We start from the raw sequence: 109,459 nt of genomic DNA, 5'->3' as shown, positions 1-109,459 counted from the left end.
ACTTAAAAAATCACTGCATTCAAATTGTACCCACTTTGGTTTAATATAGCACCAGTATAACTGGGTTAACTTCACCCAGTGTTACACACAACAAGCTTTAGCTAAAAACTGTTACAAATACTGTATCTTGTACAAAAGTTATCGACAATAAAAAATGACATGTAAGTCTAAAAAGATTATAGTAGATTATAAGAAGCTTTAGTTTGGGTTAAAAACCCAACAGTAAAATAAAAAATAACATTAAAATTGGGTCAAAACAACCCCTTGTCTTGAGTGGCTTTCTGGGTAATACTATGTTGGTGCTATATTGACCCAAATTGTGAAAAAATGTAACCCAGTGATTTTTTTAGCAGTAACATCAGCAACCAGATAAACTGATGGACCATCAGAATTTCTGATATTTTACATTAAATACATTTGCATTTACTGTTTTTTTTTAGAATGAAAATTTATGAGACTTTTGTATTCAATGACATGACTAACAAACTGGCAACTCTGTATATTTTTTTATTGAAATGAACACAGTTATATAAAATTGTTTCTCAAAGGTTTAAATCAGGAAGCAAATATGTATTTTTTAATGTTTCAAGTATGCTGAAGCAGGAAAAAGTGGACAAAATGAGTTACAGATTTAAAAAACCTGATCCAGCTTTTTCAGCAATGTGTATTTGCAAGCTGGATGATATCAGGTGTTAATACAAATCTTAAAAAATACAGTATCTATAATGAAGTAAAACTTATAGGCTCTGTGTATTGTTATGCATATAAATACTGAAGGAGAGTTGCAGTAAGATTTGAGAAAGTGTTGATTGTAGCTTCCAGCCCACCTGACTCTGAGAAATGGTACATTCATATTGACAGATTTCTACTTTGCAGACTGAGTAGTACACTCACTTTAGAGTGTAAAACTGCTACACAGACAATTTCCTCCAAAAAGAAATGTGTTCAGTATTTCCCTATTGAATTCTAGTCTCAACAGGATGAAATTGAATTTAGGCCACCGTGAGACATTGAAACTGTCAACTGAAATGCAGAATAGCATGATATATATATATATATATATATATATATATATTTTAGACATAGCAGCTCATTAAGGTCAAGTGACCTTCCTCATCTTTTGAACAGCATATTTTAATAAAAACCTTCAGTGAATAATAAAAAGTAAAAACTTTAATTGGAGATTCTACATGTAGAAATGTTCGGTATATCAGTGTCTTGTTTAGCAGCCCTTGCAGAGGAGAAACGGCTCACTGCAGGTTCTGCAGCCTGTCAAACAATCACTGGTGATACATCCCAAGAGAACAGAGAGGATCTGTGTTCCTCGTGTATTTTTGTGTGTACCTGCACGATGACCAAAGTGCACAGAGAAAGTGTGTATAAAGAATGGATGAGTCAGTTGGTGTCCATCTAAAAAGAAGAAGTTCCATAAAGAGCAAATCACAGCGCTGAGATGCAATTTGAGTCGAAAAATTATATGTCAGGCCTTTTTTTTTTTTTCTTTTAAATGTCTTTTCAGTCTATCTAAATTCTATCTAAATTCTATCTAAATTGAGCGAGTGTGAGAGGGATGGGGAAAGAGAGGGAGACTCATCAGCTAAAATGTTGAATTGCAACAAATTGGTGTGATCACACACAGTAACACGAAGAACATCTGGCTAATCCTTGTTGTACCCATGAACTCTTGTCTTTTGAGATTACTGAACATCATGTTCTAATTATTTTAATTCTCATTTTCACTCCAGGAGAAGATCATACATGATAAACTTTCTCTTCTCTTTCTCTCTTCTATGATATTTTCTAAAAAAGGAATCCAACTTCATACAGTAAGAAAAAGTCAAACAGCTTCCACTGCCTTCTGTCGAGGTATCTTTAAATGTTTCCCTAAGCTGGAATGTTTGTTGGGTACAAGCTCATAAAAGTTTAATCTATTTAAGACACTCTCTGTGTTCATCGCCTCAGGGTTAAAACAGAAGCACGACAGGATAAATAGATTCAAGATGAAGCCAAATTTTTAGTCATTATTCTTTACAGTAAAAAAAGAAAAAACATAATGCAAAACAATGCTTATTTGTTCAAGATGAGTGATCAAAGCCTTTGGAAGCAGTGCTGTGACTGCAAACTGAGTCTCCTTAACTAGTTTTACAGGCTTGACAGAAAAAATAACACCTGTGCTGTGACAAAATGTACTGAACATACTTACATAAATAATGTCAACCGACTTGGCACATACACACTGTACATAGTGTCAAAACAAATAAGAAATAATCTAAAGATATGCAAGCATTACTGCTACTATTAACACTCTCTCTGTCTCACTAATCACGTATGACCCACTGGGGTTCGACATAATTGATACATGTAGCAAGGTATTTATCATCTCTAGCTAATTGACGCTAATATAATTAGCATGAGGTGTCACACACACATAAACATGTGCACTCATATGATGCTAATAACTCTGCAAACCCGAACAGTGACACAGACACACACACACACACAGGTATAAACACTGAATGAGCACACCGGCAGCCATAATTGAGATTGATTTTGCGACTCAGACGTGCTCACATGTTGAGTAACACAGATCCAGGTGGAGGCATAATAGTAACTGCCCTGACGGCATCCATTAACACGCCTTGTATGTCTCATTTACTGTCTGCTTGGGCGCCGTCTTCATCTACGCTCTTCTATCGTCTCTCTGATGTTTAATCTTTTTGGTAATTTATAATAAATGATGAGTGGTGACTTATATGGGTTTCTTGCAGCAGAAAAAACAAAAGAAAATACCACAAAGGAAAATTAAATATCCAGTTTGTTAGTTTGCTAATGTGTGTTGTTGATGAAATTATTTTTGCTTTTAAGCATTTGCTCTCCAAGCCAGTAGGGGGCAATAACACAGTTCTGGTGGTGACTCTCACAATTATATAATACAATGCACTTGTGAACTTAGTTTCAGGTGTGTTTGGATGTGGGGAGGAACAACAGTTCATACAAACTCACCCATGATTGCAAGATAGTGTAACTGCAGTAAATCCAAGATCATGCCATATTTAAAGGGGACATATCATGCTTTCTGTGATTTTCTGTTATTTTTATACTGTTGACGCTGGATGTCGATGTTAAATATGGTCACAAGTTCCAAAACTTCAGGTGAAAGTACAGTATGTAAAAACGCTCCCTGCAAGTCAAGAGCCAGGGCTTCAGCCTGCTCTGAACGCTTCCTTTGCAAAGTTATCTCTACTTCCACCTCGTGATGATGTCAAATTGTTTGTGCATGTCCACAAATGGCCGTCCGTTGGTAGCCTTTGTCACTAAGGTTGTCAGGCTCGAACATTTTCAGATGTATTTGAGAAGTTTATATATTGAGTGACGAGCGAGCAAAAATGTCCTATTACTATTACTATTGTTTGGTTACGTAGCCTCCCAAGCTGCTGGAAGTCTGTCATGGGGCAGCCTTCAGGAGCGGGCCAATCAAAACAGAGTGAGCTCATCGGGAGGGGGGTCTTAAAGAGACAGGACCTAAAACGGCCTGTTTCAGACAGAAGCTGAACTGAGGGGCTGCACAAAGGGCCAGAAAAGGATAAATAAGAAGTTTTTTGAACTGTAAATCATGCAAAGATATTACAGTTAAGCCCTAGAATATAAATATAGACCTGGAAATGTGCATGATACGACCCCTTTAAACTCCGAAAACTTCATCACGTCTTGCAGCGAGAAATCATCTGCCACAGGTTGGTGTTTGTCACCAACCTAAAACCTGCTGTGCAAGCTGTCTAGCATAACCTTTGGATAGTTTGTAGCCCTGATCCAGGACTGTATACTACACATTACGATCCTGCATGACAATTCCAAAAATATGAACGCATCGAAGGGTATCAAATGGTAGAAGTTTTCAATGGAGGTCACCTTGCTCCGTTGGAATAAATCATGTTTTATCACTGTTATCTCTAATATAAAGTCCAGGATCCGAGCTAGACTGTTTTCCACCCAGTGGGCACCACACAATCAATAACTGCTGACAAAAGGTACAATATGGAAAGAGAATATAAATACTGTACACCTTTATGTATTAAAGCATGTGAACACAACATTTGGGGAAAATATATTAAATGTAAAAATGAATATTGTGTATTTAGACGGTGAAGGGACCATTATAAATCACTCAAATACATTTAGAGAACTCAAATCCTCTGCAACAAATACACAGAAGAAGAGCTGGATGGTTATGGTGACTCAGAGAAGAGCTCCACCTGCAGAAACCGACTAGAAACATGATGTAACAAGCACCGCCCACCGTTTGATTGACATGTGATGTCTGCGAAATGCAATGCAGAAAAATCACAGCGAGGTAGTTTGGCACCAGTGACAAATAATAGAAACATGACTGTGGATTTCTACAAATCAGACTACTAATACAGTATGAATGATAAACATCTTTTCATATTTTCTTTCCTCCTCCTCTTCAGTTCTTCTTTGACTTCCTGTCTGCCTCCTCCCAGGCCTCCAATCTTCTTATCTCCCTCTCTATACCTCACCCTTCCTCCTCCTCCTCCTCCTCCTGTCTCCATCTATAATCCTCGGTAGATGAGTGCGGTAAATGGGGGATAAAACAGGTTTCAATTAAATACATCAGAATTCAAGTCACATTTTCCCTGAGCAGCTACCGAATGAGATAGAGGATCACACATTGAGGCAGAGAGAGAGAGAGACACACACACACACACAGATCTTGAGGCCATTTGCCGTAAGCACTGCATTGTGTTCAGCCAGATTTCTATTAGAATGTGTGTCATGTCTGTGGATGATTACAATCTGTGTCACTATGTAAGAAAATTGACTGTCCTGTGAAACGTGTGTGTGTGAGAGAGAGAGAGAGAGAGAGAGAGAGAGAGAGAAAGAGAGTTCACGTTAGGGAAAAATAGACTCACACACTCGGCATGGCTCGCTTATCTATTTGGACTCTGTAAATGTGTGTGTGTGTTGGTGAAGGAGAAGCGAGTGTTCATTTACCGGGGAAAACGCAGCAGCAGCTCTTGGAGGGTTCTGCAGCATGGAGGCATCTGCTGCGTTTGTTGTGTGAAGCCTCTCTTGTGTACTTCAGGTGTGTGGGTGCGTGAAGTGCATTATCGTTTATCTTGTTTCTGCCTTTTTAATTTTCAGGAGAGTGCAATAAATTAAGGGTTCAACCATAACAATAAGGTGATGTTATAGTTGGTGTCAGTCTAATCACTTAGCGTCAGAAAACAATGAATCACAATTTTTCCAGAGACCAAGGTGATGTATTCAAGCAGTTTGTTTTGTCTAGCCAACAGTCCAAAACCCAGATATATATGAGTTTAAATGATTAAATTAATAAAGAAAAGTAGTAAATCCTCCCTTTTTGAGAAGCTGTAGCCAGTGAATGTCTGGCATTAACATTGATAGGATTTCATATAACTTGATCTTTTACTTACTTTGGAAAGTTCTGGTTATGACCGAGTCTTTGCCTCAGGTTTCATTAAGTGATTGAGGGTCGTCTCTAAAACAAGGGGATTAAATTGAAATCTGTGATCGTTCATTCTGAACCATTACTAATATACACTTTAATAGACAACCCAACTGATTAGGTTGCTTCCAAACTGTATACCTAATTGAACTGAAGTTTGCCAAAGTTAAAGGGATTGAATGCTTTTGCAAACAGTTTATTCTATTTTTCATTTTCTTAAAAGATATTTTATTATGTTACTTACTAGTAATTCAGTAAAAGTATTGTTGTAAATTAAAATATCATATATAGAAGAAAAGAATGTATTAATAGTTATCCAGTGAAATTACGGAGTTGAACACTTTGCAAGGCGTTGTATGCATGTCACATTCTCATTAGAGGCTGAGCCCCCCTAAAGGTCTGATCCTAGAATCGACCCTGATTAACACAGTTTGTGATTACAGTTTTGCTGAATTTTTCAGGTTTTCACTTGAGAGCCAAATGCTTCAAAGGCTCAAAAATTATAATTAGAAAATTATACAACCACTTCAATTGATTAAACATATTGAAACCAGTGAATTAACTAAAATGTCATCAAGCTAAAATAATACTATTATTCTTATTTGCTAGATTCTCACTTCACACCAGCAATATAATACAATTATAAGGTCTGGTCACACCAGGAAATGGCACAGCAAAGTTTATTAGTGTAGTTTAGTGTAGTCAGTCACAATAGCTCTACAAGCTAGCAGGCTTGCTAAGTAACATGATTGCTAACAATAAGTTCACACAATTCATTCAATAAGTGTAATTGTACCATTGACTCTTGTTTCGTAACAAGAGTCCCAACCATGCGGAGCAGTTTATACTCCAACAGAGCTGGGTTTTGTAAAAGTGGATGGTGCGACACAGCTAATATGTTAGCTTCCTTTATTTTGGACTTTCCAGCTCTCTATTCCCTCAAAGGTCAACACTGTCAAGACTATGTTACTGGTCAATGACATGAATTCGAGTCGAGTGACACAACGGCTTGAGGCTGAAGCCAGTATGGATGTAACTTGAAGTGCAACGCCACCAACGGCCACTAGATGCTAGCTCCAACTGATTCCCATTCAAAACTTCTCTCTTGAAATACTAAGTCGATAATTTTTCTCAAGAAGACGTATAGTAGTTTTGATATCTGCAGTGTGCATGTTGATTGACAGCTGTGATTTCGGTAAGTTTAATGTTATATACCTGCCCTGTTAGCACAATTTAGCTAAAGTAGCTAACGTTAACCCAAGTGTGCACCCAGTAAGCTAGCGTTAGCTTCAGTCTGAGGTAGCGGGGTGTGTTTCCAGAACATGAAAGGCAACATCCTGTATTGTTGTACATTGTTGTGTGTAGTTTGCCTGTAATTATCTAGTTTGTCCTGTCCTCTCTTGACCTGATCTTGTTTGCCTGAAATTCACCTGTGTTAAAAAAAATGCAAATGATTCTAGCTTCATAAGCAGAGTAACTTTGTAGCTGAAGGTGACTCGTATAATAGGGTTCCCCAGTGTGCTTTACTTTGATGACAGAAATCACTGAGGTGTAAAAGTGTCATCAATTTCAAATATTGGACACCTCATTTTGAAGTGAAACTCTTTACACGCAAGTTGTGTGGCTAAAAATAAAACACCCTTTCTCGTGGACGAGCTTCACAGAAGAGCGGAGAGGGAGGTGGGAGAAAGGAGACTTAGGGGACTAACTGAGACACATGAGGAGTTAAAGAAGACAGCAGGGCTATTAATGCTGCATCTTTAAAGCAAGTGAGTCATCCCTGCTTCATTCCCCAAAAGAAAATGGTAAAGAACAGTGCTGAAGAGATATCTGGAGTTAAGAAAGTTTGGGAAAGACTACAAGGACTTCATCCAAATGGGAGTTAAAAGAGACACATCACCTTTTAGACAAATAGAATATGTTAAAAGCACATAAGTAAAGTTCATACATAACATATTTGCACAATTTTTTTTTTGAGCCCTTGCTTTCCTTTATGTAGTCCATCCACATGCACCTCTAACTTTGCTGCCAAAGTCATTTTAGCCAGTAAAGCCAGACGGATTCTCAGTTTTTGCCATAAAATATTTGTATGAGAAACACTGACTGAAAATTGATTGAGTCTCAACTGAACCAATTTGCCAGTTGTGTCGTTTATATGGAGGAATTTTCCACATAACCAGCTTTCTGTCCTTCTCTGGGTCAGGCTGATTTCTCTGTCTGGTCGTTCTCACGGGAACCTGCACTAAAGTAGATTATGTTATGACTCGGGCCAAGGCTGTCTGATACACAAAGCCCCATCTACATAATAGCATTCAAGGTGTCAGGACGAGACTTTGACTGTACCCCAAATGTATCAATAAATTCTTTTGCTTTAAGACATCCAAGGTTCCTGGTCTTTCTGAATTAAAAAACTCAAGATTTCCATGACAAATTGGCCAAATTGGTCGGCAGCATCCCAACAGAAACAAGACTGGTAAGTGCAAATTTATTTCTTTTGCCTTGCCATGTCTGCATTTGATGAGAATTTGGCTGTGAAGATCTGATATCTGAATAAGATCAGATTTCAGTGTCTGGGGAGTGCCGACTGGGCTTTACATATGCGCACGGATGTCAAAACTAATTAAGTTGTAAGTGCAGGAAAGAGAGAAATCAAGTGAGCGGGGGAAAAAAATGGTTTAACTCAATGTGTTGTCTGAAGGTTAAATTAAAAGTTGATGTCAGTGGATACTTGGTAAATTTAAGGGGGGTTGGGGTCTTTCTTGGCCAATTTCAGGTTTTAGCCCAGCGCAGATAAATCTCAGTGAGGTTAGACCCTCAGGAAGACGTTGGAGTAACAAGTAAGATGAAAAAGGCTTATTTCTGTGTAAATTAAGATCTGGGGGCATCTGTGTCCATTGGGAAAGGAGGTTCTGTAATGCTTTAAAGCTTCAGAATCTAGGCACCGATTAATAGTGTATGTACACGGGTTCATTTATTATTGAATAAGTAAATGTATGGTCTCAAATTACCGCCAGTGACATAAAAAATAAAGCAGACCAGAGATTTGGATGCTGCAACTGGATTTATTGATACTGTCTGCATGTGCGTAACCCTGAATCAGTGAATAATTCAACAAAAGACAAAGAGAATAAAAATCAGAGAGTAAAAGTTACAGTACAGTGAGTGTCTGAGAGTTCAGCAGTAATCTGGGAAAAAGAAGTTTCTCCTTAATCGATTAAGTATCAATAAATTATTTTGCTTAAGACATCCAAGGTTCCTGGTATTTCTGAATTAACAAGATTTCAATAACAGTTTAAAAGCTTAAACATTTTAAACTCAAAGTCAAGGCCTTTGTTGGTTTTACATTGTAGTAAATAGAATATTTTGGGATTTTGGATAGTTTATTAGACAAAACAACACTTTTTGCTGCAGGATATTGTTTACTGATGCTTTATAGACCAAACAATTAATTGAAAATTAATCGATAATGAAAAGTACTATTGTCTTTTTTGATAGGACCACTGGGTGGCACTAAAGCTAAACATTTTCAAATGCTATCTGTAGTGTCTTTACTCACTTCAGATGAGTTCCAAAACCAAACTCGGTGGATTAATTTGCTTAATTCTTAAATTTTATTACCAATAGAGAAAGCACCTGTCAATCATTTGTCGGCTCATGATTAAAGAAATTTTGGTTGACACCTCTTAATACCCAATAATCCCAAGAACTTTATACCAAACAAATACTTCCTATAAAAACAGTTTCCTTGAGTAAACAGGAAACAGTTTATGGGAAGACACTGAGCTCTGGGTTATTTTAAAGCATAAAGATGGCAATTTTCTATATTTTTCTTATTGTCAACAAATCTCATGTGCAGAACCAAACCAATAATGAACTACTTACAAGTATTGTGTGTGTATCCAAAGCCTGATATCTCTTATTCCTTCATAGAAATGTCTAATAATGTTCAATAGACACCTTTCTCCAGTCTTCAGTGTGAACAGTTTTCATTGAAACTACTTTCTACCAAACAAATATTCTCTATGAAAACAGTTTCCTTCAGTAAACAGTATTTTTCTTCTGGGAGGACATATTACTTTTGAGGGTTTTTTTATGTAATTTTGTAGTATTTTCTGCTGCACAAATTAAATTTCACTCTCCTCCACTGTATCAGGGTGGCAGCCAATGTTTCAGGAGTGGGTATCTCAAAACTTTGGCAAATATATCAAACTGTTTGCTTGGCCAAGCACACAAAATTGATAACTAATTTGAGTTAACTTGCCCTTTAAGTAGCAAACATACTGGTCTTGGTTTATTAATCTAACATCTGAAGCATGCAGGCTCTGTATACAACGGATGGTAAATGGGTGTATTTGCTTTTATAATGTTCTATTTGGAGGCATGTTTGCACCACAACTTGACATAACCTCTTAGTGGATAACATTAACAACTCTGCACTCTATAGGTCAAATCATTGGGTGACAAAATGATACACAATTTGCCATTACAATAAAAATCTTAATGAGTTTGTAGCTGACTCTGTGCCAGACCCAGGCATGGCTGCTGTTTTGTAGGTGACCGTATTGTTCTCTTATTAGAAATCCTCCCCAACATAAGCCTCAGATTACTTCCCTCATTATGTCAGATGTGAAGCTGGTCGTGACTCTTTCTTCCTCGCCTGGTTGAATGACCTTCCATCCACAGTCAAAACAGCAGAGCCTCTCTCTCACAGTTTCCACTGCAGGCTGAAAACTCATCTATTTGAGAAAAACCTCACGTTATCCTCTCTCCCCGGTGAGTCATCTCCCCTATTTCTTCTCCTGGTACTGGTCTTTGACATGTTCCCTCGCAATCCTCGTGAGCAATATTGTCAGGTCAGTGCAGCTCTCTTGACTGTTCATTTACTTGCTATTGGTTGCTTGTAATAGTGAAAGAATTTAATTTAATTTACTGTTGGGTAATCACTGCTAAATGTTTAAGATGCTCGACTATCAGAGCTCCAACAAATTGCTGCAGTCCTTACATATTTTAGAGAAGAGAAAAAATCCTTGGTTCATAAAGAAGACAGCAGAGGCACTGGGTATGTAGGGGAAAGTTTAATCACTTATGTTTTCTTACAAACACCTTAACAATCAATTATTTCCATCATATGTAAAACATCATCCCTACACTCACCAGAATCCCCTTAAAACTTACTGTTCATTCTCTGAGCTCATCTTAACATACACGACTGGTTGTCGAGGCGACAAAAAGGTTAACAATCCAACAAATAAGTATTTTGGGTGAGCAAACGTTTAACAATGCTTGTCTGATGGGTGTTCCTCCAGGAGTACATTTTAATGAGTGTTTTATGTTTCCTCAATTTTACTGCTGAGGTAGATTAAAAGGAAGATGATCCGTTCATTATTGTCATTGTGGCTTTCTGGCAAAGAAAGTCATGACGAAAATACAGTCTCAGCTGAAGGTCTTTTACTCGTGTAAGTGATGACACACAACAAAGTGTTCTGATACATAACAATAACAGATGAGACAGAGGTGAAGATGCTTCTGCACCTTGTTATTCTAATATAGTAAATCCATTTTCATGTTTATACTGTGTACCAAAAAACGAGGGGACAGAGAGATGGGGGTGAAATGCAACAAAAGTCGTAGTTAGTGTCTTAGGGAATTTTCAAACCTGCTTTGTTTAGGCCGGTTGAATGGGACTCGTTCACTTTCCCCCCTGATTTGTTTGGGCAGATCTGAATGCAGCAATCAAACTCAGGTGTGGACCAAAACAACTGTACTAAGACCCTTTGAGGAAGTGGTCTCGTCCATTCCCAGACGAATTCTGGAGCCTTTTCTTTGCAGCAGGAACATGAACTGACCTCAATCCGACCCAACTATTAGGTGTACTCTGTAAGCTTAAGCTAAACGGCTCCCATAGCCAGGTGCGCTTTGCATACTGGGATGCAGATGAGCGAAATCCAACAGTTGCTAGCAGCTAGCCAGATGATGACTCAAGATCCGACATGTTCTAGCGAACTAGTGAACTTGGGTTCGGTTGAATTTTTTCTGTGTGAAAAGAAACCGAACCAACGGGAGAACAAACCAAGTTTACCAACTCAACCACTGATGGAGGCCAGAGGAGACAAACTACAGGTTTTAAAACGCCCCCCTTGGCTAACAAGACACCCCTTAAAGTTGTGGTTATGGCTTCACCTATGAAAGTAAACAGCTTTATCATAAAGTACTCTGCACATTAAGTTAGAAGATGTTGTGTTAGACGGCAATGGTGGTATAAGATTTGCTGCCTGGTGTCTTGCTGCTAAATGTAGATGCAGTAATACCCTGTGGATGTGTAACAATATCTGGATCCAATAAATTTCGATCAATTCCAAGCGACAAATGTATTTTCTAAGATGAGCTGTTTTAATTCAAAGTGAAAACTAAATGACTTTTTCTATTTCTGTAGAATATTTTCCTGGATCACATCAACTTCTCTGTGCTCGCGGGGACAAGAGCTTTGTGTGTATGATTACAGTTAAATGGGCATTTGAACACACACACACACACACACACACAAGCAAAAATCTTCCTCTGTCTATGGGCCATCATTTTGTATGAGGAAACAACAGATGGTAATGGGCATTTGCTTCCATGTAGAAACACACTCGCACACAATCTGGTCTTCTGTGTATATGGTGATAGATGCAAATAGGTTTGCACACGCAGACACACGCGCATCACACGTGACAAATGTATCAATTACCATCTTTATAATCAGAGCAGAGCTGTTGTCTGACATATGACTATCTTACCAACTCTTAACTTTTAAACAGAGAAAGTCTCACTTTCCAAAAATGTTTTTTTGGGGGTTTTTTTTGGAAAGTCTTAAAACTAAAAGTGGGCAGACATACTCTCCATGTGTCTTAGCGAAACATTAGGAACTGCTGCTGTGTGTCTGAGGGCTGGGGGAAGAATATTAACAACGGACCCGAGTCTCTGCATGGAGCAAACAGCAAAACATGACTCATCCAAATGGAGCCCAAAGAGGCGAGTGGGCCGCAAACCATTTGAAGCAAAACACCCCCCAACATCTCAACTTCTTTGGGGTTAACATACACATGCATACGTCTCCCAACACCGTTCTTGTTCCCTTCGTTATTACTCCATGTCTCTTGGCAGGCCGAGGCGTTTCCAAAGTCGCCACGTCCCAAGTCCATGATCCTCTTTGATTGTTGCCAATCCAGAGTCTTAACCTGAAAACCGATCCATTTCATTCCTATTCCCGGCCTGTCACCTCCGCTCCGCTCTTCTCTAATTTACCATTCCAGTCCAGGTTTCATCAGACTAATCAGGTCAGCGGTTCTGATCCCTCACTTCCTTGTCGCCTGTCCCCGAGGCTGTCCCGTTTGGTCAAACGTAGCGGAAATGGCAGGCAGGCTGAGTCAAGGGGAAGGTTGAGGACAATTTATTCATCGGGAAATGAAATGCAACAGAGTAACGGCAGCAGGGGATGCAAACACGGCTCGTACACAAAACAAAAAAACATATTTAGCTTGCTTGCACATGCACACACTTGCAGACACACAAGTGTAACGGAGGTCACTTACGCTGTGGTTTCCAAATCGCCCGGGCCATGACAAAGCTTTTTCAAGGTGATGCATTTGCTTAAATTATTTTTTATCTCATCAGGGAAGTGATTTGTTGTTCTCTTCCTTGACTTTTACAGACAGAGAGAGAAAATGTCCTTGCACAGCCTCAGTGTGAACCATAAACCAATTAGTGCTGCAAGAATATGATTGTCTGTCTACGCCACAGTTGAAGAATGAAGCATTCAATCAGGCTATAATTTGTCATTGGCACTAAATGTCATCATTGGCGGTTTTGTGAGAAAGATGCCAGCATGAATAGACACAAAAGAAAACACACAGAAATACGTATTTACACTGTGGAAGTGTATTGGTAATTTTTGTGCAGTGTTGTGAAGAACATCACAGTAGAAAAGCCATGATTCTGTCTCCAAAACAATGATATTATATTTACTTATATTTTAACTTTTATATGCAGTATATTTATACTTATATCCCACTCCTATTTAAAAAAGAAAATCCTGGAATTACTCTGCATTTGATCCTTTTTTTAGATTAGTTTTGAGATGATTCTGAGAAATACTTCAGAAGTTACATTTCTGCTTTAATTTGGATATCTTTGGTAGTACCTTCTGTATTTGCCTTTTATGGTAAATGGTAAATGGACTGTGCTTGTATAGCACCTTTCTAGTCTTCCGACCACTCAAAGCGCTTTTACACTACAAATCACATTCACCCATTCACACACATTCATACACTGATGGCACAGCCATCAGGAGCAATTTGGGGTTAAGTATCTTACCCGAGGACACATCGGCGTGTGGACTGGAGGAGCCAGGAATCGAACCACCGATCTTCCGATTAGTGGATGACCCGCTCTACCTCCTGACCCACAGCTGAATTGTAATATGAAAAATGTTAATTATTTAATGTAGATATACATGCAGTTGTTCTTCCACTTAATTAAAGTGTTATTTTTTATTATAATAACATCAACATTTGCTTTTCGTTTGTCCATGTAGTGCTCTTTAAATGGTTTTCACACTAATTGAGTACCAGAAAGATAAAGTGGTTAGGCTTTAAGATAAAAAAACTGCATACATTTAATGAAAACGTTACATTTTCTTTATATTGTAATTGTGATTACATGAATGACAAGAAAGCCCTTTGACTTTTTGTTTATTTTGTCGAAGACACATTTACAACTTCTCTGGAGTCAGCTGGCAGCGTCTCACTTCATGTCCGTCTTTCCTCTTCCCGAAACTGAGAGAGGTCGCGGGGAACCAATCCCCTGATGGAGAGCTGATGAGAAGTAGAAAGCTGGTGTTTAAGGTGAAAGTAAAATCTCAGCTGTCTGAACTACAGTAGGTACCATCAGTCCCACCAGAACTTTGGTTCCCATTGAACATTATACATAGCAAGTAATTTAAATAAAAATACTATTACACATTTACGTATCCCTGATAAAAAAAAAGGAATAAAAGTGAATTAAATATGAAACAGAACAAACTAAAAAGCATCAGAGCGAAGATGTGTTTTTGAATTACATAATGCTGAGCTGTAAAGGGCCTTTAAAGGCCATATGATACGTTTCCCCGTCTCATGAAGTACTTACAGTATCTCTTTTCTCTGACTAGCAGGATAGACATCTTCTCATATGCAGCCAATCTAGTGATCAAATTTAGCTAATCTGTGGGTGAAAATAAGATAAGATGTAAACTATGGTTGTACAAGCAATCTCCTGTCTATCATGGCGGCCAGTTTCATCTGTTCACAGAACATCAAAGGAGTCTTTAACAGTAGAAGGATCTCTTTCTTTTTGTTATTTTTTGTTCAGTGGTTTCTGCAGCACATCACACATTTCCAGGATGCTGCAGTGCACGGCAGACCGCATGCTCCTTGTGGGATTCCCTTGATTTTCCAATATTCTGATAAGCCTTATCAACCACAGAGTTTGTCCACACTCTTAACACAGACCAAGGAGAGACTCAGTCATGTGTGTATCCCGTTACTCCTGAAGGAGAAGGATATCGACTGAATCAGTACAGCAAAAGCTGCAGGGCTCTGTTCTCAATGAAACATTAAATTTCTTATGGATCTGAGATGTATGATGTGTTCAGGGACACTCCTGGGCCGTGGAGAGCTAGCTGTTCACTCTGAAGTAGGGAACACAAACAGCATCCCCAAAAGATATCTGTTACAACTTTCAGTGTTGTCAGAAAACAGCTTGTACTGTCATAATTAGCCAGAGCAAGACAGGAGGGACTGCAGAACATCTTTTACATCATCTAATTTTAGTGTATTTGCTGAACTGCCCTTGGGCTCTGGAGGAACATGACAGCTCAAAATCAATATTTATGTGAACACAAATCAGCAATCTGGAGACATGACATTAATAGAAACAGGACTCAGTGACACACCAACACTGATTTCACAGGAACATTAACAAGCTACTGCTGAAATACAACTGTTTCTGCATTTACTCATTATATACAGCGTTTCTTGGTGATAATCACCGCTTTAACACATAACTTAAAGACTCTACACACCCATGGTCCATCTACATGGGTGTTTTCACTTATTTGCTTGATTAGATCTCATCTAATGGACAGTGTGGGTGTACAGACTGACATCTATCTCATCCTCTGATAGGCTCAATTGCGCCTGTTGGGGTCTAATTTGCTAAAATAAGTGAAAATACATGTCTGGATGTGAAAAAACTAAACTTGCTAAATGTTTTATGGCCACTTGGGGGCAGCAGAAACAAGCTGTAAACACAACACTGACAAAGTATCACCTTTTAAAAGATTAGTGTGTAAGATTTAGGGGGACCTATTGGCAGAAATGGAATATAATATTCATAAGTATGTTTATATTAGTGTATAATCACCTGAAACTAACACTTGTTGTGTTTTTGTTACCTTAGATTGAGCCCTTTATATCTACACAGAGAGCAGGTCCTCTTCCACGGAGCCCACCATGTTGCACCGCCATGTTCCTACAGTAGCTCTAAGCTAGATGCCGCTAAATCCTACACACTGGTCCTTTAAAGTCAGGCTACTGCTGTTACACCGCAGGGAACAAGGACAAAAGTAAACAAACTGCTGTAGCATCATGGTCGGACAGTGTGTCATTAACAGGGACTATGAAGAGCAATGACCAACGAGCACCTAACCACACCAGGGTAACATTTTCAGGTATGTTTACATGCTGTTTGATGTGCTGCAGTGGAGCAGCTAATTAGCTATCTAGCCTGTTAACTGACGTTAGCGCCGCGGTGCACTTTTCCTTAGTGAATGTTTGTTTGGTGGGTCGTTCAACAAGCTAAGCAGGACAAGACGTGTGTTCATGTTTGTAAGTTAGGTAAGAAAGAGACTTTAGCAAGAAAGCTAATGTGGGTTGTTGTGCAGAGTCTGTGGTTCTTGCGTTTTGTAGCAGGATGCTATCAGGCTAAGTGTGGTTTCTGATTTTTCTCTCAAAGGAGTACATACGTACAGAGCGTCTTATTCATTGGTCGACACACTTGCTTGGTGGTTTTGATAGCATGAAACCAATTTTTTGTATTACAGGATGTTTTATATATATATATATATATTGTTTTGTTTCTCATCTTTATGTTCTTTCACGTTGCATGTATAAAGCCAGGATCAGACTTAATTATATTTTTGTCTTTCCAGCTGTACACTGTGTCAGATTAAACTATCATAAATCATAGTCATATATAGTCACAAAGTCATCTAAAAATTAGTAGCCTGCTACCTATATATTTTCCATTGCTCCTTGCTTAAAAAAAGAGTAAAGAGAGATAAAAGGTTTGATAAAAGATTTGTTAGCATCAGAGCTAAACAAATCCAGGTTTGGATGCTGTCTCAGTACTTTGGGCACCACATCACGTCACGTCGTAGCAGACAGTGACAGTATTGTACAACAAAAATATTGTCATTGACATATGAAAAGCTTGCAACTGGAATTTGGGGGATTTTCTTGAATGTTAAGAGACGACATGTGTCTACAGCAACTTGGCAGCTGAAACTCTTTAAAAGTTGAAAAGTTTTTTTCTTCTAAATTCCCGAAAAGCTGACATTTTGGAGATTATTATCACTGAAACAAGTATGTGTATCTCTACTGGGTTCCCCTCCCAGAAACCAGTTAATGAAGACTATTATGTGCTGCAGAAAAAAAATTTCAGTTAACTGAACTAATTTGATGAGTGTTTACTCATTACTGCGTCAGATTCCCCACTGAGGTTATTTAGAGGCAGACAAACAAATACGCACACAAAAGTGCAGAGAAGTATTTACGTAAAAACACATTCACATGCTTTCCCAATGCTCATGCCACTCATTTCACCCACCTGGTATGGCTGTGTAACAGATGGGTGACCTCTATGAATGCCAGATCAAAATATGACAGCCAATATCCCGCTATGTGCACACGCTAACAAATCCATTCACTTTGCTCTGCACTCCTTTCACTGTGACATCAACTCACTCGCCATGTGTGTGATTTGCCAGCTGTCAATTTACTATTTGATGCTTTTTCACTTTGGTGTGGATTCTGCTTTCGGATGTGTGTATCCAAAAAAAAGATGAAATAAAACAGCCATGCATTTATATACACACAGGAACATTTGCAAAAAGATTTAATTGTGTTTTCAGGAGGAACAAGTCATTAAAAGTAAACACACATGCTGATACAAAGTGCAGAAATTGAAAATATCTACTGTTGCAATGATTACACACAAACCTCAGCCTAAAAAAAAAAAAAGTTACTAATCCTGAAGGAGAAACAGTGATTGTCTTTTTTTTCTTTGTTTTTTGTGTTTTGCTTTTTTAATTTACTTTTTGAGTATTTCTTTTCCAGTCGTAGCCACTTCAGTGAATCTTTCATTTTAGGGTGAATCAGCATGAATGAGAAAATAGCAAAAAAAATCAAGTTTTTCACACTGTGCACAGAGATTTAACATGTGCGCCATTTCTCCTTACAAGGGAAGAGCACAGCTGATGCATAAGCATGAGATACCGCTGGCATTCAGAAGTCCAAATCCATCTCAAACAACAAACAACAAAAGTCTGAAATTTTACTGTTATAAATGTCGGTGTTTACCTCCAACAAAACGGCTCCTCTGTTCTCTGCATCTCAACCCTATTTAAGCTTCCTAATGCAGTTTTTTTACCCCCAAAACACATGATGGTCATTTTTTTCGTCATTGTAGTGAATGAAGTGCACTATACAGTAAAAATGAATGATTTCAGACACAGCCTAGTTTTCTATCACTCTCACTTTTACCATTTCTAATAGCACATGGACCTTTGGTGACATAATTCCCAGTGTAGCTCAGCCCAATTTCAACCTGAGCAGATGTAGAACAAGTCAGTATAAGTGAAAACATCTGTGTGTGGGTGTGCAGGACCATTAACTTCTCTTTAAAAGCTTTTGTGTTTATTGTTTCCAAATGTTCTCTGATTGAACAACCGAGCAACCATTTAAAAAAAAAGTATCTACAGATGAATTAATAATGAAGTTTTAGCCTTTAACGTAACTGAAACATTTCATAGTTCAAAATAAAAATGTTGTGAACACATCTTGAAGGGAAACTTTGGTATTTTTCAACCTGGACCCTACTCACTCTTACTAACCTCTGCAATATGATAATGACATGCAAGCTATTTCATATATTAATAAGACTTATTACTAAGAATACATGTCATACATTGGAAAAACTGTTGGCCCATATGAATCAAAAGAGAAAGAAATAGTTTCCAGCTTTATTACCTCTGACATACATTAACAAGGAAACCTTGAAATTTCTATTGTAATTGTCATCATGAAGGAGAGTAGAATATAAATCAGTTGCAAATCTGTCCAAATAGATTTAGCTGTATATAACAGGTGTATTCACTCACTATGCTTCAAGAACAACAAGGGAAATGTTCTGTTGATTCACACGGTTTGTCTTTTTCGACAATAATAACAACGCAACCTTGACCATATGATTCATTATTGCTGTAAGAAAAAAGAAGAAAACAACCAATAATTCTGAGTATTGTAAGCGTAATTTGTTTTCTGGCAGTGTGACATCTGCTAACACAATTAAGTTCCAGAAATGCAGAACTGCACAGCTATAATTCCTCCACAACAGTGTGTTTGCAGCCGTCAGATGTAATTAGAATTCTTTCATTGTTTTCCTGCAGACGCACTGCTCAGTCTCGCTCTCCCTGCCTGCTTTCGCTATTGATTTCACTCAAACTTTTTTTTGATAAAACTTTGTTCTTGATTGCTTTGATGAATAAGAGCCTCGATATCAGCCAAGCCTTTAATCACACAATCATTTCAAACAACACTCTCTTCTTAATTCACATTTTCTTTGCTTTGTTTCATCAGTGAAAACAAAAGATGGTGGCTATTTCATACTCGTACTTTACTTTATTGTCTAGTCGATAGATTTCATTCCTTTCTTTCTTCATTTGAAATTGCCTTTGACGTTTGGGTGTTTGATACATTTTTTTGATTGCAACCAGATGAATACCCCTCCCCTCACCCTCTCCTTTCCTTTCAAGCGTTGTAGGAGAACCTACGGTGGCCATGAAACTCGCAAAAAATGTAAAAGGCCCTCTCTAGAGACAGTGTTTGGTGTGCGTTCTGGGCTACCATAGAAAAATGGCGGGCTCCGTGGAATAGGTAATGAAAACACAACGATTCTTATTTTCATGGGATTATACACTAATTAAAACTTTTTTCTTCCAAGTCCGTTCTGCTAGATGCCACTAAATGCTACACACTGGTCCTTTAAGTTGAACTGGGGGGGTTACATTCACACAAAAACATGAAACAAAAGCTTGATACAGCTGAACAAGGACAGATAAGGACAAAGATGCTTACCCAGAGAAAGATACACCAATGTTCAGTCTGCAACTAACAATTTATCTACAATTAATCTACAAAATATCAGAGAATAGAGGAAAATTCCCCTTACAAGTTTCCAGAGACTGAGGTGACATTTTCAGATTGCTTGTTTTGTCCAACAAACAGTCCAAAATCTTGTGTAATTTACAGTATAAAACAAAGAAAAGTCCTAAGTCCTTACATTTTTCTTCTCAATGGATGAAAACTGTTGATGATTACAATACAGTAATTTTGTGTAATGTTACATTTTTGAATGTACATTTAACAGTTTTAATAGTTTGTAAGCACTTGCAATTGTGGAGTGTAAATACACAGTTTTTGTGGTGGTTGAGTTTGAGTGAGAAAACAGTTCATTAATTTTGAAAAATGTGGTCACTGAATGCATTTTGAGTCCACTTTGGTCGTTGAATCGATTAATCAGCTGATTGTTTCAGGAGTAATTATATTTATTTGTTATACCACACATAGCTGCTCAGTTAGGGATCGTCGTTCAGCTAATGTGTAATCAATATTGGCTCTTTCATCTTTATGCAAGTCAAGTCTGAGTGTCTCAGCATTAATGAGAATAACTAAAGATAAAGTTGTAAATTGTCTCATCCTTACAGGTGAAACAAGACAAGAGAGTGAGGAAACGTCGAAAAACACAATCCTGAGAAAAGGTCTAATCAGGCAAAGTAATTGAAAACATCCGTATGGGTTTAAAATACTGAAGAGTCAACAGTTTATCAGGTTTATCGATCGACTAAGGGCTCAGTTATCCAATCAGACTGATTAACCAGTTGTAGTGTTGTTATATCTATGAGTCTTTCCTTCTTTGTGGGATTAGAAACGGGCCACCGGTGAAACCACAAAGACACACACGGGGAGAGATCTCTCACACAAGCACAAGAAACTGACCAATAAACTCCTAAAAGTGCGTGCAAACCTCCTAAAAGTTTGTTTCTGAACTGCTGCTACATTATGAACCATCCAGACATCTCAGATGATCCCCCGAGTCAAAACTAAACATGCAGAAGCAGCTTTGACTTTTTATGCACCACTTATTTGGAACAAACTCCCAGAAAACTTGAAGTCTGCTGCAACTCTCAGTTAATTTGTGCATCGTGCAACACTTTTTTTTTTGCCGCTGCCTTTTATGAATTCAACTTCGGGGCTTTTTATATCATTTCTCGCCCTGTACTGTAGCAGCATTGTCATTTTTATTCTCCTGTTTTATCCGTCTTTAGGGCTGCTACTAATGATTATTTTCATTATCAATTAATCTGATTATTTTCTCAATTAACCACCAGAAAATTGTTAAAGAGTTAAAGGTGACGTCTTTATATAACTTTTTTTGTATGACCGACCGTCCAAAACCTAAACACATTCAGTTTAATATCATGTATAAGAAAGAAAAGTATAAAATCATCACGTTTCAGAAGCTGGAATCAGCAAATATTTGCGATTTTTGATTAAAAAATTACTAAAGCGATACATTTTTATTTTCTATTTAACTCTTTAAATGTCTTTTATTTTGTAATGTCTTGTTTCTTTTGCATTAATGCCTTTTATGTTTTATGTAAAGCACTTTGAGTTACCTTGTTGTCTATACGAATAAACTTGCCTCGCCTTACATACAGTCACACACACACACGCGCGTGCACACACTCGTGAGCGCACACTGTGGCTTATAACAGCTGTGTGTTATTAAGAGATAAGCAGATCAGGGGTCAAAAACCACCGCTGGCTTCGACACAGCTGTAACATACACACTCACAGCTGGAATAAAGTGGTGTGCTCTCGGGAGGTCAGGCGAGCCGCCCGCCTGGCAGAGACGGTGTGTGTGTGTGTGTCTCTGACATAGCCTACTTTCGGGGACTAAGGACCAGTTAATAGAGGACGACTTGTCCGTTGGGGACAAAAGCCGTGTCATCAACTGAGGAAAAGATTATTAGGGTGAGTCTCAAGGAAATGAATGTAAGTCTATGTAATGTCCCCAAAGTGACCTAAGTAAAAGTGTGTGTGTGTTTGAATAAGTTTTGCATAATGTCAAAATCTTCTCTACATTTTTTTGTGATGCATCTGTGGTGTGTGTTCCTCTGTGATTTGATCTAAGACACAACGGGTTTCTCAATGTTTCAGTCCTCTGTGTATGTGTGTGTGTGTGTGTGTGTTCCTGTGTGTGTGCTTTGTTTGCATAATGTTGCATAATGAGGGACAAATAGTGTGTGAGTACGTCTCTCTCTCTGTGTGTTTTGTGTATTTTTCTGACATGTAGGTTGTGTGTGTGTGTGTGTGTGTGTGTGTATGTGTGTTATTTAAAGAAGGGATTAGGACCACCAGAGACTAAACACCTGATTAATGCAGAGAAATGGATTGGAAAGTGGATTTGAGCCAATAGGTTTTCAACACACACACACACACACACACACACACACGCTGACAGCAATAAGTCAGACAGTCGGTGAACATCAGTGACAGAGTTACAAGGAGAAGTTAACATTTATTTATTATTTCAGAAGTTCAGAAAGACTATTTAACGTCATCCGGTTTGCTCAAAATCCTCAGACTCCTCCCCACGGAGCAACGCGTGTATTGTCAACTCTCGTCAAATCAAAAAAAAAAATGTCACAGACTCAAATAAACAAGGCCGCACGTCAACCCAAACAGACGACAGTGATGGGAATTATAAAGGAACGACTGCGCTGTTGAAAGGTCAAAACTGCCACTGCCAGACAACAGCTGGAGCAGAGGAGGATGCTAAACTTAGCAACTGTAGAAGTCAGGTAGCAAAGTGTCGACTTATCTTTATATTATCATGTTATTTTATTATTGTGCTCCTCTGCAGCTTGTGCTGTCTGAAGCCCTGACTGTCTTACTGTGCATGGGACACAATTGTTTGTTTGTTTTGCTCAAAGCATCCTGTGGTAAAGCTTTATATTATATTTCTGAATCAGTACATCAAATCCATACAAGTAGTACTCAGTGACTTTAGCTATGCAAGGGAGGGGCTAAAGTGATATATAATCATTAGTTTTATATGTAGATTAAAAAAAAAAAAAAGTTCCTCCTGACCAAGTGGGAACTACAATGGCTTGATGCTGAAGCCACTGCTGAAGTACGTTAAGGTGCAACGCCAGGGACGGCCACTAGATGCTGGCTCCGGTTGACTCTCATTCAAAAAGTGTCAACTTCTCTCTAGAAATACTAAGTCGATAATTTGTTTCAACAGGTTATTATGGTCTCAATCACTAAGTTTGGGCCCTCTAATAAGTCTGCTGATGGTCATTTTGGGAAATATTGCTTCATCAATAAGATTTGAAGACTCACTGGCTCAGGGACACGCACTGAGTCAGAATATTGTCGCAAAATTTCAGTAAGTTTAATGTTACTTGATTATGATACCTGCTACCTGTTGCACCCCAGCGACACCCTGCACTCCTTATTTGGAAGGTCTTGGCTCCAAATGGAAAAGATGGCGCCGACCATGAGCTGGCTCCAATGCAAATCAATGGGTGACATCACAGCTCGCTATCTTTATATACAGTCTAAGCTTTTGACACTGGGTGTTCCAGCTGTTTTTCCTAACTTGCTAAAGCACAGATGTCACTAAACCATGTGTTTTTTTTTTTTATAATTGTTGCTTTGTACACCCAAAGCCCTTCGGATTAGATATGATCCATTATACAGCTATCTTACAAGGGTGCTTATCTAAATCCTAAATTACTCACTTCCTGTAGGCTCCAGAGGTACAGTATCTCACAGAGAACATCAGTTGTTGTCTTCCTTGATTTAAGTAAGACTTCCACTGATCTGGTTTCATACCACCCCTGCAGCATAATCTACGTCTCCTCTGCTCATTTGCATACTCCATATGATCCAAACGGTCATGTTTTTGCAAAGAAATATGGCTAAAGACACAACGTCTGCTGCTAGCACAGTTAGCTGTTTAGGTCTGTCATTTGTAACTATTGAAACTGAACTTTATTTTAGTCCATAAATTATAACACAAACCATCAGAGACAATTAGTTCCCATAAAACAGCACAGTCAAAACCAGTCCAGCACAGCATGTTCAACATGTTCTTATGAAGTGAAAAGATGTAGGCTTGAAATACAGATTATCACGCCTACTTTTCACACATTACATAACTTTATTTGGCTTCAAAAGTAATAAAACTTATCATATCGTCACCATACTAATGCCAAATTGCTGTTTTGATCACACAATCACAGAAGAGCAAGCTAAAAACTTTTTCTAGTTTTTATTCCCATGAGTGTAAATCTGAAAGTGGTCATAAATTGTCAACGTGGGAACAGTGCGTTCACACTTCAGGGGCGTAAAGAGACAGCGAGAGAGAGAGAGAAGCATAACCTCACAATCATGTATCAGTGACTCCTGTCTGGGTAATTTGTTTCAGTTTTCTTTGCACCAACAAACAGGCGGAACGGTCTTAAAATAGATTATATTGAACATTATTAATTAGCCGTCGAAGGACTAGAATGTCAGTGCGTGTTCGGTTGGTATGCTGCCATCCAGATGCTTCCCTGCTGCTAAATCCAAAATGTAAGCACACTGACATTCACCGGGAGAGAGAGGAAGAAAGGAAGGAGGGAGTCATAATTGGTAGTGATTGCACCAGCTTCTCCTATCACATCATGGTTTGCTCACAGGAGTGAAATTATGCTTGCCTGTGTGTGTGTGTGTGTGTGCTGCAGAGAGTTCAAGACACACACAGAGAGAGAGAGAGAAATCTGTCCAAAGACGTCAAACCAATATTTCAATTTAACCTTTCGCGTGCTCTGAAAGTTTAAACTGAACACTTAAGCTCACTTGAAACAGGGCATCAAGTGACGTAAGTGCACACACACACACACACACACACTTACTTGTCCAGGTCTCTGAGGCATTTTGTGTGCCTACGTGAGTCATCCCTGCTTGACAACACTGAGAAACAGTTAAACAAGATAAACATGGAAAGTAGCTGCGCAACCTTCTGGTCACACACACACACACATATCGTCTCTTTGTCACATTCACATCCTTTCTCTCACACGCACATTTCATCAACTGCAAATTTACTCACTTCCAGTACGTTGCACAGAGACGCCCTCATTATCTCACACCTCCAAACAAATCACCACCATTTCCTCCACACACACACACACACACGTCGATTATTTCACTGTTTATGTAAACGTCTTCCTCAGAAGGCCGAGCCCGTACAGCCGGCATGAAGGCAAAGGTTTCCCGTTTGTACTTCTAATCAGCATGAAATAGCTTGTTAGCCGCTAATCTGATTGAATTTCCTCCATAAAAAGGCCCGAAACAAATCGATCCAGAAATATCTTGCGCCGGCTTTTTTCGGCTTTGTTTGTTTGTTTTCTATTCTTGGCGTTTCAAATACCTGAAGCTTTTGTGAGCAAACATAAAGAAGCAGCTCTGGAGATGGGGGGTGGGGGGGGGGGGGTGGGGGGGGGCATATTAGCTGCAACATACCTCTTGCACGTGTTCTGCAGCAGCGACACACACGCTAACAGACACACACTGCATTGATTCATTTTACACGTGCTTACTACTCAAGAACAGAACGTCACTTGAACGGACATTGATTTCACATTTTCCCATCATTCACTCATTTTAATTATGATTGTTATTGACAAAGCAGAGGGTGCGATTTGTGTGCTTCTCACTCCACCTCCACATTTTATTTTTCTGAATAAAATCAGTGTCTTAGTGAGGTGTCGTTGGCTCCAGAACATCCTTGATGCTCCTCGTCATAGATTCACCAAGTCTCTGGGCTGTTTTTGCAAAGATATTCCCTCATTGTGTTTTGATGATGGTGGTGGAGAGTGCAGTCTAAGGGGGTTTTCAAACTAAAATGCATCACTACAAACTACGTGGCAACTTTAACTCCAGTTATTGGTTAGATGTATTTGGGGTAAGAACTTAAACACAGGAAAAAGGTCCTGAAGAGGGTCATCTGGCCAAATGCAACGTTCTTCATTGCACTAGCTCAGGTCAGACCTCAGTTCACTCTCCGGTTAGCTGCTAGCAACTATTGATTTCATCCATCTGCATCCCAGTATGTAAAGCGCACCTTGCAGACCTTGCAACTTGCAGAGTATGTCTAGGAGTTGGTTCCCACCACAAACAAACTGCTCCAGGGTTCATTTGGGACCAGATCAAGACCACTTCAGTACGGTTGGAAGGTGGAAAGGTGGAAAACAAACCAGAGTCTGATTCAACCAAACTAAAAAAAGCGCAGCTCTGAAAATGCCCTAACAAAGTCCTTCAAAATCCCCTGTGGGTTTTTAAAATGCCACTGTGTCTAGGAAGTACATTTATATACAACTAATTTGCAACAGCACATACGAAGGAGGGAAATATAAGGCAGCGCTTGGTTAAGGTTGAGGAAAGATCAGTCTCGGTTTGATACAGAAACAACTCTGGAGTTAGGCTACTTGAAGCACTAGGCATGACATTGCAGTCTTTCACTAACCTTAACCATCACCACCATGACTTCTAGGATGTCCAGCGAAATTCAACTGTTTACATCAACCTGCTGCTATCTTCACTCCACCATCACCACCAGCATCAAGACTCTGGTCGATTCTGTTATATCTCCTATCTTCATACGGGCCTAAACTTATGAAGATGTTTTACATTGACAGAGTCTAATTACTAAAGACTGTTGCTCAAAAAATATTGTTTTACACTCCCAATTGAGCTCTATTAATTGAGCTGTAGCCAGTGCATTTGCTACTCAACAGGCTGCTTTGCAGGTGAAGATCTTCTGATATACTAAAAATTGTATTTGAAATTAAATGACAAAACAAAGTAAACTGCTGTCTCCTGTATCAAAGTCACACACTTTGGTTTTGAGTCACTATAACAAAGTCAAGCTTCCTCCGTTATTTGGAGATGCAACTGTCGTATCATGTTATTCAAACAACCACACAAGAGATCCTGGTGCAGTGAATATAAAACACAGGCATTTGAGCATATGATCAATGCTGTGTCTTAACTTACAGGCCTCTGTAGCCTATAGATAGTGTTTCCTTCCCTGGATGCAAAACACAGCACAGCATATTTATTTGTGGTGTATGCTTTCTATGTGCAGCCTGCATCAAAATGGATAAATCATCAAGGTCTCTCTAGCTCTCTCTTTCTCACACACACACATACACACACAAAGCAGATTCATACTGTCAGATCTTGATGCATAATTTCCTATTTCTGCTCAAAAAAAAAAGCAATCATATGCAAAGTGATGAAACACAAAAACACACACCCTCCCTCTCTCTCTCTCTCTCTCATTCACTCATTCTCACACTAACACAAACTCAAGAGTCAAAACTGCACTCTTCATAGTAGCTTTAGCTTAGGGATTATCACTACAGTAAAGGGCTTATTAATATATTGACCAGACAAATGTACAAGCTGAGATCAATGAACCAACAACTGCAGCAGTGCATCCTCCATTACAATGACTAGAGCAGCAACAGCGCTGATAAGGCACAGGAGGAGGTGATTTAAAAAATAAATTTCAAGGTAGGAGGAACTGCAGTGTTGCATAATTCAGGTTCTTGTTTAAGAAGACGTACCATCAAGTCACTGTCTTTTGTGATATTGTTTAAAAAAAAAGTAGCCCAGAGAATATTCAAGGTCTGGGTTACTGTGAGCTCTCTTCAAGAGGAGACAAGAGTGACCAGCGTTCATTCATTTCATGTAAGTGCTGGGAGACCGAGAGCATCAAAGAGCTGAGCACTGGCAACTTGACTACGGGGAGAAAATTGAACAGAGGTCTGTCCATCAGGCTGTCGAGAACGCCTGGGGAACAACAAGAAAACCTTGTGTATTTACACGGGAAAACCTCATTGCCCAGCAAAGGCGCTCTCCTGACAAAGTGTCTTTCAGCACAGAGACTACTACTACTCACAAAGCCTGTAGCACTCTTGGCCCACTGGTTTATCAGATGGCTGTCTCGCTTCGAAAACCAGCATAGACTATTCTTGTATTGACGTCGCTTTCTCCCTACGCTTCTATTAGGTGGCTTTTGTCTGAATCGCCCCCTCGCTTCGCTCTCATCGGCTGGTTATCTTCCGTGTCTGGAGTGGAAGATAACTCGCCACGCCATTGGCCCGTCACCGCCTCCAGTCTGGCGGAGACCGGCAGAAGGAAAAAACAAACAAAATACATGCATGACACAATTCAAGAACATATGGAAAGAAAATTCTACACACCAAGTAAACACAAATCAAATATAACATAATATAACAAAGTATAAATTATGACGAGCACTAAACACGCCAATAACAATCCAATAATCAGTATCTGCAGTGTGTCACCTTTGTAGAGACCTTTAAGTGAAAAGAAAAACGCGTGACAGATTTCAGAGATTGTAGGTTCCAACACGTCTGAGGCTCCTGATGAAAATGTTGATTGCTTTGTGTGTTTCTATGGAAACAAAAGGTCTGTGATTTGACTATACCTTTAAAAGGTATGTCGGGAATGATAACTTGTCTTGTATATGAATGTGTGTGTCTGTGGATTTAAAGTAAACACTAGTTTACTGTACCCGGTGGATTTTCAAAAAACAACACTAATATCTCAAAAGTTTCTACATCGGTGGCATATTTGACATTTATGGAGGCATGATGGTTATCAAGTGTATGTATAAAGTCTTTAAAGGCCTTTATATCATATGACAATACTGCAATGATATCCTCTATGAAGAGTCCAAGTTTGCACATGGAAACCTCTTGTTCCCACTCAGTCATATAAAGGTTTGTATAGGACGCACGTTTCCTATCAATCAGATTTGTAGTTATAATTGCCTGGTATCTTCAGGATCAGGATCTCTACTAAATATGGTTTTGATTACTTTTAGTCCCATATACATGATTTTGGTGTATAAGATGTCAATGTCAATTATGAACAGGTATACAGAGGCGCCAAGAAACAAAAAATCATACCAGTTCTTTAAATAGCTGGGACGCCTGGTGGTAAGAGTCCCAAAAAGTGGTCAACATACCGTGATATGTGATAAGCAGGCCGACACGGAATCTGCGCCCGCGGAATTCCGACGACACCGCCACAGATTTCCCGCAGATGTTAAACAAAAAGAGATGCTGCTTGTAAGTTTTATGTTTGAGTGTCATGTTTTTCACCTTTTGTAGAGGTTCTCAAAAGATATTTGGTGAAGTTGAGGGCCTTACTAGTTATTTACTTATGTATTTATTTGTTTATGTGTTGTAGTGTTAATTGTTGGGAGATGATTAATCCACATTGAACGTTGCATTTTAGTGGCCATGTTATGCTGGTCAAGTTTTCCAACAAACGTTCACACTTTGTTTTGAACTGTTTGTGATGAAATAAAATCTCAAATTCAATGGTTCTACTAAAACCTACTAAATATTTCTTTCAGCCTGCTTGAGGTAAAGTCAAGTTGTTTTAATGTATTGTATGTGTGCTTATTTTTGCTCAAAAACAATCTTTGTTATCGTAAATGAATATTGTCTATCACATTACAAGCCGTGTGGGTCTGGTGATAAGTCACTTTGCTAACATCTGATCTAATGGGTCTGCCAGGAGGAACTTTGGAGTGAATTGTCCACATTTCAGGCTCCTTTTGGATTTCTGGAGTAAATAAAATTGACATGTCTTAGTGTCATCTGGGCCTTTCAGGTATCATCTCTGCTTTGCAGTGATGTACTTTTCTGTGTATAACTTTGTTATATCGGTTCAATGGTGGACAGTATTGGTTTATAGTATTTTGTGTTGGCAAGTTGACTATTTCCATCATATGTGATTTGTTGTTTAACCATGATGACATTTTATTTTACCTTTGTCTGTCAGTTTTATGATTTTATTTGGGTTATCTTCTGATAATTTACCTGTTTGTATCTGGTCAGTAGACTGACAGGAAGACATGAGTTTTCTGCCCCGCCAGATCAGTTTCTGTATCGCTTGGCTGAACATGGATCACTCAATTTCCCCATTAGATTGGGTAAGTAAACTGGCTATGTTCAAGGTCATCTGACTGACCCTCCGGATTTCATCTCTATTGAAATTGCAGAGTCTCGGAATGAAGCTCCAGACACACATACAACAGTCTCCCAAGCCAGACGAACAGAGGATAGGGGAAGGTGGCTTATGTTAAATTTGGTTGTAATGTTTTACACAATATACTCACTATGTACAGTGCTGTTGCAGGTGTCCAGTGTATGTTCTTGTTGGCAAAACTGTCCCAGTGAAGAATTAGTCATTTGTAGCAGTTAGTAGCAAGGTTTCCTTTCTGTGCCTGTAAAAAGCGGCAAGGAGTGATTAATTTTGGGAAAGTAGATGTTAGCTTTGTGGAAGTCAGATTCAACTCTCCAATACAAGCCACTCAGTTGTTTTATTGAGGTTTTCTCTGGATTCTGATCTATTATTTAGTCCCACTGAGAGTTTTTTTTTTTCCCAAATATTTGTCAAAAATGATTTTTATCACACCTGGGTAGCTGTCACCTTGCATGACAGTATGGTTTGTTACCTGTTCAGTATTGTATCTGTGATGGCCACATCCACTAAAGATTCACTAAAGTTTCACAATATATAGCTCAAATCGAGTTGTCACTGTGGAACTCATTTATAATTTCATTTCATTTACACAACAGCACAGACGGCATTTGCATTTGAAACATTAGCCAGGATGATGCTGTTCTGAGTGAATGAAGAGGGAGAGAAATATGGAAATTGGCAGTGGATGTGATTCATCAGCACCGGAGACTGATGTCTGCCGAAGGTACAGAGTATTCAAGAACGAGGAAATATATGTGTTTAAAAACTTGGCTGTGATGACGGTAGGATGGTGAATCATTTGCCAAAAGGTTTTACGGAATTGTGGAACACAAAAGGAGCTACAGTAGAAAATTAAGACGCTCGACTTTGTTGCTGTAACATTCATTTGTAATCCCTCAATGGAAAAAAAAGAGCCACATACTCACTTTTTGTTTTAAATTACAGGTGACACCAGTTTCTGTTGTGCTTTTGTCCTCAGTGTAATTTAAGCTTTTGGTAGGATTAGTTATGAAAACTTGTCTGTAATGCACCTGCGTAACCTGATGATCATCGAAAATTATTCTCATACTGACAGTAGAGTGTTTAAGTCCCGCCTACGCACAAAAGTTATTTAAAGAAAATGTTTTTAATGTGCAAAATACATCATTTGGATAATTAAGAAGATAACATTTTATTGGTTTATTGGCTGAAATCTCTGGAACCCAATGGTTACCTCAAAAACAGGAAATACACAGTATCTAAAAATGTATGCTGAGCTTTGTAAAAAAAGGTGTGGCATTCTTGGATTAAGGAGCGCTTTCATGAGAAAGCAAAACACTGAAAGCTTTTGTAACTAAAGGTTGCAAACAAGATTTAAAGAAAAAAAGTCCACCAGCTGATTTTTTAAAAACTTTGGCAGGTGTGTCACCAGATTAACTAGTTTGTCAGACCACTCTTCCACTGTGAACATTCATTTGCAAACCCGCTTTTCCACATCAGTGTGGGAACATAATCATAAACAGCATGACAGCTTGGCGATCAGGATTCTTTAGTCAAATCTGGCTACAAAACTGTGATGACTCGTCCCATTTCATCAAGGGAAAATACATGCGTCACCAATCAACATCCAGCTACGTTTATTATGACACTCCAAGTCTGTGAGTGGATGTAAGTGATTTTTTTTTTACTGGCTTTTACAGAAACGACATGACAGAAATAACACGACGCTAAGAAGAAAGAAGGACATATACAGAGGAGACCTGCCCTACTCAATACTCACCTCCAATCAATATTCTCCCTCTGTTCCCGTCCATCTGATTGAAAGGGATGAAGCGGTTTCATGTGATTGCATCAGTTAATCAGTATAACCACCATCAACCTCTCATCTCCCATCGTAGCGTCCACCTGTCAATCCATTCTTAAATTTACATCTCCTTAACTTCACCTCTTTGCTTTGTCTTTACCATACCTGTCTTTGTCTATCTACTTGTCAGTCAGTCTTCCTTGGTTCCCTACAACCATTTTTTATCCTCTTTTCTCCTTCCTTTTTGCATTGACACTGACTTTACACTCCACAATATAGGAAACAAGCCATACAAAGACACTCATTTGATGGACGGGCTTGTCAGACTTGTCAAAATTAAATCTTTTCAACGTCAACTTGAGTCTTAAATCTTGGCTTGAGAAAGGTGTGCGATGACATAAAGTATGTTTCAACCTTCACCTTTCACTACACTTGAGCTGTGCTTCAATAGTGGTTTATGATGGTTGACTTCCTCTCTGCACTTTCCCTCAGGGGGGAATCCCCGCCGCCATTATAGGTGTTGTTCAATTTGTTTGAAAAACTAGAGTGAACTTGGTGAGATCGACTCTCGACGGGCTGGAGTGAGTCAACAACAACGGTCACACCAGAGGTTTATGTCACCCATAATGCACTGCAGTTATGCATTTAGTGCAAGAAAATACATCCATGGATAGGTCATGGTTACATACGTAAAACTCTGGTTGCTTACAGCCAAAGAAAGAGAAGGTTAATAAATTTAGCAAGGTAAGTTTTTTAATTAAAACTTAAAACCGCAACATGTCATTGGAGGAAAAACTATACAAGTGTAAGTACACAGACATATTTTCATATATTCAACCCAACTTTTATAGCTCTATGTGGCCTATTTATCTGACATTATCCACAAACTTTACATTTGCATCGACTCATTTGCTATGCCTGTGTTGATGTCGTGTAGCTTGATGAAACATTTAAATAGCTATGATTGTTTTCATTTTGTTTTAGGGTCTGAAGAGGAGACAGAACTCCTTATAAGGGTGAGAAGTAGCACTGAGGCTTTTTTTTTTTACAGGGAAGCGCAATGTTTCCAAACTGGCCTTGGAGTGAGTTTTCACTTATATCACTGTATTGCATTTTATCTTACATGTCTGGATTATTCTGCTGCTAATTTCATTTGTAATATACAATATTCATAATGTGCAGTTGGCAGGCATAACATGACGTGAATTGTCTTTCTGTGCAAACAGGGAAATTGTCCAGATGATGTGACTGCAGGGGAGGCTGACAGGAGCACACGCAGCCAAGAAATGGGAGAAATACAAGGTCATTGGCTTAAATTAGTCCAAAAGCCTTTTGTTTTGGCAAAAGTAAGCAAAATATTGACAAAACAAATGTAGTCATATTTTAAAAAGGAAAATAAAACCTGAGCTGCTACTCCTACAAGAGCAGAGACCGATCACGGAGAGATAACAGCAGCCTGATGGCAGTGGTTTTCCCTGATGCATGAGGCAATTGGGTCACAGCCATCGATTAGTCCTCCAGTCCTGATTGCCTCATGCACAGGAGGGTATCGGCCATCATCCAGCACAGCCGCTAGTTGGAAAGAAACCCCATCTCCTCCACCACAAGACGCCTTTAGTGGAGGTAAAATTACAAGGAGGAGAGAGAGATGTGGCCAGATTCGGGTGCCTGGAGGCACAAACTGAATTTTCGAGAGAATGGTTGAAAAGATGTAAATGTTAAATGTGTAAATGTTTTTGTTATAGCTACTGGTTTTTTTTAATAAGATTGTCTCAGGTAGAGATGTATTTTTGTTACTTATTGTTTATCATATTTATTCCTGGTGAGTTTCAGTGAATTTAAATAGAATCATAAAGAGTGTTTTCATTTTTTTTCCTCTTTAATTTAAACATTTAAACATAAATTTCATGTAAGCCATCTTCAGAAACGAATGTGTGAACTACATATTTGTGTGGTATTTACATTTTTGTGCACTATTATTTTTAATGTGACTTATAAATAGTCGTAGTCCAGCAGCTGATGGATAGGTGCAGAGATGCAGCCTGAAAGCTTATTTCTCATTGCTGCACCACTGACCTCAACAGCAAGTGGGGCTTGGGTATTGTCCCTCCATGCTTCCTGCACAGGCTCTTCAATGTCTCCAATTCCTGAGTAGATGTTGCGGAGTGCAGCCCAGCGGGTAATAATGGCAGGGACAAATGTAGGGTTGACCTCCAGGGCCTTGAAGACGATGCTAAGCCTCCTTGCTTTCATCCTTCCAAAGGCCATCTCGATGATGGAGCAGGCTTTGGCATGATGGACACTGTAGTGCTTCTGGACCATTATAGTGGCTCCCTGTTGGGTGTCAAGATGGAGATAGGTTGCTCTATGCGGGGATATCCACCATCCCCTACAAGGAAACAACCCGCAGGAGGATACAAGTGATTTGTGAATAGAGGACTGTTTTTGAGCACTCTAGTGTCATGCACTGATCCTCGGTAGCCAGTAAAAGTGTCCAAAAACTGGCTTACACTGTCAAAAACAGCTTTGAGCCAGATGTAATGAAACAGCTTTTTGTTTACGTATTCACTAGAGGCAGGACCTGCAGGTGCCTTTATTCTGATGTGGCACCCATCAGTAGCAACCACACATTTTCTGAATGACTCATTCTGAGCCAGTGCAGCAAAGCTCCAGTTCTCCAATTGTATCCAGCTCACTTGGGAAATGTGTCCTTTTTTCTCAGCGACCAATAGCATTGAAGATGATTGTTTTTGGGACAGCAAACGCACAGGACACCACACTATAGGACGCCCCATGTGCTGCGCACTGTTGGTGGACATTGTAGCCACCCGGTGGTGGTTTTGTGTATTGCTATTTGGGTTTAAGTTTAGTCCTTTGAGCTCGCCACAATTTTTTTAGTTTGTTCAGTATTTGCTAGACAGCAGATGAGAGAGCATGGACATGGACATTCCTTTTTTTTTCTTGTAATTTTGTGTTATTTAGGTAGTTTGTGTAAATGGTTGCCTTATAATTAAAATTAGCCAATTGTTAAAATGCTGAAGCTAAGTAGCACTAAGCTAATCAACCACATACTGGTTTTTCTAGCTACATGGGATTTGTGCAGACAATATTTTGTTGATAGCAGTTTGCTTTATGTTTTTTTTTTATTTCTGTTGTATTATGTTGTAATTATATTTAACAATATGATTGTAACATCCACATTTTCTGTATGTTCAGTTTTACAGCTTTACTCTTGGGTCAGTAAACTGTCTCAACTTTATATCAGCTTGTCTTCACAAGGAAGACTGTTCTCTTTCAGCCAAACTAGCCAGTCAGTTACACCTCGGGAGGGCAGAATATCCTGTGAGGCAGCCAAAGACACAAAGACCAGAATCTCCAGTTGAGGCTCCCAGCTGTGGGTCTTTTCTTTGCCAAGTAATGCCATCAAATTGTTGATGGCATCACGAGACAGCCTGAAATCTGTCTTCATATCTTCCTCGTTGCCAAGATAAATTTTCAGTAATGGAACTGAAGTGTTCACCACAGCATAACGAACAGATGGTGTCTGGACGAACAAATCAAAATTATGAGAAATACATACAAAACTCTAACAAACACAGACCTGCTTTCCTCTCATTTGAAACTGAAGCAACCATCATATAGACTTCAATTACTCCAGTTCAAAAAACTTTACACTATCCGTAATGTTTTCCAGTTTCAGTTTATCGCTCTGTATAAGTAGGCTTACATGTGTATAGGTTCACTCTCCTAGTTAGCAGATAGTTTCTTAAGAAAATCTCACTGATAGCTTGATATTTTACTGAAAAATATCATGTAACTAATTGCAGTTAATAATTACTTAGATTGTTGTACTGTTCAGCTCGTGTGAATTCTTCCCAATAGTGTCTGTAAATGTTTGGGAAAAACTGCTGCAAGATATCATAAACCTGCAGCAATGATAGTTATGATAATCATGATACACAAACAGAAATTTCTAAATGAGAAACTGATGCGGCTAATTACCATATGCTGACATATTGCAATTATTCGCCTCATTGAAATGAGTCTTCAGGTATTTCTGATGATTTGCAAAAAGCAGTATAGTGCTGAGCCTACAACTGGCAGTTGATTTATGATCATTTGGGCTGAAAGTGTACAAGTCTTCATCTCCTCCGCTCCTCTCCCGGCCACCTTCCCCTCTGCTCTCCAAGTGGCCCCCATGTGACGTACAGTATGTTGTTTTACCAAGTTCTGAGGGGAAGTTAACGAGGAGAAATGAGACAACTAATGAAACGCAGCTCTGGATTAAACTTGACAAGCCTTTTTCACAGCAGGCGTTTTGACTCGTCACTGTAGGAAAAGCACAGGTGTAACTAACGACCTTAATGGCTTCGTCCCAATAAGCCATGATAGTGGAAGCATGGCTTGTTCATTTTAACTGTGTTTTTGTGATGACTGCACAGTGAGAGAACAAACAGACACACACAGAATGGGCGGAGAGCTTTGTGAATGTGTCTGAATGAATCAAACAGTCAAATGTCCAGTGGTGGAAACTCACTTATTTCTACAGGCGACTTCTTGTGAATTTGAGTTTAATTTGCACTTTATTTTAAATACAGGATCTCTCCTTTAATCCAAGCACTTTACTGTGACTTTCCCTGACTTAAGTTTTTTGTCGTGCACATTTGAACTTGTAAAAAGCAGATTAGAAACCTTGTTTGCCTGAATACATTGCCAGGAAATCAAGAGTAAAGTAGCTGGGGAGACAAGGTCTTCCTCATCCTCTACCCTCATTACAGAAAGTGCATGTAAACACAGTGTGACAGCGAGCCACCATGCACAATACCAGAACCCTGAAACCAGCTAAATGGAATTCAGTCATCATTAATCTTATTTACATTATGCACACCTTTATTTTTTCCTACATGCACTTCACAGTGGTATAAACCATTTTTATGGCTACTGTAATGAAAAAAGTGGTGCCCCTGGTGCTACAAAAGAAAGCAGATTTATGCAGTAACCTGCTGAAGCCGAGAGAACAGCCGTGCTTGCAATTATTTTTTTTTATCTTAAAATCACAACTTAATTATTTTGTTATCTCTGAGAAAACGAGCTTTGTTGTCTCGAGATAACCAGATAATAAACCTGTTATCACATAGTTAAATTACGAAACTATATAGAGCAATAAATCACAGCTAACCAGTTTGATGTGCACAAGAGTGCAAAACACCCTGACACTTATGTAGGATTTAATAAGTGGATCCAGCTTGCAGACCCACATTTTTGACAACCTGTTTCAGTTTAATAAGAGTGTAGATGAAACATGTACCTGCTGCCTTCAGATATCTTTACAGGGAATTCATATTTTGGAAGACAAATTCTGGGAAGAATCAGACACTAATCTTCACTCTGCCTTGCGGGTATTATTGCCATAATAAGAAAACAAATGTCCATTTGCTGCATTTAGATGTCTTCTTGTTAGTGAGCGTATAATAACGTGAAACTGACAAGCAAACTTACATAAAACGGGGAGCTCTATGTGCATGCAAAAGCCTGTGTCTCAGAACAAAGGGTGTGTCATGCATTAATGCACAATTGACCTTAACATCTAAACAAAAATCAAGCTCTAAATGTTACGTCATGTGAAAGTTGCTCCATCTACATTCCTTAACAAATTCCTGTGGGGTTTCATTCCTCATTCATATATGCATGCGTGTTTCACAACAGCCCTCATCCTCCCATTGCTGGCTGTCATTTTCCAGTAGTACTTTAAACGTTCACATGAAATTTGAGTTGGTCGGGCGTTGTTATCTCGCTCAAGGGCAACTGTCTGCTAACAGAGCCTGTCAGCTCACTACACCTGCTGCCAAATTTTGTGTGAGTCATAATGGTAAACAGTATAGCACTGAAAATAGCAGGGGTGGGTGTATCAGCACATTAGCACTGTTGGGAAACTTCAAACTAGTTTAGTAAAAACTACTTTTATTATTTGCCCTTTGTAACAAATAGTTAACATACCTATGTATTTAGCTGTTATCAAAAAAAAAAAAAACATGTACATAAGCTGCCAAAACAGCTGTTTACTACTGTTAATGTCTCAAGATTGAATCCAAGTGATTGTAAGTTGAATGTCATACACAATTTTGCCCAGAAAAATAATTACCCCACATGCTAACGGCTAACGAAAGCTCAAAAAGGTGTGAAATTACATCATCTTCTGCATATTTATGGTTGTAATAATTGTTTGCATGTCGGCCAGTCTAGTACTGTGGTCCATACTGGAATATCTCTACTACTGAATGGATTGCCATGAAATTTCAGGTCAAAATTTGAATTAGTCCAATACTTTGGTTTATGAACTGCATTAGCTTAGCTGCAAAACTAATAACATCCCTATCAGGATTAGGTGTACATTGTGTTTAATTAGCGAATATCACCATGCTAATATACTAAATTATTTATGTTGTGAACATGGTCATCATTAAAGCTGCTAAACATCAGCATGTTAGCACTGTCATCAGCATGCTGACGTTATAATTTAGCTCAAAGCAGCGCTGTGCCTTACAAAGCTGCTAGCTTGGCTTTTTCTTCTTAAAAAGGGTTGATGTTTTACCTTATTTTCATACAAGATTTGATCATTTTCCTCTTGCTACAACTGAGTTCAGATGCCATAAACTCATAAACTTTCAAAACTTCAGTGAAAGAGAAGGTACAAATGTTAAGAGAGGACGTGTGAAAGAAAGTTTTTTAAATGCTGTTTTCTTGATCTCAACATAAGGTGCTTGTATTTGAGATAGCAATTTATTTTATATTCATGTAAACAACATTGATTTTTGTGATGTTCACATGACAAGCTGTCAAAACTATTAAATAACAAGTTTATGATCACAGGAAAACAAGACAAGAATATGTCCGTTTGGGCTTCCATACAATGTATCAGACACTGAACTTGATGCACAGACACAAGTGTGAAGACCATTCAGAGTAAATTATGAAGAGTAGAAACTGTAAACATTAGTTTTCCTGCTGAAAACTCCTGTCAGCTTGTTCTTCAGAGCAGTCACGACATTTGAAATGCACTACCTGCTACTGCTGCTTTTCACACAAAATAAATTTAGATTGTATTGATTTTACTGTGCACCATGCACATTGCATGATTGAGTGCCTGGCACAGCCTAAGCTTGTAATTGGTGTATAAGAAATATGTTTAGAAGATATGTGGGTGTGTTTACCTCTCTATATATCTCTCTCTGTTGTACAAATACAAAGGCAGAGAGATCAGAAGCTTGGCAGTCACATACAGTACAGGTGACATCATCCACCTGTTTAAATGGCTGAGATCCCTCAGGGAATTAGGTGCCTTGATAATGAGTAACCTGACATTTATGTTGCTGGTGAACTGCCTTTTCTTTCTCTAGCACCTTATTTCCGCTTTCCATGGAAAGTACAGTCTGTACACTAATAAAAATGATAAAAGCAGAAGATCCACCCAAACAGGTGCATCTAAATTAAGAGGTGAGTGAAAATGTGTAAGCATAAAGTAGCGTGGCCATATACACATCTTTTTTCGTTGCATTTTGGCAATTTCAGGGCACCGTACAGAACATGAATTTCAAATAGCAGTAAATATAGTGAACTATATAGGAGTGATTTCAACCAACAACAGACCTGGGAAGAGCTCGAATCAGTCTTAAATAAGTGAAAACACCTGCGGATGATCATCTGGAAGAGCTTACATGAGCTTAAAGAGACATAAAAAAAGTAAAATCACATTTTAATAGAAAAGACAAAAAGAAACTTATATTGAAGAAGTAATAATCATTATACCCAGACAGTCAGATTTGAAAGACATAAATATTCAGTTCACAATCATCTAAAACAAGCAAAGCAAATGTTTGTTTGAACTATATAACTTTGAGACCATAGTTCTCATGTTCAGAAAATAAATGTAAAATGTTTTTTTAAATAGTTTTCATTTTCCTTTGCTTGCAATTTTTCCCAATTACTGCAATTTTTGAGAAAAGCTGCTGAGGAATCAAGCATTTCAAAAACTGCAAAAACCCTGGAGGGACTGATTAACATATTGTTATAAGTTCCTTTTTATACCAAAAAGGAAACAAAATATATATTTTAAAAACTGTTTAAATGACAGTAATGTCATCTGTGCCTTCTAGCCGACAGAGAGAGTCACAATGAGGATGAGGATACCTCCAAGAAGAAGAAGAGGAAGGGCGAGTCAGATGAAGCAACGATCCTATACATCTCTCTCTCTCACACACACACACACACAAACCTGCCACACCTAGCATACCTGACACTCTCTTCTGCCCCAACTGCCTCTTTTGACTCGTACACTACAATCAAACACACACACACTCAGATAAACAATGTGTGTGTATATAGACGTAGAAGCCCCTTATTTTTGTGTTGGTCAGTGAAGTGTCATGTTGAAATGGTAAGAAAGTACCAGCAAGGCAGTCAGACGCAGACTCCATTAGGTTATTTCCTCTTTTGTTTCCACCTCCCATCTCCATCCATCCATCAGGGTTTCATATCTCTGTGTGTGCTTGTGTGTGTGTGTGTGTGTGTGTGTGTGTGTGTGATTAAATAGGTTTTTATTGCAAGCACTGTTTATTTTCTCAACTAATAGGCCTAGATAATAAAATTCTTGACATATATTCTGCCAAGTGTTTCATATAAAACCCTCTCCACCTACTCGTCTACTATTCACTTCATTCATGTTTTCTTCAGAGTTTGTTAAATTGTGCTTTTTTTTTTTTTTTAAATCCAGTATGTCCACTCATTACTCACTAATAAATAGTGTCTCAGAGGTTATAAGACTAGTTATCTGTCATATATGCATCCAAAAAAAGGTTTGGCAGAAGGTTTGTATTATATTGATAGCACTATTTCATATTACACGATGACTGAATTGATTTTATTACAGCTTCATAATTAATCGGTATTATTAAGGCATTAATCTTTGACACACAAAAACCTACCTAAAAGCTGTGAACTTACCACTCACTCATGCTTTTACTGGAGAGAGCGCACAGCCAGGTTTGACCTTCTGACACCAAAGATCTTACCAAATAAAAGTTGCTTTTAAGTGACTCGACCTTTATGAACCCCTGAAGCTGCATGTGCCTTGCAACGAAAACCTGTTCCGCTCTGCAAGATCATGTCATGTCACTCAGCGCAACAAAAGAAGCAGAGAAAGAAAGAACCAGCATTTAGAACCAGAAACTTGTCTGGTGAGAAGGTTTCACTCACTTACGCAAAAATACCTTTTATGAGAGAGGTACTGCACACTTAGACATGTGTTCTGGGCTGTACACTGTGACTGTACTGTGATGAAACACATCAATGCTGGTCTTAATATTGACGTTGACACCAAATTTACAAAAATCGGCATTTCATGAGTTGTTTTAACTCAGCCCTGAACCTTCCAAGGCCAATGCTGACATAGAGTTGACCGGTTACTCTTATCTACATCATGAAATTTATATAAAAAAAGATTGTTAACATCCCTCCATACACACTCACAGACACCGGAGAGCTTCTCGCAGCAGAGCCGCTAGCTCAGCTGCAACACAGGTACCACACAGAAACTTTTACAAATGACCATGAGTGTGTTTCTAATGACGGTCAAAGCTGTGATCGACTCTCCAGTGTTTCCAGCGTGAACAGTCTGACAATGACTGCTCATTGCTTGTTAGCTTTGACTACCAGCTCTACATCGCTATTCATGCTACGCCGAGCAGTGGTCAGTCAGTAACCCCTCACCTCTCATGTCACACACTACATAGCCACGAGGCCATGCCCCTACAGTCGCTGCCCTTGCAGTCCTCAGCTGCATTTCTGAAACATGCTGGGAGGGTGGGAGCGAGCAGAATTTGGGTGTGTAGTTGCTGTTTAAATTGCATCTTGTCTCCTAACAATACAGTCTAGTCACTGCAGCGTCTGTCTGCAACCAGGTGTAGAGGGAAAAAAAAAAACCCAAAGCAGCAGCTACAAGTAAGTGAAAACCATTATTTATAATCTAAATGTAATACTGTTTCTTTTTTTTTCTGTCCACTCTCATCTCACTCACATGAATCCATTGATGCATGTCAAGAGACTTTATTTTAAAACTTCAATTTCATTTTAAGGCTACACACTTTTTAGTTTTTCTGTATCTAAATTGAGGGTATGAGATTTTTTGCATAATAGACAATAAGAACTTTTCAGCTATATACACAAACCTGATGTGACATGACTGGTCTATGAGACCTAGTGCAGTGGTGGAAGATTAAAATAAAGTATTAAGATCCCTTATCAAGGTAAAAATAGCACTACATAATGTAAACATACTTCATTACAAGTAAAAGGTCTGCTTTCAAATAGTTGCTTAAGTAAAGTTACTTAAGTTTTATCTACAAAATGTGCTTTAAATGTATCATAAAGTAAAAGATAATGCAGTTTTTTTTTCTCCATGGCCCCAGTGAGTGTTGTGTTAAATTATTATATATCATAGTATTGTACACTACTGATGCATTAATGTGTAAGAGGCATTTTAATGTCATAGCAGGTTGAAGGTTTCACAAATTTGAACTACTTCATATACTGTTCAGTAGTTTTAATCTATAGCCATGTGTCATATTTTGTCGTGCTTTCTGTCAAATAAATGTACAGGAATGAAATGTGCAATATTTCCATCTGAAATATAGTGAAGTAGAAATGCAAAGTTGTAGTAGTGTAGAATAAGACTCTAAAGTATCTAAAAATTGTGTTTAAGTACAGTACCTTAATAAATTGGACTTCACATTACACAACTTTACTAGTAAAGGCTGCTGGTAGTTTTTTTTACACAAATTTTTATGTGTGTTGCAGGAAAGCAGACGGGTGTAAAGAAAGCAGCTCAGACATGAAATGGAGATTGTCTGTCCTCGTGCTCCTCAGTGGTAAATATAACTTCTGTCTTTCAGAAGACTCACAACACTGTCAAATCCTGAATTTATTCATATTTAATACAGAATGCACCTGACAAAGAGCCAGTGTGGGCTTAAAGTGTTGAATTTATTTCATGTGGGCTAATGTGATAAATTAAACAATAACAGGCACTTTTGACAATGGGTTTACAATTTTTTGGACATTGCAACTATTTGTGTAAATATTACATATGCAAAAATATAGTATCATCTGCTGGATAACTTGTAAACACACTAAATTTGTGTTTTTTTTGCACTGAGTCTTTAAGACAAAACAATTTCTACTTGTAATTGTCAAGAGTTATAGCCTTAGTATGGACATAGGTTTTGAGCATTTTAACAACACACTGATTGTTTCATTCAAATAATTTCATAAGCCCAAATAAGTATCCAATACTTAAGAAAAAAAAAGCTAGAATTAGGGAAAAGTCAGAAAGAAATTTCTGATTATGCACTTGATTTGACTCAAACAGGCTGTGACTAAGGAAATGGTACAATAAAGCAGATATCTGAAAGTACAAACAGAAGCACAGGAGAGAAACTAAAATTCAAACGACAGCAATTCAGTTAGAAGCTACAAAACTACTGAGAGCTTAACACACAGAGACTTTTAAAAACAGTTTTTTCTCTAGTCTCCAGCACAGATGTGACTTTAGTTTCGCAACACACACACACTTGTTTGATGGGGAGAAGCAGGGAGAAGGGGGGGTTGTCATGGGTTGGTCGCAGTTGGCGAGACGTCATTGCAACGCGCTCTTTGGTCCAGCTCTAGAGATGGTCCATCTAGGCCATGGAAAAATGGTGCCAATGGAAAAACCCTATTAGTCATCTTGTTAAAAGCTGAAATTTGGCATAATGAGTGACTTCCTATTGATAAATAGTGGTATCTTCCATCCACAGGCCTGTGTTCTCAGACCTACTGCCTTCGCCAGTACCACTTCATTGGTACAACCGTGCCCTGGTCAGAGGCCCAGACATACTGCAGAGAGCAGTATACTGATCTGGCCACAGTGATCGACATAGAGGAAATGAACCGACTGGTGAACACAGCTCAGAGCTCCACTGGAGGCTACACTCAGAAGGCCTGGATTGGGCTGCATAATGACCCCGCCAGCAGCAGGTGGTCATTTTCTGACAGCAGCTAATACAGAGATGACAAGTAGAGAATCAGTGTCTTTTTGGATGTGAGAGTAAACAAATCTGAGTTTCTACAGACTACAGTCTTTTGCAGAGAAGACGGATAGAAATAAATACTTACATTATTCAAATCATCATCCACACAACTCTTAAGAAAAGAACTATGACCAAAAAATCTTGAATATTTGTTTTTCTAAGGTTTGTGAAACCGATAGGGATAGCCTTCTAGCACCTAATTCTCATCCTCTTAAACAACAGTCACTAGTCTTATCTATGACCTACTCACCTATTTCTCAGTCAGTCAAAAATATTGTCAGAAAACATTGGCATATACTGTCTAGTGACCCCACTGTGGGCCGAGAGTTTGTCAACCCTCCCATATTTGCTACCAAGCCATTAAATAATTTGAGGGACAAACTCGTTAAGACAGATCTTTATGTTAGGTCAACACATTTTTTAAGTTCTCTTCCCCCAGGAAATTTTCCTTGTTCCAACTGTGTGAATTGTAATGCTATGATCAAAGGGGACTCTTTTCTACATCCCCACACAGGTAGTAAAATGAAAGTCAGGGGCAGAATCACATGTAAACCCACACAGGTAGTCTACCTATTGAAATACCCTTATGGGTTTTGCTATGTGGGCAAGACAAAAAGAGAATTGAGAATTAGGATTTCCAAACATAAGAGTAATATCAGAAATAGGGATGAGACGTCTCCTGTAACCAGACACTTTAATTCTCCCCAGCATCTCTCCCAATGTCTTTTCAGTGGCACTTAAAGTAAGGCCATACCCATACCCCCCAGAAATATTCAAGGTTAAAAGATTCATCTTAACTTAATAACCTCAGGCCTCTGTTTGTCTGTGCAGGAAGTGGGAATGGTCGGACCAGAGTGGCTCCAGTTACCGCTACTGGAAGCAAGGACAGCCTGATAATGTTGGAGGGGAGCAGAACTGTGTTGCAACTCATCTGGGCAATGCAGGCCTGTGGTCAGATGAACAGTGCAGCATGCAACTCGCTTTTATCTGCTATGGAGATAAGAAAACCACAACCACCACCACCACCACCACAGCGACCACTACCACCAGTAAAGTGACCACAAACAAAATAACCACCACTGAGGGAGCCTCAACCATTACAGAGATTACCTCTGGTGTGTTGTTGGAAGCCATAAAAGAAATCAATTCAGAGGAAATAATCTTACATTAAATTTTGGATAACTATATTTTCACTACCACTGTCTTTGTTTTATAGAAGGAACTTCAAAGGACTCACTCTTGTCCACCACCACAGAGACCACAAGTAAAATACCCACCACTGGGAAAGAATCAACCACTGGACATCTTAGTACAGATATTACCTCCCCAGAGGTAGACCAGACAAGACCCATTACAGGTGGGTGAAATTATATTTATTTTCAAGGGTGGTAATTTTGCATCAGTTTAATGCCATGTCTCTATTGTTTGGGAATTAAACTCCAAACCAATCATTTTTGTCCACCACCACCAACACCACAGTGACCCAAAACAAAATAACCACTACTGAGGGTCCCTCAACCAGTATAGAGATCACGTCATCTGCGCAGCATTCAGCAACAACGCTGGATCAAACAACATCTGGTGAGAAACATTTAATTTAAATGGGATGTATCCTGGAAAAAATACTATCTATTGTTATGTTTTAATATTACAACATCCATTTCTGGTGAGATATATTGATTTAAATGAGATGCTTTAGAGAAAAACATCCATTATTATGTCTTCATATTTGCTAAAGGTCACAGTCAGTATGGACAAAAGGTTTGAGTATTTCAATAATACACTGATTGTTTCATTCAAATGATTTCGTAAGCCCAAGTAACTAACTTTGTGTTTAGCGCTAATTAGCAAATCTTTGCGTGCTGGTATGCTTAACTATGGAGAACATTACACCTGTTAAACATCAGCATGTTAATACTGTCATTGTGAGCATGTTAGCATATCGATGATAGCATAAAGTTGAAAGCACCGCTGTGTCTAAGTACAACCTCACAGAGCTGCTGTAGCAACTCTTAGTCTTGTTTCTTTCCTCTCCTTGTAGCCATCTTGTGACAAGCTGAAATTTGGCATAGACAATGCTTGATTTCCTTCTGATAAATAGCAGTGTCCTCCTTCCACAGACACTCAGACCTACTGCGCCAGTACCCCTCACCAGTACCACTTCATTGGTACAACCCTGCCTTGGTCGGAGGCCCAGACATACTGCAGAGAGCAGTATACTGACCTGGCCACAGTGATCGACATAGAGGAAATGAACCGACTGGTGAACACAGCTCAGAGCTCCACTGGAGGCTACACTCAGAAGGCCTGGATCGGGCTGCATAATGACCCCGCCAGCAGCAGGTGGTCATTCTCAGACAGCAGCTACTACAGTGATGACAAGTAGAGAACCAGTGTCTTTTTGGATGTGAGAGTAAACAACTCTGAGTTTCTACAGAATACAGTCTTTCGCATAAAGACAGATAGAAATAACTACTTATAATACTCGAGTTGTCATCCACACAGCCTGAAAAGGAGCTTGCCCACATGTAGGACCACACATGTTGTCTATCTATTGAAATGTCCTTGTGGGTTTTGCTATGTGGGCAAGACAAAGAGTATTGAGAATTAGGATTTCCGAACATAAGAGTAGTATCAGAAATAGGGATGAGAGGTCTCCTGTAGCCAGACACTTTAATTCTGCAGGCCATGGTGTTTGTAGCCTACGCTTCATGGGTATTGAGATTGTTAGGCCACTGTTGAAAGGAGGTGATAGACAGGAAACTTCCCCAGAGAGAGGCATATTGGATACACTACTTACACTATGGAAGCAATGGCGGAATCCAGTGTGATGTGTCAGCTGTAGAGTCACTTCTGTTCCTCTCACACATTATCACAAGTTGAGTTCTTATATCCAAGTTGTTTTATCTATATGTTTTAATGAGGCAAGGGTTTTTAGCTTTTGGGAACCAGGATTTTAAGCCATTTTAAATTAAGTGTCTCCCTGTCAGATCAGCCTGTCAAGCCTTGCACAACCCAGCTTGTTTTTAGCATGGGAGCCAACTAACATCAGCCAACAGGGACTGAGCATCAAGAGGCCACAACAACTAACTGAAGCTGAATTTCCACAGCAAGTCCACTTGTTTTACCCATGTCAGTACGTTCTGATGCTTGATGCCTTTTCTTTGGGTCACCTGTGCTAATACTAGATCAAGGCTTTGGGCTCCAGATCGGAGCTCTTGCGTCTACACATCCATGACCAATGGATCCACTCACCTGTCCGCCAGACTGTGTCAGCTGTGCCCCTCACATTTAGAAGATTGTGGAATTGGAAGGACAAATCTCCACACTGTACAAAATCCAAGAGGCTGAGCAGTATATGGACACCATCATTCAACTGACAAAATTCTGAAGATAAGGCAAACAGTCTGTAATTCTGTCCTGGGCAAGATGTTACCTGTGCCTCAACATAAAACCATTGCAGTAAATTTAGCACATTTTCACCTACCAGATTGTGCAACGTTGACAAGAATTGTCCAACACCTTAAACCCACTACCTGCTATCTTGACACCCTGCCTACAAGCTTTTTTAAAAGTGTTTTAACTACATAGCATCAGATGTATTACAAATAGTAAACAGTGCCGTTCAGTCAGGCGTGTTTCCCTGAAGGCTGCAGTTATTAAACTGCTTTTTAAAAAGCCTAATTTGGATGCCCCATTGATAAATAACTACAGGCCCATATCAAACCTACCCCTCCTAGGAAAGATCATTGAGAAAGTTGCTTTTCAACAACTCAGCACTTTCTTAGTACAAAACAACCTCTTCAGTACATTCCAGTGTGGACTTCGACCTCATCATAGCACTGAGACTGCATCAAAGATTTCTGTCTTAGTCTTACTTGACCTCAGTGTGGTCAAATGGGTAGGACTTTCTGGCTCTTTGCTAAATTGGTTTGAATCATATTTACAGGATAGGGACTACTTTATATCAATTGGCAATTATAAATCTGAACGAACAAGAATCATCTGCGGAGTTCCTCAAGGGTCCATTCTCGGCCTCATTTTGTTCAATACCTACATGCTCCCTCTTACCCAGATTATGGAACATTACAACATCTCCTACCATACTTATGCTGATGACACACAACTTTACATAACTGTGTCACCACATGACTATAGTCCCATACAACAGCTAATAATGTGGTACGTCTCCTCTGGTGGCTTTAATTGTTTTGGATTCTCTTGTTATTTTTCTTGTTGTTTTTCTTGTTGGTACTACTTTTCTGATGATGTCTGTTAGATGATTTGTATCAGCTGGTTTTAATCACCAACAGGTTCCTGGCTGTTGTTTAATAGGGTTCAACCCACCATTGTTTCAGTAACACTGAGGAAAGTGTAGGGCTGAAACGTGTCCATTTTTTTGCATCATTAAAGTAGCGATATACACTTATCTGTGAGTGCTGACAACACCGTTTGTTATTTTTGAAAGTTTTAAATTTGTCCAATGCTAACATCAACTAAGGTTGCAAACATGGTAAACACTGTACCTGCATAACATCAGCATAGCATTGTCATTAACAGCATGTTAGCATTCAGCTCAAAGCAAAGGGCTCTGTGCATCATGGCTGTAGACTCCTCTTGTTCCACATTTCTTTTTCAGTAGATGTAGTTTTAATAAGAATATCTTGCACTCCAAAATAATTGAAAGTCAATTCACATCATCCCCAGCTTCTCTCCCAATTCCTTTTCAATGGCACTTAAATAAGGCCATACCCGTACCCGCTAAAAATGTTCAAGGTTAAAAGATTAAACTTAACTTAATAACCTCAGGCCTCTGTTTGTCTGTGCAGGAGGTGGGAATGGTCGGACCAGTGTGACTTCAAGTACCGATACTGGAAGCAAGGACAGCCTGATAATGTTGGAGGGGAGCAGAACTGCGTTGCAACTCATCTGGGCAATGCAGGCCTGTGGTCAGATGAACAGTGCAGCATGGAACTCGCTTTTATCTGCTATGGAGATAAAAAAAATGGTGAGTGGGTCCATCTCAGTTTTGGTGAAAACCTTTTTGGTGGATATCACTGCTCATGCAAAGTAGTTCTTTTTATTCCAAACAAATCACCATAAATATCACTAAAGTGTTTAACTTGACCAAAATCAGTAAATAGATTTAGGACAATAGGAGACAATTTCTTCTTTAGGAAGTAGTTCTAATGAAAACTCTTTAGAGCAAGGTTTGTTTGTCTTTTTTCTGATTTTATATTTTGTGTCAATTTTGACGATTAAACTCTGGACAATCCAGTTTTGTCCTCAACCACCGCCGCCACTACCATCACCAAAGTGACCCCAAACAAAATACCAACCACTGGGAAAGAATCAACCACTGGACATCTCAGCACAGAGATTACCTCCCAAGGGGTAGACCGGACAAGACCCATTACAGGTGGGTGAAATCATATTTATTTTTAAGGGAGGTAATGTTGCACTAGGTTAATGCCATGTCTCTATTGTTGTGCAGATGAAACTCCAAACCAATCAGTTTTGTCCACCACCACCAATAACAATATCACAGTAACACAAAACAAAATAACCACCACTGAGGGACACTCAACCAGTATAGAGATCACCTCATCTGCGCAGCATTCAGCAACAACGCTGGATCAAACAACATCTGGTGAGAAACATTTAATTTAAATGGGATGTATCCTGGAAAAAATACTATCTGTTGTTATGTATTAATATTACAACATCCATTTCTGGTGAGATATATTAATTTAAATGAGATGCTTTAGAGAAAAACATCCATTATTATGTCTCCATATTTACCCTAATACCCTAATGGTACCTTAACTGCAGATGGTAACTAAAGGTCACAGTCAGTATGGACAAAAGGTTTGAGTATTTCAACAATACACTGATTGTTTCATTCAAATGATTCTGTAAGCCCAAGTAACTAACTTTGTGTTTAGCGCTAATTAGCAAATCTTTGTGTGCTGGTATGCTAAACTATGGAGAGCGTGGTAAACATTACACCTGTTAAACGTCACCATGTGAGCATGTTAGCATACTGATGATAGCATAAAGTTGAAAGCACCGCTGTGTCTAAGTACAACCTCACAGAGCTGCTGTAGCAACTCTTAGTCTTGTTTCTTTCCTCTCCTTGTAGCCATCTTGTGACAAGCTGAAATTTGGCATAGACAATGCTTGATTTCTTTCTGATAAATAGCAGTGTCCTCCTTCCACAGACACTCAGACCTACTGCGCCAGTACCCCTCACCAGTACCACTTCATTGGTACAACCATGCCCTGGTCGGAAGCCCAGACATACTGCAGAGAGCAGTATACTGACCTGGCCACAGTGATCGACATAGAGGAAATGAACCGACTGGTGAACACAGCTCAGAGCTCCACTGGAGGCTACACTCAGAAGGCCTGGATCGGGCTGCATAATGACCCCGCCAGCAGCAGGTGTTCACTCTCAGACAGCAGCTACTACAGTGATGACAAGTAGAGAACCAGTGTCTTTTTGGATGTGAGAGTAAACAACTCTGAGTTTCTACAGAATACAGTCTTTTGCATAAAGACAGATAGAAATAACTACTTATAATACTCGAGTTGTCATCCACACAGCCTGAAAAGGAGCTTGCCATATAGTCAACTGTTAAGAATAAGAATTTGTAGCTCTAGGGAAGAGTTTGAGAGACAGGCCGGTGAACTGTGTGCTCAGTTCAGAGAAAAGAACTATGACCAAAAGATCTTGAATATTTGTTTGTCTCAGGTTTGTGAAAACAATAGGGATAGCCTTTTAGCCCCTGATCCTCCTCTTAAACATCTCTTGTCTTATCTACAACCTTCTAACCTACTTCTCAGTTAGTCAAAAATATTGTCAGAAAACATTGGCATATACTGTCCAGTGATCCCATTATGGGCCGAGAGTTTGTCATCCCTCCCATATTTGCTACCAAGCGATCGAATAATTTGAGGGACAAACTCATTAAGACAGATCTTTATGTTAGGTCTACACATTTTTTAAGTTCTCTTCCCCTCGGAAATTTTCCTTGTTCCAACTGTGTGAATTGTAATGCTATGATCAAAGGGGACTCTTTTCTACATCCCCACACATGTAGGACCACACATGTAGTCTACCTATTGAAATGTCCTTGTGGGTTTTGCTATGTGGGCAAGACAAAGAGTATTGAGAATTAGGATTTCCGAACATAAGAGTAGTATCAGAAATAGGGATGAGAGGTCTCCTGTAGCCAGACACTTTAATTCTGCAGGCCATGGTGTTTGTAGCCTACACTTCATGGGTATCGAGATTGTTAGGCCACTGTTGAAAGGAGGTGATAGACAGGAAACTTCCCCAAAGAGAGGCATATTGGATACATTACTTACACTATTGAAGCAATGGCGGGATCCAGAGCGATGTGTCAGCTATAGAGTCACTTCTGTTCCTCTCACACATTATCACAAATTGAGTTCTTAGATCCAAGTTACCCATACCCCCCAAAAAATGTTCAAGGTTAAAAGATTAAACTTAACTTAATAACCTCAGGCCTCTGTTTGTCTGTGCAGGAGGTGGGAATGGTCGGACCAGTGTGACTTCAAGTACCGATACTGGAAGCAAGGACAGCCTGATAATGTTGGAGGGGAGCAGAACTGCGTTGCAACTCATCTGGGCAATGCAGGCCTGTGGTCAGATGAACAGTGCAGCTTGGAACTCGCTTTTATCTGCTATGGAGATAAAAAAAATGGTGAGTGGGTCCATCTCAGTTTTGGTGAAAACCTTTTTGGTGGATATCACTGCTCATGTGAAGTAGTTCTTTTTATTCCAAACAAATCGCTGTAAATATCACTAAAGTGTTTAACTTGACCAAAATCAGTAAATAGATTTAAGATGATAGGAGAAGATTTCTTCTTTAGGAAGTAGTTCTGATGAAAACTCTTTAGAGCAAAGTTTGTTTGTCTTTTTTCTGATTTTGTATTTTGTGTCAATTTTGACGATGAAACTCTGGACAATCCAGTTTTGTCCTCAACCACCGCCGCTACTACCATCACCAAAATGACCACAAACAAAATACCAACCACTGGGAAAGAATCAACAACTGGACATCTCACCACAGAGATTACCTCCCAAGGGGTAGACCAGACAAGACCCATTACAGGTGAGTGAAATTATATTTATTTTCAAGGGTGGTAATGTTGCATCAGTTTAATGCCATGTCTCTATTGTTTGGGAATTAAACTCCAAACCAATCATTTTTGTCCACCACCACCAACACCACAGTGACCCAAAACAAAATAACCACCACTGAGGGACACTCAACCAGTTCAGAGATCACCTCCTCTGAGCAGCCTTCAGCAACGATGCTGGATCAAACAAAATCCAGTGAGAAACATTTAATTTAAATGGGATGTATCCTGGAAAAATACTATCTATTGTTTTTGGTGTATTTAATATTACACCATCCATTTCTGGTAAGAGATATTAGTTTAAATGAGATGCTTTAGAGAAAAACCTCCATTATTATGTTTCCATATTTACACTTATTTCCTAATGGTACATCAACTGCACATTGTAACTAAAGGTCACAGTAAGTATATTTAAATATTCCTGATTCACAAACATAACTCATGAGGCCTTCACTTCCAAACTTTAAAAAAACAAGGTTTTTGATAAAAGACCAAGAGGGACAAAATAAGACCCATTGTCCGTAGGTGAAGTTACTTTATTTTTATTATGAAAACATTGCACCCTGTTAATACAGTGCCTCCATTTGCAGGTGAAGCAAGTGCAAGCCAGCCACCTTTGTCCACTACCACCACAATGACCCAAAACAAAATAACCACCACCGAAAGAGACTCATCCAGTACAGAGATTTCCACATCTGCGCAGCTTTCAACCACAGAACTGGATCAAACAACATGCACTTCTGGTAATCAACATGAAACAACTTTTCATTCTTCACTATGCTTTGCCAGTATCTGAAAAGGAGCTAAAATGTAATTTGTGTTGCTGGGTTTTAGAAGAATATTATGCTGGGAATCATTCAAATAGCGTCATAAGTGGAAGTTATAGCAAAATATTACATTATGTATCCCAAAAGAAGCATGTCAGTTCAAAATGGAATGGGCTCGAGTAGGGGAGGAATGCTACAAGTACACGGTACAATTAACAAGACTGAAGCAGACTTAATCTTTAGCTCTGTTGTCACGCCATCCAGGATCATGATCTTTTGAACATAATTATTGTGCAGCTTTGTATATGTGCAAGTTGCGAGCAAACACAAGCATCAAGACAATCAGGTTTTACCTGATGCCTTTTGCTGTGGTCACATGCAGAACATTTTGATTTATCATGAATTGCGTGACATGCAGAGGTCAGTGAAGGTAAGGAACTATTGATGAGTATCTATTGGAAGATATGACACTGTGGGTGGAGCTGAACATGAGGAATGAAGTAATAAAAGTTGACAGCAAAGTGAAGGAGGCATCGTTAAAATGGCTTACTACCAGTTTCTGTGTGGTGTAACTGTGATGATCATTCTTTCATCCAAAGGTAAGAAAGAAAGATTTTTTTTCTTTCAATTTTACTTGGGTGTGTGGAAGGAGTTCAACAGTTTGTTTGAACACTGCTCTATATAACATATTTCCATCTAGTTACTGTGAAAGGCATCCTGACAGCAACCATTTCAATAAGAATAAACTCCTCTAACCACTCACTGCTGCTCAGTGATGTTCTTCAAAGTGATGAACACCTTTTTGTTATCAGAAAGCTTTCTCACAGTCGCTCACAGCTATATTGAGGGGGAAATGGGTTCAAAGCAAATGAAAATGGAAAATCCTCCTGACTAGGTCCACAGAGTGGAATTAAATTTTGTCTCTTTGAATTTAAGGAGTAAACTATTCCATCAAATGTGTACTAGGCGAAAGTAGAATTCCTTATTTTATAATGTAATCAAAAAACCTCAAGTACATGTAAAAGCTAATCAATTAATGTTTGTGCTTGTAATCAGTGGCTTTCAACACTGCTTCATTTGGAATACAATACATACTATATTATACTTATGATTTGGATAACTGTCTCCTTTATGTCTTAATTATTTATAAGCTTCTACTGATTGAAAATAGTCAAATACTTGTAATTCAGGTAGACCAACCTCAAAACAGAAGAGGGTGTTAAAAGGTTTAACCAGATCAACTTGTGAGAGAAAAATGAGCAGATGACTCACTGCTCTAAGAACAATGAGCAGTGAGTCATGCATAGGGATTTAGAGTACAAGTCTGGTGATATATTTTTCTTATTGTGAAAAGAAGTATGAACATCAAAGAGCCTTCCTTCTTTTGTTACCGTGAAAACTTTGACTAACTTCACAGTAAGAAAGACATCATTAGAATAAAGGGGACTGGCACCTAAACTTAACTCTTCTGTATTAAATAAAGGGTAATTAAAATATTCTATGTATTACTCTTTTTTGATAAAAAAAAAAATCACAATTTCTAAAATCTAGATCCTCAGGTTTTTACAAAACATAACGTTTGTCTACTATAGTGAAAGGGGACATTTCTGCCTACAATAAAGTTTGTGAAGGAGAAACTTTCACTCATTCCGTCTCTCCTGTTAAATTTGCTCATAAATGCACAGATGTCGTCTGCTTCACCCTGAACAACATATTTCTCTTTGTGTTCTAAATTTCAGGTTGTCATTCACAGGAGTTTGGTAAGCATCCAAGAGCAACTTTGCAAGTTCTTCAAGTTTAAATTCCTTGTTCCATTGTGATGGATTAGACTACAAACAGTATACTTTGTTAAAATTTGCTCTACCATGACCACATTAGAAATTAAACACTAACAAATAAGATAAAATAAGATAATAAATAAGATTAAAATAAGATTAAAGTTAGCCAAGTGTGCCCATAACAAAGCATTTTATACCATTCTGCATTTATTCACTTTAACTGTCCAGAATGCAGAAGTGCCTAAACACCAAATACATGTAAGGGTTATGATTTAAACCAAATTTAATTGATTTATTTTCAATGCATAATATTTTACCCCTCACATAACTAACTCCACCATCATACAACCATTCCTACCTTCCATCCTATATGATGTGAATGCAACATTATAACATTTCCTGCCAACATCGGTTTCTTTTAACCATGATGAGGAAACAAACCTAAACTTAAGAAAGACCCTGTTCTTTCCAGAATCTTGACTAAGTAGATATTTTGTCATTTAGGCACAAGGGCTCGTTGCATACTGTATATGTTTAACTGTCATCTCTTCTCTCCTGTCAGTATGTGGCGTGGCGCCACGCCAAAGCAGAATTATCGGAGGTCAAAATGCGTCTCCAGGAAGTTGGCCCTGGCAGGCCAGCATTAACGTGGCAGAGAGACCCATCTGTGGAGGGTCCCTTATTAACAACCAATGGGTGCTAACAGCTGCTCACTGCATGAGGTGAGGAATCACTCATTCACTTAAACTTTATATTTTTGGTTTGTTGTCTTACATGATACCATTATAGAGACTGGCAACACACAACATGAACACTTTCAGATATTACCTCACATAATTCATTTAGAGACAGCACACATTTATTAACATCTAGGGAATGTTAAGAGCCAAGCGCTATATGCAAAATGCACAGAAAGGTTAAACACCTAAAATAATATTAGAGTTGATTGATTAGTATGAACTAACAATCAGCTGGGTTTTATAGTTACACACAAACAATAATCATACAAACCACTTTTGCTACTTTTACTTCTGCTCTAAAGGAAGTGAAAGCCTGTTTTAAGTTTTGTTTTTCATATCCATCCCACACATTGCCTCTTATCACCTGTCAGCAATGGTTCAATTGGTAAGAATAATGGGCCCTGTGCATAGCAGGTGACTCCACCCATCCACATTTGTCCATATGTGTTTATTACTACCTGTATGTCTACATATCTGTATATCTACATACCCACATCTCAAAATGAAGTCTTAACATGACTTAGATAAGAAGAGCTAGAATTATCAAATCATCATTGACTATTTTTCCCCCTGAGAGCTAAAATAGTTTCATAGCTGTCTTAACCACACAACTTCTACTGATTTGCACAATTTGGACTTATTTTAAAAAGAAAGGGATGATCTAACTAGAAATTTACTTTTGTAATTTTAAACTCAGCATCCATGAGCACAAAATTGCTCAGGTGAAAGTGTAATAATACTAAGTGTGTAGGTAACACTACATACCAAGATCCCACTTATACCTGGCATTAACACACAATCTGTATCTGGATATACTGTCTGGAAAAGTAACACTATACTGTATGTAAATGCACACAGAATGCATTGCCAGTATGCAGTTGGATTGTGATCGGATTGATGGTAAGATTGGATCAATTGTAATCTGATCTCAGGCAGGTATAAACACAATGAATACATTCTCAAGAAAAAAAATCAGAAAATTGAAATGACGGTACCTTACTCCTCTTCCTGTTAGGTTGAAGGGGACATAACATGCTTTTTGTGATTTTCTGTCATTTATATACTGTTATGTTGTTGGATGTGTATGTTAAACATGGTCAAAGTTCCAAAACTTGAGGTGAAAGTATATAAAAATGCTCCCTGAAAGTCAAAAGCCAGAGCTTCAGCCTGCTTGGAACGCTTCGTTTGTTAAGCACTGTACTACCCACAAACCGCCATCCATTCCGTATCCTTGTTGCTAAGTTTGTTGCTAGGGTTGTTCCATAGGTTGTTCACATCGAAGTGAAATCCTACTACAACTGTTTCTAATGCTACTGCATTTCTTTCCTTGATCTGAGGCAACATGTTTGTTGACAAGTCCACCAGCCCCGCCTCAATAATATGTTTATTGAGATCCGATCACAATGCAGACAGAAAAATGCTTATCAATATCAGGTATAAATACATATCCCTGTGGATCAGCTGTCATTATTTAGCTATTGTTTCCAGATAAAGATCATAAGTTAATACAAGGTGTAAATGGGGGCCAAAGTGTTAACACTGACCTATTTGAAATAGTCAACTGATACTCAGTTGATACTAAGCTCACTGTTGACAGCTGACCGTTAAAATTTAACTTTTTTTTTTTTTGTCTTCAAGCAATTTCAGCTTCATGGAAGTCCGTCTTGGTCTCCACTCCCAGTCAGGTGAAAACCTCAATGGAACGTCACGGGAAATTGAAGTGGGCATAATCCATCCGGAATATAATGAATTTACCTTAGAGAATGACATAGGTCTGCTGAAGCTGTCGACCCCTGTGAATTTTACTGACTACATACAGCCGATCTGCTTGGCCTCAGCAAACAGCACTTTCCACACTGGGATAAACAGCTGGGTCACTGGCTGGGGGAACACTGTGCCTTATGGTAAGTTCACAGACGGTATAGTCAAAAAGGAGCATTGCACTCTGTTTATATCACATCATTCCTAAATAATTCCTTATTTGACGAGGTTGAATCTCACCTTTTGAAATCTCTCCAATTAGATCCCTATTCCCAATCAGACATCTTACAGGAGGTGACTGTACAAATATTGGGAAACAATGAGTGCCAATGTAACTATCGGGTCGACATCACAGAGAACATGATCTGTGCTGGCGACAGAGCTGGAGGGAAAGACTCATGTCAGGTGACCACCTCTTTTTGTGTATTTGTTATGTAATGCCCTGTTGACTTGACATGGAGGTGGGAGAGAGCAGAGTAATACCATTCAAGGAATATATCCTGTATCCTGGGTCTCCCCAGTTACAGTTTAGATTTTATAATCAGTGGACTGGTTTTTACCAGTCCACCAGAATAAATTTCTGATATCTGATTTTGAATTAGTCTGTCATTAGTTTTAGTCAAGTTTCAGTCATTTGATTATCGTTAATTCTAGTTTCATCCTTAGATAATATTGGTTAACATTAGCCTACCTCAGTGAATATCGGCATGCTGGTCTGCCAGTTCTCGTGCTTTGTCCCAGTTGTTTTGAAAATTCTTTTTTGATTTTCAGTGGGATTTTGTGGATGCATTTAGTCCATATTTCTGAGTAATGGAGGATACTATTTTACTCATCAGGAACACGCAATGTGTGATTGAGCAGATGCATGTAGATCATTGAATACTGCATTTAAAGAAAGTAATTGGTTAATTTGTCCATTCATTTGTCTCCCATTTGATAGGAGAGTAGTAGTTTTTATACATCAGCAAAAATTGTTCTATAACAGATTACTTTTAATTTAGTTTCCATTTTCTTTTTGTTGTGGGAAAAAGGTTGTCAACCAATATACTGTATTTTGTCAGTTTTCTGATCACATATGACCTAATAGCTAAGATGGAGGCTAATCGTTTCCAGTGGCTTTCAGTTTTTATGCTAAGCTAGGCTAACACATCACAGAGCTGTGCATGTGCTGAATGCGCAGAGATGATATGACAGAAAATAAAGCTTTACAAAGTGAAATTTTCCAACGACAGACATTTATGAGAGTTTAAAAACAAACAGCTGTATGGGATTCATGCTTCAGCAGGGTGGATGTTTCTGAGACAGGTCTTCCTCCAAAAGAGAAAATCTGTTTGAACAACTATCATCATTCTCTTTCCACAGGGGGACTCAGGGGGACCGCTGGTGACCAAAAATGATACTGTCTGGGTCCAGAGTGGAATTGTAAGTTTTGGTTACAGCTGCGGCAAAGCTAAATTTCCTGGAGTCTACACCCGTGTGTCCCAGTACCAGGAATGGATCAGCAACATCACTGGCACAAACACACCAGGTTTTGTTACTTTCGACTCTCCTGGAGTTGACAGCGACTTAAACTTCACCTGTCCAACCACCGCCGTTCCCACCTACGATCCCAACACCATGTATACTACCGTCGATTACACCACTACTTCTGATGATAAGGATGGCGATGGCGATGGCGATGTATTTGGCGGTGGTGAAAGCGTGATCCACTTCTCCCACTTCAATCACTTCTTCTCACTCTGTGTTCTTGTTCTGTCACTCTACGTACTGGTTGGTGACGCATAACATGAAAATGTGGAAGTATGTGCATTTTAAAGTGCCTGAGCCCATGATAAATGAGCCCTGTTCTTAAGGTAGCACTGAAAATCATCTTTAATGCAGAAAATATTCATGTAAAAATGAAAAACTGATTTTTAGTTTATTAAGCTCAACAAACTTTTTTAAAGAATTACATGGGATATATTTGGTATTATAATCACAAATGGATTTCTTGACTTATTTGTCTTTGATTCTTTTTCGATTCTTCAATTTGTCTTTGATTATTTGTCTTTGATTCATGTTCAAATTTGAGATCTTTATTCTAATAAAAAGCTAATCATACAATGAACTTGCAGATGGTTGGGTTGATGTAAAGTTTTAGACACAACAGTAAATCTGAAACAAACTATGATTCCAATTTTGTATTGTCTTGTGAAGGAATTTGGGCTTTCCAGCCAGGTTTTGAAATAAAAACGTACAATAAACGTATCATTTAAAGCAGCACTTTACTTTTTTGGACACTTTGGGGCAGCAGAACAAGCTGTAAATACAGTTGCATATTTACACATCCTGCAGAAATTGAACAAAATTAGCATTTAGAGTAATTTGTCCTACTACTTGACAAATATGAATCAAATATTCCAACTTTTTTAAATATGGTTTGGTCTTCATCATTTCCTCAGGGGAAACATCTGTCTCTTTAGCTGCTAAATACTCCACTAGCTTCACCAGCTAGTTGCTAACTTTTGCTGTTTGGTGCCGGGCAGGTAACGTATAGTGGGTTTATCCAAACTTTTTAGCCAAAACACCTGCTGCTGCTGATAGATACTGGTTTCATGAGGGTGACTGAACAAGAACAGTAAAGTTGCAGACCATAAAAACAAAACAAGCAGAAAGTTGCTAGAACAATCTGTAGAGCTGAGGGAACAACGGTTTCACTATGAGAAAATCCTTAAATGTTGTCATTTGATGAATTTCTAATATAAAAAAAATACAGATTATAGCAGCTTTAAACTGAAATAAAGAAAATGAACACAGTTGAACACTTCTTAACTAACATTTTGCCAATATGTGTGCAGAACTACAGAGAAAATAAGAAGGTTATAAGGTAAAAATTCCCTTGTAAACTGGCTTGACATGGTAAGATTAAACATGGGTTCACACACACACACACACACACATTTTCCTGTTAACCTGGCAGAGAAGTACAACTCATCTCCCCTGGCCTGCAGGATCAATCTGGTGAAATAATGACATGCATTGATTCTACGTGTGTTTGATCATTCATTAAGTGCGTGTACGTGTGTATGCATGTGGCTTTTTGTATTTGTTCACCATATTGCCTTTAAATACCCTTCAGTGTTCACAAACTTCCTCTGAAATGAAACCCAATTGGGCCAAATGTATTTTTCATTCCTTTCACTTTCTTAATTTTAATTTTCAAATATTCAATCATGATCTATGTCCCCAACAGGCCACTGTAGATAATTCATGACAAACCACACACTCCAAGATGTTCTGGGTGGCTGATCGGAAAACGGACTAGCAGGTGGCCTGAAGCTACAGTCTCGTTGTTATTCTGTTGCTGTAGTAGTGTATTATTATTTTATTCTCACCGATGTAATTGTGTTTATGGACTTTTCTCATACTGTAGCTCAGACGACAAAAACATCCTTGCACTGCAAACGTGACTCAGAGCTGACAAACACCTTGAAAATAAGGTGGATTTATTTTCCCTTTTGCCTCTTTCTTAGTGAGCAACATTATTAGGTTTTTTCTTCATCTTTTACAAACAGTCTAGAAGCTTAAAAGAGAAATATGATTATTGGAAAAGTGTCCCTGTTATTGTTTATGTCCATCTCTAAGTGCCCTTTTTAACACCCCCTTGCTTAATATGTCTCATTTATGTCTCTTGTGTACTTTATGCACATTTGACATAAAGAGAGGGATGGAGCCCAAAGAAGAGAAAATAGGACAAAGATATATATATATATATAAAAGGACAGAACTCCCCGTGCACAGCCAGTATTTTCAGTCAGGTGCTGGTCGGGCGCAGGAACATATAAGGTGAAAATCATAATTAACCACCGCACACTGGAATGACTTTACTATGACTTTATAAAGAGTGAACAACATGTTTCGCCTGTAGCTTCTTCAGGTTCGCTCAGTACAACTCATGGGGAGTTCTGTCCTTTGATATATATATATATATATATATATATATATATATATATATATATATATATATATATATATATCTTTCACCATGATAAATAAATCTTGTGGAAGGTTATGTTTTCATTACATTAATATAAAGAGAAGGAGAAGCAGGGAAAAAGTGGTGACCCTTTAAGAAGCTTGTGATAAGTAAAGCCAATTATGGCTCTTAAGTGGCATTTAATAAAAACACACTGATTTGTTACTATTATTATTGAGCAACTGACATTATGTTTCTTACATAAACAGCAGATTTAACAAGAGAAAGATGGATAATAGAGACAGTCAGACACGAGTTTTATTAACTAAAATAGAGGAAGATATGTCTGTAGACAAGTCTTTTTTCTTAAGTTCACTGTGCATCTCATTTTTATGAAAAGTCAAAGCATCAGAATAAATATCTGCGCATAAAAATGTCCATCCCACATTCACTACATAGAAAATACCCACACAGTTAACCTGTGAAGCATATAAATTGCTCTGTTTGTATCAAACAGGCAGAATGTCTGGAACAATGGCAGAGTGAGACTGAAAAATTGACCTTTAATGTAAGAAGTTCATAATAGACAATAGATCTTGTCTGGAGGCCTGAGTTCTGGTTTGTCAGACAAAAATATGTGGTGTGGCAGAAAATCACTGTGGCAGTGAAGACCATCAGTTCAAAGACATATTACATATAAAAAAAAGTTTTCACACAAGAAAAAGGAGGCAGATCATTGCTCACAGATGTTAAAACTCCAGCAAATAATTGAAAAGCAGGCTAAAAAGTCATTATTGTGCCAAGCCAGTACAAAAACACCACTTAATATTGGACCAAACCAGCGCTGAAAAACACTTAATATTGGACCAAAAACCATCTAAAACACCATCACATATTGCATTAAAACAAGACTAAAACACCAGTTGATATTTGACTAAACAAGGACTAAAACAATATTACATATCACACTAAAACTGGGCTAAAACATCAGTAAATTTTGTACCAAACTAGGACTAAAATCCAAATGAATATTACACCAAATCATGGTTAAAACACTTGTGGAAACTGAGCTAAAACAGGGCTAAAACACTGATGAATAATGTACCAAACTGGGGCAAAAACACTAGATAATTTTAACTAACACAGGGCTAAAACACCAGTGAATATTGGGCCAAACCAGGGCTAAAACACCAGTGTATACCGGGCCAAAACAGGACCAAAACATTAGTAAATATTGAGCCAAACTAAGACTAAAACACCAGTGAATATGGGACCAAAACAGGACAAAAATACCAGTGAATACTAATTCCCTACTGGGCGGGAAAGAACATCTTAGAGCAGTATCTGACTAAGCACTGAGTCACTGTTACAGCCTGCTGTGTGCGTGCGTGTGTTGTGGTGTATGTGTGTGTTTATGTGTGCTTTATGTGTAAGATTTGGCTGGGTGTCTTTGTTCTTTTCTCCCTCCGAACCAAACTTTCTTTTAGCTCCATATTTGTTGCCCGGGTCCTCCGTTCCGTCTCCTCGGTAGAGCCTCCCAACAAAACAAAAAGTCCCTGAAGTCAGCATCTGTTGAATTCTAAGTGCGAGTGTGTTCATGTGTGTGAGAGAGAAAGGGATCAAGTGTGTTCGAGAGACACAAGAGTAAATTGCTTTAATCTTTTTCTTTGCAGCCTCAGCTACAGTCCTTAACTGGCTATTGTTTGCTTCAGCAGCCATAAGTGTCTCTCTCGCATTGCTCAAACACAGCTGAACACATTTTACTCGCTCTGACTGCTTTGTTGATGGTTATAAATCATTTTGATGTATATAGTCTTCACAGTGCAGTCAGCAAGGTAAACGGCTTCAGGTATACGGGACAACTCAAAACCTGTAAGCAAATAACACTCATATGTATTCAGTATGTGACTCTTTCTGTCTCCTACAAACACACACACACACACGAACACACACATACAGTCTCTTCGTTCTTTTACTCTTGTACTTTCCCTCCCTTCACTGAACTCTTTATCTACAGGAAAGCCTCTGCAGTGTAGTGAAGGGATGACAGTGCAGCAGATATTCCACTCACACTTTCCCACCGTCTCACAAACTTGACACAATTTGTCTGTCTGAACTTTTCAGCAGATACAAGCTGTGAACATAAAATTGATATATCATCACTTTTTAAGCTGTTATGGCGTGATATGGAGTCATTTTTGTGTCCACCTGGTCAAAGTAAGTTCAATATTCACTCTCTTTTAGCTCTGTTTTTGTTCTCCACCAACTCTTGAGGGCAATATCTGTCTCTTCTCTATGTCTAGTCTACGGCTAATTATGTCTGTTTACTGTTTGGTGCTGAGCGGATAGTGTACAGTGGATTTTTAGCCTGATGGCGGTGTGCATGTAATATGTTTGGCTTTTCCTGGTGGCCTCTTATTGGTTGACACTGCACGCTAAAAATAACTGGATCTGGGGCGGAGAATTTTACACCTGAGAAATGTTGCTAGATTGGGCAGTTTTCTGGCCAATTGCTGCTTCCTTATTGGATAACATTTATCTCCTGAAGGCAGGCAAAACATACATAGATAGTTGTGGTACTGTGGTCACCATAGCAACAGTCACTGAGGATCATGGGTAGGCTAATGTAGTCGCTTCTGCTATTTTACAAAACTGACAAAAATACTTGATTTCTGAACCACGGTCTTTTGAAATTGGTTTTCTGGATTTTCGTTTGGAAACAAAAAAGAAATAGATCACGTGATTTCGTTTTTTGTTTTTGGTTTAAAATAAAAAAAGGAAAAACCCCTGTGACTTCCGTTTTTGGTTTCAAATGCAAAAATGAATTGGCTGAATGTCCGCAGACCTGCTCGATATTCAATCCAAAAAGGAATAATGATAAAATGAATCGGCAAAAATCAAAAACGGGCTGGGTTTGATGGTTGGTTTTTCATTATTTGATTCTGACACCAAAAACGTTTTTTTGTTGTTTGTTTTGAAATAACAGATTTGCTGTTTTTTGGGTTTTGAATTACAAATGAATTAGGAATTATCCGATGATACCTGGACCCACAACTGTAATTTCTCTGGTAAATGAACAGAACTGGTTCATCCTCACAGTTCAGACGAATTCCACTGATTGAAGTTTTATTCATAAATCACAGACAGAAACTGTGGAACATATGAGAAACAGATTTATGTTTACAGGGAGACAAATTACCAGGTTTCTCATGTTCCACCAGGATACTAATGTGCATGTAAACATACTCAATGAGCATCTGACCTTGCGAATAGAGGTTTGTGATTTCAACAAAGTTAAGAAACGATTGTTTTCTTACTATTCAATCACATAAAGTGTGCATGCTTATGTCATTGTAACCCTCAGTCTCTTCTAATGTTGTCTTTAAAACCTTTTAGCTGTAATCCCTGCTGTCTAAAAACAAATTCTTTTTTTAATTCACTACCCTCGCTGCTTTTTTAAATTAACTTCTTGAGCCGCTCGAGAGTCGACTCTCTAAACTGCTCTTTCCTTGAGCGTTTCCTTTGATTTGTGATTGATAGGTTCATTAATCAGCTTTGGGTATTGGTATGCATCGGTGCATTTCAGGCAGTGGAAGTGTTACCCTTCCATCTTGTCTGGCCATAGCTTCCATCTGAATAGACTGTGCTGATTACCGTCTGCTTTGATGTCTTTGTGATTGATTGATTGATTGATTAAAGGAAGCTGTAGCATAGCCACCTGGTTTTCTAAAAAGCTTTCTCTAGAAGACTATAAAATAACTAATTCATCTTTTTGTACCTTCCTGGAACAACTAGACACACTGACAGAAACTGACACTGGTGTTTGTCATGTTATTGATCTCCAGATATGGCCGCTAGGAGGATCCAAAATTCCTAAACAGAGTCTGTATTGTATTCTAGTCTTGTCAAGTTTTGCTTTATATACTCAGGTCTAGTATGCTCTTTCCTTTTATCTCTATTCTAGCTTAGTGTAGCAAAATCTCAATTTCGGTCAGAGATACTTGTGTCAAAATATTGACCATTTATAGCAAATGATTATACAGTTCGATTTGCCTGAACCAACACTATGCTTCATTTATGGGCTGCACTTATATAGCGCTTCTTTACCTTAACGGATGAAGCGCTTTACAGTTTTTGCCTTTCATTCACAAACACACACCGATGGCGACTGAGCCACCATGCAAGGTGCTGACCTGACCATCGGGAGCAGCTTGGGGGGGGGTTCTCGGGGTGTCTTGCTCAAGGACACTTCAACACATGATCAGGAAAAGTCGCAGGATCAAACCGCCAACCCTACGGTTTGTGGACAACCTGCTCTGCCTCCTGAGCCACAGTCGCAAACCATTTATGGAGTCATGTTGGACCAAAAAGAACATGGCTTAGCTCTGATGAAAGAATGAATGATGCGTGTTTGTCATTGTGAACATGTTTGCATGCTGACATTAGCATTTAGCCACAGTGAAGCTTCACAGAACTTTAGGCCACAAACATCACCTGCAGGAAGACAACAAAAGACATGGCAAAGTGTCAAATTAACAGAATAAAACCAAGTAAGAATCTACATTGGAAGAATAAAGTGTATGATTCAGATAAAGGAGATATTGAGCTTTCCCCTTTGCTGAGTGAGATATTGATAAGGGATTTGAAAGTATAACAAGAATAAACCCTCTGATGGTTTCCTCCTCTACCTCCAATCTGGTCATCTCTATGTACAGGTACATTTCTTTTAGCATTGCTCCTCTTTTCCCGTCTCTCTCTCCCACTCAGTCCACCTTTCCCCCCCAAGAAAATCCATCTGCAGTCTTCAAGACCACTACAAGTCAAGCCCACTTCTTATATGTGTATGATTAAATCTATTTTAATTAGCTACTACTATGAAGAAAAAATAACTTTAAAGGAAAAAATGAACTTTGAAGAATAAAATATTATATTCAATGAGCATTAAAAATGAAGAAGAGTATAATTACAGACAGATTAAAACAACCTGTAACTTTAAAAAAATAAATTAATAAAAGATTTTTGCTGATGATAGTTTATAACATTAAATTGATACATTTCATAATAGTTTTTTACTCTATTTATGTGCAGTGGTGGTAATTATTCATCAAATCATTAAACAAAGGGTTCAGCAGCTGCTTAAAAGAGATGTGATGAGTGCATGATTGATAAATGTAAATCTACCTTTTTTTTTCTAATCAAATTGTTGCTGTATGTCATTTCACCACATAGACTACTGGAGAGTTGAGGTGTCAGCAGGTGCAAAAGGAGAAAACTGTGCAGAGCAGTGTGCATTGAGTTCCTCCACTGCAGAGTTGGCTACTAAATAACTAAAAGTGTTATTTGGCTTTAATGTCTAACTGTCATGTATATCTGGATGAATATGCCCCCTGTGGACAACAGGGTACTTTTCTCATCTATAAAGAAGATAAATCTCCATTACAAGCACAAACACACATTGAAGTTGCTTGCTTTTGCAGTGTAGACTTACCTGTGGGCTGAAATAAATTTACTGTACATAAGGAATGAGTGTACAATTTGTCAATGTCAATATTGGCAATATTTAAAATTTATTTTATTTATTTCTGCTTTGTTGTCAGACAAGCTCAGAAGGGTAATTAGCCAAAGTATATGTAAATGACTGTCAATGAGGCAAATGTAACCAACTATCTTCAGAGAACAGTTTGGACACATTTTAATGATTAACTTGCTTGACAATGCAACACCAACAGTATCTGCTTTATTCTCTTGGAAAGAGCCCTTTAACTCCTTGAACTGATTTCCCTTTAAGTAGCTTCAAAGTCAGTGAGAGGGGGACAAAACCTTTCTACACTGTATGAAAATGCCACATATTCTGTTGTATAAAAAGGTCATATTATGTGTCTTGCAGCACTTCAATGAAGCATACACATGGATTTGAAAGGAAAAATCTAACTACTGATGCTCCTACAATATTTGTGATGTTCGCTGAACATGCGAATGTTTATGAAAGATTCAAACCCAAGATGCAGTTGTTTTAAAGCTGCAGCATTACATCAATTAGAAAATCAGATTTCTTGTTGCATCATTTTATACACTGTAATCCATATATTCAGGACATATTTGGGAACTTCTGCATTGATGGTAGAATTGAAGAGGTTACTCAGAAAGTGCTCCTTGCTTTTATAAACTCACACCTTCAAGTACCAAGAACATCATATCCAATGTTCTTATAGTATAAATTACACATCTTTTGGCTCTCTCCAGCGAAACTTCGCAGCCTTTCTTCCTCAGCTCACTTAGGCTCTCATAGTACTCCAAGGTATCGTAGCTTTTGGAGATGATCTTCCAGCTGCAGGTGCCCAGAGCATGGCCGAGGTACACCTGCATGTGGTAGCACAGGGCATCTGTCTCCTGCTGCGACACCCCACGGGCACCGACTGCTCCTCTGGGAACGATGGTAAATACGGCTTCAGGTCCAAGTTGACAGCACAGAGCTTTAGGTGAGCTGCCCTCAGGTACTGGAAGGAGAACAGCCCGGTCCAGCTGAAGTCCTCCTGACCACTGCTCTCACTTTTCCCCAAATCTACATCTTCGTAAACACCCACAGCATCCAGGACGTCTGTCGATATTGATCACCCCAGGTGTCACTACATCCTAGGGGGCCCTTGGATGTCTTTGACTTCTTCTCCCCAACGATCTGCCATTTTGCCAACAACATCTTGTTTTGACATCTGGCATGGTTCTGTGTGATTTGGACAACTACAAGTCATGCCCATCTCTTGCAGTCTGCAGACAAACACCTCTATATCCACCCCCTACTGTCTTCTTCTTTTCCCCTTTAATTACAGTTTTTACAGTTTTATCACTCTATTTTCTTACCATATTTCTACTTGAGCTCGTTATCTGTTTTCCTTCCCCACCAATTTACTTCCTCTTCCTCATATTTTGGATTTCTTCTCTTCTCCTTTTCCACATTATCCTCCTTCTCACCAGATTCATCCTCCTCTTACTTCTGTGCAGGTAAAACAATCTGACATTTTGTGGGCCATTTGAGTAGGGATTTGATTATCTTCATTGTAAAACAGAGCTACGTTAGCAGGGAACGGAAACCTCCCAGACGGTCATTTCAATTTAGCAAGGCGAAGGAAGAAGAGAGAAGAAAGATTAGATGGATATCATTTAATTCCAGATATCTCTGGATTTTGTCTCATGTTACTGGAAGTTTAATTTCATAGGAGATATGACTGCTAGAGGGACGATTCTGAGAAATGCAAAAGAAATAAGCTCATGTGGATATTTCGTCACACTTATGTCCGTGTACTTCAGTGTGTACATCAGTCTTAGGCTGAGTTTTATGGTTTGTCAGTAGACTACCAATTAAAGGAAAGAATACAGTTATATTTCAGACAAGAATGTGTTTCCAACTTTGACATTTTCATCTTCCGCTATCATCTACAAGTCTGTAGATGATAGCGGAAGATGAATGCCCATGGTTTTATAATGAGATGTTCAACAATCACATACTGGTTTAGATGTTGACATACTAGTCAATGTAGTGTATATTCCAATGATAAACAGATGTCCCTTTTCCCCCATATATTTTCTTAAATTCTCCTTTCAGATGTCACTGAGTTAATACATGTTTTTTAATATTATATATTTTTGTCTTCACTCCAATTATTGTCCTCTTTCCTTTGTAATGTTCTGTCTCTTTTTTTTATTTTACAACTGTAATACAATATTAGGTATTTTCTTGAATGTTCTTAAGAAAATGTACCATAAACCCACAACAGTTCATGTAAGACAACTTATAAAAACTGACAGTGGAACTTTTTGTGACAAATGGTATTGGTCTATATGGGGTAAATCATGCAAAGATATTCCAGTAGAGCCCCAGAATATAAATATAAACCTGGAAATGTGCATGATATGTCCCTTAAAATGTTTATTTATAATTTTTCATTAGGCAGATATTCCTTCCAAAAAACTGAATGGAAAAAAAAAATTAATTTCTCCTGAAAACATATTCACAGGGATGTCAAGTGTGAAACTTAAAACCAAACCTCCTTTGAAGTCTTAAATCCAGCCTGTGTTGTTTTCCTCCCCGTGAGCTTGTGACTTTGACTTACAGGACAACTTTTCAACCATAAATTCCTTCGTAGCAGCAGATTTTTCTCTCATTACAAGCAGCTCACAGCAACCCACATTACAAAGGTTTGACATTGCAGCTTCATTTCACGGTAAAAGGCTGACATGCGTGTGAATGTATCTCTATAAATATCGGTTTAAATGGGAAATTAAATTCCGGATTACGGATTAAGTCCTTTATTCTCTTTTTCTGATCCCTCGTCTTCATCCTGTAATCTTCTCCTTCTAAAAACCAGACTGCTAAAATCATCCTCTTCCTTTCCAGAAACGGTTTCCAACAGATTTAGCTCTTTATCAAAACCGTCTGTCCCTCTTGTCTATTCCTTCACATCCCTCTCTTCAGTTTTTCCTCTTTAGCTTGCTGCATTTACACCCAATAGAGGAGGCCTCCCATTGTTGAGTCCCTGTGGGGACATTTGTAAGGATTTAAAGAGCACACGGAGACAGTACTAGATAATCCCTCCATTATTCCTTAAAATATCCACTCTAACATTAGTAGTTTAGCACTGATTCCACTTCTTGTACCCTAAAATTAAGGAATTACTTCCTCTGGTGAAAATTAGTTAAGTATAGGGACACACAGGATAAAACATCATCCAAATGGCTCCACATGAATAGCAGAGCAGCAGCAGTGGTTTTGGGGAAGTGTTTTTGTTGTTTTACAGTTGAAACAAATAAAAAAGGAAGAAATAATAAGAAAAAAGGAGGAAAAAAGGGGAGGAATCTCAGTAATTAAATTTAAAATTGTTTGTTTAGAAAGGGTTACACACACCGTTGTACATATCACACAACTGCCCAACCTGTTTTTATAACGAGAAAATATGTGTATACATACAAGGTCTGTATGTGTGTTATTTACTGAGTGGTTTATAACTGGTAATTATAAGAATGGTTAACTAAATGTCCATTAACATGTAATATAATATGATTAATTAATAACACCTACCAACAAGACTAACACTCACACGTTATATTTTGTTTCTTTAGCATGAACGGAAATGTAGAAACTACAATTCGTGGTTTTAGTGGGATATCGATCTTCTCTAACTCTCAAAAGTTCTCAGAAAAGTGTTTCCCAAAGTGCTGAACTATTCCTTTGTAGTGTTTGTTGTTGTTTCTTCTTTGAAATAAGAAAAAAGAAAATTCTTTCCACCCTGATCTCCATCATTTCTGTGTCTGTCATTTCCCACACCATCAAAGCTAAAGTGGCTATAATCAATATTTTTTTATATCAATAATACATCGCATGACTACTTTTATGTGAAAGAAGTTGCTGGTAGTGACGAACCCACAGAAAATTCTCACCTGATTCTGCTTTGCGGGGGAATTATAACAACTTTCAGCTCCTTGTTAGCAGACAGACGACATTAGCAAATAGCTAAATGAATGAATATTTAGTGGACTTAAATTGGACTCACCTGCTACACACCCCAGATAGCATATGGAAGTGGGCCACTTCAGACAAAATGGATGTGAGCCTGAAATAGCCCACATGTAAAATAGCAAAAATAGCCCAAATATCCCAAATCGAATGTGGGCCTTTTTTAAAAAAAATTCTGGATGTGGGCCAGTTCTGGTTTATCTGGTTTGTTCTTGGTCGACAAATGGTTTGCTTGTGGCCCAGATTTGGGAAAAAGGAGCGGACCGCCCAAGTGCCATTATTCCACGCCGTGTGTGGGCCGGATGAAAGTGTCGGGTGTGGGCCGCAACAATTTTGCTATCTGAGATTAAGATTAACCAAGAAAGAATTTACTGTGTTGCCGTCTCAAATCTCTCCATGTTCCTCTGGTGTTTTGTGCACACGGTACATGATGCATAGCTACTGTATTTGTTACAAATCCTGTTTATTAATTTCACACTCCGCTGTGTGCTTTTTTTCGGGTGTCAGCATGACAGTGTCAGCAAAACTCCGGGGCTCTTGTCAGTTCTGCGGTTGGTTTCCTCGCAGCTCTTTACACATGTAATCACACTGAGTTTCTTGTGTTTGTCTGTGGCTCATTAGACAAAGCCGAGCAGTCAAGGATTGTTCCCATGTCTCTTTCCTCCGTGAGCATCTGTTGAGTGTGTGTTTTCTGCTAATTTACGCACATTGTTTACCATAAGCATCACTTCTTGCATCATTTGTCTCGCTGATTGTCAGTCTTTCTGACTCTTGAAGGAACACAAACACGACTGCTTCGGTTGAATGACAGCAGCTCGAAAAATAACACCAGCTGAGTGTATGTGTGTGTTTGTATTGTATGTAGCAATCATTGTTATACACCAAGAGACATTCATATATTATTAACTATCATTAAAAACATCAAGTTTATCTTCAAATTTATTTTCTTTTCGACATTGTCATTGGTATACGGATACATATTAAAAGTAAAACCATGGATAAAATTTTGAAACAGACAAACTATGACTTATTTATAACTGTTTGGTGTTGATACGGCTCCATAGTTTTGATATCAGCTCAGCAGGAGAACACAGAGGGGGGATGAAATAAGATATGACCGGAGGAAAACAAATAAAAGAACTGAGAATCAAATTTTTAAAGGATTATGGCAAAAAAAAAAAAGGAATGAAAGGAGTTTATATAAAGGTGAAAACATTCTACCGTCATGTTGTTCTTTTAGTTTTTGTGTTTCACCCACACAAAACAATCATTTGCATCACCTCTCTGCATCATTGCTTTGTTCATTACAGCCCGTCACTGACTATGCAAACAAAATGAGGAACTAAATTGACGGGAAAATTGTTATTATGCTGTGTCATGTTTAGAGTAGATGACTACTTATTAAAAATGTTTTTAAATGAGATAGATCCCTGTCATGAATCAGCTTATAAATAATATTGAGAAATGTTCAATTTTCTAGGTGCTTCTTGTTATTTGAAAGACTGAAATACACAGACTACAGTGTCTAAACCAAACGACAACTCAACAGACTTCAGTCAAGCGGTTCCCACAGAGGTCCGATGTTTTGGCGACATACAGTGTCACCAGTCTAGAGGCTTGATAACAAATTGTTTGATGCCTGAGATTTTATGTCCAAATCCAGGCAGATCTGATAGTTGGATGTGATGAAAATCTACCGAGGAAGGCAGATCGAAAAAATGAGAGTAAAAGGCAAACAGAGACAGGAAGGAAAGATTTAGGGAGAAAGTTGGGATGGGAGGAGGCAACGGGATGAAGAATAAACAGATAAGCAACTAAGTAAATAAGATAAGCAGCACGCCAATTCACTGTGATAATAAACATAAAACATAATTATAACCAATATTTACTTCCCTTTACTGATAGCGTAGTCTGTCTAAATGTGGTGTGTCTACATGGCACCACACAGCCCCCTCTAGTGGTGGTTCTGATGCTATTACCACTGTCAGCCCTCTGTTTAATAAATTCCTTTACAGCAGGTGGTGAAAGCCCAAAGTCTTATATATAAAACAAGCATATTTAAAGTTTTTAATGTTCTGAAAACTTAATAAATTATATTTTTCCAGGTTGTTACAATGATCAAGAATTTTTATAGCTTTCTTGAAGAGTAATTCTGTTGGTTTAAGTGTTATTAAACCTGCAAGTGACCAGTTAATAAAATGGTATTCTGTGTGTGAAAAAATCATTGACTGTAAAAACATGGTTTTTGATATGAAAGATATATATGAGGGAGTACCCACAAATTCCCAAAATTGTTAAGTTTCAGTAGCACCTTCCTTATCCCTTTCAAAGTATTCGCCTTGAGATGCGATATACTCATCTGAGTGTTTCTCTCATTCTTGGAAACATTTCCTGTAGTCACCATTTTCTGACCGTGTCCAGATCCTCCTGTGATTCTTATTCGATTTCTTCCACAGTGGCGAATCTTCTTCCCTCTAGTCCTAATTTTTGTTTTGCGAACAAAAAGAGGTCACAGGGAGCGAGATCTGCCGAGTACTAGGGGTTCAAAGCAACAACCTTCGGCAGCCGTTTTACAGAGCAAAAACAAAATTTCACACAAATTCTGCTGTTTAAAATCTGCCGTTCCCTATTGGCAGTTTACGTTCCCTATCATAGAAAAACAGCCAGAACTACACACTTGATCCACTCAGCATGACGCCAATCAGCAGACCAACTCACCCTGCTGTGGGCACACGCTACCTAGCAGCAAATCGGACAACTACACCCTACTCCTGTGCTGTCGAGGGTTCCCCCTCGCTATATACGTAGTGAAAGGTCAGTTTTACTTTTCTCTACCAACAACTAATGTAATACAGATGTGATTTAGCCAACACACTGATCCTTAAACCCCTTCTAAATACTCAGGGTGGTTGAGTAGTAGTACTTTCCCTCTGTCACACAGGATCTGCTGCATTTTACATTTGGAGAACAGCAGCAACAACCATTGAAAGTGCAATTCAAAAAAACACCACAGCAATCAAATACTAAAGATATTGTTTAAGGAATAAGGACTTGTTTGAGTCGGTGTTCCAGCCCATCCCAATGGTGTCGGATGGGGTTGAGGTCAGGGCTCTGTGCAGGCCAGTCAAGTCCTTCCACACCGAACTGGGAAAACCATTTCTTTATGGACCTCACTTTGTGCATAAAGGGCATTGTCATGTTGAAACAGGAGAGGGTCCTCTCAAAAGTGCCATATTGATATTTAAATTATAGAAAAGAACATACAGTACAAAGTTAAACTTTGATTTCTTCCATTTCAATGAAGGTTATTCAGGTCAGGATCCTAGTGGCAGCAGGACAAGGTGTCCCCTTTCAGTCCTGTTCCATCTGGGCATCCTAACCACTCCCAGGAACGCTAGGAGTTTTAGTCCCTGCAGCATTTCTTGGATTTTTGACCCAAGGTCCCCTTCCAGTCATCATTACCAGTCAGCCTTAACCACCTCCAGTGGCTTCTCTCGATGTGAAGCGGTTTGACTCAGAGGTCGCTTTGAATCAGTAAGCTCTTCAACCTGGTCAGAAGAACGAGTCCAGTCATCCACAGAAACCTAATTTCAGCTCATTCCAGTATGTGCAATCTCAGTCTTTCAGTCGCTGACCATCGGCAAGAGTCAGAATGAAGACTGACTGGTAAACTGAGAGATCTGCTTTCATGGCTCAGCTCTCTCTCTCTCGAAGGACATTTAAAAATATAAAAGTTATTCTGTTCATGGTTTTGCTGCTTAATATTGCATGGAAATAAAGCCTTTTACAAACTGGCTCTTTTGCCTCAAAGCCTCTCTAACAAACACACACATAAACCACTCATTTGTACAAAAAGTAGGGCAGCCACAAGTTGATTCTCTCAGATGATGATCCAGAATTTGGGATTCTTGTTTTGTGCAGCAGCATGTTCAAGGGCATCCCACTTGAAAGGAAACATCTGTCTCTGTAACTCAGTCTTTTCACTCTGAAAACTCACAAACACACAGGAATCCCACGTGCCTGTAGGTTTTTATCACCTGGAGTGTTTGTTCACGTTCGCCCATATTATCATGAGCTCATAGGAATAACACAGACTCTGCGTGAAAAACAAAACAAAATACCCAAAACTGATAAGAGTCCACTCCTGTGTGTTGTCTTTATGAGCCAATTTTGTTGTCTAATGGTGCCGTTTTCTTATCACTAACAAGCCAACTGTAGATATCAGAGGTAATAGTCGGCTTCACTATCAACCCCTGGGCTTCAGTCAGTGACAGGGTTGAAATTAATCACAGAAGAGGCAGAGATGCCAGTTTCCCCCCCCCCCCCCCCCCCCCCCACACCCACAGCAGCAGAAGAAAATAGACCAGAATGCAATTTAGCCACAAGACAAGGACACAGCTGCAATCACACATACGGCGAATGATCATGAACTGAGAGGCGACCAGCAACAGTATATTACTCAGCCATGTAAGCACTCTTGAATGAAAACAATAAGTGCATATGATTTAATTTTGGGTTGCTGAAAGGCATCCTGGGAAATGTAGGAAATGATGTATAGAGTTTAGATTTACACATGAAAGAAATCTGAAAATACTGTTTATTTTGACACTTAACAATCATGTGAAATTGTATTTTTAAGAATTATGATACAAAAAAATCCAAGTGAAAATCAACTTTGACAGTTACAAATGTATTTTACAATTCAATTCATAGAGCAAAGACTGTTTTTATTTTTTCTACACAATCTCGTGCATGAACAGCAGCTCATTTGCAATTTCTTTCCATTTTTCTTCTCACTCTCTATTACCAAACACATTTTCGGAGCTGTTTTCGGTGGTTGCAGACTTCAATGACTGACCTCTGGGCGTCGCATTGTTCCGCAAAGATGTGCCTGCTGAGTTTCACTGTGTGTGTGTTTGTGTGTGAATGTGTTTGGCAAATATATCTGTGTGCTGGCTTTCTCCAGTTTCCTTCCCAGAGGCTGTTCTCTCTCTCTCTCTCTCTATCTCTATCTTTTATTCTGACGCCCACACGCACTTCTGGCTGGTTTATAATGAAGATGTTTTTCGTCTTGAAACAAAATAAAAATGCCCATTTTCACACATGGGAGTTCATTTTTGTCAGACATTTCTATACACTATTCACATCTTCCAAAAGCAAGCAAGTGTTTCTTACTGTTATCCCTGGATCTGTCCTGCAGTTTGGGTCATCAGACATTTAGCCGCAGTCACTCCGGTTCAGTGGTTGAACATCCAAAACACAAACACACCATTAACCTGGATGAACGCCAGTACAACCTGAGCAGGATTTATTATAGTGACACAGAAACATCTGATTTTCACTCAACTGACCTGGAATCAGTTTGGCAGAACGTTTAACAAATACTTTAACAGTTTAAAAGATCCAAGGACATACATCATATAAAAGAGTCTGTGCCAAAACACCAAAACACTGGATGTAGCGAGGTGTGACCTCACCCATTGGTTTGCAGTGAAGCCAGTTTGAAGCCCAGAGTTGCTGTTTATGATCGGCGCCATTTTTTCCATTGGTAGCCAGCACCTTCCAAATAAAGAGTGCAGGGTGTTGCCTTTCACACTCTTGAAACACGCCCCGCTACCTCGGACCGAAGAGATCGCTAGCTTACTGGAAACCCTGAGCGGTGCACACTTGGGTTACTTTAGCTAAGTTGTGCTAACAGGGAAGGTATCACAATCAAGTATCTTCAAATCTTGTTAACGGAGCAATAATTTCTAAAATACACTCGTTAGAGGACCCAAATTTTGTGATTGAGACCATAATGATTCAACGTAGTATTTCTAGAGAGAAGTTGCCACTTTTTGGGAGTCAATTGGAGCCATCATCTAGCAAGCAAGCAAGTAAGCAAAGTTTATTGATATAGCACCTTTCACAGACATCAGTCACAAAGTGCTTCACAGTCAAAGAAAGTAAAATCAAATACAATCAAAATAAATAAAAACACCAGATAAAATATACAAGGAGAGCAAACAAAAGCAGTTGATGGTGGCACTTTAAGGTACTTCTTCATTGGCTTCAGCCTCAAGCTTTGGTAGTTACTGCTTGACTTGTACCTAATTACTTAATTAAGCCTGTGTATAGAAACCAGTCACTTTCATTTTTCCCATGGCCAGATCATCAGTGTTGCTGTACAGCCATGTTTTTTTTTGCCTGTTTTTGTATGTTTCAATACTTTTTTCTCCTGTGACAATGTGTTTGATTTAGTTTAAAGTGGATAAAGTGAAGGAAGTGGTACTACTATTTGATTCTAATGAAGTGACAGCACATCCTCAGTTACCTCTGATGATTTAAATTGAATTTTCTCCAATATAGAGTGACGTGACATCATCTCAGTTCGGTCATTATCCATCAAGGAGTAAGAAATGGGTGCAAACACGCAAAATGCATTATTCTTTGCCATAGAAAAGTGACTTAAGGTGGATTATTTTACCAGATCTTTCTCATATGACCAGGACTTCAGTACCACAGAAACATTTACTTGGCACCGTCTTCACTCAAACGTCACTTTTTTAAGTGGATACATACTATTTTGAGCCACCTCCTCTTTGTAAGATGTGATGTAGTTTAATGGAGAGTGATAGTAAAACAAGCAGATTAAATTGAGGAGGAAATAAGTGCTAATCACAGGATGATATCCTGCTCTCTACACTATTTGTGATCCTCGCTCTGCTGGCTAAAATGAGTTTGATGTCCTTTTCTTATTTTCTGTCCTGCCCAACATCTTGTCCTATTTCAGTGGACTCTGAGTTGTAATTTGGCACGGAAAGAAAGGCGGATATGTTCAGTGGACAGCACTCATTGATCCAGAATAAGATGAGGGCAGAGGAAAAAATACACACCTGTATGTGCACATGGTCTAACATACACACACACACACCTGCTCTTGTCAGCCAGGAAAATATCAGCCACGTGATGTATTGTTGGTCCTGAGAGATGATAAAGGCTACGGTCTCTTGGTGTAACGGAAGAGAGGAACTCTGAAATGCTGTCCTTTTGTTGAATCTGAAACTTGTAATTTAACCCTCTCTGCACCACTGTCGTCAATCAAGTGATGACCAAACCCGGGGAAAAAACTCTACATCAACACAAGCATGTGGACAGTTTTCCTACATGCTTATAGCTCTCCCATATCCTGATCTAGAATAATATTACTGTGCAAACTACTACTACTACCACACTTTCTGATGAATATCCTACCTATAGAATAATAGGGGTGTCTCTTATATGCAAAAAAAAACAAAAAAGACAATGTAATGTATGAATTTATTTAGTATAAACGTATTTAATATATGCAAATGAGACTAAGACGTCCACAAACATGTAAAGCTTTGTCAAGCAGAGTTTGTGTTATCTTTCGGTGTTAAATGTTATAACTTGTAGGAAGAGATAATAACATTTATTGAAGTGAGATAGCAGCTGTTTTTTTTTGCATTTTGCAATTAAAATAAGCAGCAATCATTAACTGATTGGGTCAAAGGATGAGGAAAGGTTTTGCATAACATATGGTGGTGTGTTAAATTCATAAATGAGAAGAGCTTTGACAGTGTGAGAAAGCAGAGATAGTGGAGAAGCTGGAAATGTATTAATGAAGATTAAAGAAGGAGAGTTTGGTATCTTTGCCTGTCATGATTGTGTGTAGTCTGTCATCTTTCCTGTCTTTGTAGTGCAGAGAAGGCTTTGTTTTCAAGGTCCTTAATAACATTAAGACATGAATTCTCTCCATATTGTAATTTTACTATTGTTATCTCTGTCTACTCTGCTTATACAACTTCTATTGCACATCTGTCCATCCCAGAAGAGGGATCCCTCCTTTGCTGCTCTTTTGAAGTTTTCCCCTTTTTTCCTCCCATTGAAGGGTTTCAGAGTTTTTCCTTATCTGAACTGAGAGTCTAAGGATAGAGCGTGACATTTGTTATACATTTTGTAAGGCCCTTTGTGGAAAATATATGATTTTCAGTCTCTATAATAATAAAGTTTATTTCAATTCATGCATAAAATGCAACACAAAAGGCTTAACATAAAAGGATACCATAACATTTATAATAAAACAGTAAAACAAGATAAAATTATATTAATAAGACACGATAAATGCCCATTAAGTAAAAACATTTCAGGAAAAAGCAAGGCTAAAAAGATGTGTCTTAAGATTTTGTGTAAGAGTAAATATAATATTGACTTGAAGAAATTACTTGAAAATACTTAATGAACCCAATGATTGTGGCAGTAAAATTTGACCCAGGCTTTAATTAACCTTATTTTTTCTTTAAACTGGCAGAAATGGATGGGACATTCATAAAGTAGCAGTAGTAGTAATGTTGTACATTTTGGGGAGTTTGACCAGATATTTGAAGGGAGATGGACTGATTATTGAGGTTAATTGATTAACAGTAAGTGGACTACTTTGTAAAGATAACACAGTTCCTATCCTTAATCTAGAAATTACCATGACTTTTATTTTATTTAACATGGACGATGGACAGTCATTAGCTAGATAGATATATTTCATCATTAGTCCCTGGACAGGCAAATTTACAAAATAATTACGGCATCAAATGTTCATACAGGCGTATAGTAGATAAACATTACATCATACAAAACTAAAAGCACTATCCATTTAAATCATTACATCATACAAAAATATTAAAAAAATGAATAAGGATGTCAGTAAATCCTGGCAGGATTACTGATTGAGAAGTATTCAGACAACTAACAGGCAGGATGTTTAACAGTTATGGATACAGGAAGAGCACCGGGCAGTGAGGTGGGTGGACTGGTATTTGAAAATGCAGTTTGGGAAACATTTTAGGAGCTAATTGATTAAAGTATTAGTTGATATAGATTGCGAGGTCAACTTGCAAATTACCCAATGGGATCAGAATCTGTTCCTGATTGTAGAGGAAATATTAGGACGGCAGTTTCTGAGAAGATGAAAGAACATAGTGAGACAGACTGAACTGGGTGGATGACTTCCAAATTACTGAATCTCATCCTTTTCAAAAAAGCACAGACTGATGTAAGAAGAACAAAAAAGGGTAAATTCTGCACCAAGAGTTTTAAGAACAAACTTTGTGTGATCACAGCGAATGACACTATCCTGTATTGAAGACTGAACATGAGACAGCAGTATCTAACAAAGAAAACTGAGGAATGACAGCAACAGGATTTGTTGGGGTGCAGAGCTGAAATAACTTTTCAGAGACTTGATTAATGTCCAGATTACTTCAGAGGAATGAAAAGAGCTGGAGAATAGCCTCTCTCCTGGGAAGAACCTGATATGTTTTGTCATGTTCGAACATCTCAGAGATAAAGTGGGTAATGTAGTAAAAAGGCCAGAGAGATCCAGAATCTAATAAAATAAAACTAATAGAAATAAGAAAGCAAAGAAAAATTGCTTGTTGCATTGTTTTAATCGACCAATCACAAAGTTGATGATATGACTCTGTGACCTTGCATTATAATCAGTCAACGGGACTGGGTCCTTTGGTAGCTGTTAATATATTCTCCAGCATATTCAGTGTCGTTCCAGCTGGAAGGACCATTTTTCAAAATGTTTTTACCCAAAAGCGTACATGGTCTGGTAATTTCAGGGGAACAAATTGTCCTCTTGAGATCAACGGAAACCGATAAAGAGCTAAAAGCCCCCAAACACCAATCCACGCTTGCCAAAAACTCTTTGCTGCCATAGCAAGCGGCCTTCTGTCCCTTATTTATACAACCTATCGTTATGTACTTTTTGGCACTCAACACAGTCACAGTCTTCATTAGTAATTACATTTTATGTAGGAAAAGTGCTGTTTTATTTTAGTAATACTGTATACACTGCCATCTTGAAACTAGAAATGTCTACAGTAAAGGTTTATGTGCTCACTTCTGCATAGCAAAAAATCCTACTGAGACATTTAAAACAGCATAAAAGTTTAAAATGATGATTGCCTCTGTGCACCGTCTGTTGCATCTACGTCCTATCTGACTCAAACTTAGCTTTATAGCATTTACTCGTGTTGTTCTCTCCTGACTAGATCCCTGCTTCTGTTGTGTCAGCTCTCAGATGTCCGTCGCTTTGGATACAAGCGTCTACTAAATGAAATTGTAAGATTTTAGGGAGCTTTTCAAACTTATTTGAAAAGCAGCAATGCTGTAGTTCAAGTTGAAATACCTCAACTGAGTTGAAGTTGAAGCACAGAATCAAGGTGAGGTGGTGGTTAAAGTGAGAGTAAAAGGAGATGAAAAGTCAGTTGTTTAAGTGTACAGTGAAAGTGCTGAAAGGAGTTGAAGTGTCAGTAGAAGTGAAAGTGATGCAAATGAGTTGGAACTGAAGTTAAACACTGAAAGAATTTAGTGTATGGTGGTGAAGGTTCAGCTGAAGTGTAAAGGCCCAAACGCATTGAAAGCGAGCATTGACATGCCTCGTTCATAGACTTCATAAAAATAATGGACATAGCTACCATAACGTCACCCATTGGTTTGTGGACTCCTTGTTTGGCATTTTGACCATCGCCATCTTGTTTTTTTGGAGCCAGAAGTGATGAGAAGTGACCATATTTGGACGAGAGTGTGGCCCTGAGGAGGAGCTCCTCAGGGTCCAACTCTGCCATGATAGTGACTTGTCAATCTCAAGGTAGCCACGCTCTAAAGCATGACCTGCTTTATTGTCCATTTTACTCTAAATGGGGCCATAATTTACAAAATGAACATCATGCTGTATTGAAGAAGACTTGAAACTAGCGATTGATACCATAAACTCCTTAGGAAAGTGTTAACTGAGGTAATAAATCAAGTGAGAAGTAGGGTCATTTTCTCATAGACATCTATACAAAACAGTACTCTTCGCCCCCTGCTGGCCACTAGAGAGAATGCAGGTTTAAGGCACTTCTACATTGGCATCAGTTTTCAGACCCGGAGCTACCCACTTGGCCTCATTTGACGTGCCTCATTTGATGCTCCTATGGCGCACTACAGGCACCAGATTTAACATGCCAACACCACAGAACCAACACAGATTTGTCCTGTTGTTCTCTGTATTTACTGCTACATTAGTAGATGGATGTAATGAATGAACGAAAAGGAGAAATGCAGAGGAGGAAAATGAAACTAAGAACGTCTGTTTCTACAGTAAATCATCTGTTGAGTGTTTGATGGTTATTTATTTGTGCTTTAGAGCATAACCGCCATGAAACAATCAAGAAAAGAATGTATTATTTCTCTCATTCACCAGCTTTCCACTCCATCTCCCTGCTCGACCACCGCCATGCTCTCTCTCTCTCTCTCACTCATTGGTATTCTCAGCTATCTTGCTCTATCTCTCTCTTCTTCGGCTGCAGAGAAAAACAGCTTTAGTTGCTGGGTCCTCGTTCGACTTCAAAACACGCATCAGGTGCTTTCAGTATGTTTAGGCCTTATGTGCTAAAAGCATTTTGAAAGATATAGTAAGTTGAAGTGTAAGCACTGTATAAAGTTGAGATGCCTGTTGAGTTGGATGGTAATTGAAGAATAAGCACTGAAAGCAGCAGAAGTGAAAACTGACGTGAAAGCACTGACAGGAGATGAAGGCTCAGCTGAAGTGTAAACACTGAAAGGAGTTGAAGTGGCAGTTCAACTGTAAGCAGAGAGAGGAGTAGACGTGGTAGAAGCCTCTTTTAGAGTTTCTCCAATTCTTCCTTTTCCAATGAGCCTCTTTTAGAGTTTAGTTTGTTTTTAGTTCTTTAAATATCAATGCACATATTAAAAACCAATCAAAAGGTTCTGCGGTAAATCAGTAAAAGTAAGTTTAGAAAGGAACAATGTGCTCAAAACAGAAAAAGTACCCGATGTTTTAGGGTTGGCATCACTCCTCATCACTCCTTAATGTATCTGATATGCCCAAAACATCACAGCAATAGTGGGTAGACCTTCACATTCAAATTAAATGATTTGTGTATGGAATGTAATGAAGATAATGAGAATTTTAGTTGCCATTTTGTCAGCAACATTACAAAAGTGCAGTTTATCAAACCAGACAATTTATAATACATAGGGCCATAAAATACATCTGAGAATAGAGAAGAAAACAAAGCAGTGGAACATCTAAGCTTTAAGGCTCACAACTTCCATAAAAACAAAAAACTTGCAGATTTTAAACTCAGTTTTGTTTTGCCTTTTTCATTACAGGCTAAAGATCTGGGTTAGGGAAGAAAATGAGACATTTTTTTACTCTTATTACAGCAGTTGTTATCCCCTGTGGGCTCTCTGCAGTCTTACCCACTAAGCAGTATTAAAATGACCTTTTAAGATATTGTTAAATTTTTAAACACACTCACAGAGCGGTCTTTCTGATGATGTATTCATCGGCTTTGTGGCTTCGTCCCCTGCATCCATATTCATGCTGCTTGTTTCGATTCTCAGATGTTTGGCACACACACATACACTCACACACAATCACTGGGAGCAACAAACAGCTAAATCCAAGAAGCTCTATTGTTTTGGCTCATCTATTTTCTCGCCTCCCGCTCTGTCTTTCCTCTCTCTCAATCCTTCTTTTCTCAGACAGGGTGAGGTTGCCCTTTACTCTTCGTCCAGCTGGGGAATGCTAATGGCTACGCGGTGGGGCCAAGACAATTAGCCAGACACACACAACGCAAGCAGACAAGTGCAAGCAGACCCAAACACACTGTGTATCAGTGGGCAACAGTAAACACACCGTGACACACACACAAACATAGTAAAACACACATGCACAAGGAGGAACAATTGCTGGTGTTGAGCTTTTTGTTTTGAAAACCTGCAGTTCGGTTCAAGAAAAAGAGTGAAAGCAAAATAGAAGGAGAGGTAGAAGCAGAATGAGAGATGGGGGCAGAGAGAGAAAGAGAGAGGGGGGGTAGATGATGCTGAGGTGGACCGCGTCACTCCAACAGACCAAATCCAGATATTGAATATTGAACAAAAATAATGGTTTGAGAAATAATGATTTACAAAACAGCGTCAGCTCAAGATGAAACATGTATCATGCAGCACCATCTGCTGTATGTACACATCAACGTAACTAACTCTATCTATAAGTTCAGCAATTTAAGCAAAACTTTTATGCAAACCCTTCCTAATTTCCTCATCAATTTCAGCTGTAAATAATTCACAACTGGTTGCAGCCAATTCTTTTGATGCCGGCAATCTGGGACAAAGCCCAACCTAGCAGCTCCATCTTGATTACCTCATACCCAAAAATTACTGTTACTGTAATACTTCTAATTAGCCGAGCTCGGCCAGTTCAGGATTTATAACGAATGTGTCTCAAGGGTCTTTAGAGATAAAGAGACGTCTTAGATCTAACTAATCAATCACTGAACAGAGCGAACCAGGCGTTTGGCGAGCCAAATCAGAGTGGCTCCTCTACTGAAATAGGTGAGCATGCACATAAAACAAAAAGAAACATGGGGTGGTGCAAATGATAGGGTCACCTTACAACATGGACCATTCTGTACTAAGATCTACTTGCCCTGAAAGTAATGTGAGCAAAGTCGACTTTTGACTAAAGGGAAATTAAAGGATACAATAAAATGACATTATGTTGACCTGTGGAGAAAATATTAAATACAGATACACAGTTAACAGTGAAAAACTTAACGACTGGTTAATAGCAGCACTGTCAATGCATCTGAACACAATCCTGCCATTAAAGTGATACTGTCAGACTGGTTTGCCATTTCATTACACTTCATTCATTAAGACTGACATTGCATTTATGTTATGCAATTTCTGTTTCGGGAAGGAGGGCATTTTGTTTTGTCTTAACCAATCAGTAGCGAGTGATGAGCCTTTTCCCCCATACACAATCATTACAAAAAGAGACAGTTGTAAAATGATGAGTAAATTACTCTGAGCCTCACAAACACCACAATTTGAAAAGTCTCAAAGAGCCACATCAATTAACACAGATGTCAGTTTCATGACATTAAGTCACCTGAGTCTCTAATGTGTATGCTTTATATGCAGCCTTCACCTCATATGGGAGTTGGTCGAGTGATGTTTAAAATACTGTGCATCAAGAATATAACATTATATCCATTAAATTTGTGTTTACTCACCATGAACGACATCATAATTATGACTTAGAAGTTGGCATGGACGCTATTTACAAATTGGAATCTTATAATTACGATAACTCCGATATGACGTGAACGTGGGAATAGGTCTAAAAATCCCAAAAGTCTGAAGAAGCCAGTGAGTAACTTAGATTGGAAATTTATTCATCCACACTCGTCACCATTTTTGTGGCCATTTTTCTATTTGTATTTTTCATAGATGGTTATATAGGCAGATGGCATGCCGCCCATTCTTAATCCCCTCTACTACATGTCTGATTGGTTGATTCTCCAACAGGCGGAAATAGCTCTCCGTGAGGCACAACACCAAACTTATTTGGATCTCTGAACAAATTGGACAAATGGGGTTTGGAACCAGGCTGCGGGTTGCGCTTCAAGCTGAAGGGGAATTTATCCAAAGCCAAACCCTGACTCTGCATGCAGTTTCAAGTTTGAATGATATTGGTTGCTTATCTTAGCTCAATTCACAGATGTTTATAGGCACAAGTAGCCGCCTTAAGCCTCAAACTGCAATGCTGAGACTTAAGAAGGACTTTCACGACTTTATGTGACTGTGGATAAGAAAAATTCCCCCCCTAAAAAACAAACTATCCTTTTATTCTCCAGCTCATTCAAACACCGACAGAAGTCTTAAACAGCAGCTGCATCTCAGATGTGAGAACAAAAACTCTACAGCTGCCAGCTCTCAAACGGCTCCGTCTGATTGTGTAAAGCTAACAGCCCGTTTCCCAGCCCTCCACTGATCAATAGCTCATATGCAGTTTGGCAGCGCCAGTTCAGATGTTTATCTGCCCGACCGAATGGGCACGATCTCCACCAGCATACTTTAATCAGACTGAGTTATTGGGATCTGTGGCTCCGAGTGAACTGGGGGATGTGTGCGCACGCAGACACACACACGGGGCCAGCCAATCAATCATTTTAATTGATCGAGGGAATAACAGAGGAAGAATGGGTTCAGACGTCCCCAGGCGCAGATGCAGCAGAAGTGAAGTGTCTGTGTGTTTGTGTGAAATGATGGCCACCGAATTGAATTGGCAGCGTTCCATGTATTGTATATACGTGTGTGTGTGTGAGCATTTAATGTGCTAACAACAGTAAGCTTATCAGTAACTTTTAAAATACAGCAGTAAGCTAATGGTTTGAGATGTGGTCTTTGGTCCAGATGGTAACTGGTTTAATGAAAATCTGTGTAGGTAAATACTAAGTAGATTAAATCATCTTTTCTCTGCCGCTGCCATCAAGATGTTCTTGAAGAGGTACTTCAAGAAAAAAAAAACAACTTAAAATCCCCCAATAAAAACAGGCAGCTGGGCCCATATGTTGTTTTGTTCTGTATTTAAATTCCTACCTTGAATAAGTGGCATTTCCAGCAGAATTCATACTTATTATCATTCAGGATTTAAGAGCAAAAAGGTACTTTTCAAAACTCCAAAACTACACCTGCAATTTAACTGTTATAAAGTTAGAAATCCACCATTCAGAGGCAGATCTATCCATTTCCGAACTGGCAGGAGCCTCGAGGGACCGTGATGCAATGAAACGTCTCAACGTTGTCAAGACTCGCTGTTTGTCAACTTGAAAAGCTCGCTCCGCTGTGGCCACTTAGACGTAAAATCCATAGTTTAAGGCAACACCACATTTTGCAGGACTAGTCTCTGTGTACATGCTTAAGAGAAAGTTTTCTAAAGTATAGTCCGTCATAGTCAAAAGTGAAACTTTGTGTGCGAACCGAGTCTGTCCGAGTTTCATCTGAGGACAAAAAAATCAATTTCCAAAAGGGGGAATTTCGGATTCAGAGCCGTCATCCGGTCAACGTATTGATCCGCGCAAATCTCTAGAGATCAGAAAGTGAGTACGGCTCTGAATACAGTACATTCAATAGTTCAACTTATTACATAATCGACATTTCTTCGATAAATCAAATTTCATGATTTGACCCTGTTTGAGTTGCTCGTCCACAAGTACTATACAGTCACATACGCATCACAATCTCTGCCTGGCTTCGGTATTACAGAAATAGTTGCTGGGTCCATTGTTTGTGGGATTGTGTGATGCTTTTAGGGCAGAATTTACAACTTCTATAAAAAAGAAAATGTATACTTGACCAAAATGTTGAATAAAATTTTATTGGGAGGCCATCCATTCCTGTTGTCCCACCACAGAAAAATGTGTATGTAACCAACCAGCCGAGACAGTTTCCCCAAATGATACAAGGCTTTGTTTTATTATGCCATTCACATTCCAGGTTGCAACTTGTAAAGTAATCAGAAGAGTTTGTACGGGCCCATATCTATCTTTTAAGTACATGCTTTGTTAGAGTTATAACCCCTACTCTTTCTTTGGCGTGCAAAGCAATGGTCTAGCTACATGTTCACACACACATTCAAACCTACAGGTGCGCACATATATATATATATACATACAAGCCCTCCTGTCTCTCTATATAGATGTAAACAACACCTCCTCACTCATACAGACTCGTCAACTAGACGTATTTACACATCTTCCATATGATATTTTGAGTAATAAATTTAAATTGTAGCCCCATTTAGCACAGAGCTAACAGCAAATTTACCATGACTAAAGACACTACTGATCTTATACTGCTTGTCTTATAGGGACAATTGAGACAATAAATAAAGAGAGAGAGAGAGAGAGAGAGAGAGAGAGAGAGAGAGAGAGAAAAGTCCCACTAAGGGCTTACATCCATTTATCTTAAGACAATAAAATATGTTTTTTAGTGAGGTTACATTGTCTATCTAGTACTGTGTGTGTATCCGAAGCATGGTATATCTTATTCCTCTGTACCACAGACTTCTATTCTTCTAGACTTCTATTCTTCCAAAAACTATTAAAAACAAATCGATGAGCCACAGCATTGCACTGGGTGACCTGTTCCTTCGCCACGAAGAGTTTTGGGCATATTCGTTTGTTTAGAAATGGCTTCAAAGACTAATAACTTTACTTCATTAGTACATTGGATTTAAAAGCATTAAAAAGGGATCTCTTCACAGCCAGAATGGACAGGAGGAACAATTCCAGCGACCAAACACACTTTCAATCTACATATAGTAATGTGAGTATTGTTTTAAGACAGACTTTTAAAAATGTGAACCTATCCTTTAAAGATTTACTACAGCAATGACACATATACAGTGCAAACACTATGTATGTAGTTCAGGACTAACGGAAGTTTGTGAAAAAATGTATCTATCTTCAATATCCAGTCTTAAGGGACCAGTGTATAAGATTTAGTGGCATCTAGTGGTGAGGTTGCAGATTGCAACAACCTGAATACCCCTCCTCCTCCTCCCCCCCTTCCAAACATGTAGGAGAACCTACAGTGGTGCGAAAGGTCCTTTCTGGGCTACTGTAGAAACATGGCGGTGCAAAATGGTGGGTTCCATGGAAGGGGACCTGCTCCCTATGTAGATATAAAGGGCTCATTCTAAGGTAACAAAAACACAATCCTTATTTTCAGATGATTATACACTAATGAAAACACACTTATGAAATATGAAGCTTCAGGAGACTGACTTGGACAAATTAATAATAATCAATTAATATCTTCCAAAGTTAATCTTTTTTGTACCAATTTCCCATTTTGTGTTACTATTCCTCTGAATTTCATACTAAAGAAGTCCAACCTTGAAAGTTACCCACTTGATCTTTTAAAACTGAGTCTGCTGAAACCTCATATCAGCTTTTGCTAAACTTTAGGACTCTGGAAGGATTGTTTACAGCGACTAATACCTCGTAATGTACCTGTAAAATGTAAAATTTTCCTTTAAACTGCAGCCCGACTGTGTGACCACCTCTACAAGCCGGATTTACATTAGGCTTCAACGGTTTCAATCTTTTGACAACACTCCTAACTCAAGGTCTGCTTACTAGATGATATTATACTATAAATCTTTTCAAGTAGCTCTTGAATTATGGATTTTATATTTCAAAAAGGTTTAATGAACCTGCAAGTTCAACTACTTCAACAGGTGTCTGTCAGATTAGAATCAAACAGGATTTGCTGGAGCTCCACTGTTGAATAAACGGCACTTCAATGATTCTCTTGTCCATTTAAAAAAAAGTGTCAAGAGATAAACTGTCATAAATATTGAAATTTGACATCTGAGAAGCACTAATCAGACATGTTTCTGAGCCTTGAGGGACATTTGAAACCCCAGAATGACTCACAAGTGAGAAGCACGGCGCACCACTGACCTCTAGTGGAAATCACATGTCCTGCACACAATAGATCTCAATGATGGCATCAGGCTTAAAATGATGCTGAAATTTGTCTTGTAATTATTCCTGTGACCATAAAATAATGAACAAAGTGAGCCTTTTTTATATGAAAACCACAAAAAAAACATCTTTATTTTAAGAGTATGCGCATGACAGCCATTTAAAAATAGCACAGCATCATCCGGTCGTCTTTTATACAAATAATTAGCATAGTGATATTAACATGATAAACACTGTACAACGTATGGAAAAATAAACACATGCATACCTGTTAACTTCTACAATACGACAACCTAGAAGAACATGTGGGCCAGTGCATAATTCAACTCCTCCGTCCTATTATTGTTTTTTTTAAAAAAAGGTACACGCCCAGTTCTGTACTACATATACATACACACAGAGAGGGCTTACAAATTACTAATCAATTAAGACTTTTCTTCCATTTACCTCTTTATAAAAAAAAAAATCATAAAATGAATGCCAGAAACATTTCAAACGTTTTAACACGATGGAAAAAATCATTACCAACCTGGTAAAAAAAAAATACAACTGTCAGTAACAAACATCTTATTAACAAATGCCCACTTTAAAATTCTTTTCCATTACAAACTGGAATTAAAATTTTCCAATATTATATAAAAAAAAAAGGCAGACTAGACAACGTGTATAAATATTCAACATATTAACAAATTATTTACATTTGTTGGAGGGAAACTTTTAAATATTTTCACTCAATTTAGACTGACGAGGCTTTATTTTTTTGGGAGTTGGTGGCGGTGGTGGTGACCTCTCATTAAGATATAGCTTTCTCCAAAACATCCATATCGACCAATGGCAGAGATGCAACTTCGAAAAACACCCTGAAATAAAAATATTAAAGAATCGATTAATGCCGTGACTGTTTAAAATGTCAAAATGCTCATATTGAACGTATTAAAAAAAAAAAACAGGCTGGATGGTTAAAGAATCGTCTACTTACTTGTGGGAGTATTTGTTCCTGACGGCTCTCAGTTTATCGTCGGGAGGCGCCGACAGCATCGCGTGGAGCCTTCTGACGACGGGCGCCAAATCGGACGTCTGGTATCCGGAGTGGAACTGCAGGATGGGAGCCTGAAGCGCGAGAGGAACAAAAACGTAGCCATGTTGAACCCTTGAAGTTGGTAAAATATGTGACAAATTCATTGCTCGGTGTTCACTATTCAGTCTCTGCTGTTTCGATATGTCACGTAAACATTATATCATTTATAAATGGCAAAAAAAAAGTAAAGAAATAATGGAGCCAATTCTGAGTCAGCCCAGACAGGAAATAACCACTGCTGCAAATACTCACATTTACACTGAAAAACTATTTACATTTAAATTGAAAGGAGGAGAAGACGTGTTCACTACACAGAGAGCTGCGGGCTGGTTCGTGACTGCCGGACTGAAAAATAAAAACAGCTGAGAGTTTGGCATCGATGTCCAAACACAACATAAAGTGGGACAAAGTCCACGTCAAACTGTAGACACTAACAAGTGCCAGGATCTGAAGTGAAACCACTTTGGTTGTATTTCCAACAACCTTTTTCTGTACAAACAGTCCCAAACTACATGTAAGGAGCTAATTTGAGGATAAAAAGCTCCTTTAAATGGTATGTAGTTAAAAAAAAAAAATTTGGCCTTCCAAAAAACCTGAATTTTTTCTGTCAAGATTTTGGCACGTTACAGCGACTCCCACTACGGCAATAATACAAACTGTACAGGAACTTGACTTGTGATCAGAACAGCTGTGGCGCATTGAGAGAGAAAAATAAAAACGGACGGACTTAAGACAAGGAGCAGAAGTGAACCTACCCATCCTCCCAGGTCTTTGGTGACCAGCGCCATCAGCAGGCAGGCCGACGCCAGCAGCGAGCCTCTCTCCGACACCAAGTCCATCTCCATGAGGCTCATCTCGCAGAAGTAACGGGCGAGAGTCAGCGTGTCCATGCCTGCGTTCACACACTGCAAGACGGCGGAGAGAACACACGCACACGTTCAGGTGAGGGGGTTATGGACACAAACGCTTCACGCTCATGCGAGGAAATCACTCAACACACACACACACAAACCTTGGCGTAACGTCTGAGGAACCGATAGGGGATGGGGATGTTGATGTCAAAGGACAGCGCCTGCAGGATGTTGGCCTCCATGGAGATAAGCTCCTCCCTCTTGTACGCGTCGTCGCAAATGTAAAGGAAGTCGTCGACGCACGGCGGGCTGCGCTCCTGCAGGTCAAACAATCATTTGAGTACAAGTGTAATCGTCCCTCAGACACTGGATTTAGGTTGTTTCATTTTTTAAATAAGCATGCTCAAGGTCTACTTCCTCCATCTTTTTTTTATTTTTTTATCCCATTTTGTGTTTGTTAGATGAGCTTATGATCCTCTTAACTGCTTTTATTTTCACAAGTGCTCTTCAGAACCACCAGCTGTGCTAATGGAACTTAAACTAAACCGCTCTGGCGTAACTAAAACCCCCCAAGAACACAGCCTGCAACTCTGTGCCAAAAGAAGAACTCATCTTTTTATTAAAGTCTGTGTAAAGGAAAATATCAGAGATTTCTTTTTAAATACATGATACATGTTGGAAAATAATTGCTGAAAAAAAACAAGTGAAAAGACTGAAGTGTGTAGTAGTGAAGCATTAAACAGGACTATATAATAGACGACTATATAAACACTAGAGTACTCGTAGTTTTACAAACTTTCAATTGGAGACAACTGGGATCCACTTCAGATAACCAGCTGTTACTGGTGAATGGGGCCGTTTTCGGTCAACATTAGCGCCGAAGGAGTTATTTTAAACCCAGATGAAGCGAGCGGAGCCACCCGGGGCTTCAGCTTCGGCACCAGCTGTGCGGGTGAGGGGCCACAACGAAGCTTCTTTTCAGCAGAGAAGTGAGTAACGTTAAGTGCGCTGAACTCCATTAAGAAAAAGGACAATTCAACATAATGATGATTGGTGACGGTTCGCTTGTTAACTAGTCATTTAAGTTACATTTTTTATTGAAACGAGTCCACGTTTACCTGCAAAATATGTGCCGAATTAAACAGTCGCTCCTAATATTACTCTATTTTTAAAATGTCATCCATGCTGCTTGTCTTACACCTACAAACAAGGCCGATTTTAAATTGTGTATTTTTATACAAGAGTTTGGTGTGAGCCCCCCAGTGTTTCAGAGCAGAGAATACTCCTTTTTGCACAATTTTGAAACCTAATTTTATATATTTGGCAACTTTTTTTTTTAATCATTCAAATTTGGCTGGATGGTTAATTGCACATTTTTTGCTTTACATTGACTTTAATGACTAGAGCTGCAATTATTAGTTGCCAACTGTTTTGATAAATTGAAAGTTGTGAGTCAATTTCTAAGAAAAAAGCCTCTCAAATGTGAATATTTTCTGGTTTCTTTTGCCTTCTGTGACAGTAAACTGAATGTCTTTGGGTTGTGGACACATCTTTCACCATTTTCTGACATTTTCATTTCAAATCACTAATTGATCAGTCGAGAAAAATAATTAACAGATGAAGCGATAATGAAAATAATTGTTAGTTGCATTATTTGTAATATAATATGAAGTGTAGCCTCACCTCAAACTTGGAGGCTATGAGCATGGTGGTGGAGCCGACGAGCTGCAGCATCTCCCTGTGGACTGGAGTCTTGGACAGGTAGTGGTCTGCCATCTTCACAGCCAGGTACAGGGTCTCGTGGTACAACTCGAAGTTCTCCTATAAACGCCGAGAAACAGAAACCGGTCAACGGGCCGCACAAACCCCCTCGATTTAGTTTCTCTTTACTCCGTTTAAAAGCAGACGGACGGATCGCCTCGCCGCTCTCGACAGCTTTGAGATCTCGTGACACGAACTGAGACGGACGCAGGCGGAAGGACTCACCTGTACTTCGACCAGCCAGTCGATCAGTATGGCCCTCATCTCTGAGTTGAGGCTGGGCTGCGTGGGCATGTAGTTGCAGAGGACAAACTTCTCCTGCGAGGCAGAAGAGACGAAACGGAAAGATGACTTTTTGCATTCATAATTTGTTCCTAAAACAAAACCTTCTTTTTGAAATGATTTACTTTGGCTCACCTCTCTCTGTTTGAGATAGTCAAAGATTTCCTTTGCGTACTCGGGACACATAAAACAATCCTCGGTGTTGTCAGAGTCAATGTCGAACTCCTCTGGGATCTACAGGGATGAAGGAAATATGAGGAGAGAGAATTTAAGCCAACGTTTCCAGAACACTTTGTTCGAGTCAGACGTGTCTTTCCTTTGGGGATGTAACGTTTTTTCTTTTACCGGTTGTCTCTGGAGGTGTGCTGGCACCTCGCGGACAGCAGGGGGCGCGGCAGCTGTCAGCTGTTCTACTGGAGCTGCCTCCTCTTGCTTCTCGCTGGGTTTCTCCTCCTCTGCGTCGGTCTTCTCTTTTTCCGCCGTCGTTCCCTCTGAGCTCACTGAGGAAGACCTGCGGAGGGAGTGAGAGAGAGAGAGAGGCTGCAAATTAAAGACATCTGCTACTAATGGGACAGCTCCTGGAGACAGAGTGAGGAATGGATATGTGAAAAAAATTTTTAAGAAGACGGATGGTTACTTTTTCAGGTTGGCTTGATTCTTCGCAGGCACAGCTGTGGAGCTCGTTTTCTTCACCTGCTTCTTTGCAGGTTCCTTCTTCCTCCCTGGAAGGCTGATGTGAACATTATGGGCCTGAAAACAAAAGACAAGTCAGGTCAAAATATCCCACAAACACAACTCTGCACAATTACAAATGCACCAAAACTCTGATGCAAGGCTGCACAAGCAAGATGATAATTAGAATCCATTTCCGTAGGTCCAAAAAATAAAACTGAAAATCCATTTAAAATCCATTAAATCGCTGGTCAAACATTCAATAAAAATGTTTCAGTTGTAGTCCGTTGAATTCTCAGTTTTTCCTTCAGTACACTGTTAAAGATACAATGAAAGTCTCAGATTCATTCTAAAAATATATATTAATGTCAGCTAAACTTAAGGATTTGTCTCTTATGTATGATCTCGTGATAACAGTAATCATTTAGGATCCGTGGCAAGAACCTTTCAAAGATTTACTAACTGATCTCATCACGGTTCTGGTGTCCCGAATCTAATCTGACACCTTTTTGTTGGTTTCACAACAGGAGCTTTGTTGAACAAAAAGCACGACGCTCGTTTCACACTCAGGTGAGGTGACACACATTCACACCACAGTGAAGAACTACTGTGAGAGCAGTTACACCTGTACACCGAAAACCCAGGGACACCTTGTCAATCAGTCAGGAAAATAATGTTTCAACTGGCTATAATGGTTAAAACACATCATTTAGTTAATCATCTTCCTGGCATCAGCGCAACTTCAGCAACAGGATGTGTTCATATGTGCTATGACTGATGATTACTTTCATTATCAATTAACCTGTAAACATTCTGACTAATCCAAATCATTTTGACTATAACATTTGACAATCTGACAGACTAAAAGCCCGTCGCCAAGAGGGACGAGCCATTAAGATAAAACGACACGTTTGGGAGATCAGACGTCATTCAGACAACTTGTTAAACGTAACCCGAGGTTCTGACACTCAAAATCTTCATTAAAAAAAGAAGGTGACTGTTGTGGGAGACGACATTCATAGAAGTGGCAGCCGTGACAGAATATTCCACGGGATTTGAAGCGTTATTAGTGTAATGAGAAGAGCAGAGGAACACTGATGGATCCATCCATTCATATGCCAAAACTTTCCAGGTTGCTTTGCTGTGTGAACGCAGTTCTACTCGTCATACTGTAGGTTTGCAGAATAGGGAGACACGTTGTTAGTGCAACACAAAAAGAAACCACTGCAAAGCTTGTTATCCTCACTGCTACTGCATGATTAAGTGTTTTATAGGAGAAGACGCTAACAGTCTGTGCAGGTTTTTTTACCCAACACCAACTGCTGGAAATTTGATGTGGCGTCACATTAAGATCGAAGCTAGAGACGTTTGTTTTGTTTGCATCACAGTAGGTCTCGAGGGAGCAGATCAACATCTTTGACGGTTGTACATGGCGTCCAATCAGAAGGGACTCCGAGTTTAGCTGTCGGTATGCTTCACCAGAAGTGCTTGTCGTCTGACAGCCACCTTTCTGACGCCGGCAGCAACAATTTCTGCATCTTTCCAAAACCACTTTACACAGTGACCGGTCAAGTGTGTGGAGGTGAGGGAGTTGGCAGGGTTTAAATGTCACTCTACCTCCTTTTTTCATAACTATTACTGCCACCTTTGACGTGTACAAGTGCGACACGATGAGCACTTTAAGGAGAGACATCGTTATCCTCATATCCAAGCGCTTATCGTGTGTCTCGCACGGTAAACAGAAACAGGAAAAAAAAAACAAAGCAATCTATCTGGAACGTGGCTTGCAAGCATTTGATCGGTCACCGTGGTGCTTTGCCAGATGTTCCAAGTCCAGCAAAAGTTGAGCCAGGTTAAATGTTTTGGCCAATAAACCTGCGTTATTTGCCAGAGACCTCTGCACCGCCAAGCTGGCATCATCCAAATGAGAAGGGAGGGCAGAGTTATTTTTTAACGCAGGCTTAAAGTCGGTCTGAACGCGGCCTTGCCAATATAAACTGGTGTAAGGGGCTTCACATTCTTACCCACATGAAAGCTGACACTATCATCTATCAAACATTCCCACTTGTGCAGAAAACTGAAAAATCATAAGGTGGAATATTACAATCACCTGATTGTGGCAAATCCTGGAACAAGTGAATGAGAGAGATTTCATGTGTACTGTCGATTTTTCTAGTAGGTATAATTAGCTTTTTGAGCTTGAATTTAACTCTCAAAACCACACACACACACACCCATGTAAATCAGGACTTACATTGGTGATGTCGATAAAGGCTGTCCTCTTCTTAGGAGCTCCATGAGGAGGGGAGGTAGACCTCTTGACTTGTGGGCCTTCCTCCTGCAACACACACACACACACAAAAAAAGGAAACGCAATACATTACTCGCAAGTCACAGATTAATGTTGTGCACAAGCAGTGCATAAAAAAGAAGCATTGTTTCCTTGAGTCTCATGAACTTAATCCTTGTCGTGCAACAGCTGCTGCAATGTCTGCTTTTGTTTACAGCTTGTTGACTGCAAGCAAGCTGCCCATTTAAACGATGCACACAGAGGAAAAAAAAACACAAATGCAAGTTGCTTTTACCTGGTTCTCAGTCGCTTTGGCATTCAGCTTGGGTAACCTGCTCCCAGCGGTGACTGTGGGTTTCTTTCCCCTCGGAAAAGGCATGGCTGTATCCCCCTCAAAACAAACTCTGCAGCGGCCGCTCAGATCTGCTTCGTAAAGAGGAAAAATACAAAAAAAATGGCGGGTCGATTTTAAAAAACAAAACAGCGCGGTTCAAAGTTTTGCAGTTTAAGCTAGCTTAGTTAGCACATAGCAATAAGTAATACCGAGTATTTAACGTTCAACGTTACACAAAAGCTGTTTGTTGGGTGGAGTTTCCACACGTGAGCCGGTTCTGTTATCAAAATATTACTCTAAAATCCGTCAAATTAACGTTTTATCTTACCTTTTATTCTTTTCCCCTCTCGTCTGCTTTAGTCGCTTGGTTTTGTGGACGAGAAATACAGCATGCAGCGTATTTAACAGTTGTAAACAGTCCTGGTTTGCCGTTTTTGCTTCCTTAACGAGAGCTCAAACAAAAGTGTTTCAGCTGCGGATCAAAATCTGCTGCGCCGTCCTCTCATTGGACAGAATTCGAGTCAGGCGGACCAATCAGCGAGTTGCTAGGGATGCCGTTGCTAAGGGGGCGTTAGTTTCATAGTAACGGCTCCTTCCGTTCCGCTGATAGTAAATCAGATTCTCACAGCAAACGCTTTAAAAACAACAGCTATGTATATGAAGTATATTGTTATATATTGATATTATGTTATATAATAGAAATGAAGAAGTATGTTGCTTTATTAAGCGTTGGTGAATTCAAAGCTGAGCGTACAAATCACCCGCCCACCTCATTTCGTTGGTCTCGAATCCAACGAACCCAGAGGGAGGGAGGAGCATGTGACATTTTCAAACGTCCTCGCTACCGACAACAGTTTAAACGTTGGGGATTTTATTGATGTTTTCCTCATGACCCAAGCACGCAAGTCTTACTGCAACTGATGGTGATTATTTCAGTGCAGACATGCAAACATACATGTGACATAGATCTCACTTACTTGTGCACATGATCAAACACAAGGACCGATAAATTCATTCGTCACATATTTTTTTTTACCATTGTTATTTATATCCTGGTGCAGCTTTCTGTGCAGCTTTTTTCACAGTAATGTCACATATATGTTTATATATATTAACCTTTCTGCAGTTTTTTTTTGAGCTTTCATTCATGAGTTGCACCTTTATCATGTATACTTTGTACCTCTCTCTATTCTACATACATTTTCTCTACTTTTATTATATTTTACCATATGTTTAATTAATGTATGTATAGTATATGATATGTATACATTTATTTAACTATGTATATTGTGCATCTTACAGAAAAATATCATTTGGGATAATTCTATCATGTATCTTATCTTAAATATACAAACACATAGAAGAAGGAGAACAAGATAATGTCTCACTACTACTCAAAGGTGTGCGTGCCGCCTACATGTTGGAAATGTAGGCGGCATGCACACTATATCAAATTTATTTAATTTAGGAATTAAAAATAAACCATATAAGAGCTGCAGGATATCTTAATTAATGCTTTGCAGGTGCTGTAAGGCCTTAAAATGTTGGGTAGATATCTGAAATCCAGGCCCTCAATGGTCCTGAATATACTGTATAATGTGTGTTTTTTACATCATAAATTTAGTTCTACAAGATGGAAAAAATGGCGTTTTGTATGCATTCACACTACTCACAAGTCAATATTTGTTTTCTTTATTTATTTATCTTAATATTGTTTCAATGATTTCCATTTAACTGATAATAACGATTATTTAATTCTCAAATCTTAGCACCCTGACTTAACGTGTGAGAGTGCAGAGAGGCGATTACATTACAACAGATAAAATTTTTGTTTTTAATTTATATTTTTGGTGCTTGGTGACATTTGTTGATTCGTTTCATTTGCAGCACTCACAAGAATAACTTTCATGAGTTCATTCATGCACTATTTGTGATTCCAAGTGAGCTAGCACATCCCATGTTTAGCACTAGCAGGGTTACATCAACAGCTTTCCCAGTTGGCAGCTCACAGCTAGGATAAATAAGATGATGTGCAATACAGTATATAACACAGAATTGCACAATACACCAAGTATTTTCACAGGCTCTGCATGTCAGAGGGTATATTTTTTTTTCTTTTTATGTTTTAGTTTTACTGGTTTTCCAACATAATACAGATCTGGCATGTCATGATTTCTCTTTAGGCTGTCATACAAGACTGAAATGACCCTTAAAGTCTATTTAAATTATCGTGTTGAGCAATCAGCGCACAGATAAGAATTTCCTGAACTGGAGCTTAAAGAGCACAATGGGTCTACTTGGTCTCACAACACGGAATTTAACTGCATTAACAGTCTGGATAATAGAGGGTCATAAAATTGCAAATCACATTCATGCATCCAGAGGGCAAGTTCAGGATCCGTGGGATAAACACTGGGGGGAAGATGGCAGCTAATGTCCGTCCAGTTGCCAGAAGAGTTTGGGAGGAGTTGTCCTCTGGATTACAAGAGATGAGATCATTACTGTAATATTAATGCCATACAGGGCTATGTCATTTCTGAATACATCTTCAACACACCATAAACTCTCTCTGGACCCAATATCATTAAACTGCAAAAGTGAACAAACATCCCTTGGTATTTATTTCACTTCAATGTGTTGCACAAAACCAACAGTTTCAATACACAGACACACACACACAAAATAAACAAGCCCCTGAGTCCAGTAACAATCACTCCATGTTCACTTTATTTGGACAGGATACTCTAACGCAGCTTCAAGGGTTACGGTTCAGGCAGTGCAATCTGGCGTCTAATGAAGTCTACAGAGAGATATCATCTCACAACGCTGCTTTTATTTCATCTCCCCTCCCAGTTCTCCTCATCCAAGACAAAAAGCCTTCACATGAGAGCAGCTTTGTCCAGATTGCTTGTGTCTCCATTAGAGCTGAGAGCAATAGTTTTTTACAGTTCTTAGGATTTGGTTAAAGCTGCTAAGAAATCTGCACCATTGAGGTTTGGACACTAAACTCAGGGTCATGGAAGTAAAAACCGTACAGTTTGAGGGGATTGTTTAAATTTTCCGGCTATTGCTGTGCACCAAACTGAAGTAAAACCATAAAAGTACTGTAAAAAATACTATCTGGCTGAGGTGCTTTCCCTTCTCTGCATCATTTCGTCCTCCCCAGCCATTCATCTCCTCTCCCTGTTGCTCTCATGCTCTCTTTTATTAGTTTGACCTCATGAACAAGAATAAATAATAAGAAATAGACAGAATAATTTCCCGTTAAACTAGCTTTATGATGTCAGGTGCAGTTGTCATTGGTGCATGTTACTTTTAACAGATCAACCCATGCAGAAATACACTTCCTCTTACTATCTCTGTCTGTCACACACACACACACACACGCACACACATACGCAGGAAGTGAGTAAAACTTTATTTATAAAACCATTTCCGCGTAGACTCATTCGCACTTGAGACACCACAGAGTAAACTGTTAGTAACTGGTAAGTAAAACTGCAGGCAGCACTGGCTGTCTGACTTTTTCATATTTTCTGGTACATTTATGTAACTTGTGGCTTTGATGTCATCCAGTTGGCCCTCAAGATGCTTTCTGTGTCTTGCCAGGTATCACAGTGAATCAGAAGTTGCCCTTTTGATCTGCCATACTTCATAATCCTTTACATCTCTTTTTTAGTCAGGGAAACTTTGTATAATTTCTTGTCTTATCTGTTTTTGTAGTGTTAAATCTCTGGTCTTATCCACTTTTTATTGGGCTAACAAACCTTGACTAATTTCTTACAAACAGAAAACCAAAGATATGACTTGTGTAAATACTTTTTGGCAATTTATTAGGAAAAGTGGCTTCTAAAACTCTTTGGATTTGTCACAATACATTAAAAAATACTGACATGGGTGTGTATGAAATCTGGTTTTAATAAAAGGTCAATTGATGCATTGCATTTCCAACAATATTTTGCAACATATTGACTAACTGGCCTTTGTCCGACTTGCTGTAACAGGCAATGTAGAAACCCTGTCTGGATCTTTAGAGAAGACTGAAAGTGAGGTGATCTGTTTTGGCTTCAACAAATGAGCATTTAGCATCAAACTGACTTTCTGTTTAGACAGGGTCGTGTAGCGCAGACACACCGAGGTAGCAAAGAAGCATCCTCATCCCATAAATGTTCCTCTGCCCATCAGGATGTCCAAGTCGGATTGCCAAGGGAAAACATTCTTTGTTTTAGCTGTAATTTGTTCCACATCTGCGATTCATTCTCTATCTCGTCCTCCTCTTTGAGCCCCGTCCATTTTGAACCCCGGCTGTGGTCCACTGAGTGAATAATGGCAGGATAACGCTGTGACACACTGTGTTTTTTTTTTTTTTTGTTGTTTTTTTTCTAACACGCACACAAACATACTGGAGTCATTTGGTAAAGTCAATACCTCTAGCGCTGCAGACAAGGTCATTCGCTTTAGCAGCATAAAGAAGGAGCTGAGAGAGGAAAAAGAGTGCGTGTGAAAGAAATCATCACACGAGGAAGGTGTTACATGCTAGAAAATTTGAATTAAATTCATATCAAATCATCTTGGCAAAAGCTAAACTTGAAACCGTGATCACAAGATGGACGTGAAATGTTGATTCGGAAACCAGTGGCCGCATTAAAAGACATAGTGGTGCCACAGCAGTAGTTCAGGGTGTTAAGTTCATTTTGCTGTTACCTCCTCATTGTCTTTCTGATCCATTTTTCTCACAAAATGTGTGAATAAACATGCCATGAAGGTTTCCGAAACAATTTCAAGCCAAAGTGGAGAATTATTTTTAAAGCTAGGAGGAAAAAACTAATATAAAAAAAAAACCCAAGAGCAAAACAGTCAAACTGTTTGGTCTTTATTCATAAAACTAACCAATACAGTACTAAAAATACCTATCAACACAGCTTTGTGAATCCATGCCCTGGAGAGCAATAACAGCTATGAGTTTCCATGTTATTTCATATCAATAACTGCAGTTGGAGTCCTCGTGAAAACTGACACCCTTATTTGCTGAATCAAGCCTTGTAAAACAAAGAGGCACATGTTTCTTTTCAAAGCCTTTTTTTTTATACCATCATGCTGATGTAGATGTCTCATTTCATGTATGAATCAGAGGTCAACAGCGTAATACTTTTCTGTGCAACATTTGCTTTGCTCCATTTCTGTTTGACCAACTTAAAGCTGCAATTACTAAACAAAGCTCTATCCCCATGAATTACAGATGCCTGCAAAAACCGAGTTTAGAAAAAGGGACAGGTTGCTGCTGCAGAGGCCAGCTGGTTTTTTTTTCTTTTTCGTTTTTTTGCGTAATCTAATAGCGAGCTGAACTTCCTGCTTGTCACATCCTGGCTTGCTGACAGCTCATATGGTGACAGGCTGTGGTTGGAGACCTCAATCTTACTTTCCATCTGAGGCTGTGTGAGGGGACTTTCTGTTCTTTCTGTCCGTCTGTTTTCTTCCTCTGTTTTTACATCAGTCCTGATTACACTTTCTCTTCTGTGCCGTGTCTTATACATACAACATTCTTTCAATATGTAGCTTATCTATCGCTTCTATCTATCACTCTAATCTGAAACAGGCAAGGAATGTGGAAATATTTGCAGGGTAGAGACATAGAAGGAAATGCAGCACCATTTAGGGGAAATATTTATGTGCTGCCTGGCTTTAACTGAAGATGCTGGCAAGCAATATTTAAGAAAAAAAAATTCAAAACGATCTAATTATAAGAACTAGGCAGAGGTTCAAACCATCTTTGGATTCATTTCTATGCTTATTCCATGTACTGGCCTTCCCCATATTCTTGCATGGAAAAATGACTCCAGGAAAAACAATATCTCTTTCATTTTTACCGACATTATTGCTTTTATCCTCACAGGATGCGATGCAGGCAGTAAGTCCAGATTCTATGGTGCCGGAGCTCACTCCAGAAGAAACTGGCATTTCTGCAGGCCTCAAGAGCAGCCCCGTAAACGTTGGGACTATTGAGAAGTTTGCCAACAATATGGCTGACAACATAATACAGTCGCTTCTAGGCCAAACGGAAATGGTTGAACCTGAGGTGGACTGGCGGTTTTCCAGTTTCAATCAAGACCCGGAGACGTTAGCTGAAGAGTTAGCCTCGGTGGTGATTGAGGCCGCTCTGAGGGAAGCGTGTAGAAGCCAAAACATAGAGGATCATGTAGAAGGTTTCCAGAATTCAAGACCAACTGGGGTGAAGACGGATGGTGGACAGGCTTCTTCGGATGAATCTGGAAGAGAAAAGGACGTTTCGGACGTGGAACTCCAGGCGTCCAGAGACACCCAGCCCTGTCATCCACCTCTGTCTCAGTCGGGACTCCCCATCGTTGGATCTCTCGACTACCCCGACGCCCCTCCTACCACTCCGCTTCTACCCGAGCTCGAGAGGAGCAGACACAGTTTCGCCCGTAAGCTGAAAGGAGGCCTTGCAAAGGAGTTCCTGCCGTCCCCTCCTCCGCCCACCCCGAAGGACCAAGAGGACGACTCAGGCGTTGCCAACGACGACCCCCAGGTGGAGTTAATGGAGCATCTGATGCACTCACTGTCTATAAACAATATCTCAAGAGAGTATTTTGAAGGAGGACCTCAACTTGGAACCGTGATGGAGACTTTTGCGGAGTCTCTCTCCTATGACATCATAGACCGGGCCTTGCGTGCCAAAAGCAGAGAGCAAAAAGCAGACGGTAGCGATCTTCATCTATTTGCCCACCAGCTGGCTGAAACCATCATCACATCTTCCATCGATGAAGCTAAAATGCTTGTCTAGTTCTTTAATGTTATTAATAGGATCATATTTGTGATGACTGGCATGTAGACAGTCAGATAAACACAGAAGAGAATAAAAATATTGATATCCACCCACACCTCCACGCTGTCACTGGCTGACATTTACATTGACGTGTGGTTTACTGCAATAATATTGTTTCATAATCTGAAATGGAATATTTTTTGACTGAATTTATTTCTCGCTGAAATTCAGTGAAAGCCTATCTTGACAAAAAGTTTATTTTATTAGGAAAAACTGACCACAGTTCCAACAAAGAGATGCTTGACACGCAGTTAAAACAAACTTTGGCACATTTTATGACATGTTTATCCTGGGAGCTGTATATTTAAGATACTGGACGATGAACCAGAGGTAATGGTTTTATTCCAAGACGAATGTAAGAGCGCATTGCCAAGCAGATTCGTGCAATTGTAAATGCAGTTTTGATTGAGATCCAACAGCAATAACCACCTATGTCCTTTAGATGGCAGCACAGGAGCAATGTTCCCTGAGTGTTTTCAGCATGAGGTCACCCATGTGATGAAATGACAACAATTGGTGCCAATTAAGTTTTCTATTTTGGGGAAAAAATGTTATTTATTCTATAAAAATAATGCTATATTGATCCTGCTGATTAAGTGTTTATTTTGCTTCAGGTCTTCTTAAGAATGTAATACAGCTAAATGTAATACTGTACCATATACATATGTATATAGTACAGTATATATGTACTAAATATAATACTGGAAATAAAGACTTTATTTTTGAATATTATTTGCATTTTTCATTTCCATCATAGACTGAAACATCCCTCACACATGTTTTGAGGATCACCATCAAGAGATAACTATAAATTAAAAATGTGATAAAAGATTAAATGTGAATTTGTTTCCCACTAAAAGTCAGTGGTGTACCATGTCTGTCTTTCATAAACTGCAATGTTGGATACTTATTCTGTTATTTCCTCTTATAATGAGCCAGAAAAAGAAAATCTTTATTTGTGATTCATTCATCTTCTGGATTGGTCTGAGTGTTAGCATTTGCGATGAATTTGTGTTCTGGCTTGAAGAAAACTTATTTTCATAATCACTTACTTACTGAGGTCAGATCCAGAAGAGGAGGGAGCAACAGTGCTTAACCAAACAGTGATGTGATCCTGCAGAAGAATAAAATACTTTGTTTTTCTTTTTTCTTTTTTTTTTATTGTTAACTACTTGAGTCAGAGAATGCCAAATTCAGCTTAAGTGACCCTTGAAGGAGCAATTTTGAATAAAGAGTTTTATTGTTCTTAGTCATCAATGCCTTGCTCGCATATTCAAAAAATAAAACAAATACACAGTTAATAGGTCAAAAGGGAATAAGGGTCAGGAGGGGGGGAAAACACACACACAGATTTAGGTGTGCTGTTTTATGTTTGTATGCATGAACACACATGCAGATCTGCAAATAGTACAAAGCAGTTCTCTATCTCCAGCACAGATGGAGTGAGTGGGAGACGGGACAAAGATAGTGTGTGTACAGTAACAGTAGAGTTTGTATTGACAATTTAATCTAGGTGGGACAAAAATAGATCAACACACACTAATAACATAACTGTAATCCCTGATTATAGTCCTTTTACTGTAGATTGTGATATAATTTTGAGATTTAGTTGCCATATTTATGTAACATTTAGATTAAATATTGAATTATTTAGATTAAGACTGGTTTAGTTTAATCAATATACAAATTATTTAGCAAAAAAAACACACAGATATGCAAAACAAAGAACACACATTCAATAGATTTTGATTTAATATGTGGATTTAACATTTTGAGTTAGTTCAGAGTTCACAAACTTCAATCTAAATCTTGCAAAAAGAAACCTATAAAATTCTGACAGCCTTTTTTTTTGTTGTTGTTGTTTCTGATGTGAATAAAATGTGACAAAAAGACGTACAACACACACACACACACACGACACAAACACACACACTGACCTGGCTGCAGTGTGTCCCTTGGCTCCCATACATAATATGTCATGGAATGCTTAGTCTGAACTTTTAACTCCCACCACTGATCACTATTATGTTTTCTCACCACGGGACGCCAACTGACCGACACACACACACACACATGCACACACACACAGTGACGCACATGCACATAGATAAGCTGCGGGGCTGGGCGGACAGCTGTGGTGTCAGAGGGGACACACACACACGCACAAACACATCTGGATAAATGCTTGTTGTGTTGTCAGGTGGAGGATCGCTGCCAGAAAAGGAGGGAGGACTGAGGGAGGAGAAGGGGAAAAAGGGAAAAGGGAAAAGGCATGATGACACAAGGAGGATGTATAGCAGGAGGGTTTCTACATGTAATGGGAAATAATGGCAGTGGTACTTTATCTCGGTTTGCTGCCCTATGGGAGGTTAAACGCACCTTGATTCAATTTATCCACCCTTTATATTAGCGAAAGAGGGCTTATCCACCAGATGTAAAAAAGAATAGCTAAATTAACTCCATACATCACCATAAGTGTTTTTTTTATGAAACTGAGGAGGAAAATACATTTTTTTAAGAGCTTTGACTCAACTGTGATACATAAATATAATTTTGAGGTACTTTATTTTATTTTCACTTTATTTGAATTCTTTAAGGGTACAGCTGAGGGTATCTGCAAAGTCGGATGAATCCTCTGTGTTCTTTGTCATAATGAAGACCCTTCTCACACATCACACATTTGATTTGATCCATTGTTAATTAAGAAATGTTGTTTAGAGCAGTTTTATGTACTTTTTTAGTGATAAATACTTACCTACACAGATTTTCAAGGCAAGACTTTGTAATATTCAGTGAGAGAACTGAAGTATTCATCACCTCACTCTAGTTTTGGCAATGTTTCTTTCCCTTCATCACTCCTGACGGCACTGTTGCTTACCACTATTTTTCACCAATACATCCATTTTATCTTTTCTGACTGCATCCAAGCGCCGTGCCAGGATCACACAGCTTGGACATGTGGATGTATTATTTCCCTATTATTATGGGACCAAGGTTAAAACATTGGAAATAACTTGTACCATTTGTTTCCACTTTCTTTTACAGATGAGTTTGGTTGACCGCATCGGACAGTTCAGATAGCATTGCGTCAGATTAGATTGATTTTCAAATATTGATGTTCTGACTCTTAAAACATTTTTGATGGAGTATTAAGTTGGTTTGATTTCGGGGCGGCGGTAGGCTAGAGGTTAAAAACATTGGCTGGTAATGATAGGACTGTTTTTCCAGTGCTTTGACCATCTGGGAAAATGTGGATGGGAAAGTATCACTCCATCATTCGCTCACATTGAAGTGTCCTTTAGCAATGCATGAAACCAGCAAATGTTCCTTTGCAGCCTCCAGCTCCATTGCCAGAGAAGAAGAATGTGGGATCCACTGAATTCTTCTTCTGGATGACAAAATCAGCAGAAAAATCTGGAAATACTATTGGACCCAGGTTTGATTCCTATCTATCTTCGGTTTCAGCGTAGGTGGTTATGAGAGCAGCATTTCAAGGCTGCTGAGCACACATCAGTCTATTTTACGAGGGTACCATTGGCTACCGGCTCCAAGTTCATAAATCTGAGTGAGTCGCGGACTGGAGAATGCAACCTCAACCTCCTTTTTAACACTGTGTGAGCAATGAGCCACCAGAGACTCTGCTGTGTTTTCCTTCCTTGGTAACAGATAGTAAAGAAGAATGATTAATTATTGATAAGTATTGTTTCCTTCTAAAGAATTTGTAGCCTTAAAAGACACGTCACTCGGATTTGGAAATGTGAAACAAAAGGTTTATTGTCTTTATTGTCGTTACTGTAAAGGTTAACTAGGTGCCCCATCCCTAGCTCTTTCCTGCAGCGTTATTCACTTCCCTGCTGTTCATCCGTATGCTAATCAATTTGTCATTTCCTTTCAGAAACCGCGAAAATTGCAGCTGCGAAAATAAAAACCCATTTTCTGATGTGACTCCAGTGCGGTTAAGGTTCGGTTAGGTTTAGGCACAAAAACAACTTGGTTATTGTTGGTGGGAGATTGCGGTTGGGGTTAAAATAAAGTTTGATTAAGGTTAAAAGAATGATTATGGCCATGTTTCAAAGAAAACCAACACTGTCAGTGGGAGACAGGAAGCGAATAGTGGTCTCCTGTGTCATAAAGCCACCGTCTGCCCTCTCTCTGGTGGACTCTGTGGCTCTACGAAAACCATAAAACAATTTCCTTCTTGGCTCGTGACGGGACGGAGTCATATTTCCCACAGCCAGCAGAGGTCTTTGTCACTTGAACATAGTCATTTTTAGGCATTTGCTGACTGATGCTGTCGTTTTTCTTGGACGGATAATCTCACACGACCCCGTCAAGCTGATGAGCAGACACGTTCATACATGAATTGTATGTGTTAAGTCGCCTGCATCAAGCTCACGGATGGATCTTAGAGGAGCGCACTTTGCCGAAGGAGTAGTTTGAGACGTCTCTATAGATGCTTTGTTACTTTTATCCAGTGTGAGATCTACAGTATCAACTGCTGTGAATCCAAACTCACCACAGCCTTTGTTTCATTCTCAAAAGATAGATTTTAGGTGGAGTATCACATTAGATCAACAAAACATCCCCTCTGGCCTTGGCATCTCTGTTTCGGAGGTCTTCCCGGAGGATGTTGTTAGTGGTGAACTTTCTCTCCCGGCAAGACAGCTTTCTGGCTGCTTTGTGATTTAATGAGAGGAGAAGGAGCTAATTTTACAGCAATTCAGCCACAGTATTACCAAATAGGATCATTTGCTCCTCTGTAAATGTCACTGGGATAGTTGCAAGCGACATCAGTGCAGTTAAGTAACTGTCCTCTGTCGGGGGTCAAATTTATGACTTTACAGTAGCGCAATACCATCCAGACAAAGACACCCTCAACAGTTGTTTGCAGAATCAGCCCTCGAGGAGTCGACTTCTAATCCAAAACAATGTCATTTCTATTAAAACAAATGGTTTTTGTAGACAGGGAAAGCATTTGATTACTTCCCTTCTCTCTATTTTAATGTTGTTGCTTTAACCATCTGTGTTTAGATATTTCCATCAGTGCAAATTTGATTCTGTCTCGTCTGCAGACCACAACATCCCCTTCCTGACCATGAAGATTTGTATTAAAAGAACGGGCATGTCAAGTCCCAGTCATTGGAACGGATAGCTTTGACATCTGGCTCAGGCTACACAGGTGGATTTCACCAGGGTTTGCTTTAAAGAGAACTTATGTGGACCGCACTTGCATTCGGCACCGTCTTTCACCCTCGGATTGCGATGCTGGCGAGTTTTACTCCAACAAATATCACCTATTCTTCACTACAAAGAGAACAACTGGAATCAACTCTTTGGGGTCTCACTCTTGACTTGGTTTGAACCTCATTTGCTCCTGTCCCTGGAAATGATTACTTCTTCTAACCAAAGTCTGAAGAGGAGAAAAGTCCCATCCAGAGTTGCCTATCTGGCAGAGACTCAACCTCATCTCCTCCGCCGGCTCGTCTGCTTCTCATCTTCGATAAGCAGCTATGACGGCACACACACACACACTGCTTCCCAGCTGTTTGCGGTGATGGAAAGGAAACAAAGGAAAGACCGTTGTTTAGAGCTGAGCTGTAAACATGCTTTTTGCCTGTCTCCTTCCTTTAAACCACTTATTGTCTTTCTTAGGGGGAAAATATGAGCTGCGTCATGACTATGTGCGTAAGCCAAGATGACAAAGCTGATACTCACTGCTCTATTTTACAGTGATTTAAGACAGGATGGGGGCTTTGGAGACGATGCAATTACTTCTTTCTTTTTTTTTTTGTCTGCAGACAGCAATAAAATCTAGATATTGTATTCATCACCCTGTGAGTTAACGTCTCATCCGCTAACAATGAAGTCAGCAGCTTTGACTGTAGCTCTGTGATGTTTTTGGAAACTGAAGTTCAAATATTTAATCGTGGCTGATAAACTGGAGGGTACTGGGCAAATATTTGCTCTCAAACAGTGTAAAGCTCTAAAATAGACCACAGATGCAAACCCTGGAGGTAGCCGCTCAGAAAACACAAAGATTAACAGAAAGAGAGAGGACAGCTGTTTGGACTTATTTCTATGATTAAAGATGAAGAAATCCCTTTAAAAAAATTTAAAAAAAGCTTCAATGGTACCGCAACAAGGAATTCCATATTTAATTATCTTTTTTTGGTTAATCTATGAAACATTTAGTTCATAAAATGTCAAAAAAACAGTGAAAAATTGCTTATTTTGTTGGATCATCATCAACTATACTCTCTAGGACATATTCCCATTTGAGAGGCCGGAAGCTTCGCTTAAAAATGACTAAAACAATCAATCAGTTATCAAAATTGTTGCTGATTGTTATCTGAATAAACTCTCTGATCGGGTTTAATTGTTTCTGCACTATTTCAGTCCAGTGACCTCATATCTTTA

At 39.0% G+C, this 109,459-nt stretch overlaps 3 protein-coding genes and 2 long non-coding RNA genes across 8 annotated transcripts; 3 read left to right on the top strand and 2 right to left on the bottom strand.

Annotated features, from left to right (window-relative positions):
• Positions 1 to 25,331: 25,331 nt before the first annotated feature.
• Positions 25,332 to 35,033, top strand: LOC122974400. 3 transcript variants are annotated; one of them, XR_006400380.1, is made up of 4 exons: positions 25,332 to 30,715; positions 31,671 to 32,518; positions 32,759 to 32,790; positions 33,014 to 35,033. It is a non-coding gene; the product is annotated as an uncharacterized LOC122974400 (long non-coding RNA). The 3 variants fall into 3 exon arrangements; XR_006400379.1 differs by lacking the exon at positions 25,332 to 30,715 and having other exon boundaries at positions 31,261 to 32,518; XR_006400381.1 differs by lacking the exons at positions 25,332 to 30,715; positions 31,671 to 32,518 and having other exon boundaries at positions 32,541 to 32,790; positions 33,001 to 35,033.
• Positions 35,034 to 41,632: 6,599 nt separating this feature from the next.
• On the top strand, positions 41,633 to 59,358 carry LOC122974388. The gene is made up of 16 exons (XM_044342405.1): positions 41,633 to 41,770; positions 42,626 to 42,696; positions 43,624 to 43,843; positions 44,728 to 45,011; positions 45,113 to 45,253; positions 45,376 to 45,477; positions 46,017 to 46,239; positions 48,726 to 48,904; positions 49,175 to 49,315; positions 52,656 to 52,808; positions 54,572 to 54,592; positions 55,173 to 55,332; positions 56,989 to 57,254; positions 57,374 to 57,516; positions 58,474 to 59,110; positions 59,155 to 59,358. Exons 2-15 carry the CDS (start codon positions 42,660 to 42,662, stop codon positions 58,894 to 58,896), a joined length of 2,493 nt encoding a protein of 830 aa, XP_044198340.1. The 5' UTR covers positions 41,633 to 41,770; positions 42,626 to 42,659; the 3' UTR covers positions 58,897 to 59,110; positions 59,155 to 59,358.
• Positions 59,359 to 66,734: 7,376 nt separating this feature from the next.
• Positions 66,735 to 68,427, bottom strand: LOC122974402. Its single transcript, XR_006400383.1, has 2 exons — positions 67,925 to 68,427; positions 66,735 to 67,787 (listed from the first exon to the last, which is right to left on the bottom strand). It is a non-coding gene; the product is annotated as an uncharacterized LOC122974402 (long non-coding RNA).
• Positions 68,428 to 89,385: 20,958 nt separating this feature from the next.
• ccnb3 (cyclin B3) lies at positions 89,386 to 96,695 on the bottom strand. 2 transcript variants are annotated; one of them, XM_044342419.1, is made up of 12 exons: positions 96,527 to 96,695; positions 96,160 to 96,290; positions 95,829 to 95,912; positions 93,540 to 93,652; positions 93,248 to 93,413; positions 93,038 to 93,136; positions 92,846 to 92,938; positions 92,543 to 92,680; positions 91,021 to 91,176; positions 90,764 to 90,913; positions 89,910 to 90,040; positions 89,386 to 89,790 (listed from the first exon to the last, which is right to left on the bottom strand). In XM_044342419.1, exons 2-12 carry the CDS (start codon positions 96,241 to 96,243, stop codon positions 89,724 to 89,726), a joined length of 1,281 nt encoding a protein of 426 aa, XP_044198354.1. In that variant the 5' UTR covers positions 96,244 to 96,290; positions 96,527 to 96,695; the 3' UTR covers positions 89,386 to 89,723. The 2 variants fall into 2 exon arrangements, with proteins under 2 accessions (XP_044198354.1, XP_044198353.1); XM_044342418.1 differs by having other exon boundaries at positions 96,160 to 96,287.
• Positions 96,696 to 99,645: 2,950 nt separating this feature from the next.
• On the top strand, positions 99,646 to 103,748 carry si:dkey-171c9.3 (A-kinase anchor protein 11). Its single transcript, XM_044342422.1, has 2 exons — positions 99,646 to 99,686; positions 102,092 to 103,748. The coding sequence occupies exon 2, from the start codon at positions 102,098 to 102,100 to the stop codon at positions 102,998 to 103,000; it is 903 nt and encodes a 300-aa protein (XP_044198357.1). The 5' UTR covers positions 99,646 to 99,686; positions 102,092 to 102,097; the 3' UTR covers positions 103,001 to 103,748.
• The last annotated feature ends 5,711 nt before the right edge of the window (positions 103,749 to 109,459 follow it).

Source organism: Thunnus albacares, chromosome 22, assembly GCF_914725855.1.
Source record: "Thunnus albacares chromosome 22, fThuAlb1.1, whole genome shotgun sequence".
NCBI lineage: Eukaryota > Metazoa > Chordata > Actinopteri > Scombriformes > Scombridae > Thunnus > Thunnus albacares.
This window is presented reverse-complemented; position numbering and strand designations above follow the sequence as displayed.

What these genes read in the sequence shown, in the direction of transcription:
- LOC122974388 (XM_044342405.1), top strand. Translation starts at nt 42,660, where the DNA reads ATGAAATGGAGATTGTCTGTCCTCGTGCTCCTCAGTG. An exon ending in GCTGGATCAAACAACATCTG is followed by an intron (nt 45,478 to 46,016) that starts GTGAGAAACATT and finishes CTCCTTCCACAG; the next exon opens with ACACTCAGACCTACTGCGCC. An exon ending in ACAGCTGCTCACTGCATGAG is followed by an intron (nt 55,333 to 56,988) that starts GTGAGGAATCAC and finishes TTTGTCTTCAAG; the next exon opens with CAATTTCAGCTTCATGGAAG.
- si:dkey-171c9.3 (XM_044342422.1), top strand. Translation starts at nt 102,098, where the DNA reads ATGCAGGCAGTAAGTCCAGATTCTATGGTGCCGGAGCTCACTCCAGAA.
- ccnb3 (XM_044342419.1), bottom strand. Translation starts at nt 96,243, where the DNA reads ATGCCTTTTCCGAGGGGAAAGAAACCCACAGTCACCGCTGGGAGCAGG. An exon ending in CCTTTATCGACATCACCAAT is followed by an intron (nt 93,653 to 95,828) that starts GTAAGTCCTGAT and finishes TTTTGTTTTCAG; the next exon opens with GCCCATAATGTTCACATCAG. An exon ending in CCAAAGACCTGGGAGGATGG is followed by an intron (nt 90,041 to 90,763) that starts GTAGGTTCACTT and finishes CTCGCGCTTCAG; the next exon opens with GCTCCCATCCTGCAGTTCCA.